General features: G+C 36.9%; 2 protein-coding genes across 2 annotated transcripts; both read left to right on the plus strand.

Moving 5' to 3' along the window:
• The first annotated feature begins 295 nt into the window (after window positions 1–295).
• LOC140154522 (protein SpAN-like) lies at window positions 296–7,065 on the plus strand. The gene is made up of 4 exons (XM_072177092.1): window positions 296–402; window positions 1,120–1,300; window positions 2,164–2,340; window positions 6,683–7,065. Exons 1-4 carry the CDS (start codon window positions 388–390, stop codon window positions 7,063–7,065), a joined length of 756 nt encoding a protein of 251 aa, XP_072033193.1. The 5' UTR covers window positions 296–387.
• Window positions 7,066–10,322: 3,257 nt separating this feature from the next.
• LOC140154523 (uncharacterized) lies at window positions 10,323–112,477 on the plus strand. The gene is given in 79 exon segments (XM_072177093.1): window positions 10,323–10,437; window positions 11,178–11,543; window positions 14,151–14,252; window positions 14,255–14,388; window positions 15,736–15,868; window positions 17,024–17,270; window positions 18,584–18,780; window positions 20,022–20,154; window positions 21,288–21,478; window positions 22,856–22,953; window positions 24,070–24,286; window positions 25,051–25,274; window positions 26,308–26,428; window positions 27,556–27,753; window positions 28,602–28,811; window positions 29,403–29,708; window positions 30,194–30,382; window positions 31,704–31,904; window positions 32,861–33,154; window positions 33,385–33,732; window positions 34,496–34,690; window positions 35,789–35,992; window positions 36,668–36,849; window positions 37,332–37,461; window positions 37,947–38,303; window positions 39,031–39,237; window positions 41,715–41,924; window positions 42,238–42,377; window positions 43,006–43,162; window positions 44,133–44,327; window positions 45,269–45,475; window positions 46,372–46,668; window positions 47,715–47,915; window positions 49,092–49,298; window positions 49,972–50,268; window positions 51,755–51,946; window positions 52,644–52,847; window positions 53,751–53,930; window positions 55,376–55,564; window positions 56,803–57,012; window positions 57,152–57,218; window positions 57,709–58,007; window positions 58,604–58,804; window positions 59,424–59,627; window positions 60,500–60,799; window positions 61,360–61,583; window positions 62,367–62,493; window positions 63,647–64,018; window positions 65,078–65,294; window positions 66,085–66,269; window positions 67,620–67,775; window positions 69,264–69,446; window positions 78,960–79,162; window positions 80,785–80,905; window positions 81,767–81,973; window positions 82,813–83,028; window positions 84,037–84,176; window positions 84,821–84,977; window positions 86,361–86,555; window positions 87,887–88,093; window positions 89,071–89,252; window positions 90,110–90,224; window positions 91,358–91,549; window positions 93,081–93,287; window positions 93,675–93,971; window positions 94,473–94,667; window positions 95,913–96,116; window positions 96,552–96,851; window positions 98,038–98,226; window positions 100,763–100,966; window positions 102,477–102,770; window positions 103,355–103,520; window positions 103,949–104,127; window positions 104,423–104,487; window positions 105,097–105,206; window positions 106,246–106,548; window positions 107,156–107,223; window positions 108,363–108,462; window positions 110,726–112,477. Coding segments are annotated over 79 exon segments (15,756 nt in total). The 3' UTR covers window positions 110,946–112,477.
• Window positions 112,478–144,179: the final 31,702 nt, after the last annotated feature.

Below are 144,179 nucleotides of genomic sequence, written 5' to 3' on the forward strand. Positions count from 1 at the left end.
GAAATTTAATTTTTTGAACACTTTCTTGACTTGAATCTTGAAGGCTTACCAATCACCAATATGTTATGTTTAAAAAGTTAAATATACAATTACGAGCGTACTATCGCAATTCTTTACAACCGTCATAACTTAACTACAAACAGTTTTTGTTCTGTTGACTTCTTTTGCAGTTTATGTTTGTAAACAATAATTAGGACATTTTCATAACCAGCTGAAAGAATAATGTTCAATGATACAGTACAGCATAATAAACTATTTTTTCATAACTTTTGTTTCTTTGATAGGTCAATTACGTGCCCAACATTCTTTGAACCATGGGGCAGGAAATGTTATTACTTCCAGGGAGCCCTTCAGTCTCTGGCTTTGGCCGAGTATACATGTGGGAATATGGGAGCTATTCCGGTAAGTTTACTTTATCTAGAGCTAGGTGGTTGAAAACAACTCAATTTTCTTAAAATCTCCAATATGAAAGTTTTTGTTGCACTAATTAAAACTATTGGAAAGTTAGAATATTGAAATTTGACCCCTGTGTTGACTTTTGATTTACCCTTATAATGCACTTTTGCGTTAATGTCAAATCTGATCGACACCCTTAGCCCTTCAAAAATTGGTGTCATTAAATCCCAGAGGGGGTGATAACTAGGCCCTCTTACATCTCCAACTATTACACCCGATCTGCTTTTGAAAAATAATACACTCATAACATGACCTTTTGGATGTGTTGAGTAAAATAACTCACACTCCACAACTTGAGGTCAAGATTCCATTCATAACCTCCTTGGGTCCGACTGCCTGGCCAGGAAACACCGCCCAAGCAGGCAGCGATAAGTATTTTTTGATGAAAGAGGCGAAAGGCAGATCCAGCCCACCACAAAAACATTAAAAAAAATAGATTGGTCTTAAAATAATGCATGTTTGCACAACCGCCTGTATCAGTAATATAGTTGCTCAAATTCCAAATAATATTTTTGTGGAAGATGCCTGCCTTTTGTCAAAAGAAAACACTAGTTAATAGAGACATATTTTGCTGCTATGGAATTCTATGGTATGCCATTGGAAATGACACCATTTTGGATCAAAGTGTAAGCCATATTTTAAGGATTGCAATTATTATTGCAGGTGTTGGTTGAAAGTCAAGCTGAAGCAGACTATCTTAAGGGCAAACTCAAAGCCGATCATAGCCCAGCGTCGCATGATGGGTTTTGGTTACGATGTAAGGATAACAGAGTGGAAGGACAATGGACATGTGATAGCTCATCCAACTATTGGAACTCGGCTGGTGATAACAAAGGATTTTGGGGTGAGTAAAACATTTTTTTGTTTGCCGAGAAGTTACTATGTTCCACCGATTCAAAGGCTTTCTCATAATTAATGTAGCAAATACAAAACTTCAGCTGATACTCTTTTGTTTTCCCAATCAGTTAATTCAAAGTCTGCAGATTATCAGTTGTTGAAAATCCCAATCTGAAGCATGCCTGTTCTCTAGGCTGATTTTTATCAAATATTCTCTTGATTCTGTTTTGCATGATTCTTGTGAAAATTGTATGCATGTGATAGCAGGTTAAATGGTTGGTAGTTTTGATATCATCTTTCCAATGGAAGAGAATAATCTTGAGAATGGAAAGTCTACATTAGTCTCAATTCAAGGAAATCTAGAGAGTCAAAAGTCTACATTAGTTTTATTGTGAGGAAATCCAGAGAGTCAAAAGTCTACATTAGTTTTATTGTGAGGAAATCCAGAGAGTCAAAAGTCTACATTAGTTTTGATACAAGGAAATCCAGAGAGCGGAAAGTCTATCTTGGTTTTATTACAAGGAAATTTGGGGAGAGGAATGTCTGCATTAGTTTTAATACAAGGGATTCCAGAAAGTGAAAAGTCTGTATTACGTAACAGCTTCGCCAAAATGAGAAGCATAAATATATCAACTTGATCATGAGAGCTCATGCTTATTTTATAAAACAGTACAGATATAACTTGTTCTGACCAGATTAATGACTATCCTCAGCTCAGGTTCGAATGCTAAGTTTGCTGTCTGCTTGTTATTCCAAAATCTGAATTTGGATGAATTTTAGAGCGTTCAGGTTTGGCAAATTATAGATTTCCACTTTCATTTGCTTTTGCTTGTTTTTGATTTACTTTTCCTGTTATAATTTTATTCTTAGATTGGCGATCGGTCGGCAGTACAGAACCTGATGGCGGTACCGCTGAAAATTGTCTTGTGCTCGACTTTGACGGCAAATTACGTGATGTCCCTTGTCAGTTAACGACTTCATTCAATGCAGCGGCCTGTGAAATCACAATGGTGGCCGTTACGCCTGCACCAACAGGGTCATTTGGAAGTAAGTCACGTACAAAAGAGTTAAAATTATGATGATCAGATGATGATGGGTCGACCTTATCATTAAAACAACCGGCAAACATATGAAGTTATTCAAGATGATGACGAGAGGAAAAACCCAGAAACTTATCACAGGTATATCTTTTGTTAGGTACACTGTTTATATAATAAACTGTAATGTTACGTACATTTCCACTAGCAATGTTCCTGGAACTGCTCCCTAAAAATCTTCTGTAAATTTTATATACATTACTGTAAGAATAATTGTGACCGTCCACCACGAATGAGCACAGAAGTCGTAAAGTCTCATAAAGTTGAGATTTTTATGCCATTGTGATGTTTAATGTGAAATTTGATCACTTTTATATTTTTATGTACATGACTTTTAAATTTGCTGCTGTTATAAATTGTGTTTTTATGTGTGTCAACTTCAAGTGCAATATTATAATTTTGATTGTTGTATGTCGATCATAGATGTGTTTTTAGATTGTAAGTTTTCATGTGCTGCGATTTGAAATAAATATACATTATTACCACTACATAGTTGTACTACTACCTTATTTAGACGGTGTCTGTTTAATTTGATGTAGGTCTATGCTTTTCATTTCCCTGTATGTTTTATAACATATAGAAAGGAGGTGGACTTATACAAAGGAGAGTGAGAAAAGGATGCCAGCCTTAAATCCCTCATTGTGCTGTAGAGAAAAGTCACACATAAGTTGTATTAAAGAAACTGCAGTTAACAGAAAGTGCTGTGAGAAAGGGTTGTGACCTATTAGTATTGTGTCTATGAACATGTTGACTGCACTAGAAATTCCTCGTTATAATCAGAGACCACACCCATTCGCTGTTGTGCGTTGCCATACATGTTGGCCTGTGATTCTCATTTCCATACTGTGGACTAGCTTACCTTTGTTGCAGTAGGTATAGACTTGGCAGATAGTTGAACGTTTTTTACGCTTCCATTGCCTTGATTTTTTACCCACCGCTAATGGGCAGGGAGTTTATCGCATTTGTTTGCCGATTCTTAGTCATTCACACAAGCGAAAGTTTTTGAAATTGCCAAATAGCACAATTTTCTCGCGCGAGAAATCGCATATGCAGGACAAAAAATTGCAGACTGTAGTGAAAAATCTAGGTTATTTTGCCGCTGAGTGAAAAACCCTTGGCTATCTGCAAAGCCATATGCAGATAACACCATTGAAAATATTTTGAACAGGAAAAAAAAAAGTATAATTATAAAACAGTGCAATTAGCTATAGGGTAGGCTACCATACAGAAAAAGGGTATGAGCATGGTGAGGGAGGAAATATATTGGAGAATATACCTGTACCCCTTTTGTTTTCTTGTTACTTCAGTATAGGCTTAGGTATAAAAAAATGTTGAGTTTTCCAAGTTTTTTCCCATTAGTGGGTTAATTTTTTATCAGATAGGAAAGGTAAATCAACATTATTGTCAAGTAGGAAAGGTAAAAAGCTGACTGACTGAACCGTCGACCCTTATTGTTTTTGTTTTTTTTTTTTTTTTAATGTAAAGAAGTAAAAAATTCAGAACCGTTCGGATTCGAATCAGTGAGTACTCACAATTACATGTCGTTGAGTTAGAGAATAAGCGATAGGAATTTTATTTTGCCTATCCTCTACCGTGTGATAGAGCGACAGGCAGGTCCAATATTTTGAGTAGTGGATGCCGGCGCGCGGTATCCACTACGATACAAATATTGGACCTGCCTGTCGTCTATCATAGGTAGAGGATAGGCAAAATAAAAATTCCTATCGTTTATTCTCATTCTTAGTTAGTTAAATATTATTTTAATAACTGTAAACAATTTTTTAAAGCAAAAACTAAGTTACCGTCATAAAACTCCCTCATTATAAAATGAAGCGAAACTTGTTTACAACTTCACGTATTCTGTTGCGGCGTACTGCTAGCGGCGTCGCGTATTCCGCACTAGTCTACGCATTACAGCGCAATACATACACGCACCTCTACAAGCGTGTAAGGCATTATCAAGACGCATGATGGCGTGGGGTGCGTCTACGGCCTGATAAAGCGGCACCGAAATCTTGCGATTGTCCAATCAAAAATGTGTCTACGAACTAGACCACTCCCACTGACTAAGAATTCACCACGACATTCCACAATAGCTCATGGTGGATCAGCTGGCAAATTAAACATGTATCGTACAAACTTGACTGGTGACATGCTTCTTGCCAACGAGTCATCAAACTGTCAGAAACTTTGTGTTTTGGACTGTTTTTACTTGCAATAAAAAATCCAAATGACATGAGAGCACCTAACTACAGTGCTCGTCATGAAACCACCTAGATTACAGAGGCGTACTGGGGCCATGGGGGGGTAAAATTTCCAAATAGTCCTGCTGACCTGCTACTAAAATTACTTCACCACCGGCACAAATGAGCACAAAATTAAACCGCTTGAAAATTTGCAATTTTAACACTAACATGGGTCATAATTTGGATAACTAATTATTCTGCACCTTGCTTGACTCCAATGTCTACTATTTGACCCAATAGGGCATTTGGCCAACATTGTAAAATTTGTATCCCATCTGTCTCACATCTCATTCTCTCACTTTTGTCTCTCATTTCACTCCTCTCTATCTCTCAATATCCCTCACCCTTTCTCTCTCCTTTTTCTTTAGGGATTGCCAGGGGGTGTCCAAGCAAACTACCTTTCAGCCCTATAGACTATAGACAATCTGATGAGCCACATTTCTACACCTCTCTGGCAGCCATAGCTGGGGGCCATCCATCCATTGTACGTGACGCCAGTATCATAGGCGTACAGCGTTTACCGCTCCCGCGACACGGCGCAAGTGCTACGTCCTACAATGTGCTCGCGATAGTGGGCGTCTTGGATCATAATCCAAATGAACTAAGCTAGATTGGCGCGGATGGTCTCCAGCTATGGCGAATTAATCCTGACCATCACTTGTCTCATTGGATTCATCTACATGTATATATACACTGTACACTGATAACAAAATTACCATCTTGATGGAGAAAAAGTGGGGATAATACGGAGAGAGGTTGATGATGTGACCATCCTCCTTTCAATATTGAATTAACGCCCAGCTGCAAACTATTGTTTTATAAGGTTAGTTGGTTTTGCCAGTTTCTCCTTGCTGATTATTATTCTATAGGTGTTACAAAATGAGATTATAGGTGGTGTAGAATGGTCAACCCTGGTCAATTCAAGATTTCCAAGGTCAAAGTTTATATAGGGGTCAAAATTAAAAAATGCTCAATTTTTTTTGAAACCCATAGAAAAATGTTCTTCTAATCATATGGATTCAGAAAATGTATAGTTTGAACAACCTCCGACTTATCGTTCCAGAGTGTAGGCCAAAAGGTCAATGTTTAAATTTGAAGTGCCACAGGGGCTGAAATAGATAAAATGTTCCAATTTTGTTGAAAATTGTTGGCAGTGTTATCTCAATCTAATAAAGAGGAGTTATAACTACCTGTATCGACTCGTTACCTAAGCCATTTGGGGAAATACCAGTAGGTCAACATCAATATGACTCAATTGGCAATGACCTATTTTGCTGTGTTACCTTGGTAATAACTCATTCTAGGTGTTCCAAACTATTCTATATTAGTTGTTATTACAGAAAAAACCATTTGAGACCATTTTCATCAAAATTTGAGCATTTTTCTATTTGAACTCCCACAGAGTCCCCTATTAAATCTTAGACATTTTTACTCATAACTCTACAACAATAAGTTGTAGATGTGTGAAACAATACATTTTCTGAATCCTTGTGACAAGTGGAACAATGTGGCATAGGTTTGGACAAACTTAGACAAGCTTTTAATTTTGACCCCTGTATAAACTTTGACCTTGGATATCTCAAATGCCCAGAGGTGACAATTTTACACCATAAGGAATCTGATTTTTACCACCCATAGAACAATAATCAACAAAGAAAAACCAACCTACCTTTGCTATGCCACCGGACTATTGGGCTATTCCATTTAAAATCCACACTACCCCTGTGGAAGATTTAGCTAAAGTCTTCCACAGAGGGAGTATAAGTTTTGAATAGAATAGGCAATTGGTTAACTTCCATTTGAAATACTCACTCCAGGTGTGGAAGATACCGGTAAAGCCATAATACAGGGGGAGTATGGGTTTCAAAATGATCAACTCTGACCAATTACATTTAAAAAACATCCACCCTGTGTGGAAGATATTTCCAAAATCTTCCACAGGGGTAGTGTGGATTTTAAATGGAATAGCCCATTATGATCATTTGATCTCAAGTGTCTTCAACTTCATACAAGATATTAAATTTATATACATTTCATTCTTTTCAGGTCAATCTTGTGGAGTCACATACACAACCCCTACTGGAACTCTTACCAGTCCAAATTATCCCTCAAACTACCCTGATAGTTCAAACTGTTGGAACATTATCTCAGTTGTAGATGCTACATCTGTTCTAGTAAAATTCACTGCTTTTAACACGGAAGACACTTTTGATTATTTGTACTTCGGTGTTGGCACCAACCCTGATGTAACTCTTGCTCTGGGTTCATTCACTGGTCCAAATCTACCTGATGATTTTGAGCTTTCGTCAGCATCTGTATGGTTTTTACTTGTCAGTGATAGGACTGTAACTAGGACTGGGTTTAGCCTTACATGGGCAGCAACTATAGACTCGGGGCCAGAAGGTACAGTGTATATAATTCCCTTGTAACAGACCATCCATTATGCATGTTCACTGGTGAAATTCCATTTGATCATCATCATCATCCTAAGGGTGAAGGCCTCTCCAAGGTGACGCCACTCTGATTTATTCCATGTCTTTCTCATCCAAGTTACATCAAGAAATTTGGTAATTTCATCCCTCCATCTAACTTTCTGTCTTCCTGGGTGCCTAGTACCATTTCTAGGTATCCATTCTGTAATCAGTTTGGTCCATCGTCAGTGGCGGCGCCACGGGGAGGGGGCATGGGGGCATATGCCCCCAGTCAGAATTACTTGCCCCCTGTTTCCCCAGTAAAAATCCAAAATTACGAAAATTTCACCTTTTTGCAGTAATTTTTGCATAAAATTTGTTGATTTTGCCCCCCTGAAATTCACTTTGCCCCTCAATGCCCCCCCGGAAAAAAAAATTCCTGGCGCCGCCACTGTCCATCGTCCATCTGATGTTCTAGCTAGGTGACCAGCCAAAGACCACTTCTTTTGTTTCACAGTCTAGATGGTATCGGTGACCTGTGTCATGTTTCTGATCCACTCATTTGTTTTTCTGTCTCTTTTTGTGATCCCTAGCATGCTGCTTTCCATACTGTGTTGGGCCACTCTCAACTTCTGCTCCATTCTCTGAGTCATGGCCCAAGGTTCTGAGCCATATGTAATGCCTGGGAGGACACACTGGTTGTAGACTTTCTTTTTAAGACACAGAGGCATATTGCTCTGCATCACCTCATTCAAGTTTCCTAAAGCACCCCATCCTGTTCTTCTTCTAACTTCGTCAAAGTGGTTGTAGCTCATCTTGACAACTTGACCCAAGTACACATATTCTTCTACTTCTGCTAGTGCTGTTTAGTGAATGTAGATTTGCTTCTTGATGACAAATCTGTTGAACATACTTTTGGTCTTGCTCATGTTGATCTTCAGCCCCATTTGGTTACTTCCATTGTTGAGGACTAACCCTGTCTGAAAACTTTATTATATTTTTACTGTTTTCTTACTCAAAGGTGTTTTAAAATTTGGTAAACCACAAATTGAATGTTTTGGGCATTACAGAATATACATGTACAATAAATTGAAGTGTTTTTTGTTTCACATCATTTTTTACATACAAATTGGGCTTTTTAGTGCATCAGGCTAATCTGCAAGTGAATAGCGGGGTATTTGACGGAAGGTTTCCTCAGTAAAATGTGTAAATTTGCATACGGGTCAGGGATGCACCCGGGAGGGATGGGACCTCATCACTCCTCTAACAAGAGAAGAGGGAAAATTGCTGTACATGGAAAATTTTATTGACAAATGATAAATTTGCTTTTAACAAAGTCGGCACTGGAACATAGTGGACAAATTCTAATTACAAGACGAATATCAATAACACAAATATGAAATACAAAGTGTGAAAATAACTGAGAAAACCATTAATATCACTGAAATAGTTTGCATTTTCTTTTCAAATTTGTAGTGACTTCATTCACAAGTTGTAATAAAACACAATTTTCAACTCTAAAATTGCTAATGTACAAATTTTATGCAATTTTTATGCAAAGTTGGCACTATAGGTGTTGTAAACTTTTACCAGAAGTCCCATCACGTGGATTTGTTGACATGAATGCATAACACGGGAACACAGCAGAATACGATCGCATTGATATCATTTCAAAATGGTGAAAACCTTATTTTTAGGCAGAGGCAGGCCACGGGGGGATTGCCCCCCCCCCCAAGAAGGAGAGCAAAAAAATCAGAAAGAGAAAGAAGAGGAAAGAAACGAAAGAAGGAAAGAGGAGACAGGGGAAGGGAATGAGAGAGGAGAAGAAGAGGGAAAGGGGAAGGGTATTAGCCAGGTTAAGGCACCATAAAGGGTACAAATGACCTCATAAATAGCGGACTCGTTCAGACGTGATGTTGGCTCAAGACAACATATTTAATAGACGCAGTGCGCATGCGTAGTATGTTCAGGGCGCATATAACTAAATGTAATATCCTACAAAGGGAAAGGAGATAGGATGATCAGAGGTTTTATAAAGTGGGCATGGGGACAATAATATCCCCGACCCCCAGATGGGGGCAGCTCAGATAGACCGGTATGCATGATTGTGAATGGTTGAACAAAATCCACAAACTGTTTTTGAACAGTAAAATATTGTATAGGCGTATTTGTTTCTGGTACCTTTTGAGTAATTTTTTACATAAGCTTGTATCAAGGAATAAAGAATAGTAATAATAAAAACATCTTGGTTTTAGGGTCACTAACAGGAAACAAAGATGATTCTTTTTTAAATCAAAGGAGGATTTCATGTTCCTAGCATCCTCTTTTTATGACATTTTTCAGTAGATATCTACGAAAAAGCTTATACCCAAAATTTCAGTTGATTCTGATTTTGCGTTTGTAAGTTATGCATGATTTATGTGTATTACACTGCTCCATAGGCCACTGTTGTAATTTCGTTCTGGTATACCAGAGCAATTCAAATTTGATGATATTTTGCTAAGCGAATTAATCTGCAAGAAATATTTGGTACATAAACATTATGTACTGTAGCCAGAGGTTTCCAGTGGTATAAAAATCTCAACTTTTTTGGAGAAAAGTGGGGGGATGAGGCTGTGAATTATAAAATGCCCTTTTAACGCAGCCCCCTCGAATCCCTGTCTATGTGTTTGCCCCTCATAATTGGTGCTGCCCATGTTTTCAGACTCCGTCATGGTAGCATACAAATTTGGCTGTCTTCAAGTTTCTCTATGTGACATCCTTCTTGCCAATGAGTCAACAAAATGTCTGAAAATGTGTTATTTTGGACTGTTTTTACTTGCACTAAAAAAAACCACCAAATGACTACAATGCTCTGCCATCATGAAACCACCTGGAATACAGATACGTACCGGGGCCACTGAGCCTGGGAGGTAGATGTCCAAATTGTCCTACTAAAATTATATTACCGCCATGGCAAATAATGAGTGCAAAGCACTTGAAAATGTATAATTTTAACGCTAAAATGGGTCATGGGTCATACTTCAGACAACACCGATATCCACTATCTCTCCATCTCCCCTCAGCAAAATCCAAGCAAACTACCTTTCAGTGTCAGCCCTAGTAATAGTATAGTATTCCACAACTAGCTGGGGGTCAATGAAAACATAGACTTTACACTGATACCAAAATGACTATTTTGATTGAGAAAAGTGGGAATAATTGTGCAAAGTTAATAGAGAGATTGTGATGTTCCATACGTGTTGTGTGGACTGCGCGTAAAAACTTTGTTCAAAATGGCATTCAGTATTGCTAGTCTCGGTTCCAAGCTGGATTGTGCTCATCCGCCACGAAGGAGAACAATGCAGCTGGAACAAAGACTGACATCTGATCTGGTTACTAGGGCGAAGCGTTTGAAATTTAATGGCCGCTGGGTCTTATTACAGCATGCTTATGATTTTGACTAAAAACCATGGTTAACATGCTGCTTAAAATTAATTGTATTTCAGTGCTTCCCAAATATTATGGTTGCCAAAAACAAATATTTTGGTAATATAAGGACCACTTCATCCATATATATTGACTTTACTTTCAAAATGAGACTTTTTCGTGGTGAAAATTAGGTGTGTTGCATGACCGCCATGACGCCAAGAAAAATGTCAATATCAACGTGGACCATGTGTGATACATGTAGGTGGGCTTTTGTATCAAAAAGGCAAATCGCAATCTAATTTTTTTATACGGCCAATCTCACACGCATTTCAGTGAACAATCTGTACGTATGAACCGCACGTATGAATGAAGTCAAATTTTCACACCTCAGTGTTGCTTTATTGTAATGATTTCTTACAAACTAAAAGGATCATAACAATAGTTAGACTCTCCTTCGTAAGTTCATTATTAGTGTCTCTCTTTAATATATTTTTAAATGGACAAATTATGTGCATTTTCAATGGAGTCTCCACATTAATTTTGTATGTGAAAAATCTTCAAAACTGGCTAAATACACAACCTCGCTTCGATACAGGAGAGCGATTTTGACTAGATCCACGGGCGTACGATCACGGCGTTTGGAAATCGCAATATTGAATTAAAATCATTTGATCTCAAATTTCTTATACGAGATATTAAATTTATACATTTCTTTTCAGGTCAAACTTGTGGAGACACATATACAACCCTTACTGGAACTCTTACCAGTCCAAATTATCCTTCAAACTACCCAATTAATTCAAACTGTTCCAACATTATCTCAGTTGACGATGCAAGTGTTACAACTATTCAAGTACAATTCACTGATTTTAACACAGAAGCCGATTATGATTTTTTGTACTACGGTGTTGGTAGCAACCCTGATGTAAATCTTGCTCTGGGTTCATACTCTGGTAGATTAAGGCTACCTATTGATTTTGAGATTCCATCAGCGACTGTTTGGTTTTTATTTGTCAGTGATGAGAGTTTATCTAGGACTGGGTTTAGCCTTACATGGGCAGCAACTAAAGGCTCGGGACCAGAAGGTACAGTGTATATAATTCCATTGTAACAGACCATCCATTATGCATGTTCACTGGTGAAATTCCATTTGATCATATCACTGTCTGAACATTTGTTTTATTTTAAGGTGCTCGAATATTTGGTACACCGCAAATTGAATGTTTTGGATTTAAATCATTGCGAGATCTGTGTAACCAATCACAAGCCAGATCCATTTAAAGATGCATTACATCATGGATAATTTTAGTATTCAAGAAAATGGGCTGGCTCTCTCCATAGACACCCATGTTGGGTATTTTAACCGGAATCCTAAGTCATTAGTTGTGAGCTAGCAAACAGAGAGTGTATAGTGACTGAAAAGATCAGATGTGAAAATCTATTAATTTTACACAAATTAATACAAATCAGAGTTTTTGTAAAATGTATATAAGCCAGAATATGCACTATGGGCAAGTGGACTATGAAGAAGTATAGGTGCATCAAGGAAGGATAAAAAGAGGGGACATTGTTCATGATTTCTTGATGATTTTGACTCCCATTTTTGCCCCCCCCCCCCCCGAATGGGCAGAGTCACATTTGCAGTAAAATGTGAGCAAGCAAAGCAAGCTGGAAAATCATTCATGAGTGGCCCCTTCAAGTTTCAAGTTTTATTTGTTTTCATCTCAATTCACAAAAAGTTATACAATTGGAAATGCAAGATAAGAAATACTTAATGATAATTACTTATAGAAATACAATATAAGAACATGAGAAGTGAAGAGATGTGGATGCCGCAAAGACGCAGAGCGTGAAGCTTGTGGCACCCAATCTGAACAAGATGGAAATTTAACTTACGCTACAATATTAATATGTACTACAATGATGAAATCATGTGGCCGAAATAAGAATAAATGGATTTATATGAGGGCAGATAGCAGTATACAAATTTCTTATGAGTGTGACAATAAAAATATAATCAAGTGGTCAAAGTGAAAAGTCTTGACCCCTCAGTTTTAGGCCTTTTAGTACTTTTTAGCCCATTTTGACCATCTTCATCAAAGTTTTTCCCCTGAAAGTTGCATTGCCCTATATTATGCAATCGTATCTTTTATGTGAATTTTATATCAAAACAAACATTTTGACCCCCTCTTTTGTCATTTTTATATTTTTGAACCCACAGAGCCACAAATTTGACTTTTAACCTTTAACTCAAGAACGGTATTATACATTTTCCAAATCCTTTTGACTAGGAATACGCCAGTACTTTTTAAACAATTTGAGTTACTTTTACTCAAAACCCCAATGTTTGGGACTTGAGGCATAATATGGAGAGAAAGTACATGTTTTGCTAATTCCAATGATACCAAGAAACCTTTGATCCTACTTTTTTCTGACATTGGGCAGAGAATTTTTTACTTATGACAGCCTAAAGGTGTTGTTCCTTAGGCAGGGGAACTTTAAGCAGGGCTGTCAACTTTTTTAAAAATTTCTGGGCATACCAGGACAGAAGTATTGTTTGCCCACTAAAATTGTTAACCAGGTCATTTGAGAATGTAAAAAGTAATGGGTAGAGACAAAAAAAAATCTCCAACTTTATTTTGATGATGCATGAAATTTTGATTTCCCAAGTGCGTATGATTTTACTACCTTGGTGTGAGAGCGTGCCCAAAGTGCCCAAATGTGTGATAAAAATATAAGTTCCCAAGTGACATCGCATGATAAAAATGTAAAGTAGACTGAACGATATGATGATGGTCAATAATGTTTTATTGACATAAAAAATATATACTGATGTTTTGTACAAAAGTACTTTATCAAAGTGAGAAAATAGAGAATATCTGCGAGCGCGGTAAACAAAAATGAGAAACGCGATATTAAAACCTTGTTTAAGGCGAGCTGCTATTTTAAACTGTTGTAATTTGGTAGTTCACAGCATCTTGGTAGTGAGCTTTGGCAAAATTGCATTGATCATTTCATAGCGAGTGTGTAGCAGAATTCAAATATCACAGATATACTTTTGTAGGTCCTATGGTTCTTGAGTTATGTTGTAAAGAGGGCTGAAAGAGCAACACTTTTGTAAAACATACATAACTCATTAACAACAATAAATCAAGCAAGTTTCAAAGTATATGATTTGTAGAATGAACTTTTGCAAAACATCAAAGTGTTATTTTTAATAATATATTGATAATGAAAATTGATTTTTTTTGGCTGTTTCGACCAACAATTCTGAATCTGCCCTTAAGGGGGTACTACACTCCTGGCCAATTTTATGCCTATTTTTGCATTTTTCTCAAAAATTATAGCACATTGGTGACAAGTAGGAAATGTATTACAGGGGCAAGGACTACAACTACTGTATTGAAAATTCAGCAACTCAAAGTAAGTAGTTATTGATTTATTGATCAAATATTGGTTTTCCCTCATTTTTGACTGTAACCCCACAACTGTTGCCTGTGCTGAAATAAAATTGACAGTGCAGTAGTTGCAGTCCTTGCCCCAATAATATACATAACTTTTGTTACCAGTGTGTTACTATTTTTTGAGAAAAATGCAAAAATAGTCACAAATTTACCACAGGGGTGTAGTACCCCTTAAGTAACATGCAACCTAATTGAATTTATATTTTGTTATATTTCAAACCTTTTTAGCTACCACCACTTTTGCACCAACACCTGATGCAGGTTGTGTCAGGGACATCTCCATCAATGGATCAGTGGGTGGGATATTCTCTCCTAATTATCCCGACCCATACACGACAATGATTGCAACTTTAACTACAATCTGCAGACGGCTAAAGGGACCATTATACGCCTTGAGTTTGGCATATTTAACATCAGTGATGGAGATATGCTGGCTATATATGAGATGGATTCACCCTTACCATTGGTAAGTGATTATAACGGACCTCAAAAAAGAAACTTATAATTTTCACAAGGTCATATCTTAAAATCCTGTCCATAAAATGAACAAAATTACACACAGGATTACTTCATCAATACTCTACTCTAAACACATGTCAGTAACCAAGCAGTTTTCAACTGACACAAAAGCAAAATGCACTGACACGGAACAGCTTCCTGGACCACATTCACAGGCAAATAATTGTCACCCAGCAAAAGAATATGTACAAGATCCATACACTGGTGATTATTTCCAAAGAGTAAGTGGAATAGTGTGGAACAGGGCTGCTTCTTTCTTCAAGAAACAGGCCTTGTTCCACATTATTCCACTTACTCACATATTTCTTGTGTTTGGTGCCAATTGTTAGGCTGTGAATGTGGTCCAGGAGTTGTTCCATGTCAGTGCAATTTGCTGTTGTGTCAGTTGGATAACTGTTTGGTTACTGACCATTGTTTAGAGTAGAGTATTGAAGTAATCCTGTGTACACTTTTGGTTCATTTTTATGGACAGGAATGTAAGGTATGACCTTGTGAAAAATTATATATTTCTTTTTGAGGCCAGTTCACAATATTTAAAAATATGTTTGTTTCAGTCGGCTTGTTACCCAGCATTACTGGCCAACCAGCAATTTGGTTTGGTTCACTAACAATTGGCATATTTCTCTACTGATGTTCAAAATAAGGGTTTCGGTTTAAATTACCATTAGAAATGGGTGTAGGTTTATCCATATCAAAAAATAATGCCAGCAGGGTTGCAGTGTGTACCAAAAGTGTATTACTTTTAGGTGGGTCCAAGAAATCCTTTGGTAACCACCTCAACAGGTAACTCTTGGAAGCATACCTGTCAACCGTCACGCTGTCACGTCAGGGCGGTGACACTCGTATTCAAACCCTGTATAAAAAGTGAAGTCACTTTACGGCAGTTTAATTGACACACCGGCAGTTTGAGTGACAGTTGCTAGGCTTTTTCAGTACACCTAGTAACGTCCTGGTAACGCTCAGGCACATTAGCCTAAAATTTACGCACGTTCGCATAACAACGTTGTGCGTACTTATGCCACAGTGGAACAGACTTATCCCATATTCAATTGACAAGTTCGTATTTGATTGACAGTTGCTGGGCATTTTCAGTACACCAAATTTATCCAAGATGGCGGACGTCGAGTGCTAAATTACGTACCCTTTCCGGCAAAAATACAGCTTATTTAGCCAGTCTCATCACCATGAGTCATCCATGACCATTCTTAGAGAATGTAATGGTACACTGACTTGAGTATCTTTTCATTGCAAATTTTGATTAACTTTTTCCCTTTGTATTTTTGTATCTTTTCAGGTATTGTCAGGATATGATATTCCCAAAAATTATTACAGTACCAGCAATCAACTTAGGTTGGTCTTTACCAGTGACTCATGCTGCACTGACACAAATGGTGTATATTTCATCTCATATGAAGCATTGGAAAAAGGTTTGTCTTATGTACTTTTACATGTAGCAACACTTAATCAATATGCACTTAGGAGTCATACAAAAAGTCATACAAATTTACTTCATAAAGATTCTCTGTATTGGTAGTTTAAACCGTTACACACAATTAAATTTGTTCACTTATGTGAGCTTTCGACACGACGACTCTGTGTCTTTTTCAAACTGATGGTGACTGGTTTATTGATCTGGGATATGACATGACGAGCTGGCGATGTTATGTGATTCTCTGTCTCTGTAACTTTTTGGCACCCTCACACATATTTTTTTGGCATTTTGTTGGGTACTCATCAAGGGTCACGTCTGCACGTCCAGGGACTCCTTATTTTTTTATTTTGGCCAATTTGGACTCCTTAAATCACAAGTTGAAAGTGACCAAAGATTCCAATAAAAACTGCATGGTCTCCTTAAGTTTAAGATGCACAGAGGCGTAAATTTATATAAGAATCGTCGATAAAAAAAAAGAATAAAAAGAATCAGTAAATCTTCTGAATTGATCCCGGGGAAAGAATTCATTTTCTTCCGAATACTATGACCTCAATCAGTACTGGTGCTGTTCATCACTAGCAACTTCATCTTGGCCATAGGCCAACAACACTAATAATTTCACTGGAACATTTGACCAGTTTCAGAGTTTAGAATTTCGAACACATGGACTCTTTAAATTTTCATTGGACCCCTTAAATGTTGGTTTTGCAGGTACCAAAGGGTCCAGAAAAATAAAATTGGACCCTTTGATTTTTTGTGCTCGTACTACCCCTGGTACTCATGCTCATAATAGAAATGCTTTGATAAGTAACCTGTTCTTTTTTCTATATATATTATATTATGAGGGCTGGTAAAATTAAGCCAATTAGGCAATTTATATGCCCTTAGATTACCGAGTACGCTGGGTCACCCATCGTCAAATCCTTCCTAACTCGTCCATGGGATTTGTGTGAGTTATGAAAATTGTCAAATTTATTGCAACACATTTACAGCTACCGGTCCTATTAAACCCTTTTGAAGAGTGCTGTATGTCATTTCATGCACAAAAAGTTTAAGCACATTTTCTGCAGAATTGGCTGTAGATGTGCCGACTACCTCAAATTTCAAGTTTTTTTGTTGTTTTTTGTGCTTCTTTTTACACCTTGTTCAGAGCCAGTCCCAAAGAAGGGACCAATCGGAGAGTTTAATCTAAAACCAGGATCCATCTTGAGACTCCGCTCTGTGGATTACCCCCGGCCATATGGAGACAATGCCTTCTACTTCTGGGCCTTCCGATCAGAACCTGGTACACGCATTGCAGCGCATATTATCGACTTGAACACAGAGGAGAACTATGATTGGTTAGAGATTGGTAATGGTGTAGATCCAAGTCAAAGAGAGGAGACTCGTCTCACAAGGTAGGCCAATTTTATGAATAGCTGAAGAAAAAACCTGTATTGATATCTATTCAGTTGATATGAAAAGAAGCTGCATCGGTAGTGTACATAGAAATATAAAGGTAAAAAGTGTGAAACTACCGTTAAAAGTACCAAGTTTGGCGAGCGTTTTTGTGCTTCCCAGCTCGCGCTTTCATCCGTCGCTCACACACACGTTCATCAACGTTCATTCCTTGCGGATGTTTTGTTTTCACAAGTATTTTATTATGGCTATGAAAAAGGCCTATGGCCGAAAGCTCGCCAAACTTTGTACTTTTAACGGTAGTTTCACACTTTTTACCTTTATTATTCAGTTGATATGCCCATCAGTTCCACCAGAGTGAATCATCACAGATTCGTTAAAACAAACAAAAAAAAACAAAAAAAAATAATCACAGGGTTTCTTACTCTGTGCATCTATTTCAATGAGCATCTTATTAGATGAAGTGATGACCAAAATGACTTAAGACAGAGATAATTTTGGTTCATGCCTCTCATTTCTCATCCCTATCTCTGCTGACCAAAATTATACTTCATGGGGCTGGGACTAATGAACTCTACCCCTTCAAATAAAGGCTACCTTTTTAGCGGTAAAGCCAGCTCTGTCCTTCACTATTGTGTATGGGCTGCGCATGTTTTGTGCAACGGCTGTAGAAGCACTGGTTTGCCCGCATATTTATGATGGAAGTGATGGCATCATCGATAAATCTAGTTAAATTGAGTAAAAAAAGCCGGTATACACGGACATAAACAAATTTACTCTTGCCATGTCGGGAATATTCATGACCAAAGAAAATAACAGCCCCATCAGATAAGATGATTTTTAAAAGTTCAGATTAACAGATGATACCCTCTTGTCAATATCAAGTGGCCCCCTGGGACTTTTTCCTAGAATCTGGGGAACTGAATGTGTAGTGTAAGCTGCTGTATGAGTTCTATTGCAAAAATGCAATTTGTAATAGCATCAACACTCTCTGAATTTTCATTATGAAACATTTACCAACTCTATCGAAAATACTTAAACTGATGCCCAATATAGCAAGTAACTATTGAATGTGTAAACCCCCTGAGCACTACCTGCCTATCTAACATTGCCTCTGATTGGTCAATTACATGATATTTTCACTTTAATCACCAATCAGAATGGAGCTTTTGCAAATAATTCACCCCAATTTTTTTGTGTGGTGAAATTATTCTAACAATGTTGCTGTTTGGGCCAATTTATAATGAAAACTTCTTTTTGGCCAATCAGCAGGTAGTTCTCATGGGGTTAATATTAATTTTGTATGCTCTAGGTCATCTGGCAATATGCCTGAAGCTTGGGTAGTGAATTCAACAGGGAATGCTCTATGGGTGCTCTTCGAAAGCGACTATTCTAATAATGGAAGAGGATTCTCAATTCAGCTGTGGTCCTTTACCGAGGAGTTGGCTGTTAATGATGAGACATCCACAAACACTGATTGTGGTGGAAATATTACTGTCCCTCTAGAAGGTCAGTTTAAAGGGACATTGGGCTCTTCCAGAAATTAAAGGCACTTCCCCTAAAGAAGACATTGGATTCCTAAAAATTGTCACCAATTTTTGCTCTCAGAATTTCCCCCCAAAAGGGCCATTATTCTCGAAACCGGAAAGAAGACGCATGAATTTCAAAAAAGACCCTCTCTTTAGGCTTGTGAATTCCAAAAATGTGGAAATCCCAATTTTGTAAAAGCATTTTTTTGGAAGTTCAAATTCCCATATTTATGGTAAAAATTTACGTGTGTTCTTTAGGGATGCCATTAATTTCTGGAATAGCCCATCTGTGTTTCCAAAGTTTCCTTATTTTGATTTTAAGATGTGGTACTTTCATAATTTAACATTTAACAAAATTATAGGGTCTGATCATTTTTTATCAGTTTTTACATGCATGCTACTCAAACTGTTAGATATGTTTGTCTATGATAGGTGTTAAAGCAAATTTTGTGTGAATAATGTGTTGTTGTAAGCTCATTCTATGGTAGATAAAATAACAGTCCAAATTATATCCACAATCTCAATTATTTAATTTGTGCAAAAATTTGAAAACCCCAAATCTCTGATTCTTAAACAGCTAGAATAATTATGGCAATCTACCTGGCTTATCTGTGTGTCTGAGCTGTGTTCTATTTAGAGAATAAAGGTATTGTTTTTAGCCACTGTCGTGCATCTTTCTTCTCATATGACACAGGCGACACCATTATTTGTAGTAAAACAACATGGCAAAGCTGAGTTGTTTTACGCCGAAAATAATGATGTTGTGTGCTATATGAGACTTAAGATGCACGACAGTGGCTAAAAACAATACCTTTATTCTCATTCTTAATCACTTCAATTCAAATAAATATATTAATCATAAGCATACCAAATTTTTATCAAATTAAATCTTACATTTTACAAGGAATTACCAAGGGCTTAGAATTGATCAGTCACATTGTTGCTATGCACCTCCGATTGGTTCAAATAGTGCATACGAGTATTGTGTTGACACAAACATGCTAAAGTGTGTTATATTGTGTCATATCATACAGCTAAGAAGCAATAAGATTGCAGGAACTTTCTTCAGTTTTAAAGAATGCACAATAGATATGAGACAATAAGTACTGTGTATGTGATGTTCAGTTATGCCATGTTATGTTTAAAGCCATATTGTAACATTTTCATACTGAAAATAAAGATTTGTATTTATTTTCCACAAAATCAATACCTCTCATACAGGCTCTGTGAAGCTATCATCACCAGGATACCCATCAGAATACCCCAACAGTGCTTTCTGTGTGTGGTTTATCAGAAGTGAGATCCCAAACAGAAGATTTAGAATCAAAGTACTGGATATAGATATGGAAAATATGTAAGTATTTATTGACTCAAACCCTATACGTAAAAAACTCGATAGCTAGCATATAGTTAGCACTATCGAGCGCTTTTAAAACATGTAAACATGAAGAGCCCCGTCCACAAAAGTGTAAAGGATTTTGAGGAAATCATCGATACACATAGGTATATACGAACAAGTAAGCCTGCAAATGTGTGTCTCAACCCCATTAGCTCAGTTGGTAAAGCGTCGGACTTTGGTACAATTTCATGTTTTCAAAACCGCTCGATAGTAAGCACATATGCTAACTATCGAGTTTTTGCGGTATGTTTATGGGTCTGAACACTTAATCACTAAAGCCACTATGCTCCCAGGAAACAGTCATGCGCTGTTATAATTAAAATGAGCTATTATGCTAAAAAATATCTTATTGTCCCAAGGTATAAACCTGGGGCCCTCATTTTACTTAGTTTAATGCATTATTAACTAAGCAATTACCAAACTCTTGAGAAAAGAGGTCAACAGTTTAGAAAGCATACTTAAAATCATACTTAGAAAGATTAAAAAGTTGAATAAAGCTCATGTTTTCTTATTACCCAGGTAAAATGTTAGGTCTTAGATAAAACTAGATAAGGATCATTTAAATGTTTTGAACAAAAGTGGTAGCAGGGTGGTGTCAAGAGTATGTACTGGTCTATATTTTCCTCTTCAGTTGATGTTCTAATATCCAAATTGCTGAAGTACCATTCTAATTGCTGAAGCACCATTCTAATATCCAAACAGCTGAAGCAATTTTACTCGAAAGTTTGGAATAAGAATGTTTGGGTGATATATTGTTTGTTTGTTTCAGGCATGATATTTGTCAGGTTAAAACCTGAATTCAGTTGTTTTTTTGACCAAATGTATGCAATTTCATTTATTTTTAGCCTGTTTTAGATCTTTTTGGCTGTTTTCACGCTACTTTACAATGTTCAGATTTTTTTTAGAATAGTTCATTTTGTATGCCTGTTGTTTATTGTTTGTTTTATTTATTCTTTAACCTGGGACACTCAATCAGTTGAAAACACAATTAATCATCTGTTCTTCCTTGAGGCCCAGGGAAAAGTTGAATATATATCATTGAGGAGTGTCATTGATGAAAAACAAACTGTTTGAAAATGATTTTACAGCCTTGATACAGTGGTGATTGGGAATGGACTGGATCCATTGAACAGAAAATCTCGGCTGACTACACTCACCGGCCGGTCTGTACCACAGGATCACATCATACCTGAGGAGAACTCAGCTTGGGTTATATTGAGAACTAACCCAACAGATGGAGGCAAAGGATTTCAACTAGAAATGGAACAGGATGATATGTGTGAGTAGACCTGTTATATGTCTGCTGTAATTTGTCCTTGAAAGATGTTAAAACCCAGGGAGGGGGAGGGGAGGGCAAGAGGAAGAGCCAGAAGCTCTGGTGTCTTTTTCAATGACTCAGGAGGGCAAACTTTTGGACATTCTGTACATTGTACATAATTTGTCTGTTGTAATTTGTCAGAGTCCTTGAAAGATAAGCGTTAAAACCATGCGGGTGGGTCTCAACGGCCAGAGCCAGAAGCTCTGGTGTGTTGACACTCACCGGCCGGGTCTGTACCACAGGATCACATCATACCTGAGGAGAACTCAGCTTGGGTTATATTGAGAACTAACCCAACAGATGGAGGCAAAGGATTTCAACTAGAAATGGAACAGGATGATATGTGTGAGTAGACCTGTTATATGTCTGCTGTAATTTGTCCTTGAAAGCTGTTAAAACCCAGGGAGGGGGAGGGGAGGGCACGAGGAAGAGCCAGAGGCTCTGGTGTCTTTTTCAATGACTCAGGAGGGCAAACTTTTGGACATTCTGTACATTGTACATAATTTGTCTGTTGTAATTTGTCAGAGTCCTTGAAAGATAAACGTTAAAACCATGCCGGGTGGGTCTCAACGGCCAGAGCCAGAAGCTCTGGTGTGTTGACCTCTTTCAATGGCTCAGGAGGGCAAATTTGTGAACATTTTGTACATTGTACATAATTTGTCTGCTGTAGTTTGTCAGAGTCCTTGAAAGATGTTAAAACCCATGCCGGGGGTGGAAGGGTGAAGGGGCAGAGCTGGAAGCTCTGGGGTGTTAACCTCTTTCAATGATTCAGGAGGGCAAATTTTTGCACATTTATGAGCATGCAGTTTAATATGTTTGAGTCAGCAATGGCTAACATCGGTCCTGCAAAGGCTGATATGTGACACGATCAAGGGAAATGAGTCGGATGTCGCTAATATTGATTTTGAGATATTGGCAAAGAAAGTGTTAAAATTCTTTTGTTTTATATTGTTTTCAGCGATTGATAAATTGACATAACTTCACAAAGAAAAGTCGTATCAACATGGGGTTTTCAGTTTCTGAAAGCTCTAAATGTCCTCTTTAGAAACATGTGTAAAACTCATTTTCGACCAGGGTCGACATGCGACTCATTCCCCTTGATCATGTCACATATAGAGACATCACAAAAAGTAACTCATTTGTAATAAATATGCCAATTGCTGCTGAACTTGTAATTGTATTTACAATATTTGAACATAAGAAGAAAGACTGTTTATTTACGTGCATTCTGAAAAAAACACCCGGAATTTAATAGTTGCATTTACAGCGATCAACCCACTGCTAACTTCAAATCCTTGCCTCTGATTTAGTATCTGTGTTAATTTGATTTCGTTACAGCTTGTGGAGGAGAGTTTATAATCACTGATGACGATCCAGTAGTTGATTTATTCTATGCTCCTGGACAAACTTATGCCACCAATGCTCTGTGTCAATGGGTCATTAGAGAATTCGACCTGGAAGGAAACTGGAGGTCAACCCCATCTTCACAAACATAGGTAGGTATTTTGTAAATGCCTTTAGTTGCTTTAATTGGTTTACTGACAAATTTATGTGTAATTTTTGTGACAGACTTAAAAATAGAAACTGAATCTTTTAAGTTATGTGCAAGCAGTGTCGTAACTAGGTTGGGTTTTTATTTCAAACTCTAATGGTGACCCATAGGTCAAATTGCTAGAATTGTACATTAAACACAACTGAACAGACACAATGCAATTTGCAGGCAGCAGCTTAATCAGCGCCAATATTGCAACATACAACTATACAAACATCCAATCCAACCCAACCCCATCCCCCAGTAGGCAATGAGGATAAAGTACCTTGCCCAAGGACACAGCACGTTGGCACGAGCGGGGCTCGAACCGCAACCTATGGATTATGAGTCGGCGCCTTATCTACTCGGCCACACGTGCTCCCAAACTAGCCAACCATTTATCTATCATTTTGGATGCGGTGCTTGCTACTGCTTTGATAAGTTTAAAATATTGGACTTGACTACATCTTGTCCATTATTTTAAAACCCATAACTCTACCAATAAATATGGGCCCAGTCAATTCAATTTTATATCAAACTGTAGCCATATGTTTTCCAGATTTCCTTTTACAAATTAAGCGTACTGCTAGCCGTCCAGCGCGTATTATTTTGCACAAGGTCCAATGCACACGCTTGACATCGCGCATGTATACGCGATGGTTAATGCTGAAAAGGAACCTTGGAAAAAATTATAGCTACACTAAGGGAACATCCATGTAATTGTGGTGTTCAAGGTCACATACTGAGGTCAAAGATCATTCGAGGTCAACTTGTAATATAGGCTGAAAATGACAAACAGCTCAAATCCATTAGCAACCAAACTTGGGCCAAGCTGCACTGTGGTAACTTAAATGTAATGGCAGTGTATAAGGTCACACTGAGGTCAAAGGACCTTTAAAAGGACAAAGGATTCAGTCTACATATTTAAACTATAGTTGGTCAAGAATTAATTTTCAGGCCTGGAAAATGCAATTTTAATAGTAATTGTAAATGATTATTCTTTTTCACACTCTGTGTAGAGGCCAACTATGACATGATAGAAATTGGCGTAGAAGATAACCCTACTGATATCTCGTCTCGTGTGACGTTCTTAACGGGAAGCGCTACAAAGCCATTCTATACACTATCAGAGAGAGTGTGGGTCACCTTCACAAGTGATGGATCTGGTGAACTCATCGGTTTTCAGTATGCAGATAAAGGAAGGTATGTGCTGATATTTCTTAGATTTTATCATCTCAGTATAGAGAGCTTTTATATCTCTTATAGTACAGTGGCTAACCTAAAACATTGTGCACTTTCTTTAAGACTTCGGAGTCATTTTGGATTTGACCCGTGCATCCACTGAAGGTCACAAAAGGTCATACGGGTAAAAAAATTAAAATTGTTCCGATTTTGTATGAGAGATATATCAAATTACTCGTCTGATCACAAGGATTAAAAAATTGTATAGTTTGTGCTATATATGACCTATCAGCAATATTGAGTTATCCTATAAAAACCATATTTTTAGGTAAAATGTCACGTTTTTGGTCATACAGGGGTAAAAATTTCAATTTACTTTGATTAGAATCAGAAAAAGAATAGTTTTACCTATCTACTGTGTTAACCTACAGAGAGTGAAAACAATTCGAAAGCTATTGGCTAGGCCGCTGTTGATCTTTTACTTCCCATTTCACATTACAAGTGACAGTTTAGAAGGCAAAGTCTATATCGTTTCTTGATGCTTATATATATGAGCAATTTGCCACCATTGTTGCCAAAATCGGAGTGCCATCAGGTTATGGACTGTAAGTAATCACTATACAACATATGAAATATGTTGCCCATATCACAGTGCATGGATAATAACCGTGCATGGATAGCAACAGATTAATCATTAAACTTGAATTATAATTTGACCCCGTACAAAATTCTTAAAAGCATCACATTCTTTAAGCATACACAGCAATGCTATGGAAAGAACATGTTGTTATGATTATTTTTATATGTATTATTCTTAAAGGTGGATGCAACATTGAGAATCTTCTGGACCCTTCAGGGATCATCACCTCACCTGGGTATCCCAGCATGCTCTATCCAAATGAAGCCGATTGCCAGTGGATTATCCAGACACGTGGGGATAAGAACATCAAGCTGTCATTCACTGCTTTTGATTTGGAATATGGATTTGATAAACTAATTGTAGGCGGGGTCACCCCACCGGATAATACTGAGACTGAATATCTGGCAAGTATTTCTGTCTTTCTTGCTCTTTTATGTCTTTCTCCCACTGTCTCCCTTTGTCTCCCCTGTCTATCTCTTTGTCTTTCTGTCTCCATCTTTTTTCTCTGTCTGCATATATATCTCTTCCTCTCTGTCTGCATATCTGTCTCTTTCTCTGTCTGCATATCTGTCTCTTTCTCTCTTTGTCTTCCTGTCTCTCTCTCTCTCGCTCTTTGTCTTTCTGTCTCCATCTCTTTCTCTCTGTCTACATATCTGTCTCTTTCCCTCTGTCTGCATATCTGTCTCTTTCTCTGTCTGCATATCTGTCTCTTTCTCTGTCTGCATATCTGTCTCTTTCTCTCTTTGTCTTCCTGTCTCTCTCTCTCTCGCTCTTTGTCTTTCTGTCTCCATCTTTTTTTCTCTGTCTGCATATATATCTCTTCCTCTCTGTCTGCATATTTGTCTCTTTCTCTGTCTGCATATCTGTCTCTTTCTCTGTCTGCATATCTGTCTCTTTCTCTGTCTGCATATCTGTCTCTTTCTCTCTTTGTCTTCCTGTCTCTCTCTCTCTCTCTCGCTCTTTGTCTTTCTGTCTCCATCTTTTTTTCTCTGTCTGCATATCTGTCTCTTTCCCTCTGTCTGCATATCAGACTCTTTCTCTCTGTCTACATATCTGTCTCTTTGTCTTTGTCTGCATATCTGTCTCTTTCTCTCTGTCTACATATCTGTCTCTTTGTCTTTGTCTGCATACCTGTCTCTATCTCTGTCTGCATACCTGTCTCTATCTCTGTCTGCATATATGTCGCTTTCTCTTTGTCTTTCTGTCTCCATCTCTTTCCCTTTGTCTGCATATCTGTCTCTTTGTCTGCATATCTGTCTCTGTCTGCATATATCTCTCTGTCTTGATGGCAAACACATATGCTCACCCCCACACCTACCCACGCAACTCACAGACAAACAAACAATGTTTGGTACAAATGCATACTAAAATTTCAGAATTTTTTTTTTAAATTCAAATATCATAATTAAATTTTTGTTTTCTCTTTCACATTTGTAGGAGTTATCTGGAAGCACCATTCCTGGTGACATAATCAGTGATAACAATGGTGTATCGTTACGTTTCAAAACTGATGGAACAGTTATGTCCAGTGGATTTGAGTTAACTTTCCAAGAAGTGTGTAAGTGCAAAAGCAATAAAATAAGAGAAAAAGTTGTTCCATGATGAGAATTGACATTATTTAAAGATGAGTGACCCAATTGACAGCCTCATCCTCCTACTTTACCTCGAGATTTTGGCATTCAAATGAAGCACATATTTTTCATAATAACCCCAGTAAAATCTTAGCCCAGACCTATGTTTCATTTAGATGATGGTGTTGTATTTCGACTTTGCACAGATCCGCTATCTTGCTACCAAAACAAGATTCTCCATGCGCAAAGGGTGCATTTTTATTTTTGGCGCTTTTCTAGCAATGCACCAGAAGGCTTTTGCAAAGCATATGCGGTAATTAAAGCACATGTTTGACAGGCGTATGCACACACAACAAACATTTGCGGGTAGAACCTTGTTTTTAGATGGCTGTGCAAAGGGTCACTAGGGCATGATGATCAGTGTCAGAAATATTCCTCAGAGAGTTACTGGCCAGCTGGGCTAACTCTGAAAAGTTACATGCCCAGATGAAAAGTTACCAGTCCAAATTTTTAGATCTGTCAAGAAATGATGATTGTGTGTCTGCTTTGACGCAATCAGTAGTATTTGATATGTTTCCAATTGCACATAGTCTGCAAGTTTCACGCACAAGCACAGATTTTTCCCCAAATCAGTGCATTCTGAGCAAAAATACCCACAAATTTGATTCACACCTGAACAAAGATGGCTGAGTTCAGATTGAGACTGCTGCTCTCATTTGTCAACTTTCTGGGTTGACGACTGAGAAACTTGGGTTTTAAAAAGTGTCGGACTTTGCAACCAGGTTCTGGTTGCATTAAGACTGGACAGTTCTGTCCAAATTGACCTTTTGACCGTGTTTGTTATTGATAACAAATTTTTAGAACTTCAAAGCGCGATCTTATCACACAGGCGTGGTACATGGGTGCTGATAGTCAGTCATACTATAACGCACAAAGTCGCACAAGAATATCTTCATGAGTCTGACATGATACGAACTGTAAGACTTTCAGTTGTTACTACGAAGCATAACACAAGTGCATGCGCAGTGTAGACGACTGAAGGAATCAAGTCTATTCCAGATTGTCTGTTATCTATTTCTGTAAATATTACATATATTCATGAATTTTTTTTCAGACTTTTGTCCTGATGGATATGTACAAGTTGGCGAGGATTCCTGTTACAAGTTTGTGGAAGAAGCAAAAACTTGGGATGATGCTCGTTATGATTGTCTTAATGATGATCCTGATGGTGAATTAGTGGTTATTAATGATGCTGCAGAAAATGATTACATCAAGAGCCAAATAGCTAATCGCTCTCAAGAGCACTGGATTGGTATGTCTGTCATATATCTCATGTTTTTTTTCAGTTAACCAGTGGTGTAACTTTTCCAAAAAAGTAAAGAATATTCCACTAATTCAAAAAGTACTCTAGATTGTGCCAATGTTCTTTTCCCCCAGTTTATCAAATTAATGATCAATGCCTGTATATAATACAATCATTTTCAAAAACTTGCCTCATAGACTGTGGCCTTAGGTTGAACCACGTTCCAATGTTTAGAATGATAGAAACCATCTCCAACTGGACGGAACGTCTGGGCAACCGGGCGGTTGAGTTTTGTAGCCACCTAACAAGTTTTTAATTTAATCAATAATTGAGGGGCTTATTATATATATACATGATCAGCTTGTAATACGCGGGACGCATAACATCGTGGATTGATATAGAATATGGCCTACACTCAGCAGTGCGCAAACTACGCTTTGCATATTACGTGACAGGCGCACGCTTTTGTGAATTTATGCTGGCTTTATTGACTCGCGCAGTAACAAAAACCGAATAATTCTTGCCTATTACGAACTGATCATAGTATAGCTCCATTGTGTCATTAGCATGAGGTAAGCAAATTGTATTGAATTCTGTTTCCTTTTCGCTGGCGAAGTGATGTAATAATCAGATAACTACCATAGCAATAGGTGAAAACAATAACAGCGCGATATATTCAAAATTGTTTTCACCTATTGCTATGGTAGTTAATCCGATTTATTACAAGAATTTGGGGCAGTGGTCAAAGTCCAATGCTTGTGCATCAGACTCATTTCAAATTTGTTTCTCATCTCATCATGTAGTATGTAAATTATTTAAAACTATAATTAACAGCTACATTTATATACATATTTCAGGTTTCTATGATCGTGCAACTGAGTTGGAATGGTATTGGGTAGATTGTGAGGCCTCGATAGAGTTTGCAGACCAAAATTGGGAGGGAGGCATCCGACCAATTGATGGTGACGGCACTCTGGATTGTGGCATTATCAACTCTGATACCGGACGTTTTAATCACATGAATTGTGCAATGAATAGGAGTTACATCTGTGAGATTACTAGAAGAGGTATGTATCAGAGAAGATATATTAACCTTCCCAGAATCCTTTGCAACATGAGGTATCGCCTCACTAAATCAAATGACACTCTTATTACTTTGTACAGGTTCCCTTTGTTTCCTTATATCAAACTTGGGCCATAGCTGCACTCTGGGAACTTTCATGAAATGGTGGTATTCAAAGTCACACACTGAGGTCAAAGGTCATTTGTTACAAAATTGTCTCAAATGAATATTTACTATACATGGTGTTCACTACCCATATCTTTGAATGCCCTATTTGAGACAACCATCCCTATTATGTTTACTTCTGTTACACAATCTCGAACGCAGGCGGACACAAAAGCAGGTGGTAGCAAAAACAGATGAGACTTGTGGCTCAAACACCTTCCTGTTATCTGTGTTAAAGACAAAAGTGCTAAAATTTGACATTTCAGACTCTTCCATTGTATGGAAGGATCATCTGTTCAGGGTGGAAGTACAATGTAGAGTATCTATCTTGATGGCTATAATGCCATCAAATGCAATATCTAAGCCAAGTTTGTAAAATTTGCCACTGACCTTTGATAACTGATATTATGATTTCCATTTCTTTTTGCAGAATATCTCAACACAGATGCTTTCCCTACAAATATCCAAGCTGAAGCCGAGTCTGCTTTCAGTGTGCGCATTTCATGGACCCTCTCACCGGTCAACTGTGATCTTATAGGATACGTAATTCGTTATCGTGTGAATGAGACTGCCGATTACACTTATGTGGATGTCCCAGGCAAAGATACCGAATCTGTTTTGATTGACACATTGCAATCAAATAGCAGTTATTTATTTGAGTTGTCCATTAATAGATTTGCATATGGTGTATACTCATGGAATGTGGCCAAATCGGTGTCAGCAACTACTCCTACAGGTAAACTTGTGTAGCTCCTTTAAGGTTTAATTATTGTCATACTTGTTTGGGTATTTGTACATCATGCCATCCCAAATAATGAGCAATAATGATTTTATTTTGATCATGTTTGTTGATGTATAATGACATAGCAACTTTGCGGTTTGAGTGAGCGTTTTCCTCCTCGCACATGTTAGCGACGCGTCGTGCAATGCAAATTGCGGGCGCAATGTTTCATGTTCACACATTCTGGACTTGTATTTTCTCACCATTTGCTCTAGCAGTCTTGGGCCATGTGACTTTTCCCCCTCAAAAGTTCATAAAAACATACAAGTGAAAGAAAAAATACCAGAAATTTTATATTTGAAAGAATCAGTTGAAAGAGCACATATGTTAGGTATAAAAAAAAATCAAATTTCTCCTAACATAATAAGAGCTTGGGGCAATACTAACCTTAAAATGACAGCTATTCATTTTTCAAAATTGTTGCAACTTTTCTTTTGTAGTTTGCCCAGCTGGATTTGTGGAAGGGCCACAATATAGATGCTATCAGTTTTATGAGACACCTACATCATGGAACAATGCAAGGACAACCTGTCAGAATGCATTCCCAGGAGCTGATCTGGTCATATTTAATAACCAAATAGAGAATGATTTTATCGCAAGCGTTGCCAATGGTACCATCTGGTGGGTTGGTAAGTGTGTTTAGATTGGGATATTCCAGTTGAAATCCATATTCCCACTGTGGAAGACATGCCCTTAATCTCAAATACAGGGAGTTTGAATTTTAAATGGGATAACCTAAATAGGTGATTCCATTTGAAATTCACACTCCCTCTGCATAAGATTAAGGTCATGTTTTCCATAGGGGGGTGTATGGATTTCAACTGGAATAGTCCATTATGTGACACTTCTTCTTCCTTATAAGTGCCTCCCCTCATATGTATGAGTATTATCGCTTTTCTTGCATACAGACAAGCTGTACTTATTTTTTACTCTGGAACCTAGAGTAGATGAGTGTATTTTGAAGTACAGTCAACATGACCGGGATGATCCCCTGCTCTTTTCGAATAGCCTGTGACGTTCTTTAACGTGCACACTACATTAATGTGAAAAAATATGCATGTACACGGGACCGACAGCTTAAAGTGCCCTCCGAAGCACTAAGCAAGTAGAGTGAAGTGTCTTGCTCAAGGACACAAAGAGCCGGACCTGGGATTCGAACCCTTGACCCTTGGGTTCACAGTCCTATGCCTTAACCGCTAGGCCACGCTCTCCTCACATCTGATCTAAGGATTACAAAAAGAGGCTATTTTGTAATTTGTGTTTTTACCATCATCAGCAGGTTACATAATTGCCAAGTGTACTATTACTGAAATCCTCACATCCCTTGAATGCTTGCTTGCAAAGTTATCAGCTTTTAAAATTTCAAATCACGTTACAATCCTAATTCTCTATGAGGTTTCTAATGTCAAAATGGTGCATTTAACATGCAAAAATTAGTATTTTTATTTATAATTAATTCTCAAAATGTTTATATAATATACTACTCGATCCAAATTTGTAATAGATTATCAAAATTATGCCATGTTCTTTTCGGGCTTTAGTTAGATAGGAATGAATTTGACAGAAGTGTTATCTTTAAAACACTTTTTAGTGGTTAATAGTAACTTTGTTAAAACCTACAAGGTCTCTACACACTTCTATGAGTTGTTGCTGACTACTGCTGCCCCAAATCACTCCATAAACCATTCAACAACAAATCAGGGACTTTCAGCTAAGAATTGCACACCCTAGACAAACTGCCATAAACCATCACAGCCAGGATTTCATACATGTAAACTTCAATATCTTTGTGCAGGAAATTTCAAGCGAGCTCATTTTTTTCCCTACAAGAACAAAAACAAAACAAAAACACTGGGGCGCTGAAACTTGTACTGTACTTATACACCTAGTTTAGCGTGTGTAGAATTGAGCTTACTTGTATGCTAAAAAACTCTTTTTATTCCTTGATAGGTTTATATGACATCATTGAGGAGGACAGCTGGAAGTGGGTAGATTGTGTAGATGTTGAAGATAGATTCCTCAATTGGGCACCAGATTCTCCTTCACAAGGCAATATGACTGAAGAGGATTGTGGTTATATGAATAACAATGGACAATGGGATGACATACCTTGTGATGAACAACTCCCATATGTGTGTGAAACAGACAAAGGTAAGATAGCATTGGTGTGTGTATTGGTCTATTTCATTTAAAATTCTCACCCCCTGTGGAAGATTTTGAAAGTATCTTCCACAGGGGGAGTATGAATTTCAAATGGAATTAGCACATTAACAAATCTATTTGTCCCTCTGTGGAAGATTCAGGTTGAATCTTTTCTCAGAGGGTGTATGCAAGTCAAATAGAGCTGCCTAATGTATTCATTCCATTTGAAATTCATACCTCCCCTGTGGAGGATATTTGCAAAATCGACCACAGCGGTAGTGTGGATATTAAATGGAATGGCCCATTATGAAGACTACATGTAGATAAAGGTAAAGAACATGCCAGATAGAGCAATACTCACAGATTATAGTGCCAATCTTTTTTTTCCTTGGCATTTGGGCAGCCTCCCCCAGCCTGTTGTTGTGTGAGGTTCACCATTCCTGCATAAGTCTGCTTTACCTTCCCATGACTGTATCTATCTATACACCTGGGTGGAGAGAGACAGTAGAGGGTAAATACCTTATAAGATGGCACCACCAAGTCACAGCTGTGTAAGAAACTCATAAACTCAAACCTGCTACTGGACCCATGACATGTTCATCTTCTGATACTTCTCTACTCACTGCTCATGTGGGGAAATTTGTATTGGAGATAAATCATTTTATGTTTCTGCTCCCACACTGTTGGACAGCCTCCCAAGAATCACCAGTGAGGCATGTACACTGCCTAGTTTCAAGAAAGTTTTGAAGTCTCATTTCTATTGACTCTGTTTTTGCTTTTGCTTTGTTTTATGGTGATTTGATCAAGTTGGAAAGGCGCCTTATTATATGTTGTTTATGTATGTATGTGTGATTGGATGTAATAGTAACTAGTTAAAACTATGGTATACATCATTAAATTAACAGAGCACTATTGTTTTTTGATAAATATTAATATTATTGCTGACGATATTTTCATTCATACAGGATTCACAGCTACTGATGCTAACCCAACAGATCTGTCCTATGAAGTCCTTTCCCTGTCATCCATCAAGCTCTCCTGGAAGAACAGTCCCTATGATTGTGATATCACAGGTCATCGAGTAGTCTATATGCAGAGTGTGATTCCAAACTTCATTGCCATTGATGATCCATTGACGGAGGAGGTAGTTGTTGAGGGCTTAGTGGCAGAAACATTGTATTATTTCAGCATTTCAGCTGTTCAAATCGGAGATGTTATTATTCCGAGTCCTGCTATTGAAGTTACGATACCAGTTGAAGGTGAGATAGTTTTTATAAAGAAAATAAATCAATTTGAATACATTTTTGGGTTTATATAGTGCATTTTTCCAGAGGAGTCAAAGCGCTGTAATTTTGCTGCAACCTGTGAATCATCCGAATCAGATAGCATCAACTAGGCCTGTTGCAGTTTGTTTATAGTTTTGAATATGTGAGTTTATAATATTAAATGTGTAAATGATAATCATTTGTAACAATGTTGTCCATAATAGGTATTCCTTGTGGTGGTTCAGAAAATGCAACTATGGGTGACATCTTCAGTCCAAACTATCCAGCAAATTACGGCTCAAGAGCCAGTTGCCAGTACGTCATCTACGTACCCCCGACAAGTAGACCAAGCATTCGTGTCACATTCCAAGATTTTGCTACAGAAGAAGCATATGATTTCTTGTATTACGGAGTGGGAAATCAACCAAATCTGAATGAGGCATTGGGACGTTTAGATGGATTGGAAGTACCCACAGATGACATAGTAGTTCAAGGTTCATCCATGTGGTTTTGGTTTACAAGTGATTCAGGTGTAACTTTCAGAGGATTTGCTCTCACATGGGATGGATCAGGTCAGTTGGTGTCAATGTTGTTTTATAATACAGTCCAACCTCCTTTATCCAGACATCTTTTATACTGATCTCTTTTATACTGATCTCCTTTGTCCACAGTGTCTGACCTTTTGATGTATGTAAGAAAGCAACAATTTTTATCAGGGATGGCTTTTCCACCACATAAAATATAAGGCTACATTGTATTTGAGATGAAATCCATACACCCCCATCTTCCATAGAAGACATCACTTTAATCTCCCACAGAGAGAGTGTGAATTACAAATGGGTTACTTGAATGTATGATTCCATTTGAAATTCATATTCCCTGTGTGATGGGAGATTCAGGTCTTGTCTTCTCTAGGGGGTATGTGGATTTCAACTAGAATAGCCATTTGGTGGATATGGTAGATGTGATCACAATGAGATCTAACAATTCAGATTTATGGGGTTTAAAAGTGGCTACTGATATGTTAGTAATTTGGTAGTACTGCCAAAGATCAAAGATGTTTCACTTCAGCACCTAAAGCTCTGGCAAATGTGTTGCAAACCATCTTACGTTTCAACATATAGCTTACTGTGGTGTGTAAATGTTTAATATAAATGAACACTCATTTGGAATCAGGAATCGTCATCTTACCGTAATTATATTGGATACCTCAAGGAAACCAGCGTAAAACAGTGATAAACTTAGTATGTAGGAATTTAATTTATCACATTACTGAGTATTGATTTTAGACTGCTTTAAAATAACCCAACACGTATATAACTGATTTCATTGCAGAAATTCCTTGTCCTGACGGTTATGTGGAAGGCTATAATGATAATTGTTACAAGTTTGTACAGGAACCAACAACATGGAACCAAGCCAGAAGCGATTGTCAACAAGAAGCTGATAGTGATCTTGCTATCATCAATGATTCAGGAGAGCAACAGTATTTTGAAATGGCAGGTGGACTCATGGGAGATTGGTGGATTGGTAAGATTGAATTTAACCACTTAATGTTCTGTGTGCTGGCCATAGACTTTAACATCAAAAGTCCCCAAGTTTTGAGAATTTTTCTCAAAATCTCAAGAGTTATCTCAAGAACCACTGAACCAATACTAGGCTTGTTGGTACTCATTTTAATGCATTTTCCATGCTGATTCAAAATGTAGTCATGAAAATAAATTTGCAATTCTGACATTTTTGAATTGAAACAAAATTGAAACTTGTCACCTGCAGTCAACACTTCCGTGAAGAGGGTTAAAGCCACACATTTGAATTCACTGTTTCCCAGGAAAAAGCTCAAACAGTAACATGAGTAGGTGTAAGTTTCACCTTGAGTGCAGATGGATAGTCTTATAATTAGGGTCTGATTTCCCCCTATGCCACCCAATATGCCCTACATTAGTAGGACTACAACTGCAGTTTGACTCTCACTTCCACATTTTTCAAGTGATGGCCTTAAGTTTACCCAGCTCCAGGGTTTACTTTTACTTTCGTACCCCTTCAAATGCAAAATAAAAAGTCTAAATCATATAAAATTTTGAAAACATATGCATTCATATATTCAATGATTGAAAATAGAAAACCCTGATTTTTCATCTGGTAGTGATAGATAACAAAAATATACCCTTCTTATTATGAGAATGAATCATGGGATTATGGCCGTAGCTAGTGGGGGCCTGAGTCAGTAGTAATAAATATAGTATTTACCAACAGAAATTGTTGGTCCCCCTTTAGATTCTTGAGTGTCCATCCTGGTGAAAACAAATTTTGGTCAACAATTAGTGAAACTGAGATGCACATTATTAAAATAAGAAATACCCTGTGGGCAATGTTTTATAAAAAAAAAGATGAAAAATTCATGATTGAAAGGGTACTGAAAAATGGAATATACCCCTTCAGCAAAATGCTTAAAGAAAACCCTGCCCACAACCACTTTGACACATTGATGTATCATAAATATGCCTGAATGTTGATGTATGCCTCTTGGTCTACAATATTTGCCAAGAGGCATTTATAATATCGTAGTATGCCAATAATCACCCACAACAACTTTTGTTTGTTTGTTTGTTTGTTTGTTTGTTTCAGGTCTTCATGATTATTCCGTGGAGTGTGAATGGAGGTGGTCAGATTGCAGCAATCTTATGTACAGTAACTGGGCACTAGGAAGTCCAGCTAATGACAGTCTGAATGAATTGGATTGCGCTTATCTCATGGATGGAACAGCAAAATGGAAGGATGACAATTGTAACACTACAAGGATGTGGTACATCTGTGAGGTATCACCAAAACGTAAGTGTGACACTCATCCCTGGGCATTTCTAATTTCATTTTATAACCCCCTGAACACTACCTGCCGATCTAACATTGCCTCTGATTGGTCAGTTATGTGATATCTTCATGTTAATCACCAATCAGAATGGAGAATAATTAACCCCAATTTTTTTGCTTAGTGAAATTATTCTAACAATGTTGCTGATTGGTCCAATCGATAATGAAAACTTCTTTTTGGCTAATCGGCAGGTAGTTCTCATGGGGTTAAAGATGCACATTTAATTCATACTTTCATAATAGTACGAAAATATAGAGGTCTACAATTTAAATTATAAGTTGAGCATACAATATATTCTGTAGTAAATTGATAGAATATGACAGTGATTGTTGAGGTATTATATGCTTGATAGAATTAGACCATCTGACCAGCTAGTATTTTCTTCTGCCATCAGTGCGATTCCAGTCACTCCACATAGTGAGTAAAATCAAACTAGCATGCTGCGAAGGTGGAGGAGACTAATGCTGTAGTTGGTGAACTCGCATGCGTTAAATATGTCTCTTAAGTCCAGCATTGTTGCAAACACTTGACCCAACATTGCCCTTATGAACTCCCACCCTCCTGATATAATAACATAAGAACAATTCCTGGCTTTGCGTCCTTATTACCATTTAAGCTTTCTTCTTTATTTACAGCATTTGTGCCAAACAGTTTTGATATCCTCCCTACCAATCTCATAGGCTCTGCACTTTCACCGTTTGCAGTTAACCTGCAATGGGTGAATTCACCATATAACTGTGACATTGTAGGCTACAGAATTGTGCAAGCTCAAGAGGGTGGAGTAAATGTAGCTTTTGATGATTTGTTTGACCCACAGGTAGGTATAATCAAGTATTGACAGTTTTTAGTCAAGTGCATTTCCACCCAATTGGGTGATTTACACTTTAAATTTGGGTAAAACCGCCCAAATAGCCGATATTGGGCGTGCACTTTTTGGGAATCCTAAAAATTGGGCTACTTGGGAGTTATTCACCATGGCCTGGCAAGCGATTTTGTCATGCCGTATGGCACTGAAAAGTGTTGGCAACACTCTGATGGTGTAATTTTTTATATAACCTCTACATGAGATATTGAATGAGTGTCCATGCTAATTATTAATTAGATAATAATAACTGCATGCTATCTGTTTTGTGGTCAGTGCATGGAGGGGTTTGTTTTGGGCCAAGGTAATTTCCTGATGGAGCATGAGCTCCTGAGCAAAAATAATGTATAAAAACTTTAATATAAATTGGAACCTGACAATTTCTTCTTTAATTTGCATGTGTTCCCAATGTTTTAACTCTATGCTTATGCCTTCAGGCAGTGGAATATGTTGTGGAAGGGCTATCTCCAGACAACGAGTACTATTTTAGTGTATCTGGTTTCGTCTACAATAATGTTGAGGCGATTCTTAATGGCGCCATCTTGTTGAGTACTCTACCTATTCCAAGTAAGTTTCTACTGAATTGTGGTTCATTTGACTGACGCATGTGGCTATATGCACCACTACTAGGCCTGGGCGATGGATGGAAATAAGATGAGGAGTTATTTTGATTGTGGGCCATCTGAAGAGGCTGCTTTAAAATCACTAAAATTGCAGGATAGAATAGTACATTTTGGGTTTTGATGCGTCAAAATCGTATATTTCCTCTCATTGTATGGCATTTTTGTTAGAATTTACCTTTTCTGCAAATTTAAATGTTTAAAAAAAAAAAAATTTTGATAATGAGGGGGAAAAAGTAAGGAAATTCTACCATAAAGCAGCCAAGAAAAAAAGTAGTACAAAAGATTTCTATCCTGTCATCCTGTTTTCCACTAAAAATGCATAGCACTTACGGTTTGGGGCAAAAAGTTGCTGAAACTAAATTTACAGTGTTATAAATGTAACCTCCATACACTACCTTTTAATAACCTAACCTTTTCTTCATCCTATAGGTCTTGCTTGCAACAGTATCTCCACAGCTCCCTTTGGTGTCATCAAAAGCGCAAACTATCCCAATAATTACCCGGTTAATGAAGACTGCACTTACATCCTTGATGTCCCAGACATCGATGGTGTCGGGATACGCATTGATTTCAACGACTTCTTATTGGAAGATAACTATGATTTTCTGTATTACGGTGAGGGAACTGAGGGCAGTGATCTTAGCACAGCTTTAGGGAGCCTCACAGGTGGTGGGTTACAGCCTTCATTGGAGATTGAAGGAGGTGCTATGTGGCTTAGATTTATATCTGATACTTCCATTGCTTTACGAGGTTTTAATCTCACATGGACTAGAACATCACCTCAAGGTATGTTAATCCTGGCAATAACCCTACTATATAATAAATAGAGCATTTCCTTATATTTCATCATTTACTGTACCATTTTTCATCCTAATGTGACAGTGACGACATTATTGCAGTAGTTCCCAAACTGTGGGTCACGACCCTTGGGGGGGGTCGTAACCTCTTCCAAAAGAGGTTGCGAACTTGCCCTCCAAAAATCAAACATGCAGCTGTGCATCCAAGTGCAGGATACCATCGTATTGGTCATGTAAGCCTATTTGGACCCATTTTAGCATTGAAATTGCAAATTTTTGCACACTTTGCACCTGTTTGTTCCTATAAAGTCATTTAAGAAGAAGATCAGCAGGACAACTTCAAAATTGTGCCCCTTTGGAAATCAAGTTTAACCTGGTATTCCACTGATAAGTTCTGGTAAGTATCAGCATTTGTGTTATGCTGTGGGTAGCACCATATTTTTCTTATAAAATTTGGGTCACAGAAAAAAAAGGTTTGGGAAGGATCATTGATGGGCTTGAAGAGATCTGCATAGAGGACTAAAGAGGTATTTAAAGAAAGGAGGTAAGACAAAGACACAGATGAAAAAAGAAGAGGCCCTGAGACGGAACCCTGGGGGACACCAGAACATGTAAATCAAGTAGGATGATGAATGCTCATCTCCAAGCCTTTCCCACAACTTTGGATCAACTGTAATTTCAAATAACATCATTTTTATTATCATTTTCTAATGCAGACAATTGTCCCGACGGTTACCAAGCTGTTCTTGTAGGCGAGGACTTCAATTGCTATAAATTCTCAAATGTGTCGGCTTCATGGGAGGATGCCAGAGCAGACTGTCTACAAGCACCGGACTCTGATTTGATCATCATTGAAAATGCTTTGGAGAACAAATTCATTTATGAGACTGCCATGTCTGCTGGAGGAGATGACTGGTGGATTGGTGAGTGAGAATGTCAAGTTAGATATGATGTTAAACCAAATGGGTATTATAGTTTGCAATGCATTGTGGTACTGTTTTTGCAGTTTTAGGACACTTTGTCCTCTGACCTATTGGTAAAATTCAGAAAAATTGTTTTTTTGTGTGTAAAAAATTTAATCTAAAATGTTTTACAAGAGTGAAAACAAACCCAAAAAACATTATTATTGAATAGATTAATTATTTTAATGATAACATTATGACAATAATAAATTAAGTAATAATAATTACACCAATTTTCCTGATATGTCGGATGTCGAAGTGTCCCAAAACCGCTCTCCAAAACCGGAAGTTACAATAGCAATTGGGCTTATCTGGTCTGCAAGAGTATGTTTTTTCCTGTTGATTACTATCCTGTCATCGTATTACAAAATTTGTATTGTGTGTCTCAATGTCATCAGCATACTGCAATTGTGTCATCATTTGCACACAAATGATGAAAATTTCCATCATGTTCCTGGTTCGTAGCATGATTGTGTCGTAATTGCGAATAAATGAAAAGTACCCATGTTTACGCATTTTGTTGTCATATTAATGTTCACTCAATGGACTTTTTACTTGCCGTGGTGTATATATAACCAGAAGTGATTACTACACAATGACGAGGTGCTGACTGTGTAAACACTCTCATCATTCATTTATTATAATTGTGTCATTATCAGGGAATCACGATACAATGACGACAAAATACTAGTGTGGACTAGGTCTAACTTGCTCTAAACTCATCCAGCATTGAGTTGTAGGCTGAGGTAATAGTAATACATATATGGCCCATTCCATGTCAACTCAGGGATGTGCACGCAGCACCTCTTCAATTTTTTCTTTTTCTGTGTGGTGGTAGATATTGATGAGAAAGTAAAATCCGAAAATTTGAGCTTCATACTCATTTCGTTTTCCGTGGCATCAATTTGAAATTTAGAGGTCAGCGTAAAAATGTGTATGCCATAGCGAAAGGCGATATTTGGAGGTCCATGAATGTATAAAGGGAACCATTTACAACTTTGAAAAGTAAATTCAAATCTGGCATCAGAAAACTTGATCCGGGGTCAAAACTCCAAAAGTAACTTGTTTGTGACAATAGCCTATTAGAATATTTTTTAGCTGAGATATTACCCATGCAAAACCCCAATTGTACATTTTTTGTACATTTTGACCCCCCTGAAAACCAATGTCAGGCATTATGATCCACCATCAACTTCAGGTATGTTGAAAATATGTCCTTGGACAACCTTTCTGAGAGATATTGGCTTTGGGCCTCGGTGACTTCAACACATCAGTCAAAATGTGTACAACTCTATGGAGAATGCAAACCTTACTGATGTGTTGAAGCCATCGAGTCCCAAAGCCAATATTTCTCAGAAATGTTGTCCAAGGATATATCTTCAACATACCTGAAGTTGATGGTGGGGCAAAATGTCTGACATTGGTTTTCAGGGGGGTCAAAATGTACAAAAAATGTACAATTGGGGTTTTGCATGGGTAATATCTCAGCTAAAAGTATCTAATTTCTAATAGGCTCAATATTGATAAGAGTAATGTCCTACCAAAGGGCTCTGACTGGCAAAAAATGGACAATAAAATTATTTTTACTTTTGGAGTTTTGACCCCCCAAAGTTGGTCCTGGATGGACGAAGTTGCATTTTGAGGGCCCTATATCTTTTAAAGTAAAGGAGTTACAAGTTTTCTGATGCCAGATTTGAATTCTACACAAATAAGTACCCCAGAATACATACTTTTCAAAGTTGTAAATGGTTCCTTTATACATTTATGGACCTCCAACGTTGTCTTTCAAGGCTATACACATTTTTACGCTGACCCCCTAAATTTCAAATTGATGCCACGGAAAACGAAATGGAGTATGAAGCTCAAATTTTCGAATTTTACTTTCTCATCAATATTTACCACCACACAGAAAAAGAAAAAAATTGAAGAGGTGCTGCGGTGCACATCCCTGGAGTTGACATGGAATGGGTCATATGAAGAGCTTAGTTTCAAAACCCCTTACATCCACTTGCCCAATTTTGAGAACACATCAAAAAATCATCAAAATAATCACTGATATAAGATGTTTTTCAACAAAAGCAGTTTTTGGCGGGATGCTCATCCTACCCAAGCATCCCGCCAAAAACTGCTTTTGTTGCAAACCCCTATATATCAGTGATTTCTTTGATGATTATTTGATGTGTTCTCAAAAATGGGCAAGTGGATGTAAGGGGTTTTGAAACAAATGAACATTCAAAATATTATTATTATACAAACAGTTGTAATTTTTTTTAAAGATGGCAATAGAATGACCCTCTATTTGATGCGAAGTGTGAGTGTTTATTTTCATGAATTACAGCATTGTTTCTAATGTTTTCATGTGTAGTGAAATGTTGACAACACAGTGTGCTCTTAACATTAAATTGTCATTGTTTACAAATGTTTAATATGGTATGCAGGTTTGTATGACATCGCAACTGAAGGGGACTGGCGCTGGGTGGACTGTTGGGCAGCGCCATCTTGGATTCGAAACAATTGGGGTGATGATGAACCAGACAATCGTGTCGATCCATCGGAGAACTGTGGCGTGATTAATGGTACAGACGGATTATTTTCCGACAGACAATGCGACATGAAATACAAGTATATCTGTGAAACGTCAGGACCCAGTAAGTTAAACCAATTTTGAAGGGATGAGATATTCTTTTTAGAAATATAGCAAAGAAATGTGATGCAAGTGCAATCAGATGAAGTTGGCAATAATGATATTGAGATATAGGCAAAAATAAGTAGTAAAAACGATAAGAAACATAAGGAATGATGCTGGAAACTAACAGGAGTTGAATTTATTTCTTTGAGCTAATCTCAAAATCAGTCATTTAATTCTCAATATACAACTTCAAGCCGAGGCATTATTTTCTTCTGTAATTTAATAAAGAAACAACTTTTGAGATATATATTCCTCTTATTGTCTATTTACAGAACCTGAAACAGGCACTCCTACCAGCCTAAGTGGGTTTTCAACCAATGTCACCAGCATACTTATACAATGGACACCAAGTATCTATCGTTGTGACAACATTGGCTACACAATCTCATACAATAAATCACAAGATGAAATGGTGAGTGTAGGGAATTCTGTGGATTTTGTTCATTTTGAACAATTCCAAAGAAAAATGAAGATGTTTAACTCACATTTTAGTGATGTTTCACTACTACACTAGTGGTTTCATCTGACTAGCAACCCATCACATCTGACTGTTTCCTTTTATAGGCAACAGGAACCGCTGTAGATGGTGTGATGAGTTAGTCAAAGATGTTGTTGAGTGTGTAGACCCCTCGTCATTGTTTAGAGTGTAGGCGCATAATCATAACACATGTATAAGAGCTAATTTCATACCAGGGACACAAAAACGCACACATACCGTATGCAGGGCTCGAAATAAGGAATCAGTGAGGGCCCGCAAAAGACACATCCGGCGGGCCCAAATGGCCCGCAAAAATTTGTCGCAATTTTTCTCACTTTTTTGTGAGGTGCATAGGTTAAAACCAATGGCTCAAATTCGGGCCCACAAAAATTTGTGAGGGCCCTCAAACATTTAAGATCAAGGGCCCAAATGGCCCTCAGCAATTCTGGCTTATTTCAAGGCCTGCACATTAACCTGGAATCGACTAACAAACCTATCAACTGTATTATAATTCAGGGATGTAAAGTACAGAATCATACTCAAATGTTTACTATTTTTTCAGGCAAGTGTTTTTGTCCCTGGAACTAGCACAGAAGAGGTGAACATATTTGATCTAGAGGTGGATACCTATTATACCTTCTCTATTGTGGCTAACACTGTCAGCTTGGGAACGCTACCTTATGAAGAGGAGGTCACCATAAAAACATTGAGTGATAACAGTAAGTTTTGATTATGAACATTTGACTCATGACTATATGCGACCTATAAGTTCTCCAGTACTTTTTTGCAAATGTGAACTATGTAAACATAGAAGGAAGGTTCTGATTGGCTAATTGAATCATGTCATGTAACATAGGCACCTCATTCGCTGAACAAGCTGCATATATTTTATAGCACAGTATGCACCAAAGAAGATTATCACCACAATGTACCATGCTTTTGCAAAACACCCTAAAACTGGTTCCTGGATGATGCATGCAAGTTCCCATTGAACATGCATGTACACGAAGGAGCAGCAGCAATATCACTTTGAATGGTATAATTTATGAGTAATTGGGGGTCTCATGTACTCATTGCAAGTGTTCAAAAATTACGAGCCCTTAAAACAAAATAGGGTTATGAAATTTTAAAATGAAAAAATGTTTGATGATGCATGTACGGGTGTAATTTTGTTTTATAACACAAAAATATCATGTTCAATGCGGTTCTGTGTGTGCCGCCATCTTGAATTTGAACCTTAATGTGAGTGATTCTTTCTAAGTTCAGCACTGATTTTCAAGCTTTTTTTACTGAAAATTCACTTCTAATAAATGCCCCCTGTTTGGAAAAATGCAACACCGTCCCAGTGCATTTAATACAAACAATATGGTAATTTTGTCTGTGCTCCCTGATATTTATTGCAGCTAAATAAAACTATGGTGCACTATAATTTGGTTCATCTCTAGTTTGGTAGTGACGTATGTGCGTATTTCGCTCGCCAGAGTATCAAATGGCGCGCATAAAGTTAAACGCCTTGAGTGTACACGCACGCATACAAGGGCGGTTTGTTGACAGGCTTGGGGTGCAACCGCAAAGTTGCATTGACGTCACTACCAAACTTGAGATGAACCAAATGGTATGAGAAATCTGCAATTTTGAAAGTGGGTGAACTACATTGTAATACTATTATATCATTATTTATGTTTGCAGGTGAAATTTGCCCACCTGGTTATGTGTCAGGTCCAGAGTATGTATGCTATAAGTTTGTGTTTGAACCCACAACATGGGGAGAAGCCCGCACTGATTGTATGTCAACAGAGGGCGCTGATCTACTTGTTATCAACACCCCAGCTGAACTGTTTTTTATCAATGACACAGGTGCATCCTTTGCGCCCTGGTGGATAGGTTTGTACAAGATTTTATATGATTTCATTTTATTGATGTGATAAGCAAACTAAATAAGACGTCATATTTAAACAAATTTAGTATAGCTGAAATAGGTATGCAGTACTTTTGTTTTTGTTTAAGCAGCATGCAGCACTAGTAATGTTTATTTCGAGAAAAAAACATTTATTCCATTTTGGTGAGTTTCAAGGATTTGAATAGTGCCAATAAGAGAATGACAAAATTTCTGGACATTTTATGATATAAAAATGTTGTACCTGTGATTAAAATTTTCAACATACACTCAAATTTTTCAATCAATCAAAAACAAAATTATGATGAGAGAAAGAGAGAGGGGGGGGGGGGAAGAGAGATAAAGAAAGCAATATATAGTTATGTAAAAAGTGCTAAAAGGGATTCAAATGAAAGTTCAGAAAGAACAATTAGTTACTGTAAAATTGGAAATTTCACGCTACATTTATTGCTGTGCATAATGCACAAATGTATTCCTTCTTTGTATATCGGTAAATGTAGGGAAGCTTAGAATTGTGAATTTAAAAACTAGTGAAACAGTTAAAATGAGCAAATAGCAAAAAATTAATCACGCAAGCATTTCTACCTTTACATATAGTCAGTTACGATAATTGCCTGACTAATTTTTTGTAATTTTGTGAATGTGTACAAAATATCAGTTATGTGATCAGTGATCACCCTAATCATTTCTGATTATTCCCTTTAATTTGTGTCATTATCAATTGTTCTTGTCCAAAGATTATAAATATGTTTAAATGCATGCTTCAACCATATTTTGTGTTTGTTCTCAAAATTACAAAAAAAAAGCAAGTTAGGCAATTATCGTAACAGTGTGACGGTATGTTATTTACCAAATCAAGCAAGTAAGGATTATTCCACGTCTCAGAAAATGTTTCTAATTGATTATACACAATTTTGTTTCCATATAGGATTATATGATCAAGCTGTAGAAGGTAGCTGGCGTTGGGTTCAGGATTGTGCTCGACTTGAGACATGGCAGTTACTTAACTGGGCAGCGGGTCAACCTGATGACCTTGCAGGTTATCAAGATTGTGGGGAATTGAATCCATTTGGTCAGTGGGAAGATAGACTGTGTAATGCTACCAATCCTTATGTATGTGAAATCATGACAAAGAGTAAGTAGAGGCTATAAACCAAAGCAGTGAGACTGTAGTGTATATCTTCTTCCTTCTTCCTTATTAGTGCTGGCCTCATATATGTATGAGTATTATCACACTGCGTAAAGACAAGCTGTACTTATTTTTTACTCTGGAACCTAGAGTAGATGAGTGCATTTTTGAAGTACAGTCAACAGTACCGAGATGATCCCCTGCTCTTTTTGAATAGCCTGTGACGTTCTTTAACGTGCACACTGCATTAATGTCAGCATTAACGGCTTTAAGTTCAGATTTCGAACCCGAGACCCTTGGATTCACAGTCCAATGCCTTAACCACACGGCCACGCTCCTCTTCAATATAGCAAATGGTGGTACACCCACAATGCCCCACTGTAATGGTATGTTTTGTGCTGAGGCTACAGTGTATAGTATACAAATCGTCGCTGAATAGTCATAGTAACATATCAGCGAAAATGCACTTGAGAGATATTCGCAATTGAACAATGGCTGGACAGAGAGGAAATGAAATGTAGTATGGAATAAAATGGTGTTTTTATGGCTACTAATTTGCAATAAATAAGTCGCAAGCTGATAAAGTTGCAAGTTGGTAATTTCAAGACATCCTGGTTGCTGAGTTGATGATCTTTATTTTCCGCAGTAGTATCCAGTAGTATATCCTTTGTGAGTGCATGGCTCATTTTGCCCCCATTCACAAGGACATCAGACATTGACTTGAACAGGTGCGTGTGAAACAAAGAAGACTGAAGCAGTAGTCAGGACGTCTCAAAACTAACCAACTTGCGTCTTTACGCTCATTTTGTGGCAGCATGACACATTAGGTGGTAAACTTTCAAATCTACATTTTGTGATCATGTAAATTCTTGACCTATATTTATTTCTTGTTTTCTTTCTAGCCATATCACTTGATGACCAGAGACCAGTGTTACTCCGAGGTGAAGTGTCAGACGACTTCTCAGTCACGCTTACCTGGGAACCTAATATGGACAAATGTGACATCCTAGGCTACAAAATTGACTACGATTTTGCTGGATCTACCACCAAAACAGTGCGTGTAGAGGGCGCTAATGTTAACGAAGTCACCATTGAATACTTGACCCCAGGTCAGATGTACATATTTGCACTCAGTGCATACACAGCGTACGGAGATTTGGATCCTGATTTGTTCTTACCATTACAGACTCCAGATGGTGGTACGTATCTTAACTGTTAATTATTTGTGACGTGCCATATGTCAAAAGGAGACACTTTTGGGCAGGTTATCGATGCCAGTTATATTCCAGTCTGAAACTCTCAGACAATATTTTAAACATTAATAACATCACAAATTCACAACAAACCCAAACTGTGAAAAAATCACCCTGGTCCTTTTGGCTATTTCTCCAATTACGATCCTGCCCAAAAGTGTCTCCTTTTGACATGGCACATCACATTTGCTGAACATAAATGTGACTGTCCATGATGTAAAGATGCAATTTTCAATTTTTGACCCTACAACCAATTAAACCAACAGGCTTGGTGTAGTTTATGTAAATTTTTTCCAATTTTGAAATTATAATGCATTTTGGACATCTTTTTCAAGCTCTGACAAGTTATCAATGAACTTATTGTAGAATTACAGAGTGTTCGTATGACTGGATTGGGGAAAATCATTGTGACATGTCCATGGGCCATCTAAAAGCAACAATTTTAAACATCTTTAAAGTTGAGAGAATGATTTCAATCTATTCAACCAAATTAATCCACATACCTTGGAACAACCAACGTTGCGGTCAGACGTACCACTGACCTTCAGCTGGGTTGTGATGTTAAACACCTTGAGTCCCGATGACGTCACCTTGTGACGTCATTTGGCGAGGTAGAGTTCTGATGGTTCTGTCCCAGGCATGTGTGAGGTTGTTTCTGAGTCCTCCACCACTTTTGAGGGATGGTTGTTCTGCTCGCACCCAGGTGGCTTCTTTAACTCCCTGTTCGTACCACCATGCTTCACGGTCGAGGACTTTGACGTCCTCTAGGTCCACCTCGGGACATCGGGACTCAAGGTGTTTAACATCACAACCCAGCTGAAGGTCAGTGGTACTGACCGCAATGTTGGTTGCTCCAAGGTACGTGGATTAATCTGGTTGAATAGATTGAAATCATTCTCTCATTGTATGATTCCCAGATGATTGAGAGTATTCACAATCTTTAAAGTTGCTGAATTGAAGTAATAATGAAGATATATTGTTCTCCCCTACAGAGGCTTGTCCATTAGGATTTGACTTGGGTTATGACTTTGGCTGCTATAAATTTGTAGCGGAAAGCAAATCTTGGTTAGATGCTAGACTTGACTGTCAATCAACTGAGAACGCTGATTTGATTGTAATTGAAACTGAAGCAGAGTTCGATGCCCTCATTGAGTTTGCCAGAAGTGCTAATGCGTCAGGACCTTGGTGGTTTGGTGAGTGTTTTTTCTACTTTATATTCACATGGAAATCTCAACTTCACTACAAAGTCATGGGATTAGTCATCAGAAATGGCTTCATTGAATTGGGAGATCAAATTTAACACACCCCACACACACCCCACCCGCCCACACCCCACACACACCCCACACCCAAGGAAGACATTAAAACAATCACAAGACATTCATATGTCACATTCATAAGAAACTTGTTCTCCAGTATTACCAGCCAAGTGAGTCTGTTTTACTTTTCCAAAATCACTCATTAAAGGAGTATTTCATGATCCTAGCATCCTCTTTTTATGACATTTTTCAGTAGATATCCACAAAAAAAGTTTGTTCACAAAATTTCAGTTGATTCCTTTTTTGCATTAATTTATGAGTTATGCATGATGCACTGTTGTAATTTTGTTCTGATACACCAAAATGTAGTTCAAATTTGGCAATTTTTTTGTTAATGTATTAATCTGCAAGAAATGTGTGTACATTAACATTATTTAGCCAGAGGTTTCCAGTGGTATAAAAATCTCAACTTTTTTGGAAAAAAGTGACAGGATGAGGCTGTGGATCATGAAATGCCCTTTGAAGTTCACATGTCCTGATATTGAGTTACATTATATGCAAAAATCAATTGGTCCAAAAGGTGATTTTCCCATAATAGGTCACAGTGGACTGAGTGAGTTTTGGAAAACCATTTGATCTTCAATTAAAAAACATATACTGCATTGGGCTATTCCATAAAATCTACGCTACCCCTGTGGAATATTTTGGAAGTATCTTCCACAGGGGCATTATAAATTTCAAATGGAATGAAGACATTAGGCAGCTCCATTTGAAACTAGCCTCCCTCAGTGAAAGTTTCAGGTTGCATCTTTCCCAGAGGGTGTATAAAATTCAAACAGAGGTACCTAATGTGATCATTCCATTTGAAATTCATACTCTACTTGTGGAAGATATTTCCAAAATCTTCCACAGGGATAGTGTGGATTTTAAACGGAATGGCCCTATTTGTTACAGGCTCTAGCTGTGAGGGCTGATTTGCCATATGGAATCAGCATTTGATTGTTTTAAGTGATGTGACTCATTCACCATTAGTATGATACATCCTTAATACTTTGTAAATTTACATCCTTATTAATACTTATATTGCTTTGTAAATATCGATGAATGCAGGTCTTTATGACATAGCCGCGGAAGGTGATTATCGCTGGGTAGACTGTACTAATGCAGCTCCATGGGTAGATGAGAACTGGGCACCAAACCAACCTAGTGATAACAGAGGTGTGGAGAACTGTGTGGCAGGCAACGTAGAACAGGGTGCATTAAATGATAGGAACTGTGACTTGATAACCCCATACATATGTGAAATTACCCCTAAAGGTAAGTTTTTACAAAGGAAAAGAATCATTGCATTGTGTGAGTTCAAGAAAATCTGATTTGAAAGGAAAACACATATAGCGCAGCAATGGGCTATTATCCATTTAAAATCCACACTACCCCTGTGGAAGATTTTGCTAAAGTCTTCCACAGAGGGAGTATAAATTTTGAATAGAATAGACAATTGGGTAACTTCCATTTCAAACACTCACTCCAGTTGTGGAAGGTAAAGCCATAATACAGAGGGAGTGTCGGTTTCAAAATGATCAACTCTGACCGATTACATTTGAAAAACATATTCCCCCTGTGAAAGGTATTTCCAAAATTTTCCACAGGGGTAGTGTGGATTTCAACTGGAATAGCCCAATGTGTTCTCCTGATCAGGTGGTGTGCGCCATGCATTCTCTAAATTCAGTAAATTTGCATCGTCAACCGTGTAATTGAATGGGATTGTTTTGAAATTTTGAAGCGAAAACCGTTGGGGTTCGATAATGAACCCCACAAAACTAACCGAGTATATGGAAAATGCCACTCGCCGCCTCGCTGCCACTCGCCGCCTGCTCCTGACTATACTTTAAATGTTAAATGTTTCTTAACTAACATACTGGCTCACCCAGAGACAGAGTTAGATAGATGCAAAGTTAAAAAATAATATCTCTTTTTTTTTATTCACCAGATTTCCAACCAGATGACGTGGATCCGATAGATTTCCGCCTAGGAGGCGTAGGATACAATGCCGCCAGATTGACATGGCGTCCTTCCCAATATGATTGCGACATTCTCGGCTATAATCTTGGTGCCGAAAACAACAATGAAACAACAACAATGTTCATTCCGGGTAATGGTATTCGTGAAGGCAATATCACAGGTCTGGTAGCAGAGACTGATTATGTATTCAGTATTAGTGCTAATACTGTGTTTGGTGACAGACCTGTTGCTGGACTGGCTAAAGGAACAACAAGAGTAGATCCAAGTGAGTAACATTTTTTTTCCTTCTAATTTAAAACAATAATGTACAATTTCAATAAAGAATAGATTCTTATTTTTTTTCCATAAAATGTTAAGTTTTCCTTGATATCATTATGTCTCCTTTTAATTTTGAACCAACAAGTGAGGTAAAACAAAGAAAATTGCTATTTCATTCCAGTGCCTATAATTATCGTCAATGTGTGTATTAGCTAGCCGATCGTTATTGAGCATCACGGAGCTTGGACGTATAAATAAGACATAAGACAAATAGCGATATACGCAGTTTTGCTAAGCTCCCAAACTGATAGTCATGATTTGTGCTCTTTATGATCAAAGCAAGTTTCCATTCATGAAGTACAAAGGTCCAAAGTTTATTTTAAGCCATACTTAATTTAATTGTTTTGCTTTTAAAGCCTATAAGCTTTATAGTTTGAGTAAATTTGAAATGGAACGATGGATCGTTCACCTTTTGATTATATTTAGTACACTCTTATTGGATAGTGAGAACCAATCAGAGCAAACGTTAGAAAAATGCCAGGAGTGACAGTAGTGATTGTGTATAATTGCATAATTGTGGTTTCTGATGCATTTGCGTTGTGTAGGATTGACATTGTCCTTGCGGACTGATACATTTTATATTTGCTCATATTTTTTAACAGTTTTAATGACAATTTTGTTATAAATGAATAGCATATATAACAGTATTTGTTTCTCATGGATGAAATAGGTTAAGGGATCTGGAATGATCGTTTTGAGCATTTCGACAGTATTTTTTGTGGGACATGAGAGCACATCAGTCATGTTGAATTGCATTCTGAATACGAAGAACGTCTTTCTGATATCAAATAATTTTCATTTTTTGAAATTCACGATATAATACAAATTTTATGACAAATTATTAAAATAATTATTTGATATCAGAAGGACATTCTTCGTATTCAGAATGCAATTCGATATGTCTGATGTGCTCTAATGTCCCAAATACTGTCCAAACGTTCATACCCCATCCCTTGCAAATAGGTTAAAACTGTGTATGGTTGCTCAAGAAATTGTACAAAACGATGCACATGTACTGAGATGTTGCTACATCTAATGCACTCCCCCGTGGGGTTCGTACATTAGTCGCATATCAACATCTCAGTATGCATCAATAATAACATCAATTATTAACCTATAATTTAGCCATCATACTCAAGACTATTAATTAGTGGGTTTTAGCGGGTTCTACGTCGGACAAGTTTATAACTGTCAAGCTTTCGTCAGGAGTAGCTATGACTTCTTCAGGACAAAGTACCTAAGAATGAGACATGTAGACCTCCACTTGCCTACTGATGGCTCTGAAAAGAGCTGTTCACTGAAGACAGCCCCTTGTCAACAGAGAACAAGCAGATTTCACCTATCTGCTAATTATAAAGGTTTTGGTGGCTCTGAAAAGAGCCATTCACTGAAGACTTTCAAACATTTGTGTATCTATCATTTTTCCATATCAGATCCATGTCCACCAGAATGGATGGTTGGCCCGGGAGACAGGTGCTACATGTTTATCCCAAAGTTTGAAACTTTCACTGATGCTCGTACAAAGTGTAAACAACTGGAAGAAAATAGTGACTTGGTTATAGTTGAAACTAGCCTGGAGAACGAGTTTCTTATGAATGTGACACAGGGTGGTGATTGGTGGATTGGTAAGAATCTATAATATAACTTTGTTAAAGGCATATTTAGCTAACATTATGTTCTCTCTCAAAGGATCAAAAATGTCAAAATTGAAATTTCTTAACTTTGTCTTATTTCCCTCAATAAGGTTACACTTGGGTACATTTTAAAATTAGTAGTGCAAAATAGGATCTTTATCAATGGTAATGTTATTGAAAGTTTTATAAATTTTTGTGTTGCAAGATGTTTAGCTTAGTAAGCTCAGTGTTGGTGATACAAATAGTTTGGAGTAAGTTGATATCTTTGTGTGTGATAAGGAGATACTGGTTTCATCTGCAAAAATAATCTTTGAATAGGTCACACTGTATGCATTTATGATTATCCTTTAGCACCAGAGAGAGCAAAGAAGTTTGAAAGGTTACACATTTTCCACTTAGTGTTAATTTTCCACTTAGTGTTTCAATTATTTGAAATCAATTTTAATGGGTTTTTTTTAATTAAAAAAGTTCAGAATTATAAATTTTCATGACCATATTTGGAATCAGCATGTAAAATGCATTAAAATGAGTACAAACAAGCCTAGTATTGGTTCAGTTGTTCTTGAGATAGCTCTTGATATTGGGAGAAAATATCTCAAAACTTGAAACTTTTTATATTGTAGCCTATGGCTAGCATGCAGTGCATAATATTAATCACACATTTTCAAACTTTTCCCACGTTTTGTAGGTTATTTTGATTTAGCTGTTGAGAATGACTGGAGGTGGATTGATTGCAGCGAGCCAAATGAGTGGGCTCTTAGCAACTGGGGAGAGGGACAACCTAATGACCTCAATGGTAACCAGGACTGTGGACAGATCCTACAGGATGGAAAATTTAATGATTGGCAGTGTGATCGCACCATGCAGTACATATGTGAAATCAATGATATAAGTAAGCAAACTCAGGTTACTTTCCAGTAGTTTTATAAATAAATGAGTAAATAAATGTTAATTTTGGCCACTGTTTCAGTGCCAGTACAATATTTCTTAAAAATGTATGCCACAAGTATTTTTTTTTGTATTTTGAATTATATCACAAATCAAATATCATTCTTGAAACATCTATACATGTTTGTTATTAAACCCCTGCAGGTAATTGAGGATACTAGTTCTTAAAGGGAGTTAACCCTCTGGACACTACCTGCTGATCTAACATTGCCTCTGATTGGTCATTTACATGATATTTTCACTCTAATCACCAATCAGAATGGAGCTTTGCAAATAATTCACCCCAATTTTTTTGTCTGGTGAAATTATTCTAACAATATTGCTGATTGGGCCAGTTGATAAGAAAACTTCTTTTTAGCCAATCGGCAGGTAGTTCTCATGGGGTTAAATCACATTGAGTACATTTCAAGATAAATGGAAAAGAAGGTGGTTATGTCCATGTAGTTTCAAGTCTTGAAACATTTACTGGCGTCTTTAGAGAAAATGAATGTGAAAATGTATTCAGTGTGTCTTCAAAGTGTTGTAACATTGAATGATGTGGGCGGTGAGGGGGAAAGTATTAATTGAAGGCCTGACTTTCTTCTAATACCCAATATTGAACATTTTTATCCACATTAAAATACATGTTTGATTTGATTAATGGTGCCAAAAGTGTTCCAAGGACTTTTTTCGAGGATTGTAGCTCAATTTTTTAAAATAATTTTAACACTTAACACCCTGTTAAAACTAGCATCATCAATTTGGAATATTTTATGATTTTATGACTTTTGAAACACCCTTTTGAAACTAGCATTATCATTGTTTTAACAACCACCCACTCTCTGTTTTTTAATTTAATTTTATATAGCATGGGATCCATCGTTTGCAAATCCTAACCGTCTTCAAGGAGAAGCAACATCTGCAACCAGTGTCACACTGACATGGCGCACTCAGTCGCTTTATTACTGTGATGTGTTGGGATACATTGTGACTTATGACGACGAGAGAATTATTGTACCCGGAGCTGAAACTGCGAGAGTGTCGACATAGAGGATCTTATGCCAGATACTAGCTATAGATTCAGTATTGCTGCCTACACATGGGAAATGGAATTGCCGTTTGACCAGTTTGTTAATGTTAGAACTCAACAATGTAAGTCAAGTGTTCACCAGTTAAAGGAGGATTTTTGCGATCCTAGCATCCTCTTTTTATGACATTTTTCAGTAGATATCCATGAAAAAAGCTTATTCCCAAAATTTCAGTTGATTCCGATTTTGCATTTGTGAGTTATACATGATTTAGTGCATTACACTGCTCCATAGGCCACTGTTGTAATTTTGTTCTGGTATACCAGAACGAAATTCAAATTTGGCGATATTTTTGCTAAGCAAATTAATCCTCAAGAAATTTTTGGTACATAAACATAATGTAACCAGAGGTATCCAGTGGTATAAAAATCTCAACTTTTTTTGAGAAAAGTGGGGGGATGATGCTGTGGATCACGAAATGCCTGTTAAATGGTTCAGGCATAGAAACAGCTTGTTTGTTCCAAAGGGAAGCTGGGATTCAAAAGCCTGGACATAAGCACTTTGTCCCAGTTGAAGGTGAAACAGAATCCAAGAAAGGATGATTTAACATCAATTCATACACTCCTAGATAGTGAGAACCAATCAAAGCAGACATTAGTAAATTACTAGCCGTGCTTTCTGACGCGTTCATTTTACTTGCGGGTTGATGCATTTATATATTTGCTTGCATTTTCCAACATTTTTAGTGACAATTTTGTTATAAAAATGCAAAAATTACAGGATGGTGTATGAAATAGGTTAATACATGCGTATCACTTGTTGCTCGAGAAATTGTACAAAATAATGCACTTGTACTGAGATGTTGATGCGTCTAATGCACTCACCCTTCGGGGCTCGTACATTAGACGCATCAACATGTCAGTACGCGGGCATTATTTTGTACAATTTCACTCCCAACAAGTGATATGCATGTATTAACCTATAATCGACAAGCCCCCTGGTTATGTCCCCGAAATGGGCTATTCTATAGTATGATCAGCTCGTAATAGGTGGGAATTATTAGGCTTTTACCACTACGCCGAAAAGTATACCCATGTTAAGAGTGCTATTAGTTGACCTGCCTGGTCATTATTTTGTGTTAAATACAGAAAGTAGACAAAGTCGATTGTGATGCTTCTGGTGAGATGTCACAAGCAAATGCTCAAAATCAAATATTTTGATATTAATCTGTGATGTTATAAGGCCCGCTGATCACAAGCTGATCGAAGGATAATTGAAATCCAGACACCCCCTATAGAAGAGATGACCTTAATCTCCCAAGATGTGTGTCTATAGCTTCACAAAGTGGCATAATACCATGCTTTATTACCAAACAGTTTCAACTTAAAAGGAGTATTTGGGTTATCAAGCAAGCGAGTGAACACTGATTGGTTGCTTGATTGATCAATTGATTTTGTCTTTTCAGTAACATGCCCTGATGGATATTCAGCTGGTCCAGTGAGTTGTTTTAAATTTGTCAAAGAATTGGTATCATGGAATGAAGCCAGGACAAGCTGTGAGTCAGATACTCAGGATGGTGATTTAGCTATCATTAATTCTGCCGCTGAGCAAGACTATATCATGAATATGACGCAAGGAGGAGACTGGTGGATTGGTAAGTTAAAGAGGTTAAAATTACTTTTTAGATAAAAATGAGAATCTCACTTTGGTAATTTTTTTGGCATTTATAATGGGCTGTTCCATTTAAAACCCACACTACCCTGTGGAAGATTTTTAAAATATCTTCCACAGAGGGAGTATGAATTACAAATGGAATTCAGGTTGAATATTTCTCAGAGGGTGTATGAAATTCAAATGGAGCTGCCTAATGTGCTAATTCCATTTGAAATTCATACTCCCCCTGTGGCAGATATTTCCAAAATCTTCCACAGGGGTAGTGTGGGTTTTAAATGGAATAGCCCAATGGTAGGACAATGTGTGATATTAAGCATAAATTTGAGTTGTGCTATTAGCTATTGGAAATACCACACATATGACATGTAAATGTTGGCTTTCTTATTGCTTCCCCTACTAAGATAGGTGAAAGACCATTCCTTCTTACTTACTGGTAAGATAATATGCTTTTATGCATAGATATAATAAAACAATACTTGTACATTACATTAGAAAAAATTAGGTTTTCTACTGTAAAGAAGCAATTCTTGGGAACACACTTTTGAATTCAATTCAATTCAGTTAATTTTGGAATACACTATAACTCTTAATTTCTAACTTTTGGGAAACTATGAATACAGATTCGTAGATATGGGTTTTATAATAAAGCCTGAAGAAGGTACGTTTAGTACCGAAAATTTGCTGCTAATGTACAACTGTTTCCCGTCTTCGTTTGTTTTATTTTATGTTATATATTTCACGGGAGTGCATCTTTAGAGATCCAGTTTAAGTATGTGTGTTTCGTCAACTTTCTGTCTACAAATTCGTAGATATGGGTGATGTGAATGAGTCATCCCTATATAGTTTTAGAGTTGCTGATTGATTGGTTGGTTGGTTGAATGTATTAGTGCTTATAGGTCATTCAGACCGTATGATTAATTTCCCCAATACCTGTATTTAGACATAATCAGTGTTGGAGACTAGTCCGAAAAAAGAACTGAGGATTAGTCTGGATATAGATGCAAACGGAAATTAGAACACCCAGAGAAATCAGCAATTGAGCAAGTATCAAATGGAAACTAAAATGCACATAGAGGCATCTGGTAATGGTCGGGGTTTGAACTAGGGACCTCATTGTGTGAAGCAAGGATACAACTGTTACAATAACCCACTATGGCCCCTTTAGAGTAACCAACAAAGCCTTAATTTGTAATATATGTTCTATGATTCTCTTCTCAGGTTTATATGATAAATCCAGCGAAGGACGTTGGCGTTGGGTTGACTGCTCTGATGCTGATTCCTATACTAACTGGGCTCCTGGTCAACCAAATGACCTTGGCAACAATACACAGGCTCAAGATTGTGGTCAAATATTGGACATTACTGGACAGTGGAATGACTGGACGTGTGAAAGACCTATGCAATACATCTGTGAGATCACACCAAAAGGTTAGTTCAAATATATGCAGTTATGCCATTGTCAACGTTGGGTATATTAACATCATGATGTGGTAACCATAGATTAATAGCACCTACATGTGGATTGGAATATTCCATGGTTGTGCCCTCTAAGTGTACTTGAATTCAGCTGACACCGGTACAGCATTCGGACCTGATAACATCGCTCATCTGAGCGTACATGGAGTGCTCAAATTGTTAGTGCTTATGCGCGAACTCTCTTTTGTGTAAATCTCAATTATATTTTCTGGCGGGCCACAGAGGGACAAACTTATTTCAAAATATATGCTTGAGGGTTAAATACAATTTGTAGAACTATGTTCACTGTACATTTCAAAGAGGGCCAACCACAATTGGTCGACAGGCCTTATTTGGCCCGCAGGTCTATGCCTACTATGCGCCGCTAGTGAGAGGCCAATATCCCCAGTTACCAATCACTTTAAACTGTTTTTGTGCTTCATATTGTTATTTTTGTGCACCTTTTGTTTATCCTCTGCTCTACATCTACAATGAGCAGCTAGAGAGAGGGCACTATCCCCAGTTACCAATCACTTTAAACTCTTTTTGTTTTTCATATCGGTATTTTTGTGTACCTTTTGTTTATACCATGAAGCCTTTCCTAGCCTCCTCAGATATTGCACCTGGTGATGTTTATATTTGAGATATTCCTCTTTCTTTTCTCCTCAGATTTTGCACCTGGCGATGTCAATCCATCCAATCTGCAAGGGAAGCATTATCTGCCTATGAAGTAAGCCTAAACTGGGAGCCATCCGAGTACAATTGTGATATCATTGGTTATCGTATCATTGTAACTACTGATGGAAGCCCACCACAACCAATAAACATAGAGGGTGGAGATACTAGGATGGCCAATGTTGATATGCTGCAACCAAGGACAACATACACATTCAGTTTGGCTGCTGTGACAGAGGGTGGAAACCTTCCACCAGTTGCTGATGTCACAGTGGAGACTTTGAATGGAACAGGTTGGTAAAAAAAACCAAGCTTGATTGAATCTCGGAAGGGGCGATCTGACGGGGCTGTTATTTTGGAAAGGGGGGTCATGAATATGTCCGATGAGTAATGTTAATGTCCGTTGCCGTAAGTATCTGTTTTCTCTCCTTTACTCTCTTTCTTTCTTCCATGCAATTTAGTCCAGTGTTTACATTTTACTGGCTTTCTTTACTCAATTTAACTATAGGACGCACACAGATTTACAGATGATGCGATCGTGTCAATCGCACTCCGTTTATATGCACGCAAACCAGTGTGTCTACAGCCATTGTGTAAAGTATGCGTAAAACATCCGCAATGTATAATGTTTGAAGGTTTCTTATGAGCAAATAAACTGAAGGACAGAGCTATTGCTGAGCTGGTTTTGCCAGTAATAAAAGACCACATAGGATGTAGCTAGTTTTTCTATAAAAATTTATTTAAAAAAAAGCATATCATATAAGCTTTTTCACACAAATATTTCTCAAACAAACTTTTTTTTTTGCGTAACATAGAACCCATTTTTACTTGATTGTGTACTGGCAGAGCCGCATAATGATTGTCTTTTTATCATTATTTTTTATCACAGTTCAATGCCCACCAGGGTATGAAGCAGGATATGGCAACAAATGCTATAGATTTGTAAAAGAACTTGTTGCCTGGGATGAAGCTCGTCGCAGCTGTCAATTACCAGATGGACCTCCTGATGCTGGTGATCTGGCCATCATTGAAAGTCCTGAGGAATTAGATTTCATTATGACCAAGACTATGGGTGGTGATTGGTGGATTGGTAAGTATAATCCTGGGCTTAAAAAACAAACCTCACTACAAAGCAACTTACAGGCTTTTGCAAAGAGCTTTCACACTGCTCCCGACCAATGGCCTAAAAAGAACTAGGTCACCCAATGCTATGCAGATTGATCGGCGAATGAGGTGTGATTCAATGAGCCAATCAGAACTCATTTTCATATTTACGACATAAACTGTGCCAATTTGGGCACTGCGAAAGGCCTTTGCAAGTGGATGTAGGAAAATGGATGATGAACTTTTCTCTGTATTTTTTTCTCACGGTTGATAAACAATGTCAATGTTCATGAATGTTCATCTGCGTTGGTATATTGAATGCTTTAAGTTTAAAACTTTTGATCCAAACACAAAAACGTTGTTCCTACCTCTACCTACTTCATCATCAGTGAGCCTGTGATGCTGATCGTCAAGTCGTGAGCTTTTTGACTGTAGACTTGAACACAATGTCAATGTTTTAGCTTAGAAACTGAGATCCCTTACCCATGGCTGAAGTCAATCTGGGAAGAAAATGACACAAATACCTCAAATTTCACAAAGCAGAAAGTCCAAATACGGTGTGCTGTTTCTTAGGCAGGTAAAGCTGTAATTGATTTTGTTTGTAGGTATGTATGACAGTGCTACGGAAGGTGAATGGAAACTAATCACATGTGATGGCTTGAATGAGTGGCAGAATTCCAATTGGGCTCCTGATCAACCTAATGATGCCAATGGAGACCAAGATTGTGCGCAATTACTGGAAACAGGACAATGGAACGATTGGACCTGCTCTAGACCTATGCAGTATATCTGTGAAATTAACATGAAAGGTGAGTTGTATAAGGCTTCGGGGGTGCTGACAAATATCCGACAAAAAACCATGTGTCCCATTGGAAATTTATACAATGGAATTATAAGTCAAACGCATATGCAATGTTGACAATATTGTATGGTAATAACACGTCAACAGGACCAACCTCATGACCAATGGCGTGACATACATGGTTGCTCAAAATTAAAAGGGACATATCTGAGACTAAAACTAACATTTTATGGAAAGAAATACAAATCAATGTTTATGGAAATGTTGCAATTAACAAGGCGGCATGTATTGATGGTATTATAGCTGAACTTCGTAAAAGTAACTGTGCTACCAGTAATTATCCATCGTGTTCGTTTTAATAAATGGTTCACTTTGGGTGTATGTCAACTGAGTGGAAACACAGTCTTATTGACCTGATTCTCAAATCTGGTAAATATGACCCAAGGGATTTCCATCAGGTATGTGCACCTTAACCTTGACCTATGCCGTTCACTCCAACTGGGGTTGAGAGGTGGCATGCTAATGTCCCGCCAAACTGTTCTGTCGCCTGCTATATGGCTGGCATTTACTATGGAGTTTAGGTTGGTTCTTTTGCAGTCAGCTAGTAGGCAGTCTGTCCACCTCTTTGGTGGTCTTCCTCTAGGTTTGACTCCCTGGATGTGACATTCAAAGGCCATCTTGGGAAGGCCTGAGGGAGGCATTCTCTGGATATGGCCAAAATAATGCAGCCCTTTCCATGTTATTCTGTCCAAGATGGAAACGTCAACACCCAGGGTTTCTGTCTCTCATTGTTACTCCCATTATCTTCAAAAGTAAGCAAATTCATTGATAAATACTAATGTTGAAGCCGTTTTGTTTAATATTTTCTCAACCATGCAGATTTCCGTCCTCCTGACGCTAGCCCAAGTGATTTCACAGTAGCCAACACACAAGCCTCAACCATAGACCTGACCTGGTCAGTGTCCGAAGTTGCTTGCGACGTTCTCGGTTATGAAATTGTCATGTCAACGGACATGCAGGAGATGGTCACATTTATTGAAGGAGCAGGGACCAGTCAGTATGAAGTTACTGGCCTGAGGCCTAGTACAGAGTATATGTTTACCATAGAGGCTGTTACTGTGTTGGTGGGTAAATTAGGACCAAGTGCTCCTGTTATGGCAAAGACTCTTAACTTCACAGGTAAGTTTGATATCAAAACAGGATGATATCATTAAGTCCATTTTTGGGTCTATCAAAGACAGCATTTCAAAATGTGATGGCATCATCCTGTTCCGATTGTTTTCATGTTCTGTTTTCTATCTTACATTGAGGCCTACCATTAAAATATTGAGTTTTATTACTGCAACATTTTTAAAAATGCTCCATAGGATAATACGTACGTCTTCCAAGTTATGGTAACTACAATTCACTGGGTTTTTGTTCACACCATCTAAACGAAACATATCTCGGACATTAAATTTTACTAGGGTAATGAGAAAAATGTGCGCTTTCTTCTGATACCAAAATGTTAGTTTTGATGAAGAAAATGGGGGATGAGGCTGTTGATCGGTCAAACCCCTTGAAGATTAGAATATCATAGCACTGATTCCATTTCTGAAAGCACAGACACAGAGTAAACCAATGACTCCAAAGCCATGTGGATGCAGCCGCAGGCTACCACAGCACTAAATAATAATAGATGTGAGATACAAGTTACAAAAATTCTTCTACCATATAAAGTTTGTCTTGTCAAATTTCAGATTGTGTTGACGCCATGCCAAGGACAGAAGCTCCAGGAGTAATCAGCTCCCCATTCTACCCCTCCATGTACCCACCATTTCAGTCTTGTGTGTATCTGATAGAACTGGCTCCATTAGATGGCATGAGTAGGATCAGGATTAAATTTGGTGCATTTGATGTGCCCGATGAGTTGGACTACCTGGCTATCGAAGAAGCATTTGGTGGACCAGGGGGAGATCCTGTGGTAAGTAATGGATCAGATTAAGAGAGGGAAAAGGATTAAGATAAAGATCAAGATTTTTTAAGTTATGACCATCATTAACCATAACCGTACTTAACAACACAAAACCACAGTTCACAAAGCATAGGCACGGGCAGGTATCCCATGTGATGCGATTGCGTCATCATGCAAACAGTCATATGGTCGCGGAAAGCTTGGCCGGGCAAGCTACACCCCATTGGCAAGGTAGGCCCGTGCACGTGTCTGAATGATTCATGATTAAGATTAAGATCAGGATCAATATCAAGATGAATCAGGATCAAGATTAAGTTAAGATCAGGATCAATATTAAGATGTATCAAGATTAAGATCAGGATCAATATCAAGATGAATCAAGATCAAGATTAAGATCAGGATCAAGATCAAGATGAATCAAGATCAAAATTAAGATCAGGATCAATATCAAGATGAATCAAGATCAGGATCAATATCAAGATGAATTATGGTGTGGCAGACCCTAAGACCAATTGCAGCCACACAGAGTCAAGATCAGTGGAACTCAGCCAGTTCTATAATCTTTTGAAAGGTTCTTTTTTAAGCATTAACAATCCCATATACGCCCACGACGTCAAGCATGTGCGTGTGCAGGACCTTATGCAAAATAATTCACGCTGGACAGTTAGCAGTACACTTTAATTTGTAAAAGGAAATCTGCAAAACATTATCATCTACTTGTTTCACTGAATTTTTATGGTGATATGTAGCAAAATAAAAATGTTCGAGGATTGTTTCTATAACTGTTTACAGATTTTGACTGGAAGTGAAATACCCAAAGACTATGTAAGCTATGGCAGCAGTCTGACTCTACGATTTGTCACCAATGGTGTGAATGAAGGATCAGGATTCAGCCTGGTTTATGATTATACAAATGACAGTAAGTTGAAGGTCGAAAATTATACTGCATTTTATTAAATTATTCCATTTATGTTAGCGATAAGTGTTTTGGGTAATAGTAACAGTACTTTATTGGGTTTAGGTGCTGGTGTGCCCAATGTTGTAATTATGTACCATACAGATTTTTTGGTGCAAATAGAGCCTTAAAATGCTTAAAATTTTGGAAAAGGTATAAAATAGAGGGCATAAAAGAAATGAGGGATCTTAGGTGTTTCCCCCTCCCAGATCAACTTTAATATTTGGCTGCAAGTTTAATTCAGGTGTTGACTGCAGACAAGTTTCAAATATTTTTTTAAATTCAAAACTTTCAAAATTGTAAATTTCATGACCATATTTGGAATCAGCATGAAAAATGCATTACAATAAGTACAAACAAGCGTAGTAGGCCTACTGGTTCAGTGGTTCTTAAGATAGCTCTTGATATTTTGAGAAAATATCTCCAAACTTGGACTTTTTATGTTGAAGCCTATGTCCAGCACTCATAGCATTAATATTATTTATGCATACAGTGTTGGAAATAAGCCAACATTTTTGAGGGCGATTCATGGAGTGATGTCTGAAAATTTAGCCTTTGACAATTATTATGGATCCAAACTCAATTTTGCCAATCAATTTACAATTCATGTCCAGAGGTTTCCAAGATTTTAATGTTAAATTGGTCCACATTTTGTGACACTTTCTAAGATGACTTCAGACTCATAAATCATCAACTCCCAATAGCATTATAGTCTGTCTTGTCTCAAGTTGAAAGTAACATCATGTCGGATATTTGCAGTGGCTGATTCGAATCATGTGCTAACCTAATCCTGCAGGGCATATACACACGTGTGGAGCCAGGGTGATTTGCCTATATGCTGGCAACACAACCGCTTAAACACACTGATTCGAATCTGTCGCTGCAAAATTCAACATGGCGTTACTCGCAACTTGAGACGTGACATGTTATAGTTTTGAAGGATTGATGTTGAAGTGGGTCTAGCCTGCAATGTGAAGCTTTTGAATTGAGGGTACACCTTATTTCCAGCACTGTTTATTTTAATTATCAGTTGATTCTAACTATTTGATAGGTGTGATAGTTCTTTTCATTTATTATTCAAATTAATCGATCATTTATTGTCTATTTCTTCCAACAGTGTTACCAGAGTACAAAGAATGCAGGAATTCCTATTCTGTTAAATCCGGCACTACCCTGCGTCTTCAGTCTAGTGGCTATCCCAATGGCTACGAGTTCTACACATTTTGTACTTATTTATTAGAATCCACCAGTAACACTCAAGTCAACTTAAAGTTCTATGATTTTGACTTGGAGGATACTTACGACTACTTGGAAATCGGTAATGGTAATGATCCCACTGATAGAACCTCTGTGATTGGACGATATGATGGGTCCATGATGCCGCCATCCTCCGTCTTGGCCGAGTCTAACACAATGTGGATCTTTTTTTATGCGGACTATTCTATTTCTGGAAAAGGATTCTCTGTGGGAGCAACTGCTAATAATCCAGGTAAAAAAAGTAGTGATGCAGGTGAAAGGTTGCATGATGATACTTTTGTGACCTTGATGTGGCTTCAGACCAGGAAGATATTGTACTTTGAAAGAAACAATGAGACATTGTTCTGTACATGATTATTTGCTTCATATGTTGTTTTGATCATAAACGCATATGTTTAGAACACTTCTGCGTAATTATAGAGAGCCAGGGAATTCATTCTATCATTGTAAAAAAAGTATTTGAAAAAATCAGAGAGCACTTTTGTAGTGTAATGATTGACAGACATAATTTCAATCTTTGTGTAATCAATAAAAAAAACCCATTCATATATGAATTTTGAATTAAGCCTGAATCTGTAAATATGGCACCTCTCACCCTTTTTGAAGTCAAGGCTGTTTTTACAATTAACCAGCAACTCATTGTTAAAGCTATTTCACATACATGATTCAAAAGAATGAGGCCAAATATTGTTGAAATATCTGTTTTTGATTTAAATGTCAATGTCACAAACTTGTAAATTTTATGGTCAAACTCCAAAAAGCAAAATAAAACATCGCGACACAGATATTTCCGGACTTATGCTATTTCATCGTTGTATCAGTGTCTTCATTATTTGTTTGAGACCTTCTCCAAATGTTTGTGCTATTTATGTAAAACTGCCATTCCATCTTTACAAAATGTGTACTATTTATGCAAACAAAATGCTAAAAACAGCATTATGAGATTTATATTTTATATTATACTTCTCCATCCAACTGCCTCTGTGGCCTAGCGGTAAAGACCTGGATTCATAAACAACAAAGTAACAGATTGCTGGTTCGAGTCCCATTGAAGCCACAGAAACTATTTTGTTTTTCATAGTTCATGATTGCATTCCGAAATAGTCACTTGTCGGTAAATCATGTATAGGTGCCCTTGTTCTGTAGGCTTATAATAGCTATCAGCTGATGGGACTGCATATTTCTATGTTTGTTAACCATGATTTCTAAATTTGAAAACGCTCATTTGCGCAAGAATTAGTAATGTACATTTTTTTATCCTCCATCATTCTTACCTGTTTAATTTTCATAGGTGACATCATCCCAACCAAAGCACCTCCTCCAGGTACCAGTTTAGATCATCATGTCTGCGGTGGTAATGTACAAATCCCACTTGATGGAAATGAAGTGATAACATCACCCAACTATCCTAATGAGTATAATAACAGCCTCATCTGTGAATGGCTTGTTATGGGAAATGTTGGCAGAAGATTCAGAATGATGTTTGATTTCTTTGAGCTTGAGAATGGGTAGGTATATTGTGCTTTTCCAGAAATGAATGCTACCCCCTCTAAAGAAGACATGTAAATTTTTCCTATAAATCTTTGGGAATTCCCAGACCAAATTTTTATCCACAAAAAAAAAGTGGGAATTCCTAATTTGGAAAAGCAAAATGCTTTAAAATATTTGGCATTCCCAGTGTCCCTAAAGAAGACAGGCACATTTTTGCCAAGCCTAGAAAAGTGATATTTTGCTTGGGAATTCCCATGTCTTTAGGGGGGGAATTTCCAGATCAAAAATTGGTGAAAATATTTGGGAATCCCATGTCTTCTTTATGGGGAGTGCCTTTAATTTCTGGATTAGCCCAAAATGTGCAGTGTTTGTGGGGGTGTGTGGGTGATGTGTGTGCATGTCAGGGGTTGGGTTTGTGTGTGTGATGGACGGGGTGTATGTGGGTATGTGCATTCTTGCTTTCATGTGAGGACGTTGACTAGAATACGCTTCACAGAAGTCTGTATAATGTACTGCACCCTGGCTAATGCAAGACTGTTGTCGCAAACCACTTAGCCATCAGGCATAAATTTATTGAAGTATCCTGCGCTCTCTTCAAGTTACTTGATCCTGCCGAGCTTCTGCAACAGGCACAGATACTCCGAAATTGGAGTAACATCATACCTCATGTGTGTCAGCACGCAGCATAGATGAGTGATTATGAACTGGTTACAATGTATATTTGTTCTATGTTAGTAGTCTTCAATATAACAGTAATATTCATATTTTGACTGATCACCAATTATCTTCTGTCTTTTTTCCCTGTAGATATGACTTCTTAGAGTTGGGCAGTGGATCTAACCCCAGTGATAGCAGCACTTTGTATGATAGTTATACTGGCTCAAATCTACCAGATTCTGTAGTTCTGGAGACTGATATGGCTTGGGTTAGATTCACTTCTGATTATTCAGGAACAGCAAGAGGCTTCTCACTTCTCTTGGGAGAAGACAAAAGTAAGTGTTTGCTTGCCAATTGAATACCAAAGTGGTAGAAGGGTCCAACTCCACCATTTTACAAAAATGAGTTAGATCTGGGCATTTTATTTCTTGCAGACAGTTCTAGTCTTCCAAGTACACTTAATCATGGTTTCCATGGAAGAAAGGCCCAACTCCGTGGAGTTGGGAATATTTTGGAGATGGAGTTGGGCCCATCTTCCTCTTAGGTATTCAATGGTTTGTTTCTTTGTTTGTTTCTATGTTTGCTATTGTTTACAAGTTGTGTAAATAAGGTTTATAGAAAGCCTGTAATTCATGTATTCAACATGATATCCGAGAGGGGGGAGAGAGGTAACTGAAATTTGGTTTGGTAGGGAGATGTCTATGAGAATATGAAAGTGGACCCATCGCTATACCAAGTTTCCAAGAAATTGATAAACCATATGGCGAAAAATGTGACCCATGTTTGTGGCACATCTCTGAAATTCAATATCATCGGGAAGGGGGGGGGGGTGTAACTCAAGTTTGTTTAGGGTAGGGAGGTGTCACTGACAATCTGAGAGTGGATTCATCTCTATACCAATTTTTCAAGAAAAAGGGTCATTGATAAACCACATGGCCAAAAATGCGACCCATGTTAGCAGCACATATTGGACTTTCAACATCAGCACCATCTGTGTTTCACAGCAATCTCCTATCAATTTGTTTAGGTTGATTTTTACCAGATTATGCAAGTATGATGTCACTCAACTTTTTGTCCAAAATCCCTCCCTTTAGTAAGTTCCTGATATCAAGAATGGGGTGCGTAAATGTAAATCATGGGTGTGAGAGTTCTCTTGTTACAGGCATGAGAATTTTCAGCTTAATAACTGAATTTAATTTTTTAGTCAAAATTTCTGCAACTTTATTTAATTTCAGCCTGTTTTTGACCATTTTTGCCGCAGTCTCATGTCTGTTTTCAGCAGATTTCCTCTTTTTTTGTTGGCAAAATTTATTCACTTTCAATCCATACTCGGCGCTTTATCTCCGATTTTATGCCGTTCATCAGCTTTTTTTTAAAGTAATATTCCTCTTTTTGGTCTGTGCCTCTCACACCCCTGTATTTACAGAAGTAAGATTCTGGTAGGATGGTTGACCCAATCAGACCCATAGAAGATAACTACCTCCAAGGCTAATTTTGTTAATTAATGCTATGTGTCATAATATAGTGCATTGCATTCCCTTATGAATACATACATATTGACAGCAAAAGAAAGATTTGAAGAGGCAATTGATAGACCAATAACTGGATTCATTTCAGCCTCTCAGTAATATCATACTCTCATTATTTGTTTTATCTTCTTTCCTTTTTTTTCTTTATTCATCAAGGTTGTGAGGAAGTCGTGATGATCCCAGAAGGAGGGTCTGTTACCATCGAATCACCTAACTTCCCTGATAATTATGATAGTGATACCTATTGCTTCTGGACCATTAAGGCTGAAACAGGCAAACAAGTGTGGCTTGCTATTGACAGCTTTGAGACAGGTAATACAAATAATCACCTATTTAGATTAATAATCCACTGACTGATATTTTTTAGTGAGCGCAATAATTCTGAATTCTCAAGTCGATAAAAACTGGGGATCCCCCAGTGGCGTGATGTGATACAACGCAAAAAACAACAACATGTGTGACCCGCTCTGACGAAACCTGCCATAAGTTGCACTCAGTCATTTCAAGATACTGGCAAGTCAAAGTTGGGAAAGGGGTAAAAAACCTTGCAGATTTTGTTTTTCATTTTTTAGTATTTTTTGATTCTTTAATATGTTTACTTTAACCTACCATTGAAAACAAAATATTATTTTACGTCTAAAGCACCCAAATCTAGCTGTTTCTGAGCAAAAACCAAGTCCTTAACATGTCATTTTACAACTTCAAAGCCATTTTTCTTGCATTTGCCTTTTCTTTATGTGTCACTTCCCCCTTCCCATTGACAGACCGTAGAATGAGGACCACATGTCCCAGAAACATAATTTTGGTATCAAATGAAAGCTGAAGACCTATACTAAATGAGTTTGCTACTTCATTTTTTAGCCAAACAATTAAGGAAATACTAAAATACTAAAATTCATGATGCTCTGCATTGGGGTCAATGGATTGATCCCAGTACACAACCTTTCACCGGCAAACTTTTGAGGCTGTTCATTGAGTATTTACCGGTTTAAAGCAATGTGCAATGGAAACTGACAGTTATCCATCTTTTGATGGCAAACAGTTTTACCAGTAAAATGCAGTGTCTCAGTTGAAACACGCTATGAGAGGTTTTCACAGATTTTAGGGGCAAGTTCATTAAGGGAGCATTTCTTGTCTAAAACCAACTTCCAAATAAGAAAGTTACCATACTGTTGTTGAAATCCTTACTTCCATAGAGTATTTGTTTGCAAAGTTATGAGTACGTCTTACCTGCCCAATTTTTCCTGTGTGTTTTATTATTTTATCCATTACTTTCACAATTTTGCCCTTTGGCGCAAGTGGATCAGATCACATAACGTTACTTAAAATTCAACGTTGCAAAACCGAAGCGCACATGACTTTTTATTTTAATCGCATTGTGCAGCTTTGGAATCGGCTGCCTTTGTCTATAAGGGCAGCCGGTTCCTTTTCTTCCTTCAAATCCAGGGTGGTTGAATTTTTGAATTCTCATTTTACTCAAAATTTTTGTTCTTTGAATACATGCTCTTTGAGCTCTTACTGCAGATGCTCGAATTGCAGGCTTATTTAATTTGGGATGGGGCTGTGATGTTTTTTCCCCCATAAATTGTTTTCAATATTCGAAAGGTGGTATGGTCCTAGAGGTGATTTTGCACCTGTTTGTCCCATTCTTTTCGCTGGCATTTTATTCTATTTACTTTGTCTTGATTAGTATGTGCAATATTGATATTTAATATATTTGTCTTTGTAATTGTATATGAGCCAGTGCTTAAGCATAATAAATAAATAATAAAAAACATATTTTGTCATTTTTGTCATCAGAGGATCAATACGACTGGGTTGATGTCGGGTTTGGTGCTGCACCTGCTGATTTATCGACTAGATTACTCCACATATCTGGGTCTGCTTCAGAGCCTATAGCATTTAACACAGACACAGCATGGATGACATTCACATCAGATGCTTTAAACACAGCCATGGGATTCAATGTCACTTTCTATGATAGTAAGTCATATATACAGTCCACAACTTAATAAGTTCCCCCCTAATACTTTTTAGAATAATTCAAAAAATATTTTACTAAATGTAAAAATGTAAAAAGATCTGTATAGCCCTGTTTGTTTTACACATATGGACCAATTTATAGTGTCACACGTCATTGCGTTCAGTCACAATGGTTAATTGTGTAAGAAAAGTGGCCGTTTTAAAAGTTGCACCTGAACCAGGTTTTCTTTAACAAACACATGAATAGACCTGGCCTACTGTATTGTTTGAAAGTTGACTCCTGTGGACTCAGATGCAACTTTTAACACTGTTTAAAACAGTCTCTTTTTTTACATAATAAAGTTTTCAATCCCATCAATTGAAAACCAATTTAACCCCTGCAGAATTAATGCTGTGGTCCCCCGTTGGTAGGGCCTATTGTGTGAATTTGTGTACTGTTGCTAAGTCACGTGGTACACAGGCGATGTTTTGCATTCCGATCATTTCTTGTTTCGTCATTATTTTGTCAGATTCAGCAAGACTAGGTTGTGTTTAAAAAAATTTCTTTCGGAAGTTTTTTAGTGAACATATTTTTTACAATTTAACCATCGTTCATAATAAGTAGTAATCCCAGTAGCTTTATATATTAATTTGGTTAGTGTAATTACAATATTACGTGGATTTTCATTGATGATTTTCGTCGGAAAAATACAACAAAATCTGTGCGGCGGTTTGGAATTCAGTTCAAGAACTTTGAGGGGAACATTGGGGAGAAAAGTAGGTATGCCTACCACCAGCTGGACTTAAAAGGATCGAATTTTATGTCTATTTGCACTATCACCGAGCATCTCGCCAGGTGCATGATGGCTGATAATTCATCAGTTATTGAAGTGCGATCATAGGCTGTAGTATGATAGTTCCAGTTTGGACTCCTTTCACGACTCCTAAGTCTTTTTACGTGAACGGAAAATCGATGTTTAATTGAGTTTACGCATCGAAACAACCAGCTGCAGCAAGGAGTATTAAAAGTCATCAATATGATAAGTGGAAATTGTGACATTGGCTGGGATTCTCTTAATATTTTGTTATAAAATGATAAATATTTGGAAAAAACTAACCCAGTGATAGAGGCGAAGTTGCTGGTATACATGCGGTATGTGACAATTCCCACGTGAACGGGTCACCCAGCAAATGCAATTCAATGACCAAGCAAGGTGTCCGTCGGCCGTCATCCGGCAGAGGTGTTGAGATCGAGTTGAGATCAAGATGACGAGTTGATTTGGTGAGAAATTTGCTTTTATAATCAATCCCGGTTTTAGTAGTAAAGCCTAAAGGTAGAGCACATTTGTAAAAATGGGCATTGGAAGTAATAACATTGGGTCGCCTGAGTGCGATTTATTTTAATAATTTCACTTCACAAAAGGAGTTTAAACTTTTTCAAACTGTGAGATTCGCAAAAGCAGAACGCATAAAACCAGGTTGCCAAAAATTTATGCTTGATTTGCTGGCCAAATAATCGAAGTCTCCAAAATTCTTTTAATTTGGTTTATGGAACAGGAAACTATCTGAAGTCGGGAGCCAAATGTTGTAAAGTCGCAAAAATTGTCCTTAATCATTGGTTTTGAGACAGGAAATTGTCAAAAGTCGCGAAAATAAATAAATAATATTTTTTTCAAAATTAAGCCCAATTGGGCTACCAAATCATGGGTTTGGCAATACTTAATGGCGGTCTCGATGATTGAGTAAATTCTTTACCGTCAATCAGTCCTGGGGATTATGCAAATAGCTAATTTCTATGGCGCGTTATCAACCCCATAGATTAAATGATCAAACCCATTTACATGATTTACGAAATTACGAGAAATTACATCAGTAATTCATTAATGAGATGACGTCATTCGAACATGTACCACGTATACAAAGATATTTACATTGTTGAATGTGATATCAAGTTGTGTTCGAAACGAAATTTGAGTGCCAATAAAGAGCAGTTATGATTTAAAATGCTTATTATTTAGTTTAAATTTGGGTTTCCACATATAATTTGCATCGTTCACAAAATGTATCAACTTAATTGTAAGTAAAACATCGGACTTCTGCAGGATGAAATAGTAGCGTGGTATAGGTTGCAGAATTCGACATGCTTGATTTTCTAGAATCCATGGACGGAAAGATCGAATCACTTCCCTGGTTAAAAACACATGGATCAGAAACAACAACCGTGGGTGGTCAAAACCCTTTATATAATCATGCTGATGCACCGTGCCTGGTTTTTAGTTGAAAACAAACTGTATTGTTGTGGCTGCAATATCCGGGCATTGTAGGGATTAGGGTTTCAGTCCTGAAAAGGTTAAGATGCGGAGCCATGCGAGGTGTGCTGTGACTCCTGCTTTGCATAAATCATATAAAATGCCTCTGCTTTGTCCAATCGTGGGACAGGAGTCATTCACAGGCGCGCTTGGGAGGCGTTAGCGGTTTTTTCGGTAACTAGTGTCGGGAAAATTTACAAGCAGTTTGTATTCCCATCCAGTAGAAAATAATAATAATAAAATAAGATAAAATCTTTGCGTCCATTTACATCAGTGAATAGAGCACAAGCTTTTTGCTGATACAAGCGGCAGCCAAAAATCAGTCAATCAATAAATATGAATAGTGCTCCAAGTTTTTTGCTGACACAAGCGACATCTAAAAATCGTGCAATAAATAAATAAATAAAATGAAATAAAATGAAAAAATAAATAAATAAATAAATAAATAAATAGCCTATGGGCATATAAATAAATGGGAAAAATATATATATTAATCAAAAATTATATATAGCCTATGGGCATATAAATAAATAAATAAATAAATAAAAATTATAGCCTCGGGGCATATGAATAAAACAAAAAAATTAATAAATAAATTGAAAATAATATATAGCCTATGGGCATATTAAAAATAAAAAAAATAAAAAAGTTTCTGGTAGGGCATATATGGTAGCCAGTCACTCCGTGTGGAGACACGCTCCGGTCCTGATGGGACCAGGCTCAAACAAAATGTTCAAGCCAGCGTTAAAAAGCCTATAAACATACTGGCCTATATGCAAAGAGACGTGAAAAACTAATTTGAAGAACAAGAACAAGGAAAGGGGGTGTCACATCCAGACTTTGCAAGATAAAAGTGACACGAACGCTGATATAAATAATCTGTTTACATTTATATAGTAGGCATTTTGATCTGCCAAGATCGTAAACAAGTGTTGTGCGATATGCAATATAGTAACATCGCTATGTGCATTAGTGATGCGGTATATGATATCCTGGATATTACAAGTGGGATATTCGTGAATCATTTAGTCTGATTAAATAATGTTAGTGGCTTTTGAAAAAGCTTGAAATTACTGGAAGTCAAATTTTGGTTGGATTTTCATGAAAATTCCTGGACAATTGTTTAAAGCAATCGGTAAGGGTTAGGATAGGTGAACAGATTTCCTTTTTGGCGTAAAATACTAACATCGAAGGGCAGCATTATAATTTAACAATTTTGGAGGTCGTATATAGGCCCTACCTGTAAATTACAGAAAATATTAACAGTGAGTGGCAGCCCTATAATTTAACAATTGGAAGATCGTTTTATGGGTTTTCTGACATATGCATAGGTGTTGGCACACAGTGTCATCGACCCTATATCTTCATAGCAGAAATCGCCATGGTAGGTTGAATCCACAGCCACGATTGGCCATTTGGTTCAGACCTTTGAAGCTCTTTGAGACGAATACTTAGTCGAGGGACATGACTAAGGCTACTCACAATAACGGGGTAATTGATCTTGGTTTTGCGTGAATAAGCTTGTATCCCCATTGAAGTCAATGGTCATCGACTTTTATACTGCCTAGTAGTGAGTGCAGCTGTACTACACGATGTAGTCCATACAGGACCAACGCAATAAAAAATTAGAGTTTTGGTCCGATTTTGAGTTCAAAGCGCACGGCCATTTTTCAAAGCGCATTCTAGCGACCATCATATCTGTTCAACACGTATTTTCAAGTGTATGAGACCACATCTGGTTTCTTGAGAAAAATTCATTTACGGGAGATATTCATCATTTTCTAACCCGGTATCCGAAGATTTTCGTCTGATATCAAAATCGTGCATAGCAATTCATGTGTATCGATCCCGTGTATTCATTTTAGTGTATCTGCTACACCAAATAATTATTAGCCAGGCGGTGTCGGTGTGTGGCATTTAAGGAACTCATAGAAAATGTATCATCAGGAAATTGTAGAGTCATCTGATGTAAAAAAAGTTTGGTGGATCATGGTACGATTCCTTATATTTACTTGCCCAAATTAACTCGGCATAGTTTTTTACTAGATTTGGTTTTAATCTACTTTGCAGCATCTTTGTGAAGCTCGCCTAGATAGTGGGAACAGAGCACTGCCTTTCCACTTGGACCTTCTGGCATATTTAAAAAAGTTGAAAAGTAAATAAAGAGGTAAATAAATAAACAAAATAAATGGAAAAATAATCATGTTCAAAATCAATTCAATTTTCAACTTTTGAGTATATAGTAAGGTAGTTTTATTAATCATCAGGCTTGTATATATGCAAAAGCATTTGCTTGCACAATTTGCTTCCCTTTTTTCTGTCTTCTTCATTGCAGATTATATCAGGTAACAGAAGGGAAGACGTGTTGCTTGTTGTGAGACTGGAGATTTGTTTATGACCACAATATTTGACGGTGATCTCATTATCAAGGGTTTACTTCAGTTAGACCATAGACCATTTACATGGAGCCACATAACAGCTACATTGCAGCAATCAATGACTTATATTTGCACATTTTGAATTAATATCGAATGTTGCACGTTGCTTTATTTACAAGCTATGTACAATGGAAGAATCATTTCAAGTGCTTTTAAAAACATAAAATGGAGTACAATCTGGTAAGAATCACAAATCACGTACCATTATTGTACGTCGTCGTATTGTCTTGTGGGTCATAAGTAATATGACTGACCTGGTATTGTGATTTTAAGAGTGTTGTTTCAACTCTGCCTGTCCAATCCAAGATGATGCATGTTGAGCATTCACAAGTTGGTTTTGAATGTCATCTGACCAATTAGACCTCTGTTCCCAAAGTCCTGCAGTTGCTGCAGTCAATCTTCTGACATTCTGAACATTTGACAGGTATGTACACTTGTACAGCATCATCAATTATACTTTCAGTTGTCAGGTACTCAAAATTCTTGTTTAATGAAAGTATCCATAACAGTTGGAATGCACACTGAATATGTACACATTAACACATGATATAGTGGATTTAAGGAGATGTAAATTTAATGCCAAGAACACTTAAGAATTCAATTGTCAGATTGGTATAAGTTAATAAGCAAGGAACGTGTCAAGTTGCTGCTTGAATGTTTGTTTTGGTTTTGTTTTGTATTGTTTTAAACGATCTTCTTGTTCAGAACCATGAATTGACCTATTGTATTTATTTAATAAATATTTATTGAAGACCGGTCTAGCAGGTGGGATCCTTATTTGTTTAGAATTTTTCATATTCAATTTGATACTGTGTTTTGCCAATTTTGAGATTACATTGAATTTATTTGTTTTATTGCTTCGCTGTATACTTCATTTTCATTTTTGTTTTCTACTCACGTGTTTATCTATGTAGTGTACAGCTTGGCTTTTTAAAAAATTCGTGTTTTATGATTCTAATTTCATCTTCTGTTTGATATTTGTTAGCAGTATCTTGCTGTTGTTTATTCAATTGTCTGGTTAAACTTATTTTGCTTTAGTGCTTATGCCGTCACTTTGAACATTTCACTTAGTTGTTTCTTTACTCATTTTGCATATATTTTTTCCGTGCAATACCTTTTTGTGCAATGTTCATCGTGTGCCTATTTCATTTGTTTCTTATTTCTTAATGATGTATATTTATATTTTAATGGGTATTTTGTTTTTAAGTACACATGTTTTAATTGTAAAGCGCCTTGTGGTCTATGATGTAATGCGCTATATAAGAATAAATTATTATTATTATTATTATTTGGTCGATTAGGTTTGTTTGTACTAAAGAAAGAATCAACTCCAGGTTGGCATGGGATAGCCTAGGCAGGGGCCAAGTACTATGCCCTCAAAATTTTTCTTGTTCAACAAAATTCAAAATCAAAAAATTGTGTTCAAGTTTTTTCGTGAGGTGGCGCAGCCGCCTAGTTATCACGTTGATTCAAGAAGTAGGTTGACCTATTGTATTTTATAGAATAGGCATGTTATCCTAGTTCTCTGTACACTTTTATAGCATGGCACATTTCTCGTTTGATGAGAAAAACATGGTGCGGGGCTTAGATGTACCAGAAATATAAACGAGTGGCACACACAATTTGTAGAGCAGAGTTAACAAACGCACATGTCATTATCCACAGATATAGTTCATCCACATATGCGTAATATTGACAAACCACTATGGGTAGGGGATTGCACCATAGACCATTTGCACTCGCAGTCACCGTTTGGTCTCCTATATATCAGGCAAAAGAACATCCAGAGAGCTTCCCATATCCCCCAGGCTTAACTGACGAAAATAAATAAAGAATAAATAGAATATGTTTAAAAATCTGGGAGGGGGGGGGGATTGGGAAGTTTATTTCTCATTCAGTTCTTGCATGATCCATTAACTTCTTTGGCAGAGATTTTCTAATTTGAAACATATATCTATTTAAGTATGGATAAGAAATGCACACAAATTAAAGTATGTAGACATTTTAGTATGGATCAAGTATCCAATTTAACCTGTCAGGAATTCCCTATATGAATGTACGATTCCTGGAAACCATCTGACAGGAATATATATTATATATTTTGCATGCACAAATATTGTTAAAGGTTTCAGCCCATATCATTTTATATAATATTACTGGCTGTGCTCTTTGTTTGGATATTTATAATCTCCCTTTTTTTAGTTCTCTGGGGATGTGATTTCAGATAGGTCATCTCTTGGTGCTATATTAAATATTCCTTATTTTATATTTATATTTTATATTAACAAGATATTATTCAGCTCCCTCTGTAGGGGTCACGAGGGTGGTGACTTAAGATAGGTTTCATCTAGGTCCTCTAAAATATTCTTGTTTATTTTAAGATATTTATAAGCCCTTATTGTGTAGGTCACTTGGGTGGTGACTTTTGATAGTTCATCAGGGTCCTTTGTAAATCTAAATATCGTTTTGCTAATAAGTCCAGGTTTTGGGGGCTGATTCTTATATGCATGCTATATATTTTTGTTACATACTTATTGCAAATAAATCATATATGTCTGTTGACGTCTGACAAAGACGCAAATCATTGCTTCCAATTTCATTATTTTGTCTGGGGTTAATAAAGTTTTCAATCCCATCAATTGAAAACCAATTTAACCCCTGCAGAATAATGCTGTGGTCCCCGTTGGTAGGGCCTATTGTGTGAATTTGTGTACTGTTGCTAAGTCACGTGGTACACAGGCGATGTTTTGCATTCCGATCATTTCTTGTTTCGTCATTATTTTGTCAGATTCAGCAAGACTAGGTTGTGTTTAAAAAAATTTCTTTCCCACCCACCACTCCCTTTGCAATTTTTCATATTGAGAGTATGGTAGTGGTGGTGCGGAAAAATTTATAAAGAAAATTTAAAGTTTTTATGTTAAAGTTAAAGAAGCAATTCTAACGTAATTGATAGAGCAAAGATTCGGGCACGATATTCGTGATTTGATGATTGGTTTGGTGCAGTCGTCTAATTCCTTTTGAGAGCGGTAAATTGCTCAAATCATGAAACTCTTGATAGATGCCTTCCTTTGCTTTTCAATCAATAACTTCCTGCTGATACTTTAACTTCATCGTGTAAAATGTACAACTCGGCGGATTCTCTCTCCTTGGGTTAATAAAGCATATAGTTAAATGTTATCTCATATGTTATAGCTTTTTCAAACAAAAAATTAAAAGAAAAGGACGAGATAGCTGTAGTTGATTAAAAATACACACATGTCTAACCATGTCATTTGAAGTGAGCAATGCTAAAGCATTAGCAGCAATTTAAACAAATTTAAAATCCGCTGGCAGAGATTTTCTAATTTGAAACATATATCTATTTAAGTATGGATAAGAAATGCACACAAATTAAAGTATGTAGACATTTTAGTATGGATCAAGTATCCAATTTAACCTGTCAGGGAATTCCCTATATGAATGTACGATTCCTGGAAACCATCTGACAGGAATATATATTATATATTTTGCATGCACAAATATTGTTAAAGGTTTCAGCCCATATCATTTTATATAATATTACTGGCTGTGCTCTTTGTTTGGATATTTATAATCTCCCCTTTTGTAGTTCACTGGGGATGTGATTTCAGATAGGTCATCTCATGTGCTATATTAAATATTCCTTATTTTATATTTATATTTTATATTAACAAGATATTATTCAGCTCCCTCTGTAGGGGTCACGAGGGTGGTGACTTAAGATAGGTTTCATCTAGGTCCTCTAAAATATTCTTGTTTATTTTAAGATATTTATAAGCCCTTATTGTGTAGGTCACTTGGGTGGTGACTTTTGATAGTTCATCAGGGTCCTTTGTAAATCTAAATATCGTTTTGCTAATAAGTCCAGGTTTTGGGGGCTGATTCCTTATATGCATGCTATATATTTTTGTTACATACTTATTGCAAATAAATCATATATGTCTGTTGAACGTCTGACAAAGACGCAAATCATTGCTTCCAATTTCATTATTTTGTCTGGGGTTAATGAACCATTATGAATGAACGCAATGACGTGTGATGCTATAATTTGGTCCATATATGTAAAACAAATACGGCTACCCATACCTTTTTACAGGTTTGCATTTTGTCAAATATTTTTCGATTTATTTTAAAAAGTATTTAGGGGGGAACTTATAAGTTGTGGACCCTGTATCATTGATTAGTATTTGTATCACAAATTATGTAGACTTACTTTTCTGGACCTTTCTGGACTTAAATGTTAAATGTGTACTGTCTGGACTTGAGTTGCTACTGTTTATTAGACCAAAGAAGATGAGAAAGAACCTAATCTTCACAAGAAAATAAATTCTTCACACCTATAATACAAATCAGACTGAAAATGACAGTGTTTAACCACTACAATGTCAGTCTGAAATTGTTTTCAGTGTATTTTTAGTGGTATATGAAATGGCTATTGTCTGCTTCAATGAACAATGATCCAGGCAGCAATGTCCATAACAATAGAACTGGCCAGCTTATTTCAGTGAGATTAAATCCATTTCAGTGGGATTAAGGAGTGGCCAATACAGATTTTCAGAGGCAGTACAGTCCATTTTTTTCAGTGTGGTTGGACAAAGGTTATTTGCATACCAACTAACAAAAGAACTATTTCAGTGCTCTTTTCAATGTTCCTTTCCATTGTGTAACTTTTCAGTGTTAATTGCAGATATCAGTGTGATTTTCAGTGTATTAATTTCATATAAGCCCAAAAAGCTAAATTGGCCTACCAATGACATTTTTGTTTATAGACAGCTGCGGTACAACCTTCATCAATTCCACCGGTGGACAGATTATGTCTCCCAATTATCCCGGGATATACCCCAATAATTTGGACTGTCGTTGGTTAATCCGTGCTGAGGATAACCTGCGCGTGTTGTTGACGTTTGAAGATTTCAACCTGGAAACAGGATATGATGAGGTGATAGTGCAAGGAACTATCAATGGAGACATGGTAAGTGGGATTGCAATGTGTGGAATTAATTTAAGGGCTCGGTCACCCACCTTTCACAGAATTTTTGTGGGACCTGCGAGTATATCTCAGACACACCAAATTGCATTCTGATTACAAGGAATGTCCTGATATCAAATACTTTTGGTTTTTTGAAATTTGTGATTTAAAAGTCCTCAAAGTAAACTGGGTAGACTTTATAAATATAATGCTATGATAAGTCTGCACAAAAAGTAACACAGCTGTTATAAATACGCATATAGCTTCAGAACTAATAACTGTTTCCACAATACTTCTACATAGAAAGAAGGATGATTTATTTACGCACATTTTGATACCCCATTTGTCATATGTCGGTCAATATTAACAACACAGTAGTGCTTTTAAAGAAAAATCCCCAAATTTAAAAGTTGCAGTTTACAGCGATCAATGGTTATTACGCAAGCATTGTGGCACGTAAAACCTTCCATTATCTTCGCGCTGACTTCAAATCAATACAAATAGCTGCAACTTTTAAATTCCTGCATTTTTCTTTAAAAACACTGCTGTATTGTTAATATTGAACGAAATGGACAAATGGGGTATCAAAATGCCAGAATAAATCATCCTTCTTCTATGTTGAAATATTGCGAACAAAATTATTAGTTCTCATGCTATTCTGTCGGTCCGTGTCACGTCACTTCCGGTTGATGATGAGTGAAAACAAGTCCCTGATTCGATTTTTGTTGATGATTTCTGTCATTGGTGTTATGTAAATTTCGATCGCAAATAGTCAGTGGAATCAAACAATCGTTTCTAAGTCTTCAGAGTGAAAGAAACTTACTTGATTTACCGTTTATATACTGACAAACTTAAAATTAAATTCCATGGTCGAGTGTCGCTTTTTTCCGAAATTGAATGCCACTCCAGCAACATCGCTATGTAGCCTCCTTCACAGCCGGTTTCTGTTGTTCACAACAAACCGTGAGCCACATGCAGTTTGGGCCCGAGACTAGAGATAGCCCGGATGTCCGACCGACAGAATAGGCGTATTTATAACAGCTGCGTTACTTTTTGTGCAGTCTTTACTTTGAGTGTATGTAGCTGGGATGAAAAGCCGACCATCATATGAAAATTTTGACCTTTCGTATTGAAGATATACATGAAGTGAACATAATTATATCTTTAATATGAAAGGTCAGAATGTTCATATATGATGGTAAACTTACATACACTTTTTAGGTACATATTAGATTTATAAAGTTTACTTTGAGGACTGTTTTATCAAAAATATCAATTTTTAATAATTTGCCATAATATTTGTATTATATTGTAAATTTCAAAAAATCATAATTATTTGATATCAGAAGGGCATACCTCATATTCAGAATGCAATTTGGTGTGTCTGATATGTCCTCAGCCCTCCCCCCATACAATGCAAAGGTGGGTGACTGACCCCTTAACATAACTGTTGCCAGACTAAATCCTGACTGGCTCCTAAAAGAGGGCATCAGTGCCAAAGGAACCTTGTAGTTATTTGATAATGATATAACTTACAATTAACCATTTCATGTTATTTTCATTATGATTTAAAACTATTCTATGAAAAATTATTGTAACTTTCACGATTGAATTTTATTTTATAGGTATTATCAGGGTCTGAACTTCCAGCAGATGTTACAAGTGAAACTAACGAACTTGTAGTTATACTACAAACAGATTTGAGTGGGGTCCGTACTGGTTTCTTCTCAACTTTTCAACAAATATGTAAGTGTTTAGCTTTGTAAACCATAAAACGTTATATGTGACCCGTCACATCAAAACATACCTCTTGTTGGCATTTGCCATTTTGCACAGCAGACTGTGTAAATAATGAAAAATCTAGTACGAGGTTGATTTTTGGATTCATCGCAAAATGCATCTTTCAAATGTATATTTTCAGAAAATCCACTCCAAATTCCCCAACATGGAAAGTTGTTAAAAATGATGACAAACTACGCAAGTAGGCATGTTGGCATGGAAAACTTAATCTTTAGGCCCTGTTTTCTCAATACGTGGTATATACGATTGATAGGATACAAGTGTGTTCGATCTTTGGTTAATAACTTAATAAATGAATGTCAAATCCCAGTGAAATTAGTATCATTTTCGAGCTTAAGGTACCACCTTTTATCTGATATAAAAAAACTCATTTCCATGTTTTACCCCAAGAGGTATGTTTTGATGTGATGGGTCACATATGACCAGCTATAATAAAACACAGAAATAGAAAACTATTTCACATCTAACATCGCTGTCAATCAAACACAGCGCGGCCTGTGATTGGTTACCAAACGCCGCAAAGATATTCCCCTTGAATGAATCACATATCGACCCTGGTCGAAAATGAGTTTTACATATGTTTCTAAAGAGGACATTTAGAAGTTTCAGAAACTAAAAACCCCATGTTGATGCGACTGTTCTTTGCAAAGTTACATAAATTTATCAATCGATAAAACAACAGGAAACAAAAGAATTTTAAAACTTTCTTTGCCAATATCTCAAAATCATGTTAGAAACATCCAACTCATTATCCTTGATCATGTCACATATTGATAATAATTATTTTTTAATTTGCCTTTTAATCAGACTATTGTCCAGAGGGTTACCAGTCAGCTTTGATAGGTGACGAGTACACCTGTTATATGTTTTCAAGCACCGTAGCAACGTGGGAGGATGCTAGGGCCGACTGTTTACAGACACCCATGTCTGATCTCATCATCATTGAGAATGCCCTGGAGAATCGATACATCAGAGACATAGCAGAAGCTGCTGGCGGTAATGACTGGTGGGTTGGTAAGTAGAAGTTTGGTCTCTCTAATTACAAATGAAAGTTAACTGCATCATGATATGGATGCTAAGGGGAAAGTGGGGTATTGGCAAATATTTATGTCAGAGGGCTATTACACAAAACTTTCTGCATGCCATGCGATTGACATAACGCCCTCGATTACGCGGTAGTCGCAGCACATGACACACCTCTTGTACCCACAAGATGGCGGCGATGACGTCACAATGACTACCTCTATTACAATAAAAAGCATACATGTAGCAGTACAAAGCACAAGGAAGGTTCTGACTTTTATTAAATATTATTAACATTGAATTTCCCGGTCACCATCATGCTTTTACAACAACTGAATTACATACATTGAGATGTATGCCTCTGTATGTAGAGGATTCACAAATTTATGAATAAACCTATTCCGTTCATGAAATTATAGTGCTGGGAGCCAACCAGGGAGCCAACAACCAGTAATCCAGTAGTTGTCGAGTAGTCCTGGGCAACTCTCTGTCTCGCTTTGACTTAATTTAAATTAAATTAAACACATTTTGTAGAAACTTGAGATTAATGACATAAAACGAAAGAGTGGATTGCACAATTTTGCAGATTTTTAGGCTGCCTGGAGCTAAAAGCACAATGGAAAACTAGAAGACCACCATGTTTTGAGTATCTTACCAAGTTCTAACAGAACAGTAATTCATTTATATAATGTAATAATACAATTTCGGGACTAAAGAATATTGAAACTTCTGTTGGACCAATTTTTCGTAGAATTACCCATATGATTATATATTCAATAATTGAAAGACCGTCCAATAAACTTGATGTGATATTTGCCTCCCATGTACAGGTATATACGATATTGCTACTGAAGGAGACTGGCGTTGGGTGGACTGTTGGGCACCACCTAATTGGCTCTTCTATAACTGGGCAGATGACCAACCAGATAACGGTGGTGAAGGGGGCAATGAAGACTGCGCTGTTATCCGAGGCACTGATGGATACTTTGAGGATATTCCTGCTCCAATTCAAGGCTATACATATGTGAAACTGGAAAAGAGAGTAAGTGAGATGCCGAATTTGTTGAATATAAAATGAATTTGTTGCACTATGGAAATTACTTCATTCTACAAAGATTTGACGCAGATTTAAAATAAGAATTTCTCTTTGTTTTAAAAACATAAAAGTTGCTTAAAGAGTTTTATTTGATTAAGTGATTGCTGAATTTGACAAAAGCTTCAATCAAAACCCAAATTGTCATTGGTATAATAAAGTTGTGGGCATTTTCGTTGGAAGAGGTTTCCCATTCTTTTCAGTCTTGTATGTATACTCTATTCACTGTATCTAAAAGAAGCAAAAACCACTAATTGGTCACTAATTGATCATTGTCCCTTTTGATCAGATTCACAGCTGGAGTAATCTCTGCTACATTTTTAATGACAAAATGTTCTGCACAGTTTACTATTGCCCTGTATGTCAAATGAGAACTGTTAATTGATAAGTGTCTCTAGGGGGATGTTTTGGGATTTGTACTTGGAAATTCACAACAGGATTCTCACCTGTATCAATAAGTCACAAATTTACCATTGTTTATTTAGTTACCCTGATAAGAGTTTTAAAAGTCTATAAGAGGCAGAGCCATGTATTGTGTGTCGTGTCATTGACCAGGGGGTATCATGCGGTACCTTGCCAAATCACACCCTACTTTTGAGGTTGCCTTGGAATGTTATTGAAAATTGGAAACATGAAGTGCAACAGAATGCGTATCATGTGAAATGTTATCTCATGTTTGTGCCCCACTTTGAACACTCTTTACCCATTCAAGTGAATGTATGATGGGCATACTTGCATAACCAGCAATGAATTGATGACTACCATACTGACATGAGTATAGTACCACCTTCAAGTAATGTCCCACCCCAATTTTTGAAAAATTCCAGAAAAAAAAAAAAAATGGGAGTATAGTTCCACAGTGAATCCCACCCCCAATTTTGGCACCTAAAAAGGGGGTGGGACTATAATTGTCAATACGGTAATTATGAAATATAATTTGTTATTTCTTTTGCATTTACAGAGCCTCTAGATGGGACACCATATGATCTGACTGGTTTTGCATCATCAGCTAGTAGCCTATTGATTGAATGGACACCAAGCATCTATAGATGTGATGTTACAGGCTATAGATTGGCTTACACCACCAACCCAGGAATTACAGTACGTACCAGTGTAATACTGTAAAGATGAATTTATATTCCATCATAAAACACATGCTCTTTACATTATACGAGGGGTGGACAACCATATTTATTTTTAGTAATAACTGTATACCTTTATATTTCAAAACACACAACAATTTACTATCAGAGTACTTTTAGTTACATATCTCATTTGCATAAAATTTTGATTTGAAGAACAAACCTGATGAATTGATTCACTGAATTGACACAAAATTTAGAGTGAAATTGAGAGGGAAAAAAAAGTAAAAAATTAGGCTGTGAGGGCGTCTAGTCATGGCCTGGAGGCAGTATAACATAGGCAGTTGCTCCGGAACTATGGGGGTGGCCCCTAATAATTTTGGTGGCTATGGAAAGTACCATTGCCTTCCCCCCCCCAATAATTTGGTTCAGGTACACATTGCCCCCCCCCAATATTTAACATCTTCCTGAGCCTCTGATAGGCCACAAATTTCCGGTGGGACAGAATAGCATATATAGCATGGCTGACTCTCATCAAGACCAGAGCAGTACCTATGGGCAATAACTGACCGGAGAAAGAGTGATTTATTGCTAATGTTATTGTTGTTGTGGTTGCAGTTGCTAGTATATTATTATTATTATTATTTTGTTTCTCGTTATCAGTTGTTCAAAGAGGTTTCGGGTGCAAACACAGCTGAAGTAGAACTCACAGGTTTGGTAACAAACACCAATTATACCATAACAATTACAGCATTAACTGTCAGCTATGGGGAACTGCCTGCTAATGAAACCTTGGTGGTCAAAACTTTTGTTACGGATGGTAAGTTGAGACTGTATAGTTATCCATATGAATATAATGCTATCCACAGGGTGTGTCTGAAGCACTCTACTGGCAAAGCGTTTCATTTTAAAATATTTCACTACCTAAACCAAACATTTGTAATTGTTCCCTTACGCTTGAGGAAAAAACAAAAATAGTTTGATTTTTCTCTTGGCCTTTCTCATGGCCTTTTCTTATAACAGCCAGGGCATGCCTAACTGTTGAATTATCTGTTTCCTGCTCAGTACAGTCTGTCCACATAGGGTCTTGTGACACAACCTGGGGTACCTTTGTGTTACATAGTAAAAAAATGAAATGGTTCAAACATTTTACCTACATGTCTCATTTGAAGTGGTTCATCTTCCTGAGCATTTTGACACCTGTTTTATGGAAATCGGTTAAAACATGAGAGAGTGCGGGCAAAAACAATCACAAAGTAGGTGGGATTTAACCCCACCTCTTTTTTCCACATTTACAATCATTCTGAGCAAGTATTAGTCTTTTAAATGACCTTCTGTATTTATTTACTTGGTTTAGATCCCTGGGTTTAGATGTCTGGGAGTTCATTAAGACATTTTTGTACTAGATTCAAATTTTTACTGGGGGTTTTAGATCATATTTATGATACGAATCCCTCCCCATAATCCTCCTCCCCCTACTCCTCAGCCACCCTTGGCACATTTCATGCCAAGCGTCATAAGAAAATAATTAAAATTATTTTAAAACAGGTTAAAAACATGAGTAATATAGAATAAATTAGCCTCAATTTAAGACCTAATTGAATCTTCTAAGTGAAGGAATACTCAAGAGACAGTGTTTTGAAATCCAAGCTGCACATCAAAATATAACAAATCCACCTTCTTGAGTACCCCAGTATATGACACACGATCATAGAAGTACAAACCAAATCTGTGGCATCGGGGGTCAATGATTCACGTCACACACACTGTGTGTTAACAAATGTGACACGTAAAGAGCGTGGTGCACTCGGCAAGTACAAATCGTGCAGCAGTTGGCACGCTAAAGAAGCATTTACACACGCATTGCACCGAAATAATTATTCTCATACCTCCAGTTTCCGAGGTCTATTTACTTTGTACTTCTATGTGGACAGACTGTAGTGAAGTTTTTCTCTTATTTTAGGTGCCCAGATGTTTTAGTAAGCATTTAACCTTGTACTGCCACTGTTATTTTGTATGTATATTTATCAGGTTGGAAGATCAGGTTCAGATGATAATGGATATGTGCCATTTATCAGTAAAGGTCCTAATTCAAACAATAATTGGCAATTTTAAGCTTTAGGTATGTGCGTATAGCAAATTTATATTTCATCACTTTCAAAATGCTATCAATTTGAATTGTTTTATCAACTTCTTTTCCAAGATGAGATATGTCCACCAGGCTTTACTGCTGGCCCAGATTATGTGTGCTACAAATTTGGATTTGAACCCACCACCTGGGGTGAAGCACGCGCTGATTGTCTAAAAACAGAGGGTGCTGATCTGCTTGTCGTGAACACTCAAGAAGAACTTCAATTTATTAATGATACTGGCTCGGCTCTGGGACCATGGTGGATTGGTAAGTGAATCAGTGTAAGGCAATAGCAGATACGTGACCCGCTGTGACGAAACCTGCCATAAGTCGCACTAAGCCATTTTGAGATATTGCGAGTCATAGTTGGGAAAGGGGTGAAAAACCGTGCAGATTTTGTTTTTCAGTTTTTATTATTTTTTTATTCCTTAATATGTTTACTTTAACCTACCATTGTAAACAAAATATTCTTTTACGTTCAAAGCACCCAAATCTAGCATTTTTTGAGCCAAACCAAGTCCTTAACATGTCATTTTACAACTTTAAAGCCATTTTTCTTGCATTTACCTTTTCTTTATGTGTCGCTCCCCCCTTCCTATTGAAAGACTGTAGAATGAGGACCACATGTCCCAGAAACATAATTTTGGTATTAAATGAAAGCTGAAGACCTATACTAAATGAAGACATCAAAAACTCAATTTTCAAATTTAGTGACTTATGTCTGGTTTTGTGGGAGCGGGTCACAAATGTGTTTAGGTAATGCTGATGGATTGGTGCCATTATAGCAATTAACTTTCCACCTGAAGCTCTTCAACCTTAGTTCAAATGGGCTATTCCATTTAAAATCCACACTACCCCTGTGGAAGATTTAGCTAAAGTCTTCCACAGAAGGAGTATGAGTTTTGAATAGAATAGACAATTGGGTAACTTCCATTTGAAATACTCACTCCAGCTGTGGAGGATATAGGTAAAGCCATAATACAGGAAGGGGGGGGGGGTATGGGTTGCAATAATTAATAATCCTGACCAATTACATTTGAAAAACATACTCCCCTTGTGGAAGAAATTTCCAAAATCTTCCACAGGGGTAGTATGGATTTCAACTGAAATACCCCAATGTTACACGTTATATCAAAGGCATGGTTGTAGCTATGGTGGGCAGCACTGGACAACCCCGCCCGGGACTTATGCTGGCCGACTGGCACAAAATTCTTTTTTAACAAATGATTTTTTCTTGATAAAAAGCGCAACTAATTCTGGTTTGCGTACATTTCAAATCGGAACTGTTTATCACCAATGATTTGAACTAATATGGAAAATAAGTATGATAATTCAAAGCAAATGTTCTCATTTCATGTAAAATGATAGATGTTTATGAATTCCTGATTGTCATTGCATTTTTTTAAATATTGAATCACTTTTGTGTACTATAATACTGTGAATATTTTGTTTTATATTGACTGAGGGCCTGCTTGGAAAGTAGTGTTGATCACTGAAGTTATTACCTTCAATAAAGAGAGATTAAACTAACTGACTCAAATAACAAATCCGTATCCAAAATGAACATGTAATTCACTCTCAATTTTTTCTCCTACCAGGCTTGTATGACCTTGCTGTTGAGAATGAGTGGCGCTGGGTGCAGGACTGTACAGGGCTGTCAGGGTGGCAATACTTTAACTGGGAATCTGGCAACCCAGATGATATAGTTGGTTACCGTGACTGTGCTGAGTTAACACCTGCCGGAGAATGGAATGACAGACTGTGTGAAGTTACTAACCCATATGTGTGCGAAATCATGCAGAAAAGTAAGTCAAAATGTTTTAAATAATCTTATCAAGTAAGAAAACTATCAAGTAAGATCCAAGTTATATTTCTAATAGAAAAGAAACATGCAAAACCCTGAAATGAATACTTTTAGGGCTGGTCATCTTGCATATTGATTATGCAAACTTGTCTGTTGTTAGGTGCATGCAAAGGTGACCTAAAGCGTTTGAAGCGATTAGGTTTTAGGTGTGGCCGGAACCAGCATACTGCTGGCTTATTAAAGGAATTGCAATGATTGCCTGTAAAAGAGCATATTCAGTACAAGATTATGTTATATATTTACAAATGTCTCAATGACCAAGCTCCTTCTTACCTGAGAAATCCTATCTCTGAACAGAGTAATGATCCACTTGGCACAAGATGCAGACTCTGTTCTCACTCAACTAATGCTGAGATCTTAAAAAAACAGGTGATTCCTCTTTTCTGTCACTGCTCCCCGCATATGGAATAACAAGCCTGTGGCAATTTTAAACATATTTTGAAAACATATTTATTGCCATTTTGATTTTGTCTGGCATTTCATTTTTTTAAAAGATATTTTCTTTGTTGTGATTGTTTTTCTTTGTAAAGCGCAGTGTTCTTTGTATAGCGCTTCATAAATACTTGTTTAGAATAGAAAGATAGATTAGGTTTTTTTTAGGAGGTTTGCAGCTTAAATGCTTACTTGTTAACGAGTCTCACAGGGATTGCCTGTTAAAAGCTCCCATGATGTCTTCAAGGAGAGCTGTAGGAGAGTTATGTGAACTGTTTACCATTGAGTGAATCACTAATGAGGAGAGCTGTAAATCGCTCTCCTAAGTGAGACTTAAGGAGAGCTGTAGGGGAGCTATCACTCTCACTCTCCTTGAAATGCAGTCCCTGGTCTCCACTCTACCTTGACAATGTGATGATATCAGCAAGATGTACTGATATATATATATTGCTATTAACGATACAATATTTGATTATATTTATACAGCTATATCAATTGAGAATCAACTGCCATCATCCTTAGTAGGAGAAGCGGATAATGCCAATACAGTCACCCTGTCATGGCAGCCTAGTGGTGTTCGCTGTGATATCCTAGGATATAAAATTTCATACTTCTTTGCTGATTCCACCATCAAAAATGTTGTCGTTGAAGGTGCAGATATAGATAAGGTAATGTTGGAATATGTAGATCTAGAGTGCAATCAGTAAATTGATCATTTTCGTCTACGGCTTTAGTCTTGGGATTCTAAATTATAAGTACTTGAAGTATTTTGTTCCCTTACACTGGTCCCTATGAAGCTGTGTTTGTTTTACTTTACTTTGTACTTTTTTTGCCAAAAAAAATACAGCACTAATTTTTTGGAATTAAGAAAATGTTATCTCGTTATGCCAAATGAAACATAGCTAAATCCGAATCCTTTAAGTAGTTTAGATCAACCTAATCTAATCCATCTAACAAAAATTAAATGTGATCACAATCTGTATTGACATTGATCAAAAGAAAGAAAGGCTATATAATAAGTCATTTTCTTGTGAATTGATACAAATATTTATAGATTCCTTGATTTTATACCTGATACCAAGAAATGACATTTTGGTTTAATTAAGGTTATTTGTATTCTATGAATTTTAATGTGCCACATACTTGTATTAAAAATAAATTATTCACTATCTAAGAAAGAAACATAATCTTAAATAATAAGCACAATTTCAGAGACCACAGTTTTAACCAGATCAGTCCATAACAGACCTGCAATAATTATTGGTAAATAACACAGGATAGAGTCATGCTACCAATTCCTTTGGGTTTTTTTGTCTCGGGTGAACACACTACTCCTAATTAATAATGATGTGGGTGCACCTTTTTTCAACTAAATCATGTTTTGATAACCCAGCCTCATGGATAAAAATATGGTCTTAAATTCTCATGAATGAATGTAAAAGATCCAAGTTTCCATTCTATTACCAATACAGTGTAAGTTGACTAATCCATGATCATATTTTTTATATAATTATGTTTTCTTCAGGTAACTATTGAGAATTTACAGGCTGCAAGAATTTACAATTTCAGTTTGACACCATTCACAGCATATCAGGAACTAGATACTGAGCTATCTGTTGTCATAGCAACACCACTTGGAGGTAATTTTGACTTTTGATTGTTGATCTCTGAACCCTACATATCCAACCAAACGTTTTATTTTTTGAATCCTGCTACTTCCAAATTTATTTCTAGAGTTAACACATGTTAATTTTGTACTGTATTTGAGCTGATCATTCTAGCCTGTAGGACCATTTCAATAAAGTAACTAAGTTGGTAAGAAAAGGAACCTTACACAAGGTCAAACATTTCTTGGATTTTGCTTTAAAATAACACTATTGTATTCCTCCTTCTTCAGGATTCAGACAAAATATTATTTATAATAATAATAATAATAATAATAACAGCACTTAATATAGCGCTTTTCCAACCTGATCAAAGCACTTTACAAAGATACAAATAATATACAAAAAACAAATAATACCAGAAAGAGGCTTAAAAAACAGCAACAATCAATACAAGTGAGTTTTTAGGTTACTCTTGAAACTATCTACAGTGGGGGAAACTCTGATGTTTAAAGGGATGTTGTTCCACAGTTTGGGTCCCTGTACACTGAAAGACCTATCACCAATTAATCTGTTGCTCCTGGGGACAACTAGACGAGTTGCGTCTAACGCCGAGCGTAAACCCTCTCTGGTTGGGATGTAGATCGTCAAACAATCAGACAGGTAGATTGGTGACAGATCATTCAGTGACTTGTAGATGTATAAGAGGATTTTGAACATGATGCGTTTTTCGATGGGTAGCCAGTGGAGGGAGTCAAGAAGCTCGGATGACGAGTATAATGTTATTTGACCTATGTACAATGTTATGGTTATGGAGGTATGGGCAAAGAAATTAAATTGTGATATCATAGGTCTAATTTTGGCTCAGAGGGTGCGAATGAAAATTGCTCTGACTTTGTTGAAAATGGTCTCAAATTATTTGTCTTGTCATGAGAATCAGAAAAAGAATAGTTTGGCTTATCTAGGATGTTTTGTTACTTGGTTAATACAGTAAAATATGTCAGTACCTATTGAGGTCTATATTGAGTCCCTCCTTTAATGGTTTATGGAATGATATGGGAGTGTATGGTCAGCAAAAATCTGTAAACTCTGCTGAGGCTTGTGGATCAATGTTGTGCCTGTGCATAGTGCACTATAAATCATTGCTCTTTAAAATTTATTTTATACAGAAAGGTGTCCTGAAGGTTATGACTACGGCTATGACTACGGTTGCTACAGATTTGTCACTTCAAGACCCAGGACTTGGTTGGAGGCTAGACAAGATTGTCAGTCAGTAGAGAATGGTGATTTGCTGGTGGTGGAGACTGTGGAGGAGGTACAGTTCTTATTGAATCTGAATGCCACTGGTGATTGGTGGATTGGTAAGTGTATAATTTAATGCCATGTGATTATTTGCTTATGGCATTATATTATCTAGTTGTAAGGACTGGTCATTCTACTCCTGATTCTAGAAAAATACAGTACTATTTTTTGGGAGAAAGAAAAAATTTTGTACTACTTTTTGCCAGGTAAACATAGCCCCTAGTTGTAAAGCGCTGTGTTTCCTCAATTTTCTGCAATGAATTATAACAAACATTTTCAGAATGAGAGTCCAAATAAAATGTAACAATGGAATTTGACCTAAAGAATTCATTATCATAAAATTGTAAAAATTAAGGCTATTAATATGAAGTTGGAAAGATGTCAGGAGTTCAAGAGAGTGAGTTCCTTCCGTAGTATGGACATTTTATTTAGCCTACTCATGCCAGTACCATATATGTTTGCAATGGCGATAATCGAGTTTGATATTTCTGTGATACACATTACACATTTTTGCTGTTGTTTACTGTGAAGGTGTAGGAGTAGCCAGGGCCTAGTTGCTCTAAGTTAGTATACAATTCTTAAACACTTGAGAACGTTCCTGCAATCTTATTGGTTCTTACCCAGCTTTACCCGTGTGATATGACACGATATCACACGGGTCAGCATGTCTTGTCGGACGCGATCACGCTGCACTCGCTATTTGGACCAATCGAGGCGCACAGCAACAACGGGACTGATCGATTTTAAGTCCTAGGTAATTCCTTGCAAGATGTGGGATTTAATTTAATTAAAATTTGTATGATATTTTTATTTGAATTGAAGTGTTTAAGAATGAGAATAAAGGTATTGTTTTTAGCCACTGGGTGTATCTATCGTCTCATATAACATGGGCGACATCATTATTTTTGGCGTAAAACAACTCGGCTTCGCCTCGTTGTTTTACTTTGTTGTTTTACTTAAAATAATGATGTCGCCCGTGTTATATGAGACAATAGATGCACTCCAGCGGCTAAAAACAATACCTTTATTCTCTAAATATTGACTGCTATGAGGAGCATGGTTAAAATTATAGGCCCAAGGTGATCTCAAAACCATGCTATGACCCGAAGTGCAACTGGCAAGCAGCGCTTTGGCGCCGTGTGCGTAATGCAAACACGCCATCGCGTGCGTAGAGTTTCATCGGGACGCACATGTACACCGATGATGTGAAAATGACTATGCCCGGGGAATAGTCTTTTAAAAGACTATTGCCCGGGGAATAGTTCAGTTTTTATGTAATTCTTAAAAAGGAGGGCATAGCTAAATCAATGACTGCACTTTTAACCAATCAGATGACAGGAATATATATATGAGGTATATAATTCCCTCTGTTCATTTTAACCCTCTCCATATGGTTGTTGACTGCAGACAACAAGTTTAAAATTACAAAAGTTTCAGAATTGTACATTTTTACTAACAAGCCTTGTAATAGGTTCAGTGATTCTTAAGATAGCTCTTGATATTTTGAGAAAATATCTCACAACCTTTTTATGTTGAAGCCTGTGGCTAGCGTGCAGAGTATTTAAAATTTGTTTGTTTGTTCTATTCTAGGCATGTATGATATCGCTGAGGAAGGAGACTACAGATGGGTTGACTGTACTGATGTTGGGTCCTGGCTTCTTAATTTCTGGGCACCAGGAGAGCCTAGTGACATGACGGCACAAGAGAATTGTGTGACGGTAGACTCTGCCGCAGGTCTTATCAGTGATAGAGACTGTGAAATGGAAATGATTTATGTCTGTGAAGTAACACCTAAAGGTAAGCTTATATGGTTGGCTATTCCATGTGAAATCCCCCCTCCCCCTTGTGGATGATACTGCTATCTCAAACTATAGAAGATATTGTACACTTCCCACAATGCATTTCTTCCATTTCAATTTTCTATACTGATTCGCTATCTAGTGCAACATGGGTTGATAGTGACACATCCAGCACATCCAGATTTTGCACAACAACAACAAAATGACTATCGACCCATGTTTAGCCAGTCTATTTTCAACATGCTTGTCTTCTATGATGAGACTTCAGAATACCAAAGCTTATAAAAGTAACAAAGTTATGTTAGAATTGTCTCAATTTGGAGGTTTGGTTTGAATCTGAAATTAGTTTGGTATAAATTTGTAACATCTGACTATTCTCTTGCAGAATTTGATGCTGATGGAGTCGACCCACAAGATTTCCGTCCTGCAGTAACAGGAATCACCTACGACACAGTACCGCTAACATGGAGACCATCTCCATACAACTGTGATGTATTGGGTTACAAACTATCATATAACAACACTGACACATTCACCTATGTGCCAGGAGGAGGTTCAAGAAATGGAACAGTCACTGACCTGATGGCTGAGACCCAGTATATATTTAGTATTCAGGCTGATACTCTGTATGGAGACCGTCCTGTTGCAGCATTGACAAAGGCTACCACAGGAGTATCACCAAGTAGGTTATATAATGTGTCACTCACATACTGCATACCAATGAGGTAGAATAAAATAAAGCACAGTTGACGTTGATCCACAAGCCTCGGCACACTATACAGGTTGTCACTGACCACTATGGCCCACATCATTCTATAAACAATTTAATAACAATTCAGGAAATTTGCTGCTACAAGAGAGTGCACCCTAGACTTCCACAAATAACCTTTGCAACCAGATCAGCTCCCCGAGTTTTGTGCAGGTTACAATGGGTTAGACAATTAGCAGTAAGTTCCTTGTCCAGGGGAATTTCAAGTTAGCTCAATTTTTTACGAGTTTTTTAATACAAATAGGGGGAATTTGACAGTTTGCTCATAGATGTAAGTTGGAACATGTGTAAGTATTACAAATATGCCAAAAAATCGGTTTTGAAAAAAATAAAGGTATATTCTGAAAAAAGATTGTACATTAAGGCTTTAACATATATTTAACTGATTAATCTAATTACTTTGACTATTTGCAGACTATTGTCCAAGTGGTTGGGAGCCAGGCTTTGATGGCAAATGCTACAGATTTTCTGGAAGATTAGATGTAATGACGTTTGTAGATGCTAGATTGCAATGTCAGAACACTGAGAATGGAGACTTGGTTATCATAGAGACAGAGGCAGAGAATAACTATATAAAGGAAAGAACTGGAGGTGGTGATTGGTGGATTGGTAAGTACCAACAGATTTAAACACCTAATATGTGACATGATCAAGGGGAATGAGTCCGATGTCACTAATATTGTTTTTGAGATATTGGCAAAAATATTGTTCAAATTCTTTTGTTTTATATTGTTTTCAGCCATTGATAAATTGCTCATAACTCGGTAACCAGATGTCCAATTTTGATGGGGTTTGCATCAAAATGTAGTATTTGTAAACTGCCAGAAAATTATGTAAAAAACTTCTAATTGAAAATTGCCGACATGTGACTCATTCTCCTTGATCATATCACATATTGTTGTAATGATATGCCCATTTGACTCAGTGAATGTGTTTGCGAAATTGAAAAAGGTTTTTAAGTAATTATATTATTTTAACTAGCTTGTTTCAATTCTTTTAAAGAAGCTATTTCTTCTTTCCTATAAGAAATTAATGAATCAAATTTCGGTTTGAAATTTTCTGATCGATCTCTCTTTTTACTTATGGCCAGAACACTGAGAGACCAAACCAAAAGATTGACAGAGTGCAGTGTAGTTTCATTAATGGGGAGGGAGTTAAAAATGTCACTCACATTTCTTGTATAATCTTTAAAAGCATAAATGTTATTTTGAGTGACATTCAGTTTCAGTACAGGGAGGTAGAGATGGGGTCAGCATTGAAACAAAACATTTGTAGGGTGCACACCAGTAAATGCTCCCCCAATAACTTTCTGTACAATCAGGGTCCTGGAAAAAATTATTTTCTTGACTCAAGAGTGACTCAGCTCTTTTAAACTTGCACTGTCTGCAAGTTGAAGGTCAGATAAAGACAGCCAAAACATACGGAGTCCTGTGCCTTTTCACAGAAAATTGCCGACTAGATCACCCTATAAGCCATACAGCTTACGCCAGCTCAAACATAGCTTGGTGTTTCTGAAATATAACACATATTCAAAGATTAGCCAGAGCCAAAGTCGAATCCTGCTCATTTTTCATGGACAATCAAATACCTAGGCCTAAATGGGGAATATGAATCAGGGCCTAATTGTTTTTAAGCCTTTTCTAATGTATTGCTGTATAAGTGTCATGCCACTTTACCACTTTTCGAAACACTGATTTTTCCTCCAAAGGGTATAGGAGATTCCTATTTACAGATGTGCACTCTGTAGAACTTACAGGATCTTTTGGTTTATTTCCATACATATATCTAATAATTAAATGGCTATCCACACATAGAGTAACTTTTTGTCCAAATTGTTATTAATATTTTATCTAGGTTACTTTGATCTTGCTGTGGAAGGAGACTGGAGGTGGATAGACTGTTCTACACCAAATGCTTGGGCCTTGGGCAATTGGGGTCAAGGTCAACCTGATGATCTCAATGGTGCACAAGAATGTGGACAGATTGTGAGCAACGGAACTTTCTTCGATTGGGAGTGTGATCGGGCTACACAGTATATTTGTGAAATCAATGTCTTTGGTAAGTGAGGTTTATTTTAAGCCCATATGGCTAGCATGCAGAGCATTAAGGGTGGGTCATGAGCAGACTGGAAGGACAGGTTACTGGAAAGGAGAAGATACAACCTGTGCTAAGTCACAGTACCTCATTTTTCATTTTGGAAGGCTAATGTTTGTTTTGATATTTTAGTTATTTTAAGAATAAAGGAGAAGACACAACCTACCCCAAATCACAGTACCCATTTTTGTTTTATTTTGGAAGGTTAATGTTTGTTTTAATATTTTGGATATTTTAAGAATAAGTAAATAAATAAATAAATAAATACAGGGATTTACAAGTTGTGACTGTTTTTGCATTTGATAGGAAAAGTACGGTAAGATATAATATTTTGAAATTACTAGTACAATCAATGCGACAAGCTTGACAAAAGCTTCTGTGATTTTCATTTCTTTACAGATTGGGAACCCAGTGATGCCAATCCAAATCGATTTCAAGGGAGTGTCACAACCCCTAATAGTGTTTCATTCACATGGTTGCCCAGTTCAGACTTCTACTGCGATGTACTAGGGTATAAGATTGCTTATAATGACCCCTTGTTTACTGTGGTTGTTGATGTGCCTGGAGCCGATAGTAGATCAGCTGAAATTACCGGACTGCGAGATGGAGCTAATTACACATTCCGTATTGCAGCTTATACATGGGAGAGAGTGTTGCCATATGAGTCATCAGTGGATCTGTCCACACCACCTTTAAGCAGTACGTAGAAAAGGGAATAGAATACAGTATGCTCAGGGTTGTAGCCACAGTGGTCGGCGCTGGTCGGCAGTAACCAGTACTCAGCCTGACCGACCGGCACTAAAGGGAATTATAGGTCTTGTCGACAAGCACTAAAATGACAAATTGTCCTCAAAACACCTGTCAAATACCATTACTGTCAAGTAATTGGCATTCTGATTAAATTTTCTCTTAATTTTAGCCGGCACTAAAATTTGGCTAGCTACAACCCTGAGTATGCTGTAAAACGTGTCATATGTGGGTTGATCCTTCATGTGCTATTTTGTGTAGAAATCTTAAGCTAATCCTAACCCTAACCCAAATCCTAACCTTAATCTTAATCCTAACCCTAGCCATAAATTTGTGTATAATTACATGAAGTGCATGAAGGATTTCTTACCCTACAGAAATTTCAAAAATGTTTGTTTGTTTTTAATTTTGCACTTTGCATGACACAGCATGTAGGAGTCAACACCCAGTCGAATGGCATTAGCTATGTTGAAACACCAGCAAACTTAACTTGAACAAAAACAAAGATTTGTATGCAAATTTTTAAAATTCTTTTGCATGTGGTGCACTGAAAGCATAATTCATCATTTGTGATCCAGCACATCAAAAGGGGAGACTTTGCAGTGAAGTTAATTTTGAGCTCAGTATTTTTGCTTTGAAAGCATTTTGCAAGCTTAAAATGACTCCTTATTTGCTCAAATTGATCAAGGCATAAGTGAAAAAGGATCCCAAATAATTTTCCTTTTTTTCCTTTGTCTATTTTAATCTATATCATGAAAAGCACTTTGCTGCAAAGCCAACCCCCTTGATGTGCTGCATCACATTTGCACAAGAAGATGCCAATTAAGACCATGCATCATGTAGCTTAATATTGCAAGACTTTTAAACATTGGGATCATTTTAAATCATCTTATCCATTTTAAAACATGAGGACTTTTGAACTTTTTTTTAAACATTGATTTTCTAATTTTCAACTTGGACAACTTTTTGGACAAATCGCCAAAACATTTCACAAGCAAAAAGTGTGCTGTCATTGCATTGAGCATGTTTGACTCCAGGGAAAATTTTCTCATGTTTTGAAACAATCTATGAAAACCAAAGTTTTTTTTTCTAATAATTTGTTCGTTCAAACAATACTGCCAATTAACCTCTTTCACAGGTGTGTGCCCAGAAGGCTATGAAGTAGGCTTAGATTATGGCTGTTATAAGTTTGTTGCTCTGCCTAAGTCTTGGGCAGAGGCTAGAATGGATTGTCAGAGTGCAGAAGATGGTGACTTAGTTGTGATTCAAACAGAAGAAGAACATGGGTACATCATGAATAGAACGCTAGGGGGAGATTGGTGGATTGGTAAGTAATTCAAACATAGCAAGACTGGGTACATTATGAAAAGAATTGTAGAGGGTGATCGGTGGTGTAGTAAGTGATTCAGACAGAACAAGAACATGGGTGCATCATGAAAAGAATTGTATAGGGGGTGATTGGTGATTTGGTAAGGGATTCAGACAGAACAAGACTGGGTACATCATGAAAAGAATTGAAGAGGGTTGATTGGTGGTTTGGTAAGGGATTCAGACAGAACAAGAACATGGGTACATCATGAAAAGAATTGTATGGGGGTGATTGGTGGTTTGGTAAGGGATTCAGACAGAACAAGAACATGGGTACATCATGAAAAGAATTGTATGGGGGTGATTGGTGGTTTGGTAAGGGATTCAGACAGAACAAGAACATGTGTACATCATGAAAAGAATTGTATAGGGGGTGATTGGTGGTTTGGTAAGGGATTCAGACAGAACAAGACTGGGAACATCATGAAAAGAATTTACGAGGGTTGATTGGTGGTTTGGTAAGGGATTTAGACAGAACAAGAAGAGCATGTGTACATCATGAAAAGAATTGTATAGGGGTGATTGGTGGATTAGTAAGTAATTCAGACAGAGCAAGACTGGGTACATTATGAAAAGAATTGTATGGGGGTGACTGGTGGTTTGGTAAGGGATTCAGACAGAACAAGAAGAGCATGTGTCCATCATGAAAAGAATTGTATAGGGGTGATTGGTGGATTAGTAAGTAATTCAGACAGAGCAAGACTGGGTACATTATGAAAAGAATTGTATGGGGGTGACTGGTGGTTTGGTAAGGGATTCAGACAGAACAAGAACATGGGTACATCATGAAAAGAATTGTATAGGGGGTGATTGGTGGTTTGGTAAGGGATTTAGACAGAACAAGAAGAGCATGTGTACATCATGAAAAGAATTGTATAGGGGTGATTGGTGGATTAGTAAGTAATTCAGACAGAGCAAGACTGGGTACATTATGAAAAGAATTGTATGGGGGTGACTGGTGGTTTGGTAAGGGATTCAGACAGAACAAGAACATGGGTACATTATGAAAAGAATTGTATGGGGGTGATTGGTGGTTTGGTAAGGGATTCAGACAGAGCAAGACTGGGTACATCATGAAAAGAATTTACGAGGGTTGATTGGTGGTTTGGTAAGGGATTTAGACAGAACAAGAAGAGCATGTGTCCATCATGAAAAGAATTGTATAGGGGGTGATTGGTGGATTGGTAAGGGATTCAGACAGAGCAAGACTGGGTACATCATGAAAAGAATTTACGAGGGTTGATTGGTGGTTTGGTAAGGGATTCAGACAGGACAAGAAGAGCATGTGTCCATCATGAAAAGAATTGTATAGGGGGTGATTGGTGGATTGGTAAGGGATTCAGACAGAGCAAGACTGGGTACATCATGAAAAGAATTTACGAGGGTTGATTGGTGGCTTGGTAAGGGATTCAGACAGAACAAGAAGAGCATGTGTACATCATGAAAAGAATTGTAATTGGTGGTTTGGTAAGGGATTCAGACAACAAGACCGGGTACATCATGAAAAGAATTAAATAGGGTTGATTGGTGGCTTGGTAAGGGATTCAGACAGAAAAAGAGCATGTGTACATCATGAAAAGAATTGTATAGGGGGTGATTGGTGGTTTGGTAAGGGATTCAGACAACAAGACCGGGTACATCATGAAAAGAATTGAAGAGGGTTGATTGGTGGCTTGGTAAGGGATTCAGACAGAGAAAGAGCATGTGTACATCATGAAAAGAATTGTAGAGGGGGTGATTGGTGGTTTGGTAAGGGATTCAGACAGAACAAGACCGGGTACATCATGAAAACAATTGTATAGGGGGTGACTGGTGGTTTGGTAAAGGAAAAAGTGGGTAATAGTGAATCCAACTGATGAGGACACAAAACACATCATCAATAATGATACAAGAGGATACCTTGAATATACGGAACAACTAGAAAGAAAAGAGGCAAGGTATACCAACTTGATGTGGGGAAACAAATAAAAAAAACTAGACGGTACGCAAATGTAGGCACAGAAGAAGGTAAAGTTCGATAGCCAAAAATTGCCAATTCCAAGGCCCACAGAAGTGTTAAACCAGCAAAAACAACTGGGATACAAAAGTGCACTGGAACAAGTGATTAACATCACTGTGCACATAAGCAGACACGATAAACCAAACAACAAAAGTTAGCACAAAAACAGGCAAAGTTCGATGGCCAAAAATTACCAATTCCAGAGTCCACAGAAGTGTCAGGAAAACAGTACTAACATATACTGGAACAAGTGATGAAAATAACTGGGCACAATGGCAGACAAAGTAAACCAAGAGTATGAGTACACCATGAAAAAAATTGTAGGGGTGATTATTGGTGGATTGGTAAGTAATTCAGACAGAATAAGAGCATGAGTACACCATCAGTTCAAAAGGCTTAGCGACTGCAAGCCGAAAGATCACATACATGAAAATTTTTGTTGTGTGATTCAGTCACAAATTCATCAATATTTTACATTTGTCTTGTCACTTTGCAGGTCTCTCTGACATTTCCCAGGAAACGGACTTCCGTTGGATAACTTGTGAGGAACCGTCAGCATGGGCGCAGCTAAACTGGGCCCCAGACCAGCCTAATGATCTTGATGGATTACAAGACTGTGCAATGATACTAAACAGTGGACAGTGGAATGATTGGAATTGTGATAGACCCATGCAGTACATTTGTGAGATTACCCCTAAAGGTTAGTACCTGCAGTGCTCCCCAGGGGGTTACTCATTACAAATTACCATACCATGCCGCAAACATGGGTAGCATTTTCAGCCTTTTGGTATATCAATGACCCCTTTTTCTAGGCCAATTTTGGTATATGGATGGGTGCTTTTTTCTAACTTTTTTTGGAAAATAACCCAATTTTACCTCAATCTAGCCAAAATTTTTGAAATTTTGGGGAAAATTTGTCAAAAGTTTTAATTTTTGGTATATCGATGGGTCCAATTTTCTTGAAAAATTGGTATATTGATGGGTCCACTTTCAAATTCTCAGTGGCACACCCCTACCAAAACCAAACTTGAGTAACCCCCAGGCAGTGCTCATCAAAGTTACTGGGGCACTTAGGGGAAAGTTGCACTAGATTATATGACCTTGTTTCCATATTTTTTAGTGCACTGATATATATGCCAATGTGATTTCCAATTTTGACCTCGCAACCCTCCCTTCCCCAACAATCAATGTTGGGTACTACTAGGCACACATGAACAACGTTGCAGGATTCAACATTGAATCCTATTGAAAGTGTCCCAACATATTTGACAAGCATTGTCTTGCCAAATATAAAGTGATATTCATGGTTAAGTGCTTGGGCTTATATTTGAACCATTATGGATTTTGAAAAACCTTTTAATCTTCCAGCCCACTAATTATTAATTGGGATTTTGTGATCCGCCACCTAACCCTCCCCCCTCACCATTTTTCTAAAAGAAGTTGAGATTTATGTACCATTGGAAACCTTGACTACATAATGTCTGTGTGCAAAAGATTTCTTGCAGATTCATTTGCATGGCAAACATATTAAATTTATATCTATGTTCTGTTAAGGGGGTACTACACCCCTGGCCAATTTTATGCCTATTTTTGCATTTTTCTCAAAAATTATAGCACATTGGTGACAAGTAAGATATGTATATTATAGGGGCAAGGACTACAACTACTGTACTAAAAATTCAACAACTCAAAGCAAGTAGTTATTGATTTATTGATCAAATATTGGTTTTCCCTCATTTTGGACTATAACCCCACAACTGTTGTCTGTGCTGAAATAAAATTTATAGTGCAGTAGTTGTAGTCCTTGCCCCTATAATATACATATCTTACTTGTCCCCAATGCGCTATAATTTTAAAGAAAAATGCAAAAATAGGCATAAATTTTGGCAGGGGTGTAGTACCCCCTTAACAGAATGAAATTACAGCAGAGTGGCCTGTGGAGCCAATGTAATACACATAATCATGCATAACTAGCAAACACAACATCGGAACCAACTGAAATTTTGGGAATAAGCTTTTTTTTTTTTTGATGAAATACTCATTAGATAATTTTTGTACTGCTGGGCACACTGTCAGGTTTTGTTTCACTTGAATTATGCTCAGAATTAAACTTAGTAACCACTTTTCTGTTTGTCCATGTGTCAGGGTATGTGCTGTATCTGGGGATCCGTAAGACCTATTGACTAACATGTAATTGGTGTACATTGCAGATTTCAACGAAGAAGACCAAACTCCTTCATTCCTGCGTGGAACAGTTGTCGATCCCAACACAATCCAACTAACCTGGCGTATAGCAGACATCAACTGCGAACTCCTTGGCTATATCATCTCCTATGAAGAAAATGATGTCACCATCTTAGTCAATGTTACAGGAGGTCAATCTAATGCAGCCCTGCTGAAGAATCTTCAACCTAACACCGTTTATGTGTTCTTTGTGTCTGCTGTGACGACTAGTGGTAAAGTGTTGACAGATGAACGATCTGTCAGGATAGCTACTCCTGCTGGTAGGTGTAATAAGGATTGTAGATCATTAATTGTGCTCATTAATCTCATTCAAGCTAAAAATTTTCTCTCTTTTTTATATGGATGAACAAAAAGGAAAAAGAGCGATCGTTAGATTGTTTTGGTATGAAATGTAAGTTGAATTATGTTAATATTGAACTATAATCTAGTCAACTGGACTTACTATTTTTGAGTGGGAAATTTTCACGCCCAATTCAGGATTGGACGTGAAAATTTCCCACGCATCATCAGCCCTACTGATCATCTGGCGGTAAAAGTTCATTGACCTGTGAAACGGATGTTGTAGTATCACAGGTCACCACCTTTGAGTTCAACCTGAGAGGTATCTTCCTGAACTTTTACCGTCACGTTCAGGGACTCAATAATGAACTTTTACCGCCAGATGATCAGTATGGCTGATGATGTGTTCAGGATTGGACGTGAAAATTTCCCACTCAAAAAATAGTAAGTCCAGTTGACTAGATTATAGTTCAATATTAATATTGTTTACTACCTGGATGAATGATAATCTTCACAAATGTAAATTGAATTAATTTCACACTTTTTCCATTTTTTCCCTATTCAGCTGGTGTTTGTGGACAGACAGAATTCACAGAAGCCAGTGGAACCATCATGTCCCCTAACCACCCTGCCTTGTATCCTAACAATGCGGATTGTGTCTATACAATCGCTCTATCAGATATTGGATCTGTTGTCAGGGTGGAATTTACTGCATTTGAGCTGGAAGAAGGGTAAGGAAAAATATGAGCTTATAATCAAAGACAGAATTAAAAGACTAGTTTGTGTCTGACGTTATCTGTCAATTTGTTTATGAGTGTTGTGATTATTAAGTTCCTGGACACGACGGTAAAACAGGTTGCATTATGGATAATTTTGCACCTTCAAACATACAAACCGTATCAAAAGTTATGTTTTGTAATAGTAATGTTAAAATTTAATCTGGTTGTATCCCGTTCACATAAAGTTTACAAATTACTTATTGGGAATAAATGTTCCTTATGTCACGTCTGAGTGGAGTTCATAATGGTTGCGGGAATTTATTGTCCGCCCTTGTCTAAACACTAGATATTGTTATTTAGAATCTAATATTTGGACTATGTAACTGCTAAGATAACAGAACATTCTCCTCAAATTTTCCTACTTTTTATTTTGTTTGCAGACAAGATTTCTTGTATGTAGGAGCAGGTTCTATACCCAATGAAGATCTGCGGTATGCTCTGACAGGCACTGAAATACCAGGAGTTGTTATTGGGGAATCAGGCTTGATGTGGATGAGATTCTCAAGTGATGAATCTATGGCATATTCTGGCTTCATGTTGACCTACACATCACTTGAGAGTAAGTTAACCCTCATCATGTGGGTGTCGGCTGCATACAACAAGTTTCAAATTTTCTTTAAAAGTTCAAAAATGTCAGAATTGTACATTTTCATGACTATATTTGGAATCTGAATTAAAATGAGTATAAACAAGCCTAGTATTGTTTAAGTGGTTTTTGAGATTGCTCTTATTATTTTTATCTCAAACCCACCGTTATTCGTAAAGTATTGAAAATTTCTCTCTTTGAAAAAGTGAATCAATCACAATATAAAAATGGTAAACCATTATGTTTTTTCTATTTTTTTCTATTTCAGAGGAACCTAGTGGAGAAAGCGAGGGCAGTGTGACAGTTCTATTTGTAGATATGAATGTTGAACAGGTAAGGTATGGTGTTGGTTCATTTCACCCTAACACCCATAAATACCACAATGATAACCACGGCACTTGCATGAATCCCAGGTGATGCAATGACAAAATCACCATGCTATATGTTTAGGGAATTGCTGGCTGGGTCAGCACAACCCCTGTGGCCAGCCGGTGATTGTGTGCATGGCTTGCGAGGGGTTTAAGGTTAGAATCCTGGGGTACCAAGTGACTTCTTTGTTCATTTTCTCTCCTTTTTTGTTTCTTCTTTAACTTCCGATAGCAAAAACCAGTGTCCGGTGTTAGGGTTAATGGCAATTGATATAAGGGTACACACATGTATGTGCTTGCCCATTGACATCGCTGAACAAAAAGTGCTTCTCAAACATTATTTTATTGACTTGAGAGCTTCTCATTAAAACTATGCAACATGTGCTACTATATATAATGTTATGCCGATATTTGGTGAAGTTGTGAAAAAACGCTATCCAAAATGACCCCAAATATCCTCAATTTGCTTCAAAGATATTTATTGTTAACAGATTTTGTGTTAACAAGTTTCCACTGTAGTACTTCATTGACATGGGCTTATATAATCAAAAATGTTCTCACTTTGTTTATATAGTTTGATGAGGAGATGCAAGTCATATTTGCTACATCTATTGCCGATCAACTTAATGTGTTCTGTCGAGAAGGTGCTGGTAACTGCTTGGCAGGGTCTGATGTGGAATTCAGGTACTGAATATTTATTACAAGTCTTTTGCACAGTGACTTTTTGCATGTGCAAAGCATGTGAAAAATTTAAATTTTAGACTATTTTAGCCCCAAAATGAAGGTGTGCTTTGCTATTAGATGGACCAGTATGCGCAAAGCATGCATAATGTTGCAATTTTGCCTTATTTAGGCCCAAAACGCTGTTTTTTGTGCTAAAAAGAAAGATGCTTTTATTAGGATTTTTAGGGATGGAAAAATTGAGTAGGGGATGTGTCCTCCCTATCCCCCCGCCTAGGCTTTTGCAACCATCCATCCGCCCTAACGCCTCAAGCCGAGGCTAATGAGGCTAGTGGATAAACATCTAAAGTCTGCACAAAAAGTAACTCAGCTGTTATAAATACACCTATAGATTCAGAACTAATGATTGTTTTCACAATACTTCAACATAGAGAGAATGATGATTTATTTACACACATTTTGATACCCCATTCGTCAAATGTCGTTCAATATTAACAACACAGTAGTGCTTTTACAGAAAAATACCAGAATTTAAAAGTTGCAGTTTACATCGATCAATGGTTATAATGCTAGCACTGTAAACACGTAAAGCCCGCCATTATCTTCGCGCTTACTTCAAATCAATACATATAACTGCAACTTTTAAATTGGGGTATTTTGCTTTCAAAATACTGCTGTATTGTCTATATTGAACAAAATTGGATAAATGGGGTATCAAAATACGCGCAAATAAATCATACTTCCTTTTATGTTGAAATATTGTGAAAACAATTATTAGTTCTGAAGCTGTATGTGTAATTATAACAGCTGAGTTTCTTTTTGTGCAGACTTTAGGTATTGTGCCTGTACATAGCAAGCTAGTGGATAAACATCTAGGTGTGGTGCCTGTGCATAGCATGCTTCCTTTGCGTAGGTCGACTCTTGTAGCAAGTAAGCAAGCATAGCGCACTGTAATAAATCACTGCACTTTTTTCATTTTCTAAAAAACTTCATGTTACTTACAAAAGATAAATAGAGATCAATCTGATTTTCTTGATTACAGTGTTACCAATGTACAGTATACAAGCATCATAGCTGTAGCTAATGGTGTAGAGGTCACCTTCTGGGTCAACGACCCAACTGACGAGACAGGTCGTCGTGCTGGTATATCAGCAGCCAAACTTGAGCAGATGGTAACACAGAATGAAGAGACCATTGAGGATGGACAATTTGACTTGATTGTACAGAAAGATGTTGGAATGGAGGGGTATTTCACCGATCCATGGTTGATTGCCATAACTGCTATACTGGCTGGCCTTCTCTTGCTTGTGCTTGTTGTTGCTGTCTGTCAATGCTGCTGTAAAAGGTGAGTTTCTTATCCAGGTATAAATTGCAACTACTTAAGGGATCGGATAGCAAAGTTTCCACAGTGTTTTTTGTGGGATATGAGAGCACATCAGACATTTCAAGTTGCATTTTGAATACGAGGAATGTCCTTCTGATATCAAGTAATTTTGATTTGTTTTTAAATTTGCGATATAGTACAAATTTTAAAATTGATAATTTTAATATTTAATAGTCCTCAAAGTAACCTTTGCAAATCGAATGATATGTACTTAAAGTGTATGTAACTGTGAGGAAAAGCCATCCATCATTTGAAAATGGTGACCATTGGTATTGAAGACCTAAAAATTGCAGGTCTTTTGGGGAAAAATGTATATCTTCAATACGAAAGGTCAACATTTTCAAATGATGGATGGCTTTACCTCCCAGTATACCTTCAACTGATTTAAACATGTAAACACACAAGTTCCATACTTGACAATTTTTTTGTTAATTTGCGTTCGCATATGCGCTACTGGAAAAGTGTGGATTTATTACCAATTAACAACGTTTGGCTCCTGTACAAAAGGTGTAGGAAGAGTTGTTGAAATCAATATTAATTCTCTGATTGTTTTTATTATTATTTGCAGTGATAATAAGTACAAAGATGGATTCTACAGCCCTGATTCAAAAAGTGACGATGTAGAGATGACTTCAGGTAAGTCATATGCACATAACACGGAAGAAAAGAAGTGTTCCAAGCATAGATTAACCATTATGTGTTTAAATATGATGTGATTTTTTAACCTTTATTTTGTGTCTCGCCGAAGGTAAGAGACTATATAATAATTTTGCGTATGTGTGGCAGTGTGTGTTGGCTCATATGAACAGTTTATATCATATTGCAAACATTATATTTTGATGAATCCAAGTTTGTGAAAATATTGGATCCAAAACATAATAATGATAAAATTTGTTTTTTTGCGCCCAATATTTATTGGTCTTTGCTATGAGATTTAAAATATTGGACTCAACTATGTCTCAAACAGAGAACAAGCTGACCTTGCCTGTCTGCTAATGTAAAAGGTTTTGGTGGCTCTGAAAAGAGCCATTCACTGAAGACTGCCTCTTGTGCCGAGGCTTGTGAATCAACGTCTAGGTGTTGTACCTGTGCATAGCTCTTTATAAATCATTACGCTTTTTCTTTTCTTAAATAACTTTGCTGCACCTGTAGTCATCATATGTCTGCCAAGATTAGTGTTATCAATTTGCTTTAATTTTTGGCCCCACACATGTTTGAGGTTTATGTTATCATCCAGATGTTTGTTTCTTTGTTTGGCTCTTCAGGCGGAAGCAAATTTATTAATCCACTGTGCAGCTCCAAAGCAATAACCGATCAACTTCAAACTTGGTCTGGTGATAAGATATGGTAGCCTGATGTGCTGTATAGTTTTGTGTCATGTTATTTGCATATTTATGAATCTTAATGAGTTTATTTGCATATTTTGCCTACATTTTCATTAATCCACTCTGCAGCCTAAACGCAATGACCGATCAACTTCAAACTTGGCATTGTGATAGTACATGGTGGCCTGATGTGCTGTATATAGTTTTGTATCATGTTATTTGCTTATTTATGAATATTAATGAGCTTATTTGCATATTGCATATTATGTGTATTTACAAACCTTTGTTATTTACACACCTTTGTGTGGGGGCCACCTTAATCACGAACTGCGTAATTCTAGTTTATTTTTAGTCCTTAAGTGGTTCTATAGAAATTGGAGAAAAATGATTTGAAATCTTTGGCATATGTAACACATAATTTATATTTTCTCGTCATATTTATATTTTCAGGAATGAATAACAATGGTGCAACATTAGAGGATGATAATGAAGTGAGTATGCTCACATCTCAACCTTCAGGGCTTCCCATAAGTGTACCACCAATGTCAAAGTACGTAACCAGTCTCATTGTGTATCACAAGCAGGGTCCAATTATTTGCGTTTGAAAAATAGCAAATTGCACAGAAAAAATAGTGAAGTGCACTTAATATTAATAAATCATTGGACCCTGACCGTAAGTCCATAAATCACAAAAATGTACCACACAACCCATAAATACACCAAGTGTTCCATAAATGCACAAGTTCAGTAAATGTATTGTTAACCGTACTGTGTCCAAAAATCCTGTAAATGTTTTACAAGTGCGCCAGCCAGTCTCACAAATGACCCACAAGTGTAACACAAGTCCATCCTGTCAATTTACCATAAATCCCATAGTCCCTCATTTGATCAGTACAGGAGTCCCCTAGTCCCATAAATGATCCACAAGCCCTCTTCATGTATTAAACATTCAGCATAAAGTGCTAAAGTCCCATCATCACAAGTTTAATATAAACATATAGGTCACATTAGTTATTGTACCACAATTTTCATAACTGTACCAGTTTCTATTGGAGGACAAGAAATACATTAAATTTGTAGCAGAGTTTTCCAATGTTGTTCATTTTTTCCTTGTATATTTGATTTATTTGTATTACAAATTCTTTCATTCACTTATCCCATTGTAAGTACTTTAAAAAAACACCAATATATCTGACAAAATGTCACAACAATCCCACCACATACATATCTTGAGCACAACTACACAGGATCACAGGTCATGAATGAATGAAAATGCGCACACAAATGTATTTATTTGATAGTTACCAGTATGTGGAGATTTATAAAGTATGAGGGGTTTGCCTAGGTAGCATTCCTGACGAGATACCAGGTTTTAAGGGTAGACGAGGTATTGTTGGTCGAAGCAACCTAAAAATCGATTTTCATTATCTAGATCAATATATTATTGAAAATTAACACCTTGATGTTTTGCAAAAGTTCATTCTACAAATCGTATACTTTGAAAACTTGCTTAATTTATTGTTGTTAATGAGTTATGTACGTTTTACCAAAGTGTTGTTGTTTCAGCCCTCTTTACAACGTAACTCAAGAACCGCAGCACCTATAAAAGTATATCTGTGATATTTGAATTCCTCTACACACTCGCTATGAATTGAGCAATGCAGTTTTTGCCAAAGCTCACTACCATTCGTAAGATGCTGTGAACTACCAAATCACAACAGTTTAAAATAATTAATAACCTTAAGGGGAACTTGCTTTCCAAGCAATTATTTGTGGATTTTGGTTGTGTATTCGCATCAGGCAAAAAATTGTCCATAATTCAGTATTATTCCAATGAATTACTCAAAGCATTGCTTGAATAAAATATATGCAATCCTTTTGAATGCCTGACAAGAGGCCACATGGTGAGAGCCCGTTTCTTTATTTCACTGTCTGGGGATTCCATATCGAGTGGGTAAGTGCAATAGCTGCCATGTGTAGCTGCCATGTGTAGATGAGTACAATATACTGTGTGTAAATTGCCAAATGTTTACAGGGCAGCTATTGCACTCACCCACTTCTGGCACTGAGCAGTTGATATGTGCAAGTGCCAACACTTCATTTCATGGTGTTTTGGGCCAAATTTCTGATGATCACTTCTTGACCATTTGGGCCTCATTAACCCTAACACCCGGGTGGGTGGGGGTTGGTCAGAGGTGCCCTAATGTGCTGCCCTCCCCCACCTTCTGTACCCCAGCCAGTAGAGTTTTGTAGGATTCGGGGTAGTTATAGGTGACAAAAAAAACCCTGTTCTCTTACTTGCCCTACCAGCCCAGATTTGAACAATTCGGTGGGAAAATTTCCTGTACATAGGAATACCGACTCAAATTGCAAAATATATACAGATTTTGGTGATTTTTAGAGTCATAATTTGCACACCCCCCAAATTACCTACCCTATTTGCCAGTAAAGTGGTTACATAACTATCTGGTAACTGAATCATGCACCTTTTGCAATTGGTAGTACATGCCATAGACTTTGTGTTGCGATCATTTTGATCGTGTTGCAGAACTCAAAAGAGTGATCCAGTTGACATGGTGATAATCGGATTACATGTAACACTTCGCTGGCGAATTGAAAGGTCCTTCTGCCTGGAGAGCAAGGGTTTTTGTTGCCTTGGTGCTAATTAGGGTAGCCAGCTGTAATATACACCCATCCATGCTAAAAACTAGCTATACTACTATAAACCAGCACTTTATCTCACAATTTGACTCTTATTGTACCAATGATCAATATGTTTCTTTCTTTCTCTCTCTCTCTCTTTTTAAATCCAGGACTAAGAGTGCATACAATGAGAACATATACTATGCATATCCAGGTGACACAGATGCTGCAAATGAACTACATGTAGAACCAGAAATGGTAGATTTCTCGGCTCAAACCAACAGTAAACAGGATCTGGAAGAAGCTGTTTATGCTAAACCAGAACGCAAATCAATTAAACAAGAAGAAACTGATAAAAGCAATGAAATCGGTGCAAGCGAACAAGAGTAGCAGTTATTGGTTCGCCTCAAGTTTGGTAGTGACGTAGGTGCTGGTCACGGTATTGAATCGCATGTGTAATGTTAATTGCGAAGAGCGTACACACACGCGTACAAGGGCGGCGTGTTGACACGCTTGCAACGCAACCGCACATAAGCATTGATGTCACTACAAAACTTGAGGTGAACCAAACGAATAGGATATATGTCAGTGTATAACTATCAGGGCTGTACACCTGACATCTGAGCCACTAATAGTAAATGTACATTGCTGATCATTTACAATGGCCTGTATCAAAATTATTGTTCTTAGACTGTTTTCAATTTTCGTGAATAATTTTAGTAATGTTGTTGAAGTCTCAGTGAATAGATTCAGTGTCCAAGTCTGTTGGCAATTTTGTTTTAATATTCAAACTGCTAAAAATACCAGATTTAGTAAGAATTTTAGCACATATAAGAATAGCACATTAAAGTTTTTCAATAAAGCGTTGTTTTTTTTCACAATTTTGTCACAGACTGGCTTTTTTGGCATATGTCCACTAGTAATAACAATGATTGCATTACAATGCACAGAGGAAGCACTCCTGTTATGAATTTTGCAAGCAGTGAACAACTTATTTCGTGCTGCGAGTGAAAAATATATTTTTATTATTTTCTTGAAATGATTCGTGTGTTGAGAACAATCATTTTGATACAGCCTTTATACCAGTGTAACAGGGGACTCTACTTATGCTTATACCTATATCAAGTCTTATAAGTTCTTTTATCTTTGAGTCTCTTAGTTTTTAGGGTTTTTTATGGTGTGTGTAAATATAGAATTTGAGAACACAATATTTGTGGTTCAATTTTTTTCAACCATTTTGACAAGCAAAATGAAGGTACCCTCATTTTTTACTACATGTGTGTTTGCTCAACTTGTGTATGTGTTTTAATAAGAAAATATGGATAGACAGTCATATCCTCAAGTATTTAGAAACACAATATTATTAGTAGAAATACAACATAGAAACACAAGTGATTTTAAGTTCACAATCAGTTAAATTATTTTTTTATCAACTATTTCACATTTCTTTTTTTATGTGAAATTGAACCAAACAAAATTATCATGGTTTATCTGTGTATTATACATACATAATCTTGTTTCACTTTTGTTTTATGAAGATACTCAAACAAATGCAATTTGCATCAATGTCATTAGACATATTTTTCATATATGAAAGTAACCAAAGAAAGCACATTTTTATATACAGTTTTAATAATTGAATTGTGTTAACATATTAATTTAACTACTTATACCTCTTTGCCTTAAAATAATGAAACACCTTATAGTTTGATCAGCTCGTAATAGGTGGGAAATGTTAGGCTTTTACCACTACGCCAAAAAGTAGATCCACGTTATAACTATTAGTTGACCTGTCTGTTGTCTGTTAAAGAAAGTTGACAAAGTATAGGACTTGAATTAATAATTCGTAATGGTTCTGGCGAGATGTCGCAAGAAAATTTTCAAAATAAAATATTTTGATATTAATCGCTGATGTTATAAGGCCCGCCCGATTACTGAGCTGATCAAAGTATTACATTTTAAAAAGATTTTGTCTAATCTATGTGTTACACCATGACTTAAATATTGTATATTTCGCTATGGTCAAATCATGTTAATAAACCCGAGTAATTTGACATTATTTGTAATTGATTGGATTTCCAATTATTATTGTTTCAAATTGATGTCGACCAATACTTTAGCCTTGATTAAAGGCTTATGCCTTTTATCCTTCTTTTTCTTCCTTTTTTATGCCTTTTATCGTTCTTTTTCCCCCTTTTTTTAAAATTCACTTTCACCAGTTGAACATAAACCCAATGACTATAAATGCTATGGTTACACGTATATGTGTACTTGCAGATCAATTAACCCACCATGACGCCCTTAATCACCCTGCCAATGTCGATACACTTTGGACAAAATTTGACAATTTTTGCTAATTAGCTAATTTGCATATAACTCAAAATGGAAGGTGCAAAAATAAATATCATGGTCAATGTTGTTCATGAAATGTGCTACATTTTGGTACCTAAGGTCGATACACTTTAAACAACATTTGAGCATTATTATGCTGATTAGCTAATTTGCGTATAACTCAAAATGGAAGGGTTCAATGAAAAATAAAGATCGTAATCAGTATTACTCATGAAATTGGCCACATTTTGGTACTAATGTTGGTACACTTTGGACAAGATTGGACTATTTTTATGCAAATTAGCATATGGGGTACCAGTAGCCCACAACCTTTGACACCTGGGTCAATGCAACAACAATATCTAGAGGTATCTATGGGCAGGTTGCTATGGGCTATCATTGTGCCTAAAATGGGCCCTGAGGGCGATTTAGTTTCTACCCCTTTCTGAGGTTCAGGGTTGCCAAACCCGCGATTTGGTAGCCCAATTGGGCGACTTTTAAAGATTTTTCCCATGACTTGACAATTTCCTGTCCCATAGAAACCAATGGTTAAGAAAAAAAATTGGGCGACTTTTCAACATTGGCTCCCACGACTTCCGATACTTTCATGTCCCATAGAAACCAATGGTAAAGAGAAAAATTGGGCGACTTTTCAATTATTTGACCCGCGATTCGGGCTGAAATCTTTTGGCAACCCTGCTGAGGTTTAGATTCTACCCCTTTTAGAGGTAGAGCTATTTATAAATATACATATTTATTGCCACCTTTAGCCCACCGCCTTTGACCTCTAGTACCAAGACCACCAAAAGGTACATCTAGGGGCCATGGGCCATCATTGTACCAAGTATGGGCCCAAAACTACTTTAGTTCTTGAGCTAAAGGAGTGGAAAGAAACGGTGAGAAGGAGAAGAATAAATACAACACATACAATCTATGCCCGTTACACGATTCTCAAATTTTGGAAATGGAAAAAATGGCAAAAACGTGCATGCCACTGACAAGTGATTGGGGAGTTCAAGAGCTCGTAGGAAATGCTTCTTTTAAAATATATATTCAAAATGTAATAATATCAAAATCCCATTAGAAACAATTTTTTGGCAATTAAAGGCCCATTCAGTGATCCCAGCGAAGGTGTAAAAAACGTATACATTATAAATTTTAAAATTGTCATTGGGTATTTTTCTGCAAAGTATTTGGCAACAACAAGGCAGTATTGACAAATTTGAAGCCCCGTTCAAATACATTTATATACTTAATTTCCTCTAAAGTATAGAAATTACAGATTCGTGTAAAATGTCTCATTTTGTCTTTAATACACAGCTTTCGATTTAGCCACTAGCATGCTACGTTAGCACCTCTATGAGTCATAGTATGACACTAACAAAGGTGCCAAAATCTGAAGTTAGATTCCTATTTAATTTTTTAACGTTACTACCGATCTTAAGTCTGTATCTCCCAGAATAATTTCGCAAGAGAATGAACATCGTGGATTTTTTATTTTTAGTACACATCTATAAAGGGCTTCACCATCGCTACCCCGATTTTAGACGGTCTACGAATAGTTGGTCATTTGTGGAAATACGAGTACGGAGTACGCCTGATTAAAAAAAACGCCTTAGGACTAGGCTACCCCTCCAAGGCCAAGGGTTACTTCTCTGAGGCTTCGCGCGCATTGGCCCGCTATGTATGGATGGCGGAAACCTTCAAAACACGCCTAAGAATACGCCTAAGAATACGCCTAACCTTAGACGTCTAAGATGCAATCTTAGACGTCTAAGATGCATTCTTAGGCGTCTAAGATGCAATCTTAGGCGTCTAAGAAATTCGCGGTAGACTTAAATCAACGAATCACTGGACCAGAAATCCCAAACAACCAATCATCTTAGGCGTATTCAATTATTGACCAATGAAATCTTAGACGCCTAAGATTTTACACGCCTAAGAATTCTTACACGTCTAAGATTGATATTTTAGTGATGGACGGTATCACCAATGTGATTTTCTCTGAGGACTTGCAGCAAAATTGATTAATTGGTTTGATTTATTTTCGTTGGTTTGGTGTGCTGTTTTGGTGTGGCTAGTAGTAGTCAGGTATTAATGTTGATGAGCATGATGACGGCGACGACGACGACGACGATGATGATATGATGATGATGATGATGATGATGATGATGATGATGATGATGATGATGATGATGATGATGATGATGATAAAACTAATACACAAACAACAAAGAGGAACAAACATGCCTAGCATATATTTATATACCTCCATGATTCTATTTTTAACATAGAAAATTTGACCTCTTGTCTTCTTGCACTTTGCAGACTGAACTTATGCATATCTGATCTCTTCAATTATAAAACACGATTTGGCCTTGGCCTGGGGGCCCGAAGTGGGCGAAAATATGTCACACGCTGTTCGAATTATAAAGACATAGTTGGTTGACCTTATAATGTGTGTGCAATAATAACCTGACCTCTGAACGTATTGGATATAAACGCATCATACCCTACACCGTCAGGTTAACTTTCTTGTTGAATGGAGGTATCGAGGTCTCTTAACTGTGTATTTTGGCTCAGTCATAGCATACGTGTTAAGAAAAAACATACATGAAAAGTGAGCAGGTTGACACCATCGACACGTGCTCTTTGTTTAAACATCACAAGTAACATGAGTGGCAAACATTAATGTTTCATATTGCACAACCCCTCCCCTAATCAATGTTGGAGCCAATACTAGTCCGTTCCTATCTCAGTATCAAAACAACATTGACTGGGTGGAGTGCGGGGGGTGAAAATTTCATACTAAATTTAATCCCTCATCACTGCCATCATCATCACCACCACGACTCTAATAATCATCTGACATCATTTGTATTATCCATCATCATCATCATCATCATCATCATCATCATCATCATCATCATCAACAACAACAACAACAACAACAACAACAACAACAACAACAACAACAACAACAACAACAACAACAACAACAACAACAACAACAACAACACCATCATCATCATCATTATCATCATCATTTACACTATAGCCGCACAAATAAAAATTAAAAAAACAAAATATTTAAAACAAATTTAAGTTTTATCAGTTTGCAACAACAACATCAACTGCTAGATTATGTTCAAATGAAGAAAAAGCCTATTATGTAAAATACATTGTTCCGCCTGAATTGTCAAAAAGTGGCTGAAAAGAACAAAACAATGGGCCATTGTGCCGAAAGGTGGGAGAACATGTACCCTATTCCCCTCCCACCCCATCACCCCTTTCTCTTTGGGATTGACCCGGGTGGCTAAGGAGAGAAAATGAGTTTATTAAAACACACCACCCAGCCATTGTTCGAAATATTCTCTAACGCACAGCGTCCGTTGTACGTTTTGATCGAATTTGCGATACCGTCCACCACTAGTCACGGTCAAATGGTCAATCTTAGACGTGTAAGAATTCTTAGGCGTGTAAAATCTTAGGCGTCTAAGATTTCATTGGTCAATAATTGAATACGCCTAAGATGATTGGTTGTTTGGGATTTCTAGTCCTAAGATGCAATCTTAGGCGTCTAAGAAATTCGCGGTAGACTTAAAAGTCTACCGCGAATTTCTTAGACGCCTAAGATGGCATCTTAGACGCCTAAGAATGCATCTTAGACGTCTAAGATTGCATCTTAGACGTCTAAGGTTAGGCGTATTCTTAGGCGTATTCTTAGGCGTATTTTGAAGCTTTCCGCCATCCATAGTAATGTAGCAAAATCAGCTTCAATCATTCGGGCTAAAATAGTCTAAAATTGTAATTTTTTCTTGCGCTTCGCGCGCAAATGTCCTAATGAAATCTAAAAACTTGGCCACTTACACATGCCTTCCTCACGGTGCCTTTGGGGCCTCCAAATTTTGGCCTGGCCCAGGGCCCCCCAAAAGGTAAATCCGGCCCTGGTCGTGGGTACAGCAAACATCACATTTACGTAGGCTATGTAGTTGTGTTGTGTACTTGAGGATCAAGGATGTGAAGGAGGGTACCGTAATATAATCGCTGTTTGGTGTAGCTGAGGATCAAGGACGTGAGAAAGGGCGTGAGGATCAAGGATGTGAGAAAGGTCAATATAATCACTGTTTGGTGTAGCTGAGGATCAAGGATGTGAGAAAGGGTAATATAATCACTGTTTGGAGTAGCTGAGGATCAAGGATGTGAGAAAGGGTAATATAATCACTGTTTGGTGTAGCTGAGGATCAAGGATGTGAGAAAGGGTAATATAATCGCTGTTTGGTGTAGCTGAGGATCAAGGATGTGAAGGAGGGTAAGATTAAAATAATCGCTGTTTGGCGCAGTTACAGATCAATGATGTGAAGGAGGGTATTATAATCGCTGTTTGGTGTAGCCGAGGATCAAGGACTTGAGAAAGGGTAATATGGTCAGTTAAACAAAATGACCATCACTTCAAACATTGAAAAGACCCACGTATCGTCCAAAAATGCGAAAGACGCTTTTTCCGAAGATTGAACGTCAAAAAGCTTCAAAAGAACATTATAATCTAAGAGGGTTTAGATCTGGTCTTCTTGTCTCCGCGGGGAAAGGTGGTTAGCTATTTCAAGGAAAAGGCAAATAAATTCGAGTAATATTGTTTTGGAGAAGGGGCACTTAGCACAAAAAAGTATATGGGTATGCTCCCCGCAGATCCAAAAGACCACGTTTTTTACCGACAGCGGAGAACTTAAAGACCTTTGATTTTGATCATTCAAGTTCAGTTCTAAAATATCCACAAATTGCTGATTCCTCTCATTTCTGTTTTCAACGAATCCTGGGCTTAACATTTGTCATTTTCGTCAATAAAACTAAATAAGAGTGACAACGTTTAGTTGCTACATGGTACAGCAAACATCACATGTGTTGTTGTGTTGAGACAACTTGTGTTACTGTCTTTCTGAACGGGTGTGAGTCATTGGTATTCACCAAGTACATGGAAAACAAGAAACATCGCGTGGATCGGATTTTAAATGAAACCATCTACAATCTGACCAATACCACTCCACTGGTTGCCAGAGTTAAGATTCATCAACTCAAATTTCTCGGCCATATACTACGTCTTGAAGATGACAAGCCTGTGAAAGAATATGTCCTTTATATTCAACCATATGGGAAGAGGAAGAGACTGTACTAACAGTATGTCCAGAACCTCCTGTGAGATACTGAAGGGATGCCAAAAAAAATTGTTTTGCTTGCCCAAGATCGCAATAGTTGGAGAAAGCTTGTAGTCGCCTGCTCCGCAGGTGACAGATGATGATGATGATGATGTTGTTGTTACAACGTACGTGTTGTACGAAATTTCAGGTATACGGTTGTTGTTGTTGTTGTTGTTGTTGTTGTCATTGATTCCCGGGTATTGATTATCAAAACAACAACGCAAGCACCAAATTACTTACAATCGTTAACCTAATATTAAAAGGACATAGACCGATTCTGGAGGTTATAATTCAGTCTTCGCGAGCTAAAAGTGATGATGCCTATTTTGGTCATGTTATTAGAAACCGTTCGTTATATCCGTCAAAACGAACTATAATGTTTCTCCAGCCAAAAAGCAGCAATTCATATAGGCCAAAGAGTTCTCAAGTTTCTCTTTCATTTATTTTGAGATGTCAACCAATGGTCTGGTATTGCAAGATATCTTTGTGAGCTTACGGTTGTGATCGGCACTTTATTATTTGGAATCCGTTTGTCGTCCGTCGAAGGTAATAAGAATGTTTCCCTAGCTTAGAGGAGTTCAAGGAAGATCGATGCAACATTATCCCTAAAACCCTGTCTTGTGATTGCATTAAGGTCTGTATATTTGAAGAAGCGAATCCGCAGGGTCGTGATACCTATGGTGAACGACGGCAGATTTTTTGATGTTTTCTATCTTTTACATTTACCGTGAGACGAAAACCTTTGAATTCCTATAATTAGTTGGTAAATTTACTTTTTGAGAATTGCATTTACATATATCATTAATTCTGAGCTATTATAAAAACACATACCATAATCAGGAATTTACCTATACGACTATAAATTTACAAATACAAGTCAAAAACCCATTTAATCAAAAAATAAGATATAGTAAAAAACACGTGGGTGAGAAGCTTTATATAGGTAATTCACTGGATTATATATCGTTCCAATGTATCATAATTACCTATTATTATAGAGTAGGGCAATTACACTTTCAAGTTTAACCTTTAGTAACTCTAACAAACTTACTTATCTCCAATAGGCAACAAATTAATGGAATTTTTCTATCAAATAGATGAAAATCTCCCGGGAAAATCTATCCATTTGCATGATTTGTGTGCTTCTGCATTTTTAAAGCGGGCTTTAAGCCTTTTTATAATAGATTCATATTTCATACATTTCTAACCTACATTTAAACTTTCTTGGCAGCGTTTTAAGTCTGGTTTTTAAATATCATTCGACTCATTACAATCTAAGCATTTGGCATTTTGGATCGGCATGAGATTGCATATTGCTTGGAAAATAGTAATAGGATGCATTGCAAAATTAGAACAGATGTAACCCTTGGTCTTCCGCCTCTTGTGATCTTCTTGGTCCCCAAAAACATTGAACTTGTCAAGGTTTAATATGGTATTAAGTAAATAATGACCACTGATGTAAATAATGCTTTCACATGTTTTGACCTTCTCCAAATTCACGAAACAAGAAGACTAATAAATGATTGCTGAAAACATTAATTCCTTGCATGGACACTGAATACAAGGCAATAGGACTTTGCTGCAACTTTCAAATATTGTGTTACTTTCATTTAAATGTACGCTGCGACCTCAATATTGGGACCATTGCAACAAATGAGGTGTCATAATGGATGCATATTCCACATTTGACATACAATTAACAGTTTTTGGATAATTGGCAATCATTAAAGGGGGTAGATGTTTATATGAGGGCGAACTGAACTATCCCTTACGAATGCTTACCGTCTTGCATTGGACAGGCAGAGTTGGAACAACATCATCAAAAGGGTCACATCGGGTCAGTCATGACCCATAGGACGACGACGACGACGATATTATTATTATTATTATCATTATTATTATTATTATTATCATTATTATTATTATTATTATCATTATTATTATTATTATTATTATTATTATTATTATTATTATTGTTGTTATTAGTATTATTATTATTATTATTATTATTATTATTATTATTATTATTATTATTATTATTATTATTATTATCATTATTATTACACAATACTTAATAGGGCGCTCTACGGAGCACACAGCGCCTTACAAAAGCGACAAAAGCACAGAATAGCAATACACAAGCAATAATACAGAAAAAATGCAGAATAATCAACTCTAGAACAAGTGTGTTTTCAGGCGTTTTTTGAATACAGACAGACGCCGATTCCCTGATGTCAACGGGGAGACTATTCCAAAGGCGAGGTGCAACAACAACAAAGGAATTATCTCCGACTCGTTTTTAGATCGAGGAACAGCAAGTCTTGTTGCATCAGTAGAAGAACGAAGTCTGTGTCTGTATCCGCCAGTAGCAACATCCTGAAGTAGCTGGACAAGATCAGTGAGATATGTAGGGGCCTGGTTATTTAGACATTTAAATTCATATAGAATGATTTTGTAAATAATTCTTTTTTACCGGTAACCAATGGAGCAACAGCAAGAGGCCATCAGAGGATTGATCCCGTCCACCATGTCCACAAGCATGGACTAGCCGCGCAGCCTTAATGAGGGCCTTAAACGCTTTTTTTTAAATATCCGCATTATTTTTGTTACAACCAAACACCCGATATGGATGGAGAGCCCTTTCCTAAAATATTGATCAATTGTCTATAGACCTGGACGGTGTTGAGAAACTTCTTCAAGAATTGGCCCCAATCATATGTCATATCGTCACCAAGAACTACAGCAGAGCCAAGGGGTCCATGACACAAATTCTCCAACAATTATAGTGGCCAACACTGGAACAACGTAGAAAGCAATCTCGTTTAACCACCATGTTTAAGATACAAAATGATACCATTGCCATACCCATACCGGATTATATCAATCGTCAAGCAATGAAAATTACAAGGCAATACCATCCTGCCACATTCAGAGTAATGGAAACCAACAGAAATGTATACAAAAACAGTTTTTATCCTCGCACAAGCCGAGACTGGAACGACCGCCCTTCATATATTCTCAACATAACTAGCACTAAAGCTTCAAAGCAGACATTTCAAATCACATCATGAAGTAGCTCATTCCTTTTTTTAAAATGTGTTTTGTTCATCCAAATCCATCATTCGTATCTCAATTAGATATTGCTTTTAGCAACGTTATTGAGTATTTTGTAGATATAGAGGTAGAACTGACATTTTAGCATGTAATATGCAATTAGCACGTTCATCATGGTAATATTTCTCTCTTGTTCAGTTGTTTAGGTATTATCTTGTACCTCCTTCATAAATTGAGCAGAAATACCACATTGCCAACAAAAAGATGATGAATATTTTAAATCTAATTACAGAAAGTAATCATCATATCCGAATTAATACGGTTTTTATTGATACCAATGAATACACGCACAGTTTTGTTGATAGTGCCAGTGATATGTGGCCGTACACTACGAATGAGCCGTAAAGTCGTCAAATTGTATTCTGAGTTGCAGTGTAAAATGTGCATGAAGGTCGTATTCATAGGGACCTTAATTTGGTGCGACATGTTTCTCATTTGATAGTTTAAACCAATCAATCCTATTGCTGAAGAGGATAATAGTCTTCTACCTATTTCTATAGAATCCTTAAATAGCTCTAGTCTTTGTTTGCTTTGACTGTTCAAGTGGTGGGTTACAAAGCATTGTATTTTGTCTAGGTATATATACATATAATCAACAATTAACAATGAGAGGACATTCCTGAACCTCGTTGACTTGGGGATTTTCACGCTCTTGCATCACAACACCTCCACAGCCTATGTCACTGACATCAACAGTCAACTTAAACTGCTTCTGAAAATCAGGTGGAATTAAAAAAGCGCAGTGATTTATAGTGCGCTACGCACAGGCACAACGCCTAGACGTTGATCCACAAGCCTCAGCACACTTTTAGGTTGTCGCTGACCACTACGGCCCACATCATTCCATAAACCATTTAACAACAAATCAGGGACTTTGCTGCTTCAAGAGCGCACACCCTAGACATACCACAAATAACCATCGCCACCAGGATCAACTCCCGAGTTTCGTACGGGTTACAACGAGACAATTAGCAGTTAGTTCCGTGTCCAGGGAATTTCAAACTAACTCAATTTTTTTTCACGAGAGCGTAATAGGCTGGTTTTTGAGCGTAATTAGCACTGGTAAACTCATGAGCATTGATTTAACCTTGTGATATACATTTTGCATTCTTTTTGGCAAATCAGTCAAAGGACTACCTGAAAAGTTAGGACAAGAACTTTCTGTAATACCCATCCAGACCTGGAAATGCTTTCTTGTTTTCAGGTGTGGGGTATTGCCCAATTTTGGTTTTCATAGGTTTCGTCTGACCTTGACCTACACCATATCTTAAGTATGTAACTGTGGCATGGCAAAACTAACTTTTTACCAGATTGACTGTCAAATGCTAATAGTAATGCCAGACACGCTTTTTTAATTGTGGTAATAATTATTCTAGTGCTTGTAAAACTTCCTTGAAAAGTTACCTTGAAGGGGGTGATCAATTTGATCTTGACCCTCTTACATCACAACACCTCCACAGCCTATGTTACTGGAATCAACAGTCAACTTGAACTGCTTCTGAAAATCAGGTGCAATTAGCACTGGTGAACTCATGAGTATTGATTTGATCTTGTGATATGCATTTTTCATTCTTTTTTAGCAAATCAGTCAAAGCATTTGACTCAAAGGACTATCTGAAAAGTTGCGACAGAACATTTTATGTAATACCCATACCCAGAAATCTAGAAAGTGTCTTCTTGTTAGTGTGGGATATTGCCTAATTGCTTCAATTTTAGCTTTGATAGGTTTCATGTGACCTTGACCTGCAACATATCCTAAGCATGTAACTGTGGCATGGCAAAACTCACTTTTTACCAGATGGGCTGCCAATTGTACTTCAGACAGCTTCTTTAACAGTTGATGGAGTTGTTCCATGTGTTGTTCCCAAGTTTGACGTTGAACAACCAAATCATCCACATACGCTTCACAACCATCTATGTCTGCTACAATTTGGTTTACCATTCTTTGGAAAGTTTTAGACGCATTTGGGAATCAAATTTGCAATTTAACTTTGTTGGTCTTGAGAAAGACGACCTAACATTTGATTTGATCTCTTACTAATTACAGCTAATACCAGTACCTAAACATCAAATTAGCTGAGTATTTATTTGTAATTGTAATGCACCACCGCTGCCTGGGACGAAACGTTTGGTTTCAATATATTGTGTACTGGGTATCCATGAATCATATAACAGCATAATCGAGAAAACTATCCCGTTTGTAGACAGCAATTTATCACAACCTTACTATCTGCTAAAGATGCCAGCCGATGAAGTGAAATCGTTCCAGATGCGCGCAAAATTGTGTATAGCATTGTTTCAAGATTGTAAGTATCGCCACGCCTGATTTAATTTTTAGGGCTTTTCATTTAGCGGACTTCAGTGTTTCAGCTGCGCTGCTGTTGCGATATAAATAAAGATAACATAGTACAGAGCCCTCTGAGAAACCTTCAAGTTGTTGACATTTAAAGAACGTTGTTCAAGGACTATCATACGCCTAAGGAAGAAGTATGTATCGCTCTATCATATTTCGAAATATATCTTTTTCTCTCTGAGTATTCATATCATACAATATTGCCAATTGTATTTCTTCTTTTTTATCTTTCAATATTTTTGGCTTCAAAGCTTTCCAAATAATTGTATTCTGATCGTATTAAAGTCATAAGCAGCGTCGACAGAGATTTGTGTATCCAGACATTGCTTCGGGATACTTATAGAGCTTGATACTTTATTAACGGTAAGAGAACGACGGAAATGGTGATACTGTATCCGAATTAAAACAAAATACGAATATACTTTCTACTGGTTGCTATAGCACGGCGGACAGTGTGTTCTTACTTTCTTTCAGGTAACATTTAGCAAGGCAAAGAAAACCCTTTAGACAGTGTGGTCTTTACGGGGGTTGTTGAACCCCCAAATGAGTTGTTTTGCTAATTCATTCCCCAAAAGAAAATTTCAACCCCCATAAACTGAACTCCCGACCCATAGAAAATTTTAATCCCCTTAAGGGATAGGGTATGAACGTTTGGACAGTATTTATTGTGGGACATTAGAGCACATCAGACATATCTAATTGCATTCTGAATACGAAGAATGTCCTTCTGATATTAAATAATTTTGATTTTTTGAAATTCGCAATGTAATACACATTTTTATGGCAAATGATTAAAAATTGATATTTTTGATATTTAACCGTACTCGAAGTAAACTTTTGATGATTTATACTTAAAGTGTATGTAGGTGGGATGAAAAGCCGACGATCAATTGAAAATTTTGACCTTTCGTATTGAAGATAGGTCTTTTTGTGAAAAAAATTCAATATGAAAGGTCAAAATTTTCAATTGATCGTCGGCTTTTCCTCCCAGCTACATACACTTTAAGAATATATCATTAGATTTATAAAATTTACTTCGAGGTCGACTGTTATATCAAAAATGTGAAAAATATCAAATTTTAATAATTTGTCATAAAATTTTGTATTATATCGTGAATTTCAAAAAATGAAATATATTTGATATCAGAAAGACATTCTTCGTATTCAGAATGCAATTCGATATGTCTGATGTGCTCTCGTGTTCCTTAAAAAATACTGTCGAAACGCTCAAAACGCTCATTCCAGATCCCTTACCCCCCCAAGAAGTGTGAAATTTAAAATTGACCAGGCAAACACAAAATTTCACTTTAATTTGGGGCTAAATTGGTGGAGAATTGAACATGTGTTTTTTTTTTTTACAAAGACCACACTGATTCTTTATCAACTTTATGGGATGTTTGCAAACATGTAGCGTCTGAAGTCCTCATTACCGCACCGTAATTTAAACAAACCTCGGCATTAGTATATGCAGGTATCATGTGACGAAAATAGTAAACACAACGCAAAGTGGTGTATTTGAGAATCAAGGATGTGGAAGAGGGTAATATAATCGCTTAGTGGTGAAGCTAAGGATCGAGGATGTGAAGGAGAAGGGTAATATGGTCAGTTAAACTAAAATGACCATCACTTCAAACACTTGAAAAGACCCACGCATCGTCCAACAAATGGCAAGGACGCTTTTTCCAAAGTGGAGTGAACAATAAAAGAACAGTAATCTTAGCAGAGGGTTTAGATCAAATGCCAAGGACGCTTTTTCCAAAGTGGAGTGAACAATAAAAGAACAGTAATCTTAACAGAGGAGTTAGATCAAGTGTTTTAATACTAAAAAAGTCTCGTCTTCTTGTCTTCCGCAGGAAAAAGTGGTTAGGTATTTCAAGGAGCAACAATGACCAGCATTTTGATAAAAAGAAACAAAATACCTACTTACCCTTTTGAAACATATTTTGGTCAGTTAAACAAAAATGACCATAGCACTTGAAAAGACCCACGCATAGTCTAACAAATGCGAAGGACACTTTTCCGGAGAGTGAACGTCAAAAAGCTTCAAAAGAACATGATAATCTAAGAGGATTTAGATCAAGTGTAGCATTTTAAGCTGAAATCCCCTTTTTGACCCCGTGACCCTTGTGTGACCTTTGACCCGGATCTGGTCACGTATCATGTTACATCTTGGACAGTGGTGCTTGTGACCAAGTTTGATATAAAATTTGATCGGTTGAGCCCATATTTATTGGTCGAGCTATGAGTTTTAAAATATTGGACGAGACGTAGTCGAGTCAATATTTTACAACTCATAGCGAGCCCAATAAATATTGGGCGTAAAGCATCCAATTTTATCATTATTATGTTTTGGATCTAATATTATCACAACTTGGATCCATCAAAACATAATAATGGTCAAAATCGGCCTCAGCATAAAGGAGCAGTGGACGTGTTGCCAGAAAAAAGAAGAAGAAGAATAAAGAAACAGTTAGATTTTAAGACCTAGCCGTGACGTACGTCACGGCTAGGTAATGCCTTTGCAACATCTTGCCACAGAGTCATGTTAAACATCAAGCGTGTGGATCGGATTTTAAATGAAACCATCTACAATCTGACCAACACCACTCCATCAACTCAAATTTCTCGGCCATATACTGCGTCTTGAAGATGGCGAGCCTTGTGTCCTTTATATTCAACCACAAGGGAAGAGGAAACCGGAACGGCAGCGCACACTGTACTTACAGAATGTCCAGAACCTCCTGGGAGATACTGAAGGGATGCTGTTTCGCTTGCCCAAGATCGCATTAGTTGGAGAATGCTTGTAGTCGCCTGCTCCGCAGGTGACTGACTGATGATGATGATGATGATGATGATGTTGTTGTTGTTGTTGTTGTTGTTGTTGTTACAACGTACGTGTTGAAATTTCAGGTATACGGTTGTTGTTGTTGTTGTTATTGATTCCTGGGTATTGATTATCAAAACAACAACGCAAGCACCAAATTTCTCACAATTGTTGACCTAATATTAAAAGGACCGATTCTGGAGCTTATAATTCTTGGCGAGCTAAAAGTGATGATGCCTATTTTGTTCATGTTATTAGAAACCGTTCGTCATATCCGTCAAAGCCAATAATAATGTTTCTCCAGCCAAAAGGCTTCATTATAAGCCAAAAAGTTCTCAAGTTTCTCTTTCATTTATTTCAATATATCAACCAATGGTCTGGTATTGCAAGATATCATTGTGAGCTTACGGTTGTGATCGGTACTTTATTTATTTGGAATCTGTTTGTTGTCCATCGAAGGCAATAAGGATGTTTCCCTAGCTTAGAGGAGTTCAAGGAAGATCGATGCAACATTATCCCTAAAACCCTGTCTTGTGATTGCATTAAGGTCTGTATATTTGAAGAAACGAATCCGCAGGGTCGTGATACCTATGGTGAACGACGGCAGATTGTTTTATGTTCTCTTCCTTTTTCATTTATCTTGAGACGAAAACCTTTTTACATTTTGAGAATTGCATTCATATATATCATTAATTCTGAGCTATTATAAAACACATACAAATCCAAGTCAGAAACCCATTTAAACAAAAAATAAGATATAGTAAAAAACACGTGGGTGAGAAGCTTCATATGGGTAATTCACTGGATTATATATCGTTCCAATTTATCATAATTATCTATTATTATAGAGTAGGGCAATTACATTTTCAAGTTTAACCTTTAGTAACTCTAACAAACTTACTTATCTATCAAATAGATGAAAATCTCCCGGGAAAATCTATCCATTCCCAGCAAACACAAAAACGTTTTAAAAACGTTTGAAATAAGTTATATTTTGGCTTTTGGTTTAGGTAAAAACATTTTAATAACATTAAAATGTCGGGTTATATAAAGGTCATGATAACGTTTTAAAACGTTTTGGATGAAACACACACTACAACAATATTTTATAAATGTTTTCCAAAAATGTTATTGTAAACTATTTTGCAAACATTTTTGCCAAATATTATGTCAATACTTAAATAACATTATGTTAAAATATTTGAACCCAGCAAACACAGAAATGTTCTTAAAATATTTTTTCAAAACCTTTTAATAACATTTAAATGTCGGGTTATATAAAGGTCATGAAAACGTTTTTAAAACGTTATTGAAAATATTTTGGGCAAACATTTGTCGCAAAATATTTGTTCAACCCCAAAATAACATTCTATTTAGAATGTTTTGTATCAAGTTTTTAAGAATGTTTTGGAATGTTATTAAAACGTTTTTATCCCTTAATATAACCCGACATTTACACGTTTTCTGTAAAACATTTTCGTTTGCTGAGCAGTAGATTATCAAAAAATGTTTTTTAAGGTTATGAAAACGTTTAATACTCTTAATATACCCTTTATATAACCCGACATTTAAACGTTTCCTGACAACCTTTTATCATGTTTATAACCTTTTGCGAATGATGTAGAAAACGTTTTGTGTTTGCTGGGTTTGTGTGCTTCTACATTTTTAAAGCGGGCTTTAACCCCCTGAGCTCTACCTGCCGATCTAACATTGCCTCTGATTGGTCAAGTACATGATATCTTCATTTTAATCACCAATCAGAATGGAGCTTTGCAAATAATTCACCCCAATTTTTTGCGTGGTGAAATTATTCTAACAATGTTGCTGATTGGTCCAATTGATAATGAAAACTTCTTTTTGGCCAATCGGCAGGTAGTTCTCATGGGGGTTAAGACTTTTTTTTTTAAATAATAGATTCATATTTCATACATTTTTAACCTACATTTAAACTTTCTTGGCAGCGTTTTAAGTCTGGTTTCTAAATATCATTCGACTCATTACAATATAAGCATTTGGCATAGTTTGGATCGACATGAGATCATAAACTGCTTGGAATGAGCAGATATTGCCTTGTAAAAATAACGTGGTTTCCGTTTAGTAATAGGATGCATTGCAAAATATTAATCATGTTAATGTTAAAATTTGAAATTCCTCTACAACGAGTACGGAAACATATCTATAGAATTTCTATTCATTGTTCTATTAAAGGAGTATTTCGTGATCATAGCATCCTCTAATTATGTCATTTTTCATTAGATATCAACGAAAAAAACCTATTCCCAAAATTTCAGTTGATTCCGATTTTGCGTTCGCGAGTTATGCATGATTATGTGTATTACACTGCTCCATAGACAATGCGTTGTAATTTCGTTCTGGTGCACCAGAACGAAATTCAAATTTCACGATATCTTTGCTAAACGAATTAATATGCAAGAAATATTTTGTACATAAACATTATCTAGCCAGAGGTTTCCAGTGATATAAAAATCTCAACTTTTTTTGAGAAAAGTGGGGGATGAGGCTGTGGATCACGAAATGTCCTTTTAATTGATTTTTATAGCATTATTAGTGTTTACAATAAAGCATGCAGCGTGTCAGCATCCTCTTAAAGCGAGTGATGGAAGGAGCCATACTTTTCCAGTTTTACCCATTTTACCTAAAAACCTGCATTGTTCTGATACATATTAATACATTGATCTTGTAGGAAATGACTCGAAGAAGCCTTTGATAGCATTTATATTTCCATATAGGTCTAGCAGTTCTTCCCCCTCCCAAGCAAAATCATGCACATTGGGCGGAAATAGTCCATACAGGACCAACGCAATATTTTGTACTATAATCAACGCCGTCAGGCGTTGGTCCTTATAGATCCGACATATCCTCCCTTGGAAAGTCAAGGGAAATGTCAAACTGACTAACCACGCCTACTGACAGCTACTGACGATATTTAGCCAATCAGATTAGACTTGCCTTCCACCTGCCAACTACTAGCTTCCAGCTTTGGATCTAACACCACTATTGCGTAACAATATCGATAATCATGTCCATTCATTCATTCATTCAATTTATCTATGTCCTCTTCAATTGGGAAACTATTGAAGATTTTCCCCGGGACTTTTGATAATAGAGGTTATCCACTTCACTCATGTGTGACTTCTAACAAAAGGCACTGGTTCCCGTAGTATTCGTCATTCAAACTAATTCAATGCACGACCTCGGAGTTACCTGCATGACTTTGGCGGGCTATTTTGAAACAGTCATGGTTGCACATGCAGCAGGTACTTCTTTAGAATGTCCTAAACAAGGTATAGCAGTCGTTGATAGGACATGCGGCTTATAGAACATGGATAACCTCTATTCCTGTCCCATATAAATCAATGGTTAAGAAGATACTTGGCGATTATTTGACCCGTGACTCGGGCTGAAATGTTCTTTTTCAAGTTCTTCACTTTGTAGGTTGCGCACATTATACAGGGTTTTTTTTGGGGGGGGTGGCCATCGTTTCATTTTATCATTAGGCCTCAGTTATTATTATTTGTTTTACAATACTATAAAAATGGATGACGCCGCTATTTTGCATGCTTCGAATAAACTAAATTTTACATGGACATGGTTTTCCGACAGGATATGGGAAGAGCTTTATTTTCCAGTCAGCGCCAATTTGTGTTAATTTTCTTTAAAATGTCGACATCGCCATAAAATGTATCATTTACTTGATTTGTCGTTTAGTCCAATTCCTATTAAAGTGAGGTAGGTCTATTCTCTTTCTTTACTAACACAATATTTCAAGAGTTTGTTTCCAAAAGGCATTAGTTCAATAGCTGTCTTGTGTAACATTTTGCTGGAATATTTTTACATTCTAAAGTTTAAATGACATTTAACGATTGGAATGGATATGTTTGCACATCTGGCTTGTTCTCTTTCAATAATAGATTTGTCCCTAAAATTGTCAAATCCAAGGTTTTAAAATGGCTGCCATTGCACTTGATGCCCTTTTCTTCTTCGCACGTGGGAAGTTAAAGGGATTTGCAATTATTTTTCAAAATATTATTGTTACATGTATAACTATATATTCTACTACGCCAATGTTATTAGAGTGGCAAGGTTACTGCTACTCAATATTTTCAAATAAAAAATCCCACAAAACAGTCTTTGGACTTAATGCCTTTTGGAACCAAACTCTTCATTTAATGATGTTCAAATTCATTTGCTCTACAAAATAAACATTGACAACTAAGAAAACCAACAAGTAGCCTATAGATGACTTCGTATGGGTCTTTAAAAACTTTCATAAATGGGACCAAGTTTAAAAAGGGTGAAAAGCCACACAGGAAAGATTTTTAAACTTTGGCCGCTTTTTACGTTTTGAAACGTTTTTTGGTAGATATTAATTCTTTTTTTGAGGTAAAAAAATATTGCGCGCTAAGTGGTTCTTTGTATTTCGCGGTTAATGGGGCTTTGTAGCCCTGCGGGCAAACTAGTTGGATATCCATATTTTGGGGTGAGTGGTTTTTTGAAGCTCCGAGGGGCAAACTAGTTGGATATCCATATTTCGCGGTTAGCGGTTCTTTGTAGCCCTGCGGGGCAAACTAGTTGGATATCCATATTTCGCGGTTTGTGGTTTAAATCAAAACCCTAAATTCAAATAGTAATCACAGGCCCTTTCATGCCTTCAGGATTAAAGAAATATACTGTGATTTTTTTCCGTTCCTTTTTTTTTCACATGCATTTGAAATATCAACACATTCAACAGTAGGCCTACTTGCGAGTGGTATCGCCTTTTATTTTATTTTACTCACTCTGTTATTTCCAGTTTGGTGTTAAAGGGTTAATGTACGATTTCTTCAAATTTTTAATTTGTCATTATATATTCTAAATGCTGAAATAATACCAGTAATAGGCCCTAATTATCGGGAATGGCTTCTGTCCATTTTGAACTGAAATAACGAGGTAAACACTGTTTGTTATTTTGGCCGTTTAACACGCAGTTCTATAAAGTCATAATTCTTGAATTATGACTTTATGTCGAACTTTGCTCTGTTTACCTACAAACACAACAAATTTGGCTGATTCCATTTAAATGCAAGTTGTGACATGTGTATACATTACAAATATGCCATAAAATCAGGTTTGAAAAAATTAACCAAATTCATATTATAAGATCGTACATTGTGACTTTAATAAATCAAAGTTCAGTTCCAAATAAACGGTGTGTAGAATTGATGTTCTTTTAGCTTTTTTAATGGTATCACGGTTAGGCCTATCGACAAATGTGACAATATTAAATTTAAAAAAGAAAACAAACCTAGAATCATACAAATGACTTTTTGTTAACACTGATTAGGCCTACATTATCTCTGCACTGATATAGCAACAAAAACTTTCATTTAATTCATACCAGCCCGATTTACACTGGTCATGGAAAATAGTAGATATCTACTATTTCCATGCACTGGTAACGACCTCAAAAGTTTGTATTGCTTTGATTGCATTATCAAAATCAATCGATTGGGATACCAAGTACTTGAGATGACTTGAGAGTCCCAGTTATGTAATAGATGCGGTTGAATGATGGCCCGAATGATGGGCGGGACTATTTCCCATATTTGGATTCATGACGTAACTTATCGACTGGTTTGGTTTTGGTCACTGTTTATTATAATGAGGGTGCACTGCTGGGGGTAGCGAACGGATTTGTAAGGACCAACGCCTGACGGCGTTGATTATGGTGCTAAATATTGCGTTGGTCCTGTATGGACTAGGCGGAAATGAAGTCCATTACATCCAATACCCCTTGTACGTGACCTTTATTTGTCTCAATAAAAACATCTACCAAAAAGTAATTACCCCCTTTAATGAACGACCATTATTCCAAAACGGTTGATAGTATGCCAAATATGGGATATGCATTCAAAGCAGAATTTATTTCTGTGTATTATGACACCTCATTTGTTACAATGGTCCCAATATTGATGTCGCAGCGCACATTTAAATGAAGGTAACCTAAGATTTGAAAGTTGCAGTAAAATACCATTGCCAATCTCGTTTAACCACTATGTTTTAGATACAAAATGAAACCACTGCCATACCCATACCGGACTACATTAATCGTCAGGCAATGAAAATTACACATTGTCAAATTCAGAGTAATGAAAATCAACAGGAATATTCAACTTTCTGCATATTCTCAACATAACTAACACTGAAAGCTTCAAAGCAGCTATTTTAGATCACATCATCATCATGAAGTCACTCATTCCTTTTTAAATGTGTTTTTTTTCATCCAAATCCATCATTCCTATCTCAATTAGATATTGCTTTTAGCGACATTATTGAGTATTTTGTAGATATAGATGTAGAACTGACATTTAAGATATTTTTCGCTGAATAGCAACAAAGTTATAACCACAAGTATCAGCATGTAATATGCAATTAGCACGTTCATCATCGTAAGATTTCTCTCTTGTTCAGCTGTTTAGAATATTATCTTGTACCTCCTTCATAAATTGAGCAGAGATATCACATTGCCAACTAAAAGATGATGAATATTTTAAATCTAATTACAGAAAGTAATCATCATATCCAAATTAATATACGGTTTTTATTGATACATAAATAAATAAATACATGCACAGTTGTGTTGATAGTGCCAGTGAGGATAACAGTGGAATCTTGTACAAAACGTTTCTCATCATTTATTTATTTTAATCATATTTATGCAGGGTAGCCCAATTCAGCAAAATAGCTAGACTTCTCCGTAGTCCACTTGCCCATTTTGCATACTCTGGCTATTACATTTAAGCATAAAACTCTGATTTATATTGATTTGTGTGCAACTGATAGATTTTCACATCTGTATCTGATCTTTTCAGTCACCGCACTCCCTCTGTTTGTTAGCTTCCCAAGTGGGGATTTTCGACGTTCGCTATCAATAAACTGGTAGATTCCAAAATCAGAATTTGTCAGTATTAAGGGGTACTACTACACCCCTGTCCAATTTTGTGCCTATTTTTGCATTTTTCTCAAAAATTATAGCGCATTGGGGACAAGCAAGATATGTATATTATAGGGGCAAGGACTACAACTACTGCACTGGAAATTTTTATTTCAGCACAGACAACAGTTGTGGAGTTACAGTCAAAAATCAGGGAAAACCAATAATTATTTGATCAATAAATCAATAACTACTTGCTTTGAGTTGCTGAATTTTCAGTGCAGTAATTGTAGTCCTTGCCCCTATAATATACATATCTTACTAGTCACCAAGGTGCTATAATGTTTGAGAAAAATGCAAAAATAGGCACAAAATTGGCCAGGGGTGTTAGTACCCCTAAAAGTGGGCCATTATAATTATGCAAGATAATGTTGCATTCAATTACTTTTATTGTCACTAATCATCTGCTATTCTTAATTCTTTATGACCATTTTACTATTGAATAATTTAATTTTAATAAACATCAGTATAATTTTGAGTTCAACGAAAGGGGTTCATCATGACTAATAATAACATATTTTTAATAAAATTCGACTATGGCATATTTTCGTGGTTCTCTATCAATAAACTGGTATATTCTAAAATCAGAATTGTTCAGTATTAAAGTGAGCCATTATAATTATGCAAGATAATGTTGCACTCAATTACCTTTATTGTCACTAATCATCTGATATTCTTAATTCTTTATGACCATTTTACTATTGAATACTTTAATTTTAATAAACATCAGTATAATTTTGAGTTCAACGAAATGGGTTCATTATGACTAATAATAACATATTTTTAATCAAATTCGACTATGGCATAGTCTACAAAATAGCTGGTCTAACATGGGGCCTTGCTATACATTTGATACAAAACTGAAAAATGAACAATTATCAACATGCAATTCATATAACATATACAACTATTAGATAAAAATTAAAATACAAAAATAATAAAAGTACGTGAAAACATATCATTTACAGGAACAAGTACCAGTACATGCTCAAAATTTTAAGTTTTAAATATTTCCAAAACATTTGGAACTTCTTACTTCGTCCAGATTGTACTCTTGCAAGATCAAACTCCACCTCACCAGTCATTGGTTTTTGTTCTGCATCCTGTTGATGAAAGTGAGGGGATTGTGATCTGCGAAGACAAGCACAGGGTATATCGTGGTACCTAATTACACATCAAAAGGTAGTGATGACAGACACTCCTTTTTAATTGTGGTAATAATATTTCTAGTGCTTTTTAAACTTCCTTCTTTAAAGTTCCTTGAAAAGTGACCTTGAAAGGGAGATCAATTTGATTTTTACCCTCTTGCATCACAACACCTCCACAACATATGTCACTTTCATCAACAGCCAACTTGAACTGCTTCTGAAAATCAGGTGGAATTAGCACTGGTGAACCCATGAGCATTGATTTGACCTTGTGATATGCATTTTGGATTCTTTTTGGCAAACCAGTCAAAGGACTATATAAAGAGTTGAGATAGAACTTTCTGTAATACCGAACGAGACCTAGAAACATCATGAGTGCCTCCTTGTTTGTAGGCGTGGGATATTGCCAAATTTCGACTTTGATAGGTTTCGTCTGACCTTGACCTGTGGCATGGCAAAACTACCAGATTGACTGTCAAATGCTAATAGTAATGCCAGACACTATGGTAATGATTATTCTAGTGCTTGTAAAACTTCCTTGAAAAGTGACCTTGAAATGGTGATCAATTTGATCTTAACCCTCTTGCATCACAAAACCTCCACAGCCTATGTTACTGGCGTCAATAGAAAATCTTGAACTGCTTCTGAAAATCAGGTGCAATTAGCACTGGAGAATTCATGAGTATTGATTGGACCATGTGATAAGCATTTTTCATTCTTTTTTTAGCAAATCAGTCAAAGCCTTTGTTGGGACAGAACATTTTAATTTTGATGTAATGCCCATACCTAGAAATCTCATGAGTGCCTTCTTGTTTGTAGGTATGGGGTCTTGGCCAATTTAATTGCTTCAATTTTGGCTTTGATATGTTTGGTGTGACCTTGACCTACAACATAATCCTAAGTATGTAAATTTTGCATGGCAAAACTCACTTTTTACCAGATTGACAGTCAAATGCTGATAGTTATGCCAGACACTCCTTTCTTCTTGCATCACAACACCTCCACAGCCTATGTTACTGGCATCAACAGTCAACTTGAACTGCTTCCAGAAGTAAAGATTGATCCTTGATCAGACTGTATGAACTTCGAGATCCCCACAAATGTGAAGGTCTTGATTAAAGCTTTTACTATAATCACTGCTTATGATATTTGCTTTTTGACATATAAAGTTATTTGCTTAAGCTGCCCGAGACGAAACTTTTTTTGGTTCAATGTATTTGTACTGGGTATCCATGAATCATCTGACATCCTAATCGAAAAAAATACTATCCCGTTTGTAGACAGCAATTTTTCACAGCCTTACTATCTGCTAAAGACGCTAGTCGATGAAGTGAAAACGTTCCAGGTGCGCGCAGAATAATGTGTATAGCATTGTTTCAAGATTGTAAGTATCGCCACACCTTATTTAATTTTAGAGCTTTTCATTTAGCCGCTGCAGACTTCAATGTTTCAGCTGCGCTTAAGTTGCGATATAAAAAAAGATAACATAGTACAGAATCCTCTTAGAAACCTTGACATTTAAAAGAAACGTTGGTCAAGGACTTGCAATCCCATGCCTAAGGAAGACGTAAGTATCGCTCTATCATATTTCGAAATATATCATTTTCTCTATAAGTATTCATATCATACACTATTATTGCCTAACTGTTTTTGTATTTCTTCTTTTTAATCTTTCCATCTTCTTTTGCTTCAAAGCTTTCAAAACAAATTTGTAATCTGATCGTAAGTCATAAGCAGCGTCGACAAAGATTTGTGCTTCAAGACATTGCTTAAGGGTACTTATAGAGCTTGATACTTTATTAACGGCAAGAGAACGAAGAATAGGCCTATAGTGATACCTTGTCCAACTTTAAACAAAATGTGAATATACATTTTACTGAGCAATAAGTTTGGGCTGGTTGCTCTTGCACGGCGGACAGGGTGCTCTTACTTTCGCTTAGTTATTATTTAGAAAAAGTACGTATGTTAAGACATTCTATCAACTTTATGGAGGTGAAGTCCTCATTCTATAATAACCTACATGGATAATATGACGTGGTACTACATAGGACATAGTAACCAACATCTAATGTGTTTAATCATATGATCGGATAAATACCACTAATTAGAGCGGGATAGTTCTTGAAAAAAGAGGGACTATTTGGTTGTAGACCATCTGAAAAAGATGCTTTATAATCACTGAAAAATATCAAACAATAGCCAAAAATTGCAAATTTTAGAATAACATACAGAGATAGCATGTTTTCTATCATTATTTGACAGTTTTGATAACAAGTTTCCCCAAATTCATCTGTTGGGCATCGATTTTACCACCCTACTGGTGTGTTTCGGTCAGATCCAAAAAAAGGAGGGCGCACTGTAATTTGGTCTTTACACCCTGGTCTTTACACTTGAGTGGTTTAAAACAAGAAAAGTTTCAGGTCATCATTTGTTGAAATTTTGGTCATTTGAAAATTCAACCAAAATCGTGCTTGAAATTGCTTATTTTTCTATTGAAGTGGTGGTTGGACACATCAATTTAAGGGTCTTAGTTATCGCCCTAATGGTAAGTATTTTGTGCCAGTGTGTTTCGTAATGTAGCATATCGTTATACGCTCGGCAATCAACGTACCTACCAGACAGCATTATTATACAATAATTTATGCACTTGCTCCCAGATACGTTCAGTATAGTAAAAGCATAAAAAATTCAATCGAAAGCGAATGGAAGATTCTAACAAAGCAACGCCAATTTCTAGACACGATATTAACTCATCTATTATTATATTTTTGAATTAAACTGACATTGTTGTAATTGTTGTACGAAGAGTACTTGCACAACTTCTAAAAGTGTACAATTTTACGTACATTGAATTTGAGTGCAGTTTTTCAAAGACAAGCTAATAGTTTCACGACGAAAATAATACACACTACAAAAAATTTCTTTCTTACTACTTGGCATCACCGATCACGGGGAAAATGCATAATTATTAGTGTATATTGACAAATCAAATCGAAGTTGGGGGCGTCGTCGACTTACTACTAAATAGGTACACATGACAGTATAAGAGTCAGACGTTTCTCTCACTGCGCACTATTCGTCGTTTGATCGTCTCTGATATGCTGATAAAAATTCCTTACCACGTATAACACCTGCTTCGTAGACTTTTAAATTTTCCAGGGAATTTTTTTTTATTAAGCTGTTAGCCATTTTAAATTCATCGTCTAGTAACTTCCTGATGTAAAAAATCACTTTGAGACGTTAAGTACATTACATTGGCAGGTAATTTGTACTTAATTAAATGAATTTCTTGAATGATAAGGTGGACTACAATCCATTCCATAGGACGTGCAGCGACATTGAATGAACAAGTGTTTTAAAGTGTGCGTTGCTTTATCGTTAATAGGCAATTTGATTAAGTTTCAATTGCCGTTTAAATGAGAAACACTTTTGAAACACTGAGGATAAGGACTTTGTTTATTTTTAAACGTTTGAACACGAAGCATACTACACAGCCACCAAACTTGTCTGCGCTACAATATTCTTGATTTAAAAGCATTTGTAAAGCATCGCAGTTAGTCATTTGATGCAAAGCTGTAGACATGGAGTGTGAGAATATTACAGTGGTATCGTCAGTCGCAGAGGCGGATGCATACGCATATAGTGCACTGCATACTACAAATGTAGCGATAATTTTGCCGATAATTCTACTTTTTGGAGTTGCAAGTAATTCATCATTTCTCTTCGTGGTATATAGAGTGAAATTCATGCACACAATAACTGGTTGTTTTCTTGCTAATCTCGCTCTTGCTGATTTAACATTTTTACTCGCTGCAATTCTACCAAAAGTTGTCAATTATATCATCTCACCAATATACCCAGATGATTCACCGATTGGACTGGGCGGTTGTATCTTGGCTTATGTGTCTGCAAACATTTCTTATTTTGCTTCCTTACTCTTCATAACATACGTTTCTTGGGAACGTTATCGTGCTGTTTGTCGCCCACATGACAGAGCCCCAAAGTGGAAGCAAATTACAATACTCATAGCTGTAACATGGGTATTTTGTTTCTTATTTTCATTAACATTTGTACCTGGTTTCTCTCGATACGATCAGAAGTGCTTGGTTTGGCCTCCAAATGACACTTACGTTAATTGGCCTAGAATCCAAAGCCTGTGTTTGCCAGTTTCCGACCTAGCGGATAGCTATTCCGGCGGTGCACAGACAACGCCTTTCTTCGTATGTTTCATGATCAATACGATCTTGTGTGTTTACATCGTGAAAGGTTTGAGAGACTCAATATCTAGATTGGGTGGAGAATCAAGAGGTATGGAACAAATGCGAGCAGAACGAGAGCGACTGAGCATTCAGATAACTCGGATGCTTCTTATAAACAGTGTTCTGTTTTTTGTATTACTCTCACCATTTGAATTACTATCACTTACTCGATCCATTCGAACAGCAATGAAAAAGAGCGCTTTCATCCTCCCTGATCATAGTGCCATTGCACTGACCTACGTGTTTCGTTGTTTGGCCTATTCCAATTCCATCATCAATCCCGTCGTGTACACAGCCTTTAGTCGTAAATTTCGCCAAGCTTTCTTTATTGCCTTCTGTGGACACTTGAGAAACAAAGAAGAATTTGACGGAGCAGTAGAAACTATACGACTTAGCGCTAGTGATAAGTCATCAGTACGTATTAGTCATAAGTAAACAACAGTACATAACATTAATAAATGAAGAAATAGAGCACTAGTATCTACTGGTGACATGGTGTTGTGCGATATAATGACATTGTTGTATGAAGAGATCAGAATGCAAAGACTTTTGAGTCTTAAACGAAGTTTAAAAAAACTTATTCGCAATGTTGCGAAATAACAGTTTGCATTCATTACACCATGTATCTTGTGACCCCTACTCTCCTGAACTACACTGCAGCAGCTTTAATTGTCAACTGCAAGAAGTATTCGTCTGTAACCATGTAACCTTGAAACTAGGAGGCAGAAGACGTTACTGTTAGTACATCGTTCACAATGAACTTTTGGCGGAGCGTTTATAATGTTTGACGCATAAAATGTGTACTGGGCGGTTCTTAGTGGAAATGTGGGCACGGGGATAAGGGGCAGATTCGGGGTGCATTTAACTCGGGTGTATTTTCAGCCATTTTGGTTTATTGATGGCCCTCAATTTCATGAAATTTGGTTTAAGAACGGTGTTTTTTCTGGACTGAACAAAAGCAATAAACATGCTTTTGTTCCTTGCAATTTTTCAAAAAGTTCGTAATTATTTTATGAGGATAGTTTTTCCTCTCTGGCTGATATTAGAGCCCAGCGAACATGAAACTTCAGAGAGACTTCATCAGAAATGAAGGAGATCAGATAGTGTAGTGGTATGATTCTCGTTGGAGTGTGAGTGGTCGCGGGTTCAATTCACGGTAAGCAGGATTGCAATTTTGCTTCTTTTTCTGTCCATTTGTAACCCAAAATCTTTTTATTCAGAAACGGTACTGCATGGATGTGAAAAAGAGCCAAAATTGCATTTTGAAAATCAATATTTAGAGGTCGGGGGAAAACTTGTTTACAAATGAAATGTTTTCTATAGTTTTTAAATGTAACTGCATCCAATATGCGCCAGCGAACGCAGTTTTTATCGAAGACCTATTTTTATAGATAGAGTTCGTGATAGTCTCCTCAGATTTTATTTTGTCTTATATTGAAATACCAGATAGACTTTGTGTCAATAAACCAATTTTGATAGACTTCAAATATAATGACACATAAATTCAACCATCAAATAAGCAATCGGAATCATAGTCAAGACACTGTTTATTTCATCTCAATACAGTCCCTCCATTACATAACATAGCAGGTGTTCTTGACCCAGCTCAATGATTTTGTATGTGTGCGCGTGAGTCATAAGGTTTTTGTGTATGTGTGTACGTGGGGGGGGTGGTGCGGAGGGGTGTATATGATAGAGTGTAAGGGTGCGGGGTGTGTGTGGTGCGCGTGTTTGTGTGGGGGTGTGTTTATCGCATGCGTTTCACTGTGAATCTGCGCAAGTTTGCGTGTGAGAGAGTTTATGTGTAAACGTGTGCGCAAAATGCTGTTTTTGTATGCGTTATGTAGCTGTGAATGTAGCTGTTTGTGCTAAAAAGAATAACGTTAATTAATGTATTTGTCAAATAGCGTAAAATGATGATGTACAAATTTATTTAATTTGGCGTAAGATGTACATAAAATGTAAGAGTAACATTATATTCACACATTCATGCTGCTAATATCGCACGCGCCACCATTGTAAAAAGTTGTATATTGCATTTGTTTTTGCAAAGAGTATCTTTTGGATATGCATAATAAACTAATCAAACGAAAGTGAAATTCTTGTTTCTTCGATAAATTGAGATTTGTTCTCAGATCTTAGTTATAGAAACACCTTGTGGGTTTAAACATCGGCAGCATAATGAGATATGATATTTGATACAGAATAATTTGATGATGAATGCTGATGTGATATTGAGGTACATTTTTACAAATAAAACGAATTCAAGTAACAGCAAATAAGACCGTAGCGATCACATTAGTATGATATATATCCAATAAAACATCTCTTTTAGACTTGTAAGAGTACTTCTGGGGATATAAGAGTATTTATGGTATACACGCGAATAATTGGTTTTGGCGTATTATTTAAAACTAAGTTTGAAGTTAAAATTTTGGATTCGAGTGGATATGTGATTGGAAAATTGTAAAGCTCAAAGAACGGTAAGATAATCTGATTGGAATTTGATTAAATATTGCTTAAGGAAAATTAAACAGCATTCAGATTACTTTTGCGTTTTGGCATTTATTTCCTTTTTTGACAGGTGATTACGTAATGAATATAGCTATATCGCTAGATATATCAGCGCTAGTTATTACGTTTGGCAAATGCTTTCGAAATTAAGTATTTTTCCTGCCTGGTGATATGACATTGTATTAACTACCGTGTTTAGTTGTACATAGTCTTAAGTCGTAAGTTCTTCCAAGTTTTCACGATTACCTTCTGTGGACACAAAGAGGGATTTGACTTGGCAGTAGCAACTATAAGTCAGCAGTACGTATTATTCATAAGTAAGCAACATTGATAAATCCATAAATAGATTAATCAGGATTGTTCATTACTGTATACACTGTATATGTTAACATTACCTTTTATTGGATTTGTTTGAGAACTTTGTGAAGGACATTGATAAATGTAGCACTAATAACTGGGCGTTGTGCAATAAAATGACACTATCGTATTTTTTGGCAAAGAGTTAAACATACACTAAGCCAAAAAAGAAACTTATAATTTTTCACAAGGTCGTATCTTAAAATCCTGTCCATCAAAATTAACCAAAATGACACACATGATTGCCTCAATACTCCACTCTAAACACATGTCAATAACCAAGCAGTTGTCCAACTGACACAATAGCAAAATGCAGTGATATGGAACAGCTTCCTGGACCACATTCATAGCCCTATTGGCACTCAGCAAACGAAATCTGTGAGAACGGCATCTTGAATCACAGGTCACAAACTTACCAGGATCATCATGTCACATGTCCAAGCAAATAATGAAGTCCTTTAGTAACGGGTATGTCCACCGTGCGCTTGCACGCATGCTGTGCACCTGATTTTCATGCTTCCAACCAAGTTCCTGATGATATCCTGGGGAAGATTGCCCCATGCTTCCCGTTACTAAAGGACTTCATTATTTGTTTGGACATGTGACATGATGATCCTGGTAAGTTTGTTTTGACTCTCTTTAATGTTTTTAACTTAATGTTGTTAAAATTGTTGGCTGTGACCTGTGATTCAAGATCATTCTCACAGATTTCTTTTGCTGGGTGCCAATAGGGCTGTGAATGTGGTCCAGGAAGTTGTTCCATATCAGTGCATTTTGCGGTTGTGTCAGTTGGCCAACTGATTGGTTGCTGACATGTGTTTAGAGTAGAGTATTGAGGCAATCCTGTGTGTAATTTTAGTTAATTTTGATAGACAGGATTTTAAGATATGACCTTGTGAAAAATTATAAGTTTCTTTTTTGGCTTAGTGTAGCTTGGTACAAAAATTGTTAAGATACGCAAAAATAGGTTGCTAACTAAAAGTGCATACAGCAGCTTCAAATTACCAACTACATGTACAAGAAACAAGCTCATCTTCAGTAATTAGCGTTCGGACTACTTCCGCTTTAGAAAATAGTATTTCCTTTTTTGACAGGCGAGGGGAGTGTTTAGCTAAATTACCGCTAAAAAAACATTGTAAAATTTAGAATTTTAGAGAAAGATAATAATGGTAAACGTGTCCATGCAAATCTTATTGTTGTAGTCACGATCATAATTGGTGATGGAAATGATGATTCGCAAATGAGTCCTTTTGTATAAACAACAGCTGTAATATAGCTGAATTTCAAATACCAATCAAAATGATTAAACATGTTAGCCAATGAGACAAAATGATTGATGGTGAGTTCAGATAGAGCTATTTCGCTTACGGTGTACAAATTGAAATTTCATCGAGACAAAAGACGAAAAGCGAACGGCGATAACAAAAACATTGCAATCTGCACATGCCTTTGTACAAGCAGCGCACGAACCCGATCTGCAGGACTATTTTCTTGAAGATAAGAACTATCTGCGGGCTGTACCGAGGACATGTTTTGTAGTTTGAACGATTAATCTAGATAAATATTAAGAATTGAATGATTGCAAAATAATAAATCGGTTGTGTCCATCCCTTAAGGATGTAAGAGAAATGATAAGAAACGTAGTAAAAAAAAGTAATGGTAAGTATTCAAAGGAACGGCCGCGTGGATTGAAATCTATCCAGGACCGTATAGACAAGTGATAAAAATCCAATTGCGCCGTTGAAGTAGTGATGCAACATGATTAATTACCATTGTGATAGGTGAAAACAATTTTTGAATGTATTGCCTTGCACTAGACGTACGCTGTAGCTCTGCATCGTACCATCTGCATCGACCATTGATTATCAATGAATAGGCATAATGACCTGGATCGTAATTCTATGGAATTTCACATTATGCAGAGTCCATGTATTCGCAGCTGTACAATTAGTGTCTTCGAAAAGTGCGGTATTGTATTCAATCTATGATTGCACACATACACAGACATGACAGGTGATGAATGCAGCCTACTTATTCGCCGTAATAGTGATGATGTAACAGGATTAACTGCCATAGGTCATTTTTTTCATATATCGCACTGCACTAGTATGTTCACGCAGTACTTATATATTGAACCATAGATCATGGATCGTTATTCTATAGATTATTCATAGCATGCTGATCACTCGATCTTAGTATCTTTAAAAGAGATGTATTGTATTCAACCTAAGATTGCAAACATACACATGTGATGAGTGCAACTTGCTTGTAGTGCGATATATTCAAAATTTGTTTTGACCTATTGCTATGGTAGTTAATATTGTTACATAATACATTCAAAATTTGTTTTCATCTATCGCCATAGTGTTTAATAATGTTACATCACTATTTCTACGGCGAATAACCTCATTGTTCTATATAGCTGTCAAAACGACAAACGCCTTTTAAGATGGAATTCACTAACAAGTTTTAAGAACGACCAGATCTAATAAGCAATGGATGTATTTTGTAATTTATTATACGACATATCGATAC

Source organism: Amphiura filiformis, chromosome 6 (genome assembly GCF_039555335.1).
Source record: "Amphiura filiformis chromosome 6, Afil_fr2py, whole genome shotgun sequence".
Classification (NCBI taxonomy): domain Eukaryota; kingdom Metazoa; phylum Echinodermata; class Ophiuroidea; order Amphilepidida; family Amphiuridae; genus Amphiura; species Amphiura filiformis.

Coding starts and splice junctions, on each gene's coding strand:
- LOC140154522 (XM_072177092.1), top strand. Junction 1,301..2,163: donor TGATAACAAAGGATTTTGGG/GTGAGTAAAACA, acceptor TTTTATTCTTAG/ATTGGCGATCGGTCGGCAGT. Junction 2,341..6,682: donor ACCAACAGGGTCATTTGGAA/GTAAGTCACGTA, acceptor CATTCTTTTCAG/GTCAATCTTGTGGAGTCACA.